At 36.8% G+C, this 144179-nt stretch overlaps 1 protein-coding gene across 3 annotated transcripts; it reads left to right on the top strand.

Annotated features, from left to right (window-relative positions):
• Positions 1-35647: 35647 nt before the first annotated feature.
• On the top strand, positions 35648-116689 carry DDHD1 (DDHD domain containing 1). 3 transcript variants are annotated; one of them, XM_063090693.1, is made up of 14 exons: positions 35648-36485; positions 63040-63210; positions 70355-70456; positions 72332-72460; positions 73553-73700; positions 82141-82247; positions 86868-86974; positions 96644-96906; positions 98558-98633; positions 102717-102866; positions 107249-107501; positions 108562-108753; positions 111407-111490; positions 116407-116689. In XM_063090693.1, exons 1-14 carry the CDS (start codon positions 35648-35650, stop codon positions 116586-116588), a joined length of 2802 nt encoding a protein of 933 aa, XP_062946763.1. In that variant the 3' UTR covers positions 116589-116689. The 3 variants fall into 3 exon arrangements, with proteins under 3 accessions (XP_062946763.1, XP_062946764.1, XP_062946765.1); XM_063090694.1 differs by lacking the exon at positions 70355-70456; XM_063090695.1 differs by lacking the exons at positions 70355-70456; positions 111407-111490.
• Positions 116690-144179: the final 27490 nt, after the last annotated feature.

Raw genomic sequence — 144179 nt, 5'->3', positions numbered from 1 at the left:
CGGTGGGAGGAAATCATCACTTCAGATCACAAGGCTGGTGGCTGGCATAGCACTGTACATGAAGGCCACAGGCCCTGCTGTCTCAGAGGTAAGAGAAGAGAGTAAGAGGTGGGCATCTGATTTGCCCCGTGGTTTGTGAAAGTTTGCAGGGAATTCATCCAAGGCCTGCCCAACAGGAAACGTGGAGTGCTGGGGGTGCTGATTCACCAGGGGCTGGAGCCTAATTAGCACAGGTGCCACACAGTGGAGACTCGCAGGTGCCATAGTGCTACAGGGTACCCAATCTTTGGGAAAGACTCAGTACAAGGCAGACTTTCCACATACCCCAGTTGCTCCTTTGGAGTCTTCTCATGACCTGGAAGTGACTAAAAGGCCAATACTTAAATTCTGGTCTGTGTAAAAATCTTACCAGACTAAGAAACAATGACATGACAACAATTTAGTTCAGGCACAGCATTCAAGTTCCGATTCCTGCAATAAGACTTCCCCTACCCAGGAATTAACAGCAGGACAGCAAGTTAGTTCCAGTGCAGTGTTTAAAAGGTGGTACTTGCTATAAATTCTCCACAGAATGGAAAAAAACTGCAGGCCAGATATAAACTTCTGATATCGAGTAGTAAAGCTCTAACACCACCAAAGAAAACCAACAAAAGTTTGAAGAGGTAGCCATCTCCTCAAATGCTCAGGCATCAACAAAAAGACACAAAGACTGTGAAGAATAGAGAAATATGACACCACCAAAAGAAACCAACAAAGATCCACCTATGGGCCCAAAAGAACATTGAATTTATGAAATGTCTGACAGAAAATTCAGAATAATCTCCTAAAGATGTTCAGGGATTTGCAAGAAAATACAGACAGAAAATTAAGTGATATTTGGCAAACAATCCAGGAGCAGAACAAGAAACATGACAAAGAGGAATCAATTTTATTTTTAAAAAAGGAAATTCCAAAAATAAAGAATACATTATTTAAACTGAAAAACTCAATAGAAAGTTCCAACAGCAGACTTGATCAAGGGCCAGCCCGTGGCTCAATCGGTAGAGTGCGGTGCTGATAACACCAGGGCCCCGGGTTCGGATCCCATATACGGATGGCCGGTTCGCTCACTGGCTGAGTGTGGTGCTGACAACACCAAGTCAAGGGTTAAGATCCCCTTACCGGTCATCTTTAAAAAAAAAAAAAAAAAAAAAAGACTTGATCAAATAGAAGAAAGAATCAGTGAATTGAAGACAGATTATATAAAATTACCCAATAACAGGAGAAAAAAGAAAAAAAGAATAAGAAAAAAATGAAACAGCACCACAAGAACTATGGGAATTACTAACATCAAGCAAAATAACCTATGCATAATTGGAGTACTAGAAAAAGATGAAAGGAAAAAACCTAGAAAGCATATTTAAGAAAATAATGGCTGATTATTTCCCAGGTATGGAGAAAGATGACAGCATCCAGAGATAGGAAGCTCAGAAGTTACCAATCAAATCCAATCGAAAGAGAAATACCCCAAGGCACATCATAATCAAATGATCAAAAAACAAAGACAAAGAAAGAATAATGAAAATAGCAGGAGAAAAGAAACACATAATATTCAACAGAGAAGAAACCCTAGAGGCCAGGAGAGAGAAGGATGATATATTCAAAGTGCTGAAAGAAAAAGACTGTCAACCAAGCACTCATTGTGTATCCAGCAAAAGTAAACCTCAAATGTTAAAGAGAAATAAAGACTTTTCTAGACAAACAAAAGCTAAGGAAATTCATCAACATTAGACCTGCCTACAACAAATGCTAATGGAAGTTCTTCAATCTGAAAGATGACACTAAAGTGTAACAAGAAAACATTTTCAGGTATAAAATTCACTAGTAAAGTAAGTACAGAGACAAATTCAGAATACTCTAATGCTGTAAGAGTAGTGAATAAACCACTTATATCTTTAGTATGAAGACTAAAAGACAAGCCTATTGAGTTTAATAACAAACACAACAACTGTGTAAGAGAAAGGCAATATTAAAAGATGTAACTTGAAGCAACAAAATGTCAAAAGCGGGGAGGGGGAATGATGTCAAAGCATAGAGTCTTCTTTGTTTTTTTCTTTTTTCTTAGCAATCAAAGTTAAGTTGTTATTATTTTAAAATAATCTGTTATAACTGTAACATGTTTTCTGTAGGCCTCTTGGTAACCATAACACAAAAAACATAATAGATGTACAAAAAATAAATAGTGAGAAATCAAAACATACTACTAGAGAAAGCCACTTAATCACAAAGAAAGACAAAAGGACAGGAAAAAAGAAAAAAAAAGGAACTACAAAACAACAAGGAAAAGGCAACAAAATGGCAGTAACAAGTGCCTATCAATCAATAACTCTGAATGGAAATGGGTTAAATTACCCAATTAGAAGACATGGAGTGGCTGAATGGATTATAAAGCATGGCCCAATAATACGCTGCCTACAAGAAACTCACTTCACCTATAAAGACACACATAGAATGAAAGTGAAGGGATAGAAAAAAGATATTTTATGCAAATGGAAAACAAAAAAATAGACAGAAAATTAACCAACAAACATTAGAGTTAATCTCCAGTCTAGACCAATTAGATCTAAGAGGCATTTATAGAACATGTCATCTAACAGCTGCAGAGTATGCATTCTTCTCAGCATATGTTAGGTTACAAATCAAGCCTGAACAAATTCAAAAAAATTGAAATCATATAAACTATCTTTTCTCTTTTTTAGATTTTTTAAATTTATTTTTTGAATTGAAACATAATTGATTATACATATTTATGTGGTACAGAGTTGACTATCAGTATTTGTGTCAACTATCTTTTCTGACCACAAAAGAATAAAACTGAAAATCAATAACCAAAGGAACATTGGAAACTATATAATTACAAGGAAATTAAACAACATACTCCTAAACAAAGAATGGATCAAAGAAGAAATTTAAAAGGAAATTTAAAAATTCCTGGGGACAAATGAAACTTAAAACACAACATACCAGAAGCTATGTGATGCAGCCAAATTAGTTCTGAGAGGGAAATTCATAGCAACAAATGCTTATATCAAAAAAGTAGAAAGACTCCTAATAAACAACCTAATGTTACTTCTCAAGGAACTAGAAAAATGGAAAAAACCAAACCCCAAATCAGTAGGAGGAAAGAAATAACAAAGATTAGAGCAGAAATAAATGAGCTAGAAATTTTAAAAAACTATAAAAGATTGATGAAACAAAGAATTAGTTATTTGAAAAGATAAATAAAATTGATAAACCTTAAACTAAATTAACAAAGAGAAAAAAGAGAAGACAAATAAATAAAATCAGAAATGAAAAAGGAAACATTACAACAAATACCACAGAAATACAAAGAACTGTACAAGACTATACACAACTATATACTAACAAACTGGAAAATCTAAAAAAAAAATAGATAAATTTCTGGACACATACAACTTACCAAGGTTGAATCATGAAGAACTAGAAAACCTAAACAGACCAATAATGTGTAATGAGACTGAAGCAGAAATAAAAACTTCCAACAAAGAAAAGCCCAGGACCAGATGGTTCCACTGCTGAATTCCACCAAACATTTAAAGAACTAATACCAATTCTTCTCAAACTCTTCCAGAAAATAGAAGAGGGAATACTTCCAAATTCCTTCTACAAGGCCAGCATTATGCTCATACCAAAACCAAAAAAGGACACAATAAAAAAAAAAGAAAACTAAAGACCAGGGGCCGAGCCCGTGGCGCACTCGGGAGGGTGCGGCGCTGGGAGCGCGGGGACGCTCCCACCGCGGGTTCGGATCCTATATAGGAATGGCCGGTGCACTCACTGGCTGAGTGCCGGTCATGAAAAAGACAAAAAACAAAAAAAAAAAAAGAAAACTAAAGACCAATATCCATAATGAACATAGATGTGAAAATTCTCAACAAAATCCTAGTGAACCAAATGCAACAACACATTAAAAAGATCATTCACCAAGATCGTTCACCATGATTCATTCCAGGGATGCAATGGTTCAACATACTCAAATCAACAAATGTGATACATCATATCAACAGAATGAAGGGCAAAAACAATGTGGTCATCTGAGAAAGAAATCAAGAAAGTAATCCCATTTATATTAGTGACCAAAAAAAATGAATTACCTAGGAGTAAATTTAATCAAGGAAGTGAAAGATCCATACAATGAAAACTATAAAATATTGGTGGAAGAAATTGAAGAAGACACAAATAAAATAAAAAGATATCCAATGTTCATGGGTTGGAAGAATTAATATAACCAAAATTTCCATACTACCCAAAGAAATCGACATATTAAACACAATTCCCATCAAAATGTTAATGATATTCTTCACTGAAATACAAAAAACAATCTTAAAATGTATATGAAACCACAAAAGATTTCACATAGCCAAACAATCTTGAACAAAAAGAACAAAGCTGGAGGCTTCACACTACTCGACTTCAAAATATGCTATAAAATATATTATATATTATAACCCAAGTAGCATGGTACTGGTGGCATAAAAACAGACAAACAGGCCAATGGAATAGAATAGAGAGCCCAGAAATAAAACCATGAATTTACAGCCAACTGATTTTCAACAAAGGTGCAAAAAACATACATTGAGGAAAGGATAGCCTCTTCAATAAATGGTGCTGGGAAAACTGGCTATCAACATGCTGAAGTTTAAAACTAGACCCTTATCTCTCACCATACACAAAAATCAACTCGAAATGGATTACACACCTAAATTTGAAACCTGAAACTGTAAAATTACTAAAAGAAAACATAGGGGAAACACTACATGAAATTGAACTGGGCAAGGCTTTTTTGGACAAGACTACAAAGTCACAGGCAACAAAAGCAGAAATGGGATTACATCAAACTGAAAAGTTTCTGCACAGCAAAGGACACAATCAACAAAGTGAAGTGATATCCTACAGAATGGGAGAAAGTACTTGCAAATTATGCATCTGACAAGGGGCTAATATCCAGAATATATAAGGAACTCAAACAACTCAACAGCAAAAAAAATCCCAATTAAAAAATGGGCAAAGGACCTGAACAGACATTTTCTCAAAAGAAGACATACAAATGGCCAACAGACACATGAAAAAAATGCTCAACATCACTAGTCATCAGGGAAATGCGAATTAAAACCTCAATGAGATATCATCTCACTCCACTTACAATGGCTTTTATCAAAAGGACAGAAAATAACAAATACTGGAAAGGATGTGGAGAAAAGGGAACTCTCATACGTTGTGGGTGGGAATGTAAATTAATACAGCCATTATGAAAAACAGTATAGAGGTTCCTCAAAAAATGAAAAATAGAACTCCCTAGGACCCAGCAATTCCATTACAAAGGAAATGAAATCAACATATCAAAGAGACACTTGCACTCCCATGTTCATTGCAACACTATTCACAATAGCCAAGAGATGAAATCAACCCAAATGGCCATCAATGGATGAATGGATTTTTTTTTAAGGTGGTATGTATACATAATGGAATACTATTCAGCTATAAAAATAATGAAATCTTGTCATTTGCAGCAACATGGATGGAACTGGAGTGAAGTTCATGTTAGTGAAGTAAGCATGCACAGAAAGACAAATGCCACGTGACCTCATTCACATGCAGAATCTTAAAAAAAAAAAAAAAAGTTGTTCTCATAGAAGTACAGAACAGAAAAATGGTTACCAGAGACCAGGAAGGGAAAGGGGTAGTGGGGGAGAGTAAGAGGTGGATTCTGGTGTTCTAGGCTGACTAGAGCTAATAATATTATATTGTAATTTCTAAATAGCTAGAAAAGAGGATCTTGACTGTAATCACCACAAAGAAAAGATAAATGTTTAGGTGATGGATATGCAATCTACCCTCAGTGAATCATTGTACAATATATGCATGTATTGAAACAACACACTGTACCCCATAAATATGTACAATTAAAAATAAATTTTAAAAAAGATATATGGAAATCTATATACTACAATAGAAAGTACAATATTAAATTCTGTCACCAACCTGCTATGAGGCTTCAAATAGCTCACTTCAGACCTCTTGGTCTTAGTTTCTTCATCTATAAAAGGGAGTGATTGGATTTGATAAGTGGTTCTGATCTAGAACAGACATCAGAATCACCGGGAAAGCTTTGTAAAGCATTCATGCCCTGTCCCCCATGCCCAGCTTCTATATTCCAGACCACAGCATCAAAAGCCCAGCAAGTGCATTCCTAAAAAAAGCTCTCTAGTCCATTCTGGACGTCTTCTGTATTTCTCCTCCCTTCCCTTGAGCCTCTGCCCTGCCCCCCCCCAAAAAATTCTCTAAGCTATAAACTATATCTTTATTTTCTCTCACTTTATCTCAAAGTAGAGCCAAATAAGAGAATCATTTAAGTTACTTAAAGGGTAACTTCAATACTTATTAAACAAAGATAACTTCCTATCTTATTCTGGTTGAAATCTCAGAATTTCAAGCTCCCAAAGGCCATCACAAACTTAGGTATCCCCAAAGCTTTAACAACGATACATGATTCTACAGTCTTCTAAAACTTTCAAAACTTCACTGGCCTCAACACTTGGTCTGTTTTATACTGGAATTTCTTTCTTTTTTTTTTTTTTTTTTAACTCTGTTCAAAACAAGATGTGTTTTTTTCTAGCTTGGATAGTCATTAGTCATAATTAAAATAACACTTGTAAATGCCCTTTTGTGCCTGATGCAATGCTAGAAGATACTCAAAACAAGTAAAAAAGAAATCATTACTATTCTCTGAAAATATGTTTCAAAATGAATAGCATAAATACCCAACCTTGAAGGTTTATGGTTTCATGATTCAAGGTATAGAATTTTCTCTTGACCCATTATGGACTCTTTTTTTTTCCCAAAGCACTTGAATATTTATTATTTATTTTTATCTACCAATCAGCCTTTTGAAATATACTCGGAAGGCATTTTCATTCTGATTCGATAAACTAAAAGATTAGATCCCTTGTCTTCTGTGAGCAAGTTGAGTCCAGGAAATGTGGATAATCTTTGTAGCCCCAATGCCTAGCACACTGCCTGTCACAAAATAGGTACTCAATAAACAATTGAATAAGTGGATGTATTGCCTCCTTCCTCTGGCTAATTCTCCAAGGCAAGCAAGTAGCAGCCTGCCTCGACTGCTCTGAGTCCTCATACACAATACCAGGAGAATGGGGATCCACATGTCTTGAATTGGGGTTCCTGATTTCTGGGCTTTCCTTCCAAGAAGTACTGATGAATAGACCAGGTGAGACACTATGGATATGCAATCACATGACATTATTTCCATGGACTTTGACTTCGAGAATTCTTTAATTGCCTCCAGATTCCTCGGGCTGCCTCAGCCTCACCTGCCTTTGGTAGCAGCTTAGCAGCTACAACTTCTGAATAGTTAACAACTGCTAACAGCTGTTCACACTTACTCATCTCTGTATGTGCAGCAACTAACAGTGCCTGGATTTAGGATCAGCAGGGGTTCAATGAATGTTTGTCAAGTTAAATTGCAGAGGCTGCTATATTTAAAAAATACTAATGCTTGGCTCCCATGCCTAGAGATTCTGATTTAATTGGTCTTGAGTGTGGCCTTGCATCAGAGTGTTAAAAAGTTTTTCAGGTGATTATAAAGGGCAGCCAAGGCTGAGAACTATTGAATAGTCTTCACACACTCTGTCCCTTATTAAGAGGGAGATTAGCAGTTCATTAAAAAAAAAAAAAAAAAAAAAAACCACAAGTGTTAATGAGAGATTAGTATCTTAATAAGAAATTCTCTCTCATATAAGTCAGAATTCGAAGCTCAGAAAATATGGGGGTGGGGGCACAGTGAGAAATAGGGACAATTTCTGCTCCCTTTATTAATCTTTTCAATGGCATGGCATTGCTAATAAGATAAGGTCCAAAATCTTTACAAAGCCTCCGTCCTGACTCCAACCTCATCTGGTGCTACCTCCCTTCTCACCTTCTTTGCAGCCTGCCTGCTGGCCTTCTTTCAGTTCCATGGACTGCCACACCCCTCCCCACTCCAGACCCTCCCAGCTGTTGTACCCTCTTCCTAGAATACTGCCCACTCTTCAACCTTACTCTCATCCCACCCATCCCTTTGTCATGCTAACTCCCACACTCTATGGAAGTCCAAGATTGAATGTCACTTTGCAAAGGAGGAATGTTTTCCTTGACCCCACGAAAAGAGGTTATGTGTTGGCTCAGCACCTATCATAGCACTCATTATAGTTATCATCAATTATTTATTTGGCTTATTGTTTAAAGTCTGTCTTCTCCATACAGGGCTAAGATTGGATCTATCCTATTCACCCCTCAATGGGGCTCAGCTACGAAATCATTCCGTAACTTTGGGTATATTATTTAACCTCTCCAAGCTTCAAGTTTCTAATTAGTAAAATGATGATATCAATAGTGCCTATCTCATAAGATTGCTGTAAGAATTAAATGAGATCATTGATGCAGAAGGCTTGTGGTCCAGTGCCTATCATGTAGTAAGTCTAAGAAAAATGTTAAGGATAATTATTCTCAAGAGGTCTTTATCTTAGACACGCTTCCAGATGACCTCTTAAGATCCCTTCCAACCTCCATCTCACAATTGTATGATGCCATATAGTTTTGGAGTTTGGGACTAAATAAATAACAGCTCCTTTCTTTCCTTCCAAAATTTGCAAACAAACCAGAAATAAAACAGAGGAGACCAAAAAATAAATATCAAAATGTTAACTTTATAACAAATTGCTGAGAAAATATAGGAAAATGGTCAGAACCCCTCAGATGTCCAGAATCTTGCGAAGCATTTGATGTAAATATGCCCATGCACCCAGGTGTTCCTTGGTTACTGTCTAATGTAATTGCGTATTTGCACCCAGGTGTCCTGGTTTATGGACTTAAGTATAAAGTATGAGTTGCTCTGATCCATGGCGCTCCCTACCCGTGGGGATGCTCCCAGTGAGGGGGGGGGTGTGCCATGGGGAGGCCACTACTGCTGCTGGAGGCTGTTGCTGCAAGATGTTGCTGCTAGGGCCCCTGGGACCCTCCAAGAGGCCACCACCACTGCTAGACCTGTAAGCTGCTGGTCCTGTAAGCTGCTGCTGCCATTGCTGAGAACTGAGTTTGTGTTGTTTGCCAATGGCTCCCAGGATCTTTCCCAATTACCTAGTGTGGATCTGCGTGTGAGAGGTCTAGTGACCCAGCCTGGCATGTGAGGGATCTGGTGACCCAGTCTGTACAATGGGTTTGAAAGTTCTGAGCTCTACCCCTGACAATACAAATGGAAACTTAGTATAACTAAAATAATGAAACATTTTGGCTTTATTTAAGATTTGCCTTACTCAACAACTGGCATACTTGTGCAGCTTTACAAAAATAAAATGGATTGGGTAATATGACTTTACATATGAAGCCTAAGAGGCTTACTAACACCCTCCCCAAACTGAATTTCCCTCTCCTTACAAGCAATCTGCCTCAACAGGCAAACCACAGAGGAGAGCAGAAGATGTAGGCCTCCTGAGGATAGACTGGCTCTGAAAGATAAACCCAAAAGGCACTGAGCCAAGCCACTTCACCAGTCAATTATCCCATCTCCCTGGAGGAGGAGAGAGGGAGAGGGCAGAAGATAAAAAGGATTCCTGGCATGCCTTTCCCTTAAGGGAAGGAAGTGGATCCTCCATCTCCTCTATGGAAATATGAGGAGTATATAAGTACTTCACTCACAATATAGTCTCAATGCCAGTGGAATGGTGTTTTCCACAAGACAATTGCAAAATTTACCTTGAAAAAATTCAATTCATAGTGCACTATGGGTCTGATCATTATGCAAGAAGCTTGGTGAATGATTTGTTTGTCTTTTAAATCAGGTGGTATCTGTCAGTGTCTATAACAATATTTGAAAACAACATCAAGAATTTGATGGCCTTCCTTTGAGACCCCCTCATGAAGCTGAGCTCCCATGCTCACCACCTACCTCTTGCCCCTTCTTCAGGAGAGACCCGGACTGCTGCTGGTCTGGAACCCCTTTTTCCTGTCGATGTCAAAGCAAGAAAAATAAGTTATGTAACTGCTATGGTCTGAATGTTTGTATCTCCTCAAATTCATATACTGAAATCCTAACACCCAGGGTAGTGGTATTAGGATGTGGGGCCTTTGGGAGATGATTAGGTCACGGGGGCAGAGCCCTCATGAATGGGATTAGTGCCCTTATACAAGATGCCTGAGAGAAATCCCTCACTCCTTCCACCATGTGAAGACACGGCAAGAAGACAGATGTCTGTGAACCAAGGAAGCAGGCCCTCACCAGACACTGAATCTGCTGGCACTTTGATCTTGGACTTCCCAGCCTCCAGCCCTGTGAGAAATAAATATCTGTTGTTTCTAAGCTACCCAGTCTATGGTAGTTTGTCATAGCAGTTCTGAAAGACAATAGCTATTGTCTTAGTGAAGTTAAATGTACGTAAGGCTTTATTAAGGTTTATCACATAATACTTTAGACCTTAGACTCTGGAGAAATGAATCCAAACTCTGCCATTACTGTGTTACTTTGAACATGTTACCTCTTTGTACCTCGATGTCCTCATGTGTAAAATGGGAACAATTACAGTATCCATGTCACAAGGTGTGTGAGTAAAATAGTACATTCAAATAACTTAGGACAGCACCTTGCATGGGTGTTCCATAAATGTTAGCCACTATTATTAAATTTGAAAGATCATTCTTTATTCTGGAATTATATCCACTCTATCATGCTGGTATTCAAATGTTTTTCTTCATGAAATGATACTAATAATTTAAAGTAAATCTCTTATGACAAAATCAAAACTTGGCAAACGTCGTATTTTTGTTTTTAAATTTAACTGATTCATGAAAAACAAATATCTAGGAACCACTTGTAAAAGGAAAAAAACTGTTTTTCTCCTTCTACTCACACACTCACAGAACACTTCTGTGACCAGATGTGTGGTAGTTTTTCCCGACACACCAAGCAATTTAATGGATCCTCCAGCTGAGTGTCCTCTAATTCAACCAATCTGACGCTGAATACCTGGAGATAGAATGAGACCGCACAGCTGAGGGCTCAGTACCCCAAGACTCCCCTCCTTCAGATGTGAATCATAAGTACTAGGTTGTCACCTGACTGACTATAAGTCAGGACTCCCACTGTCCCCTCCTCAGGTTCAATTAATTTGCTAGAGTGGCTCACAGAATTCAGGGAAATACTTAACTTACATTTACTGGTTTACCAATAAAGGATATTACAAAGGATACAGATGAACAGCCAGATGGAAGAGATTCGTAGAGCAAGGCATGTGGGAAAGGGTATGGATCTTCCATGCCTTCTCTGAGGCACCACCCTCCAAGATTCTCCATGTGTTCAGCCATCTGGAAGCTCATCAACTCTTGTTCAAGAGTTTTTATAGAGCTTAATACCCAGCCCCTCCCTTTCCTGGAGGTTGGTGAATGGGGCTGAAAGTTCCAGACCTCTAAATCTCTAATCACTTGGTCTTTCTGTGACTGGCCCCATCCTGAAGCTATCTAGAGAACACACCCTAAGTAAGCTCACTAACATAAACTCAAGTGTTATCCAAGGGGCTCATTATGAACAAAAGACTTCTATCACTCAGGAAATTCCAAGGGTTTAGCTCTGTGACAAGGACCAGGGACAAAAACAAAATATTCTTTCATAGTATACCATACCACTGAGCTATAGTACAGTGCCTGCTACTTTCATAGTTTGAATATCTTAAAGGTAAGGAGAGAGCGATATATACATTATAATTAAATTACCAACTCTCCTTCCCCCTTATTCATATAATTTGCCCTTGTTAAGGGATTTGCACAGGGATCTGAAGGGTTAAATAGTCTTTGCTCATGGGCAATTATTCTGCCTATTTTCCTTAACTTGGCATCATGCAGTGGTGAATTTATGATAATACTACTCAATGATGATAATGTCTATGGTGACGGTGATTCTAACATTCCCTGTCCCTAGACTTAAGGTAGGTGAGAAGCACTGAATGAGCAAACTATTCATACATGACTGCTATGATTTGGGTATGGCTTGTCCGCACCAAAATTCTTGTTGAAATTTGGTCCCCAATGTGGCAATACTGGGAGGTGGGGCCTAGTGGAAGGTGTTTGGGTCATAGGGCAGATATTTCGTGAATAGATTAATGCCCTCCCTCAGCAGTGAGTAAGTTCTCACTCTCGCAGAGATGGACTAGTTTCCAAGAGAGCAGATTGCTAACAAGGGTCTGGCTTCCTCAGTTTTCTCTCTTGCTTCCTCTCTTGCCTACCATGTGATCTCTTTGCATGTACCTGCTCCCCTTCTTCATTCCCCAATGAGTGGAAACAGCATGAGGCCTTAGCCAGAGGGGCTGCCTGATCTTGGAGTTTCCAGCCACCAGAATCAAGAACCAAATAAACCACTTTTCTTTATAAATTACCCAGTATCGGGTGTTCTGCTATAGCAACACTAAACATACTAAGAAGTGACTGGCTGAAAGATAGTGAGAGATACTGAGTGAAGACAAAACTGATTCATTTCCAATCAGACCTTATGAAATTTCTGTCACTCTAATGATCACTAGTGAAAGGCAAACTCATATTTTGAAATAAATTAGGGATTAAATAAGGAAACGAGAACCCACGTAGGAAGGAAGTGAGAGTCTATGTCAGCAATAACACCCAGAGATTTTTCTACTAATTCCATTGAGGTGAATTTGAAAAGTCCAGGGCACTTTCCCATTTTCCCAGGACTCCCTTCTTGCTTACACTGCAGCATTGCACATTAAAACTGCAATTAATTCTGGCCATGACCACACTTAAGAGGTAATATTTAATAATATTAAATTTAATAATAAGTGGCTCTGGCCACTGTGTCAATCTGCCCCTTGCTGTGTACAAGGTAAGACAGCAAGTCTGCTCTCTGCAAGACTGGGCTGTGTTTGTGAAACTGTCTTTCCAATTAATCTTTGTCCTGAAGTGTTTCTCAGAAAGGATCATCCCATCAGGGATTCTGAAGTGTTTGGCTGATTTGTAAGTTCCTGTGATTTTTCCAAAATCCAAAGCTAGGCCTAATGTGTGCACTTATTTCAGTGCATCCATGTCCCCCTGGCCTGAAACTGGCTCATCTTAATCCTCCCTTCACCTCAGAAAAGCCTTCCAAACCAGCTTTGTTAACCATTAGCCAATAATCCCTTTGGCTAATAAGGCTTAGTAAGTGCCTGACTCTGAAGATGTGTTCTGCTGATTTGCCAACTAGAAAAATGTAAACATAGAAAATTGATATTTCTTATATTTCAATTAACTAGCCATCAATGATGGTAGGATTACACACAAGCTTATTGAAAAGAAGATTTTTAGAGTTCATTTAGTATTCAAAACATGGTATCTTTTTTAATAAATGAAGACAAGTGGGGGAAATTAGAACACAGCTTAAGTGTTTTTGTTTGGGTTCTACTCCCATTCTTGACTGCCATAACCTTAAATTAGCCCTAACCAGGGTCCTTATGTCTGGGCAATAACACATCGAGGGGGAGCCCGAAGGTTTGGTACATGCATCCAGTATCTGGCCAAGAGTGAAGACCTACTCAGGAAGCAGGAGAATGGTGCCAAAGTCCCAAGTCATAACCAGCCAATCAGCTGGATGGTTGACTAAGCGGATACAGATGCAATGAAACTAGCTAAGCCTAGTGAGGAGACATTGAGCCAGGTGTGGGCATGTTAGGCAGGACAGTGGGAACCTGAGGATATTTCAGGTAATTCCTTGTGTACTTATCCTGGCCCACTTTGTTGGGCCAAGGGTGGATTAAAAGGATCCAACCATGTTGGAAGATCATAGAGATAAGACTGTTTACAACTTTTGCACTGAGAATATAGGTGATAAGAAATTACACCTGAAAAGCATTATTTTAAGACATACTTTGCTTGGTATTTAAGGAATATACCAAATAGCTACTCTTGAAAACAAATTCTGACTGCATTTCAAAAAAGCAAGAAACAACACCGTTGCACATAGTAGAGATTTTCCAGGAACACTGTATTAGTCCATTTTCTGTTGCTTATAACAGAGTGCCTGAAACTGGGTAATTTATAAAGAAATGGAGTTTACTTATATGTTTGGAGGCTGGAAAGATCAAGGTTGAGGAGGTGCATCTGGTAAGGGCCTTCTTGGTGGGAACTCTCTGTGGAGTCCCATGATAACATAGGGTATCACAGGGCAAGGGCTGAGCCAGAGAGTACATTCATGTGCTCTCCTTATAAAGCCATCAGTCCACACCCATGATAATCTGTTAATCCATTAACTCATAAATGGATTAGTCTATTCATGAGGGCAGACCTTCGTGATCCAATCATCTCCTAAAAGCCCTACCTTTCAACACTGCCACATTGGGGATCAAGCTTCCACATGAACTTTGGAAGGGACAAACATTCAGACCACAGCAAACACTAAAGAGACTACTTCATCACATCATAATGAACCTCTAACCATAGTGGCTCAGTATCTTTAAGCCCACAGCACACACCAAGCACACACAAAGCAAAAGTCCTTTCCCACTTCTTGTTTTAGACCTTACCTGGGAAACAAACCCCTCATACTTCTCAACCTGTTGGAACGCTCCAGTGTGCCAGCAGTGTTTGATACCTGTCTCTGGCTCTTTCTGACTGCCCTTCTGTAATTCTGCCCCTGACGGCCTTGTAGACACCCTCTCACATTAGCTCACTTCTACCTCAGGGAGCTGCTCCCTTCTCTTAGTTTTCCCTCCCTTAACTGATTTGTCCCAGCCTTTCAGGGAAAGCTGAGAGAGTTCCCTTTCTCTTGACCTGAACCATGTAGTGGTTACTCCAATAGTGAGAAAAAGGTAAAATTACTCTTCTACCGTTATCTTAAATTCCAACTATAGTGACCCATTCCTTTCTATTAAATGTTGATTTATCCCTACTGACCTCTTTTAAAATTTAAATATTCCTATAAGACAGGGAATATTAGTATGAATAAATTTATCCCACTTTTTTACCCTGAAGCAGAAGAGACCAAGATAACAGAAGCACCTCTAAAGAGAAAGCAAGAAAAGCAAAGAGAGAAGAAAAGGAAAATAGAATGACCTGGCAATATCACCACTTTTCCAGTTTTTCTATTAAAGTGGAGAGCATTAGACTTTTGAAAACAATATCCTATCTTAGCTACATCTTTAGAACAAAAAAGTCAAAGTAGTTTGCGGGTTTATAATTGTTGTCTTATGCCCAAAACTGAAGACTGAACAAAGACCCTAATATTGGTGTAGTGGGATACTCTTTAGAGATGTCAACCTAGAGTTCCTTTCCTTCCTCCCATCCCTTCTTCCCCTTCCCCCACCCCACCCTATAGATCCTAGTAGGGTTTGGCCCATCCCTGAGCCCTGGCATCTAGGACATTCTATATTCACTGTCTCAAGATAGAACCTATGGAGCCTGCTAGGCCTTTCAGTTCTCACCACTCAGCCAGGTACGAGAGAGTGGAAATGGCTGCATGATGTTTCCCCTTGCTCAGAAGGCTTGAGACAGTCTCACAGAGTTTTCCATATGCCACTGTGGCAATCAAGCAATGCTCTAAATATAGCTGAGAAAGAGCCAGTATGCTTGTAGAAGCCTTGAAGTTAGGAAAAGGAAGACACAACAGTGTCCCATTGATTGACCATTGAAAGTCAGACAGAAATGATGATAGTCTCAGCAGATGCCAGGTTGGATAAGAAAGATTATGTAAAACAGATGCTCCCAACTCCCCACCACATTTCTGACTCCTTGGCATAGGTGAACACTCCAGGACTCAGACCCTGAGATTAATTTTCTACACCTGGAAGAATAGAGAAAAAGATACATTTCTTGCAAAATTGAATACTTATCCCGAAATGTGTACCCATTATGTTGGTTAATAGAACAAGCGGTAATTTGGCCAAATAGAGGGAAAAACATTTTTAGGAAACAGGAAAATAGGGCACAAGGTGGATACAGAAGCAAATTGGGAACCCCTGCCTCACACCGTGTGAGTTCCATGGCACTGTGCTTAGATGACATGTGTAAGGATCCTATCCTTGGACTCCAGTACCAGGAAGTCCCATAAGAGCAGTGCCACCCATCTCATGGTCCAGGGGCTTTGCCCAGTGTGAGCTGATGAATGAAGTTAGCTAGGATTAAATTTCAGTTAGCAAGAGTTACAATACATTTCTTTCAAACCCTAAATTCTGAAAATTCCTTTACAAGAACACTGAAGCCTGAAACTGTAAAGGAAAGAGGGGGATCAGTGTTGGAAGAGGAATATCAGATAACATAAAACAAAAAATAAGACAATAGTGAAAAAAAAGGGGGAAGTATAAAATAAAGCTAATACATAAGATTATGTAACCAGTCTCTAAGCCACATCCACTCTCTCCCCATCCCCCAAGACAGCCAACTACTTCAATAGCTTTAGTTTCTTATGGGTTAACATGACATATCAAAGTTCAATTACATACATCTTGGTTGGTGCTAATAGTGGCATGCCAAATGCCTGATGGCCCCATTTGGCAAAAGCCAAAAAGCTTATGTAGTTGTGTACACTGAATTTGAGAATGGGAAAACAGTCATAAAAGGTCATAGCAAGAAATGACCTTAGCTCAATTTTCTCCTATCACGGATGAGAAAAGTCAGCCCCTATGAGGGAAAAGGGGTTGCCAGAGGTCACATGTATAGTTAGTCGCAGAGCTGAGTCTAGAATTTAGGTTTACTAATTTCCTGTCCCATACTTATTCCACTCCTTCATTCCCACATGCTGCTATTAGCTACACGTCTTGAAACATAAACACTCTCCCTGATCTCTGTTAACACTACTAATTTTTTTCCTTCCATTTCTGTGAAGGATGCTGCTAAGTACAGCTGGGATCAGCATGGCCCAAACACCTACCTTCAATGAGAAAGAGGAAGTTACTATAACCCAAATATTCTGTTTCCCCATACTGAGAGTTCTGCTTGAAAAGATTGTGAAAAATACTTCCATGCAATATTAGTAAAATCAATTAATTAATTCTGTAGTCACTCTAGTATAGCTGTCAGTCTGGATGAGAGCAAGCCTTAGCTGGGGAAAGGGTAAACCATCATTGCATCACCATGTCCTTAGTGATCTCTGCAGAACACGGTTAAAACACAGCAAGTAAACAGAAGAAATCTGGGCAGGAAAAATGGTTTTTTGCTCAATGTTATTGCCAATTAAACAGAATCGCTGTTCAGTTTTTTGTGTTTTTTTTTTTTTTTTTTGAAAGAAGGAAACAATATTTATGTTCCCTTAGGGAAAGGCATCTTCTAAGAAGGTTGCAATATTTTAAAAAATTTGTTTCAGAGAACTCTTCTTTCCTTGGGGTAAAGCCAAATCTAAGGAAGCTTCATTCTGGTAGGCTATGTTTGCAATGAAGCAGAACCAATAAAAATGAATGGCATAGCCATTTTAATGAGGCTGATAAAATTGTTCATGTCGCACAGACAATGAGGGAAAAAAAGAGCACTTTTTATTCAGTTTTACTTATATTTATTTTTGTGGGATATAGTGTGTTGTTTCAGTACATGCATACACCGCACAATGGATCACTTAGGGTAGACAGCATAGTTTTGTACCTGTTAGTTCACCACTTCTCCTCCTCCCACACCCACTCCCTTCCCAGTCTCTGGTAACCATTGTTTCTCTCTCTACTTCTATGACAACCACCTTTTTTAAAAAAAATTCCACATATGAGTGAGACCATGCAGTATTAGTCTTTCTGTGCCTGACTGATTTCACTTAATAATGGTTTCCAGTACCATTCATGTTGCTGCATATAATAGGATATCGTTTCTTTTTATAGCTTAATAGTATTCCATTGTGCATATATACCAAGTTTTTTAATCCATTCATCCACTGATGAGCATTTAGGTTGATTCCATCTCTTAGCTATTGTGACTAGTGTTGCAATGAACATGGGAGTGTAGGTGTCTTTTTGATATATTGATTTCATTTTCTTTGGGTATATACCCAGTAGTGGGATAGCTGGATTGTGAGGAAGATCTATTTTTAGTTCTCTGAGGAATCTAAATACTGTTTTCCACAATGGCTGTACCAATTTACATTCCCACCAACAATGTAGGAGGATTCCCTTTTCTCCACATCCTCACCAGCATTTGTTATTTTGTCTTGTTGGTAATGGCCATTCTAACTGGGGTGATATGATATCGTACTGTGGTTTTAATTTGCATTTCCCTAATAATTAGTGATTTTGAGCATTTTTTCTTGTGCTTGTTGGCCATTTGTATGTCATCTTTTGAGAAATATCTATGCGGGTCTTTTGCCCATTTCCAAACTGGGTTATTTGGTTTTTGCTGTTGAGTTGTTTGAATTCCTTATATATTCTGGATATTAGCCCCTTGTCTGATGTGTAGTTTGCAAACACTTTCTCCCATTCTGTAGGTTGTGTCTTCATTTTGTTGATAGTGTCCCTTGCTGTGCAGAAGCTTTTCAGTTTGATGCAGTCCTACTTGTGTATTTTTGCTCTATTTGCCTGTGCCTTTGTGGTCTCATTCAAGAGAGCACTGCCCATTCTCATTTCATGTAGCATGTCCCCTATCGTTCCTCCTAGTAGTTTCATAGTTTGGGGTCTTAAATTTCAGTCTTTAATCCATTTTGAGTTAATTCTTGCATGTGGTGAGAGACAGGGGTCTAGTTTCAATCTTCTGCACATGGATAGCCAGTTTTCTCAGCACCATTTATTGAAGAGGCTGTCCTTTCCCCACTATATATTCTTGTCACCTTTGTTGAAAATCAGTTGGCTGTGTGTATATTTGTTTCTGGGCTCCCTATTCTGTTCCTTTGGTCTATTTGTCTATTTTTATGCCAGTACCATGCGGTTTTGGTTACTAAGGCTTTATAGTGTAGTTTGAAATCAGGAAGTGTGAGGTCTACACTTTGTTCTTTTTGTTTATGATTACTTTAATTATATTGGGTCTTTTGTGGTTCCATACAAATTTTAAGATAGTTTTTTTCTGTTTCTGGGAAGAATGTAACTGATGTTTTGATAGGGATTGTTTTGAATGTGCAGATTGCTTCAGGTAATGTGGACATTTTGATGTTAATTCTTCCAACCCATGAACATGTGATATCTTTCCACTTATTTGTGTCCTCTTCAATTTTTACTACCAATATTTTATAGTTTTCATCATACAGGTTTCTTACCTCCTTGGTTAATTTTACTTCTAGGTATTTTTTTGTTGTTGTTGTTGTTGCTATTATGAATGGGATTACTTTCTTGAATTCTTTTTTTATTATTATTTTTTTATTGAATCTTAATTGATTTTACATATTTTTTGGATTCAATGTTGACATATGTTGATCAAATAAATATTACTAGTATGTATATTGTTACAAATTGTACTTATTATTTATTCCCCTTGTCCAATCTCTCCCTATCCCCCTGTTACTCCCCCCTCCCACCACTGATAACCCTAGATTTCTTCTCTCCTTCTGAAAGAGTAATGGTTACTCTATTGATTTGTGGCCTAGATGATCTGTCCAGTGCTGAGAGGTATGTTCAGGTCCCCCAATATTGTCGTAGAGCAGATGCTTCTTCTGTCACTCTGGATTGGGCTTTTTGGAGAGAGACATCCTCTTCTTTTCTTTGGTCTCTGCTGTTGACTCTCCCTGTGTCAATGCACTCCAGTGGCTGGTGGGTCATCTGCATGGTGGTTTTGGCATCTAGCCACTTTTGCGGCAGCTGTGGTTACTGTGTTGGGCCACCCGCATGGAAGTGAGGTTTTGGGATACTCCTTGGCACTGGAGGTGTGCCTGTTTGTGGGCAGGGGGGTCCTGTCCCTGGCTTGATGCCCTGAGCCCCTGGGCAGAGCCCCAAGGTGCAGGCAGTTTTGCCTGGGCCAGAACTAATTTTTTGTCCTTTGCTTACTTCTAAAATGAGGGAACTTCCTGTGGGAACCAGTACTTGAGCTGTGTGGTTAAGCTAAATTGCTGCTTTGCTGCTCTTTCCCTAGGGAAGGCTTTTTGTTCAGCTCAGGGTTTAATGGTTGGCCTTTGAGGTACTTCTGGCTCTCTGGAGACCTGATGCACCTGGGTTGTGTAGAAACTCTGATCTGGGCCTGAGTTTTTTCATCAAACTGCACCTCATGCAATTCTGCATTCCTGACCAGTTTCCTCTGAGTGGTCCTGTGCTGACTGGGGGGCAGATCAGCTGTCCTTGCTGTGTCCCAGTGTTCTCCCAGTGGGCCCATCTCCCCCACTGCCTGTGCTCCAAACACTTCCCATGGGGTGGGGTCTGCACCGGTCCCTTGAAATGACTCACCAGACTCTGAATGTCTCCCCCTTTCAGCTGTTCTGGCTCCTCACTCCTGTGTGGGTCCGTGGGAACCCTATTAGTGGTCTTGTTGTCCTGGGGACCACCAAGGCCCTCTTCTCCCCTGCCACCTCTAAGTAACTCCAGCTAAAGGGCACAGCTGCAGCTTCTTCTGCCTCCTGCTCTGGATGCTCAGCAGCTCCAGCCTTAAAGCAGCCATGGCCCAAAATGCTCCAAGCAATTTTTTCTTTCTCTCATCATGGTTTCTCCTGCCTTCATGAATTCCATAGGTCTCTCCTCCTCTTCCCCTGAGCTCCAGCAGCCCCAGCTTGGCTGCTGTTACATTTTTATAGTTGTAAATTGGTTGATTTGTGGGAGAGAGTGATGCTGGGGACCGCCTATTCTGCCATCTTGACCAGAACTCTTCTTGATTTCTTTTCAAGGTATTTTGTTACTGGTATATAGGAAGGCTATTGATTTTTTCATGTGTTGGTTTTGTATCCTGCCACTATACTAAATTCATTTATTAGTTCTACTAATTTTTTGGTGGAGTCTTTTGGGTTTTCTATGTATAGGATCATGTCATCTGCAAACAGGGATAGTTTGACTGCCTCCTTTCCAACTTGGATGCCCTTTCTTTCTTTCTCTTGCCTTATTTCTCTGGCTAGAACTTCCAGTACTGTGATGAATAAGACTGGGAAAAGTGGGCCACGTTCCTTCTACACCTAGTTTGTTGAGTGTTTTTATCATGAGTGGGTGTTGGATTTTATCAAACGTTTTTCCTGTATCTATTGAAATGATCATGATTTTTTCCTCATTCTGTTGATGTGATGTATCACATTTATTGATTTCCATATGTCAAATCATCCTTGCATCCCTGGGATGAATCCCTCTTGATCACAGTGAATGATCTTTTTAATATGTTGTTGGATTCTGTTTGCTGATATTTTATTGAGGATCTTCACATCTGTGTTCATTAGGGATATTGGTCTGTGGTTTTCTTTTTTTGTTGTATCTTTTTCTGGTTTTGGTATAAGATTAATGCTGGTCTCATAGAATGGGTTTGGAAGTATTCTTGCCTCTACTATTTTTTGGAAGAGTTTGAGAAGAATTGATATTAGTTCTTTAAATGTTTGGTAGAATTTGGCAGTAAAACCACTAGTCCTGGGGTTTTCTTTGTTGGGAGACTTTTTATTACTGTTTCGATCTTATAATTCATTATTGGTCTGTTTAGGTTTTCTAGTTCTTCATGATTCAACCTTGGTAAGCTGTATATGTCCAGGAATTTATCCATTTCTCCTAGGTTTTCCAGTTTTTTCACACATAGTTGTTCACAGTAGGCACTTGAATCTTTGTATTTCTGTGGTATCAGCTATAATGTCCCCTTTTTCATTTCTGTTTTTATTTATTTGAGTCTTCTCTCCTTTTTTCTTTATTAGTCTAGCTAAAAGTTTAGCAATTTTGTTTATCTTTTTGAAAAACCAACTCTTTGTTTCATCAATCTTTTGTATTTTTTTAATTACTAATTCATTTATTTCTGCTCTAATCTTTGTTATTTCTCTCCTCCTACTGATTTGGGGTTTGTTTTGGTCTCGTTTTTCTAGTTCCTTCAGGAGTAACATTAGGTCGTTTATTAGAAGTCTTTCTTCTTTTTTGAAGTAGGCATTTATTGCTATAAACGTCCCTCTTAGAACTGCTTTTGCTGTATCCCATAGGTTCTGGTATGTTGTGTCTTCATTTTCATTTGTCTCCAGGAATGTTTTAATTTCCTTTTTGATTCCTTCTTTGACCCCTTCATTATTTAGGAGTGTGGTGTTTAATTTCCATGTATTTGTATTGTTTGCAGTGTCCCTTTTGTCGCTGATTTTTAGTTTTATTCCATTGTGATCTGACAAGGTAGTTGATATAATTTCAATTTTTAAAAATTTGTTGAGACAAATTTGTTTGTAAACTAACATATGGTCTATTCTAGAAAATGTTCCATGTGCTGCTGAGAAGAATGTGTTTTCTGCAGCTGTTGGATGAACTGTTCCATATAGGTCTGTTAGGTCCAATAAGCCTAGAGCAGAGTTAATTCCAATGCGTCCTGGTCAATTTTCTGTTGATGATCTGTACTTTGCTGAAAGTGGAGTGTTAACTCGCCAGCTATTATTGTGTTGGAGTCTACTTCTCCTGTTATGTCTAACAGTAATTGTTTATATAACTGGGTGCTCTAGAATTGAGTGTGTATACATTTAGAACTGTTATATCCTCTTGTTAAATGATCCCTTTATCATTATATAATGACCTTCCTTATCTTTTTTACTTTCCGTGGCTTGAAGTCTATTTTATATGATATTAAGTATAGCTACCCCTGGTCTTTTTTGGTTTCCAGTTGCATGAAATACCTTTTTGCTTCCCTCCACTTTCAGTTGATGTGTCTTTATAAGTGAAGTGAGTTTCTTATAGGTAGCACATTGTTGGTTCTTGTTTTATAATCCATTGAGCCACCCTGTGTCTTTTAATTGGGGTATTTAATCCATTTACATTTAGAGTTATTATTGACATATAGGGACTTGTTACTGACATTTTGCTAATTTTTTTCTGGTTGTTTTGTTGAACCCCTTTTTCTGATCTTATTGTCTTCCTTTGTGATTTAGTGGTTTTCTCTAGTAGTGTATTTTGATTTCTCACTATATGTATTAGGTATATCTTTTACAAAGATGCTTGCAAAAAGCATGTTATAGTTTTAACAGATTATTTTAGACTAATAGCAATTTGACTTTGATATCCAAGAAAAAAGAAAGAACCAAAGCCAACTCTATGCCTTGGCATCATTCCTGGCCACTTTTCGATGTTTTGTTATTTCGAGTTACATCTTTTAATATTGCCTATCTCTCATACAGTTGTTGTATTTGTTATCATCTTCTTCTGTTTGTCCTTTAGTCATCATACTAAGGATGCAAGCAGTTTATTCACCACCCTTACAACAGTGGAGTATTCTGAGGTTGTTACTTTACTAACTCCTTCATATGTTTTCTCACTGTTCTTTTGCATCGTCTTCTTTCAGATTGAAGAGCTCCCTTTAGCCTTTCTTGTAAGGCAGTGTTGGTCTAGTGTTGGTCAACTCCCTTAGCTTTTGCCTGTCTGAGAAAGATTTTATTTCTCCTTCGTATTTGAAAGTTAGTTTTGCTGGATGGAGAATTCTTGGTTGAGTCTTTTTCCTTCAGCACTCTGAATATATCATCCCACTTTCTGCTGGCTTGTAGGGTTTCTACTAAGAAACCCACTGAGAGATGTATTGGGGCTCTGTTGAATATTAAGTATTTCTTTTCTCTTGCTGCTTTCTGTATCCTTTCTTTGTCTTTGTCTTTTGGTAATTTTATTATGATGCATCTTAGGATATTCCTCTTGGATTGAATTTGATTGGAGCCCTCTCAACTTCCTGTGCTTGGATGCTGTCCTCTTTCTCCATACTTGGGAAGTTTTCAGTCATTGTCTTCTTGAATATGCTTTCCACGTCTCTTCCTTTTTCTTCTCTCTCAGGTATACCAATTATGCAGAAGTTATTTCACTAGAGAGAGTCTCATATTTGCTGTATTTGTTCCATTTTTTCTCATTCTTTTTTCTTTTTGCTCCTTTGATTTGACAATTTCATATGTTTTATCATCAAGCTCACTGATTCTTTCCTCAGTTTGATGAAGTCTGCTGTTGGAGCTTTCTAGCAAGTTTTTCAGCTCAGATCATGTATTCTTTATTTCTAGAATTTCTATTTGGGTTTTTTAGTTGTTTCAATTCTTTTGTCAAGTTTCCCATTCTGCTCCTGGATTGTTTTCCAGATATCATTTAATTTTCTATCTGTATTTTCTGTGGCTCCTTGAACACCCTTAACAGGGTTATTCTGAATTCTGTCAGACATTACTCTGTGTCTGTTGCTGGTGCTTAGTGTGCTTCCTTTGATGGTGCCATATTTCTCTGTTATTTCTTGATCTTTGTGTCTTTAGGTTGATGTGTACGTTGAGGAGACTGCTACCTCTTCTGTGTTCTATAGGTGTTCTTTGGTGGTGTTAGACCTTTACTGGCTAATATCAGAGTTTTGTCTCTGATCTGTGGGGTTTGTTGTTATGTTGTTTTCAGTTCTGTGTTGGATTATTATCTACCATCCCCACTTAAACTCTGCACTGCAACTCATTTGTTGTCTTTTGGTTAATTCCAAAACTTGCTGAACTTGCTGTGGGGACCAGCACTTGAGCTCTGTGGTTGAGCTACACTGCTTCTTTGTTGCTGATTCTCTGGGGAAGGCTTTTTGTGAAGCTCAGATTTTCATTGTTGGCCTTTTAATTACTTCTGCGTCTTGTGAGGTCACATACACCTGGGCTATGTGGGAGTTCTGGCCTGGGACTGAGTTTTTCCAGCAAACTGTGCCCCCTGCAGTTTTATCATCCTGACCAGTCTCCACTGAGTGGACCTGTGCTGATGGGAAGGCAGATCAGCTGCCCATGCTGTGCCCCAATATTCTCCCAGCAGACCAGCCTCGCCCTGCACTCCAAAAACTTCCTTTGGGGTGGGCTGTACGATGATGACTTACAAGCCTCTGGGTGGCTCCTTTCTTTGGTTGGCTGTGGCCCCAAGCTCCTATGTGGATCTATGGGAACCTTGTTAGTGGTCACGCTGGCTGGGTGGCTGTTATGGTGCACTCTGAGGCCCTCCTGTCCTAAAGACTCCAAGCAACTTCATGCAAAGGGCACAGCTATGGCTTTTGCTGACTCCTGATCCTTGTGCTACAACTTCTTCCTGCCCCTCACTGGGGTTAGCCCTGAAGTAGCAGGGGCTCAAAATGGTTGGAGTGGTCCCTTCTTTCTCTTGCCATAGCTTCTCCCACCTTCATGAGCTCTGCAGGTCTCTCCTCTTCTTCCCCCAGGCTCCAGCACTCCCAGGTAGACAGTATTTGCTTTTTAATAGTTGTAAATCAATCAGTTGTGAGAGGGTGATGCTGGGGACCATCTAGTCCACCATCTTGATGACATCTCCCTCAAAAGAACACTTTTTGAAAATGGAAGTCCCTTAATTCTTGATGCTCATGCCTCCTAACATTTATAGAAAGACATTTCTTTAAAAAGACACCTCTATTCAATTTGAAAATGGCTGTTCTTATGTGATAACATTTTTATATACTCTCCTTGTATATTAGCATTCCTTATCAGGCAGTGAGGTCCAGCAACAGACAGTATAACAGATGGAAGAAGTCAGTGCATAATTCAATCCTTTCTCATGGGTTTTTCCAAAGCTAGATCTCCAAAAGCATGCCTACAATCCCAGAAATGTTCTCTCACCTTCACAATCATCTTCCTTAATCTATCGTATACCCCATTGACTAATTAATCTTCCATTTTTTTTAAAAAAAAAAGGGTGGGGGGTTGAGATGATGTTACTTTCCTACTAAAATATCTTTTAATTTCTTCATATTATGTACAGAATAAGTTCTACCCTCATGAGCATGGCATTCAGGGACCTCTGTGATCAAGTACAAACAAACTTTGCTTGGGACAAAATGGTGAGCAATTATTGTTTTACTTTCTTTTTCTTTTTTTTTTTTTTTTTTTTGCTAATTTGCCAGATGAACTTTTTATTCTATTCTTTTAACAGTATTTCAAGCTTTCATTTCTTCTTTTGCTAATTTGTGTTCATAAATTCTGCACAGCTTTCTGATATGAACTGTTTACTTTTTTCAGTCTATGAATAGAAAGTCTTTATTAAGGTTTATAATCTTGTTCAGTCACATGTATGATAATGTTTTCAGAGTTTGTTGATGATGTTAACTTATGGATGATTTTTAGAAAGTCGAAAAGTTTACAGCTTAATTGATAGTTTGTCTTCCACACAATTCATGTCTAGAATTTCTTTTTAGAAACTCTCCCTCTCACCCTCTGTCATTCCCATTTTCTACCAAATTCATATGCAAATTCCCAGAGTTTTTCAGTTCCAGGTATTTCATACATTGACATTGACTGGTCTTAAGAGTTTAGACCCTTCATGCCTTTACCAATCTGATAAATTACTGGGAGTATACTGGGTTAATGGAAAAAGAGCTACGATTTTCCTTCTGGGTGACAGAACTTCATTTGTGCCCAAGGTACCTTAGCCAGACCTGGGCCTTAAGATTTGTGAAACCTGGGTGAGTAGAAGAGAGGAAGTTGTCATTTATAAGTTGCAGATTACAGTTGTTAGATATCCCAATCTGATCATGTACTGTTCTGTGCTGGATGACCCCAAGGTTTATCTCTGAGGCATTCTGTGGTTTTATTTTGGAAAGGTGAAAAGATAGGGAGATGAGGAAGGGGAGCTGAGAGTTACCCTTGGATTAAAAATTGAAGTGAGAGGTTGAAGAGGAAGTTTTGTGACAATAAGCAGAGCAGTGGTGCTCTAGGTTCCAGGTGAAAGGTTCCAGGCAACAGTGAGGTTTCTTCAAGCTACTTGGAGGCCAGGACGCAGTGTTGCTAGACCAGAAGAAAAGGAACATGGTGGGCTCAGATGATTATTTCAGCAGGCAGACCAGATTATGAGCAGATGTAAGCAAACCTTTTGAGGACAACAGGGAGTATTTGGAAAACATTTGACTAGCAATCAAGTCAGTGGGGACTCAAGTTATGGGAGCATTAAAACTTATTTATACCTAGTTTATGACTCATTTATACTTAGTGATAAGGCTGGCCATATCAGTCGCACACATTTTAAGAACACACATACGAGGACAATGTTCTTCCCTTTGTTATGGGTATATGTCAAATCACCCATGTCAAAGCAGGTAGGAAAGAAGTATCCTATTGAAGAAATATTTTAAAGTAGGCTGAACTTTGTGATGCCCTTCCCATCAAAATCAGAACAATGACTTACAGAGGATAAGCCCCTGATGAGACCACATGAGAATGACGATAATATCAGTACAGGTCATGGAGTAAAACAAACACCTAGAAGTGCCCTGGTTCAGCAATACAGACCGAGTGGCAATTATGTGCACCTGTGCTAGATGCCATAGGCACTATCAAAATGCTTATAGTCGAATTGATTTGAGGAAGGTCTTATCTCTGATCCCTGCTGGGGACTTAAGCCCACAATTTAAGTACATTGTGATGTGACCCTCTCGGGCTGAGCCTGTGGCGCACTCGGTAGCGTGCTGCGCTAGCAGCGCGGCGACGCTCCCCGCCGCGGGTTCAGATCCTATATAAGGATGAGCGGTGCACTCCCTGGCTGAGCGCCGGTCACGAAAAAAAAAAAAAAAAAAAAAAAAATGATGTGACCCTCTCAAAGCAGCTCATGTGAAATAACTCTCCATTTTTTTCAAAGTACATTTGGAATCTTCAGTATCTAGAATATTGTTTTATATTGTCCAGCTTTTCTAGTAATTTACCTTTGCTCATCCCTCCTGCCTCATGCTTCAAACCCTTTTTTGACTTTGGGTCAGTAGGTGCATGATTCTTTCTGCCTGGAATATTCTTCTGCACCCCACCTCCACCCCCCTTTTCAGTTACCTTCTATTCATGTTTCAGGTCCTGGCTTAGGAGTCTCCTTTTCTGAGAAGGTTTCTGTGACTGAATGTCCCCATCCTTGCCCCACAGATAGGTTGGCCATCCCCCTAAATGCTGTAATAGCACTCTTCAAGGTCCTTCTCATGGCTCCTTTCACATTTTATAATTGCACATTTAATTGTCCATCTTTCCCACTAGACTGTCAGTTCTATAAGAATCCGTCTATCATTGTCCCTAACAGAGTAATTGGCTCATACATAGTAGGTGTTCAATACATATTTGTTCATTTCAGTTGATCTTTTGTCAGTTAGCCCTCATAACTCTTGAGATAGAAGTCATTTTAACTGTCCCTCTTTTTTTTTTAATTGTCCCTCATTTTACAAATAGGAAAATATTGCCTGACCTAATAGATGTCACTGAGAATAAAATTCTATTGTTGTCTTTTCCTTTTCTAAAAATTACAATAATGAATTTCATGTTTTCACCTCTGACTTAGACTACTAAGTCATCAAATCAGAAAACTCCAAAAAAGTTTCACTTACCTTAAAACTTATTTAGCTCTAACAGGGTTCTCATAGTTTTCATGATCTTTGAAGGAGATCAGAAATTCATAGGCACCAAAGAATCTCATGGGTTCCTGGACTCCTTGAAAAAGATTTCAAAGTATATTGAAGAGTGCATTAAATTCTAGTTCTTTAAACCCCAGGATGGCACCACTTGTATTAAGAAGGCCAATAGCTCAGTTGGTTAGACTATGGTGCTGATAACACCAAGGTCAAGGGTTCAGATCCCTATACTGGCCAGCTGCCCCCTCCCCCCAAAGAAAAGATGACAACGACCAGCAGCAGTATTAAGTAGGGGAGAGCACAGAGTTGCAACAAGGGCTCCATGTGACCTAGAATTCAGGTATTTGGCCTCTCCAAGAAGTTGTATTAAGATAGAGAAGGCAAAAGGGGTTTATGAACAGTTCCAGAGAAGAGAATATAGGTAATCACAAGCCTGAGAGGTTGAGTCCCTTTCCCTGAACTCTGTGTGGATTGGCCAAGAGTTCTGAGAACAAGGTTAAGTAACTACAGAATCATAGGGTACAGAGAAATGCAAATAAATGAGATACTTTACATGCTGAATACCACTGATTCTACTTTGTAAGACTTACAGATAAAAAGAAAACAAGGGCAAGAAAAAAAAGAAAGAAAAGAAAATCTTTAAACCTTTCGAAATATCAGAAGATCTTCTGTTGCCTAACATGTTTGCTACCAGCTATGGCAGGTGACAATCATGGGAGGCCCCATAAGGGCTTTCACACACATTTCTCCTCTTGTGTTAAATAATCTTCACCACAGCAACGTGAGGCAAGTATTGTTATTCCCATGTAAGTGATGATGAATCTGATAACTAGTCTTTAACAGGACTGAGAGCTAAACTTGGCTCTGTCTGCAATCTGTGTGATTTCTATGACATTTTGTAGATGGTGATTTTATTCAAATATGCTAATTAGCTAGATTGACACAGTCACACAAAAAGAAGGCTACTTGTAGAAGAGAAACAGCTAAAGCAGGTAGGCATGGTCAATAATAATAACATTATTTTCCATCTCATTTTCCTTATTGTAAAATTATACTAGTAACATACAAATGAATGCTCATCATATGAAGTTCAAGTCTACCTTTATTCCTCCCAACTATCCAGAAGTAACTATGTGGGTAGTTTGCAATTTCAGACTTTTACCAACAATTTACATATACATATGTAGGTAAACATATATAAATTTATGCAAATATGTGTATGTATACACATGTATAGTGTGGATTTATTTGTGTGTTTAATGTAAAACAGATCAAACAATAGGTAGGTTATTGTTTTGTAATTTGCCATTTTCACTTACTAGTATGTCTTGGAGATCTTTCTGTGCCACTACATTCTTCATAATTGCTGTTTGCATATTGTTCCAAAGTCATTGATATGCAAAATGTTATTTAATCATTCTGCTATTTTCACTCTTATGCAAAGATATTTCCTACTGTAGAGTGGTTTTTTTTGTTTTTGCTTTTGCTTTTGTTTTGTTGTTGTTTGGTTTTCATCTAGTAACTGTTCATATGTTCAACAAAGTAGCTTGAATACTTGTGCTCACATATTTGCATTCATTGTTTGTAGTGGGGTGAATAGTGTCCCCCCCAAAATTATTTGGAAATAAAGTCTTTGCAGATATAATTACCTAAGATGAGGACATACTGTATTAGAGTGGGTCTTAAATCCAATGACTGGTGTCCTTCCAAGAAGATAGGACACACAGAGACACAGGGAAGAAGGTCGTGGGACAACGGAGGCAGAGATTGGAGTAATGCAGCTACAAGCTAAGGAACACCTACGATGTCAGCAACCACTAGGAGCTAGGAGAGAGGCTTGGAACAGTTTCTCCCTCAGAACCTCCAGGAGCAACCAACCCTGCCAACACCTTGATTTCTGATGTCTTGCCTCCAGAACCATGAGAAAATAAATTACTGTTGTTTTAAGCCACGCAGTTTGTGGAAACTTGTTACGGCAACCCCAGGAAACAAATACACCGTCTCTCTCCACCTTCCTTAAATTATCTTAAGACCACTTGAGGTTTATCATTTCTAACCCTAGAAGTATGGTAATGTGAGTGATCAAGTTTATAAATTCTAACTTGAGAAGTAGAGTAATATGAATAATCAAATGAAGGACTCTGTGAGTTCTCACTGATGATTAAAAATTAGTTTGGGGCCAGCCCGTGGCTCACTCGGGAGAGTGTGGTGCTGATAACACCAAGGCCACAGGTTCGGATCCCATATAGGGATGGCCGGTTAGCTCACTGGCTGAGCGTGGTACTGACAACACCAAGTCAAGGGTTAAGATCCCCTTACCGGTCATCTTTTAAAAAAAAAAAAAAAAAAAATTAGTTTGAATCTGGAGTTCTAAACAAGTAAAGAAAGAATGAGTTCCAAATGCAGGGCTATTGTTACTCGTTTCTTATATTTAAAATACAGATTATTTAATCTTGACAATTAAATTTCTGAAGAACTTTGCTTTCCTACTATCCCATTTTATTAGTGACATTATCCCAATGACTAGTGTGGTTCAAAAACCCAATGGGAGAACTATGGAAGAGATTTGTGGGCTTGTGAGTCTTGAATCATATTTTGTTTAAGCTGAAAACTTAAATTTGAAATGCTGACTTATGATGTAAGGATAAACATACTTTCTTAAGCAGCAGTTGCAAAAACAGTAAATTGATTCTGTTGTTCAGTCCTTTAAAAACTTAGCAAATTACTCAGAGTTGCACTAATGAAAATCCTTATTGGAACACAGCCTCTCTTTTCTTTCCTTTTTAGCTTGTTTTCTGAAAAATCAGAATAAAATACACTTATACAAGCTGCTACCTGTAAATCTCAGCACGGTGTTATGATTATCAATTACTTTTTATCAAAGGCACATATGAGTTATATACTATATACTTTATGAACAAATATGTACTTTCAATTTACCTCTCGAGTGAGGTGGAAAAAATCCGAGCGCATAGAGTCATCAAATATATCTACAACGAATGCATAATGTGGACCTATGGCTATGGCCCAACTCATTTGTCTATAATGAAAGGGCAGGAATATAGCTAAATCTTCTCTTTCTGATATGAACAAACTGATGAAGATTTTGTGGCTGCCTCAACAGAGTATACATCAATATCGTATTGATTTACATTTTCTTTAATTTGAATATATACCTTCAATACCATTGACCTTTATTTACCAAAGAAATAAAAAATATTTTTTATGAGTTTTCAGTAAGTACAGTTTTGTAAATAGGTCTCTTACAAATCTTTAAGTAAATACATTTGATAATTCTAAATTTTAAGTGTGATTCCAGGTAAAAATAAAAATAAAACAAAACCATCTTTAAAGTAACACTAGACAATAAATATTTGCTGAATGAATAAATGGAAGGATGAATGACTTTATTCATTATGTTTTGTATTCCTATGTTATTTCTGCTCTACTAGCTCTTTTTGAATTATAATTTGGTTTCCTCTATTGATCTGTCTTTAGGGGAAAAATGACCCTAGTGGTAGTGATGCAGCTATATTGACATTACAATTATATTACTCATAGGAATTTAAAAGTTGGCATTATGGTTTTATTTAAAGATACTATTAGCCTATGAATGCCTCATGTAGGGCCTCGCATAGTGCCAAAACTTGGTAGACACCTAATATATATGTCCAGTGAATGATTCCTGCTTCAGTCTAGGTTGTTCTATTTCATGAGTGCACCAAAGAACACATTCTCATTTTAAGAAACAGGATAAATAGTTATCCTAAAAATAAAAAGTAAAATAAAATTTTAAATAAATCAAACAGGAGATACAGCAGATGGGGGTATGGTTATATGTCTTCCCTCTTTCTTCATTCTAAATGTATGTATTCCATCATACACTTTGGATGAAGTCATTTCAAGTGCAAGTGTGGGCTATTGACTCAGAATAAATTGGATATCCCTAATATTTTTATGAAGGCGAAAACAGATTAAAATGAACAACGGGGACAAGCTTTAAGAGAGAAGAAAAAAGGAAGCTGGAACAAAATTGAACCATGTAACTTTTCAGAGGCATGGAGAAGAGGGCTGTTATTACCAGACAGCCCCTGCTATATGCCTAATGGGAAAGAGAGGATGATAGAACATGCAGATAAGTTGTTTCAGACTTTTGTAGTACAAATCAGCTGGCTTTACCTCTTTTTCTTTCCCACACCAAGAACTCCCTCAGGTTTGGTTACACATTCACCTGGTTCTTGCAATAGCACGGGCCAACGAATGCCAGAAGTCTGAATCAATCATGCTTATCTGCCTTATGTGAAGGAGGGTTGGTCTTGGGTAATTACTAAAAAATAATAATAGAATGCTTTAGATAGAACTATGGAAGTTTAGATACTGCTGTGTCCATTGAACGCACTAATGACATAATTAGGCACCACCTCATTACTCCTGTTTTAGCAGATGTGAACTGGAATGGAAGCCCCAACCCTTCCCCCTCTTATCAGGATCATATGATCTGAAAAGATGTTCTGGAAAGCAAAAGAAGGAGAGTAGTAACAGGAAGCATTAGATAAAGGATGGCTTTTTAAAGCAGGAAAGAAAGTTGAGAAGAGCAGCTTCATGACATTTTCCTTAATATGGCTAAGGAATAAAAAGGAAATAAATATACATAGTCACATGAAATTAGGTAATATAACTTCAAATATCTTTTACTTACTGTCAGCCTGGGGCTTACTACATGGATCTGTCCTCCCAGCCCCAGCTAACTTCCAAGGGGCAGAAGTCAATTCCCACAAAAACCGACTGACATCTACACTCACCAAGGTCTACACTAAGATAGTGAGGTCAGAAGAGAATCTAGGACTCCCTCCTCCTGCCACCCGAACTATGTTGAGAATCAACATCTCCCTTAAGAAAGATCATATTACCTAAAAGTATGTGGCCTTACCCAATGAATCATAAGAGGATAATTTTCTCAAAATAAACAAATAAGCACAACACAAACAATAAAAGCACTCATTCAATACAAATCAGGGAACAATTGTGCTACAGAGGACACTATTCATTAACAGAAGTGGTATAGTCCTTAAGAATTAAAATTTTGCAAAAATAACCTGAACAAATAACGATATAGTTAGGCTATATCCCATCAAGAAACATAAAGGAATAGAGATATTTTAAATGCTGTGATATACCTTATTTTTAATCTCCTTTATAGTACTTTTCACACTGTACTATAATGTACCTGTTTACTTGTCTGTATCCCTCAGTAGGCTGTAAATTCCTTGAAAAGGGAACTTAGTCTTTTCCATTCTCTTCCGTTTCATAGATGGCACATAGATGGCCATCAAAACAGTGTAGAATGGGGCCAGCCAGTGGCTCACTCGGGAGAGTGCGGTGCTGATAACACCAAGGCCCCGGGTTCGGATCCCATATACGGATGGCCGGTTCGCTCACTGGCTGAGCGTGGTGCTGACAACACCAAGTCAAGGGTTAAGATCCCCTTACCGGTCATCTTTAAAAAAAAAAAAAAAAAAAAAAAACAGTGTAGAATGAATGCTTTCATGGGTAGTAAACAAATCAAAGCTCGTACCCAATTTCATATTCTGAACATTGGAGGAAAAACTGGGCAATAGGTACTCAGAAAGCACTATGAATGAGAAAGAGGTTTCTGATCTTAGATGCTTTGAGTCAGCGCTGCAGTATACAACTGGGTGTGTTGTTCACCGCACAAGATTATCCAGCCAATGGCACAAGTGGGGCAAAAAATCCAACCCGTGCTTCCCACTTTCCAAGCCATGTATCCCAACACTGCTCTGTCTCTGCCCCCAAGAAGCAATGCCTTTTTCCAAATTCCTACAAAGGTACTGTACAAACTAGAGATGATCCTGATTTACATAACAATTTAGAGTAATCTCTGACCAGTTAGATCCCATAAGCAGGAAAAATTGCTTTAGCAATCTGATTCCACCACAAAGGGATTAAAAGAAACATTGAAGACTGTCCTTGAATAGAGAATACTTAGGTTGGAGATTGTTTTTCTCTGGATTCTCAACAAGTGTTATAAAATAATTTTTTTAATAGAAAAGAATCACATAAAGGAGACTCAGTATTTAACCTCACCCCAAAAAGTGAGTTACAGAATCAGAGATGCGTAAAAAGCTGGAAGAAGCCTTAAGGATCATAAAATTCCATTGTGGAAGGAACTTCAGAAATCAGCTGGTCCAATAATCTCTGAATTTCACAGATGAGGAAATCAAAAAGATCAGGAAGATTAAGTGATTTGCCTGCGGTTAGCTAGCAGAGCCAAGTCCAGAACCTAGTTGTTTTCTGGCTTTCAGTCTAATAATCTTTCCGCCACACCTGGCTGGACTTGCCATCATTATGATCGACAAACATCGATTGTGCACCCACTGCGGGGGAGAGGCTGATTTAAATATATAAACTTGGTTTCCTTCAAGGGCCTTACAGTGAGGTTGAGAAAACAGGAAATCCAAGTACTGGAAGACAAGCAATGATACGAGATGGCATATAAAGGGAGGTTTAGACTCGAGTTTCTGAGTGGGAGTGGTGACGTGGAGGTGAGTGGTAGGCGTGGGGTGGAGTACCCTCCTGTGGGCCGACAACTCTGGAGGGACCAGAACCAAGTGACAGAGAAAGCCCAGGCAGGCAAGTCCGCAGGCTGGCCTAAGGTCACAAGAGCCATGTCAGGAAAATCCTACTTCCGCGGGCCCCTCTCTATGCGTACTTTAAGCCTCTGGGCTCATGACCCAAATTGTAAGGATGAGTGGGGTAACGCCTCTCCACATCTGGGCTCTGAAGCCCAGAAGGGCGGGGCCGAGGCAGCTGTGCAGGGAGACCAGAGGCGCCCCAAGAGTGATGGGTCATCCGAGCCACGCCCGGCTCACTCCCCGCCAAGAGGGGCAGGGGACGCGGAGAGGGCGCGGCGCCTGTGGAAACGGAGCTTCCGGGCCGGCGCGCGCGGCCGGCGGGGCGGGGCCAGGGCCAAGCACCGCCTACGTCGGGCTGCGCGACAATGGGCGGGACGCAGAACGCCGCTGCGGCGGCCGCCGGCATCGGGGGGCGGGGGCGGAGTCGCCGTCGCTGCCGCCGCAGACCCGGTCGGGATTTGAAAGATTAAAAACTCGGGGTAGAGAGGGCGGCGGCATTGAATGAGTAGCGGAAGCGCTGGGGGTCACGGCTCTGCGCGTGGTCGCGCAGCCGGCGGCGTCTCCATACCATGAATTACCCGGGCCGCGGGTCCCCGCGCAGCCCCGAGCAAAACGGCCGGGGCGGCGGCGCCTGGGAGCTGGGCTCGGATGCGGGGACGGCGTTGAGCGGCAGCGTCTGCTTCTTCGAGCACCTGCCCGGCGGAGACCTGGGCGACGGCGACGTGCCCCTGGCCCTACTGCGCAGAGACTCCGGGCTGCACTTGGCGCCGGGCGCCGAGGACCACAGCCACCACTTGGCGCTGGACCCCTGCCTCAGTGACGAGAACTATGACTTCAGCTCCACGGAGTCGGGCTCCTCGTTGCGCTACTACAGCGAGGGCGAGAGCGGCGGCGGCGGCAGCTCCTCGTCGCTGCACCCACCGCAGCAGCCGCCGCTGGCTCCGACGAACTCCGGGGGTGGCGGGGCGGTGGGAGGGGGCCCCGGGGAAAGGAAGCGCACCCGGTCCGCCGGCCCGGCCGCCCGGCACCGCTACGAGGTGGTGACGGAGCTGGGCCCAGAGGAGGTGCGCTGGTTCTACAAGGAGGACAAGAAGACCTGGAAGCCCTTCATCGGCTACGACTCGCTTCGCATCGAGCTCGCCTTCCGGACCCTGCTGCAGGCCGCGGGTGCCCGGCCCCAGGCCGAGGACCGCGACGGCGAGCATGTGTGCGGCCCGTCCTCCCCCGCGGGCCCGGCCTTCAGCTCCGGGGAAGACGACGAGGACCGCGCCTGCGGCTTCTGCCCGCGCTCGGAGGGGCACGAGCCTGAGATGGTAGAGCTGGTGAACATCGAGCCAGTGTGCGTGCGGGGCGGCCTCTATGAGGTGGATGTGACCCAAGGAGAGTGCTACCCGGTGTACTGGAACCGTGAGTAGAAGGCCGGGGTTTGGGCGGGACTGGCTGTTCGTGCAGGCGACGACACGCGCCGGGCTGGGTTTGGGACTTGGCCGCCGCAAAGAGAGTGGCACGTGAGGCCTGGCGTTTGGTCGGGGCAGGATGGAGATTGTGCAGGGAGCGCCGGCAGGTGAAGGGTAAATGAGCAGATGGCAAAACCCAAGCTACTGCCTGGGGTCAGGAGGAGAGGATACCGCCGGCGATAGCGCCTCCTGGGTGAACTGGGTGCTGCTGCCGTCCGCTGGAGGGGGTGCAGGAATCGATCCCCAGCCCGAAAGGATTAATTTCGTGATACTACCAGAGCTTTGTCCACCTGGGGACCTGCTTCCATCTCTTACCCCGAATGGCCTGTGATTTAAATAGCAGCATGTCCTCTGGAGTGGGAAGGTTTGAGAGGTTCTGCACGAGAATCAGCAGCTCAGATATGAACTCAGGAAAAGGAAATTAATCCCTGGCAGGAAAGGAAAGGAGATAGGTTGTTCCCACTGGGTGTATTTGGAAGAGGTAGAAATCACTGCGTGGAGCAGTTCTGGCAGGTGGGTCCGCTCACTCTGGAGTACTTGTTTTTGTCTCTTAGGACCTCATTTGCGTATTTTATTTTTGTCTGTTAACCTTGAAAAATTACAAGTGCTATGTTTCGTTTTCCTCATCTGTAAAATGGGAATAACTACTTATTTCATAGGGCTATTGTAGAAAGTAAATGAGAAAGTATACCTAAAGGAATTGAGTGTTAAGAATATTAGACAATAACACAATTAGGTTTATAGTTAGAGTAAGGAGGAAGGCGATCAGAGATATCTGCCGTTGCATGCAACAAATATTACATATGGAGTATATAGTAGATGTTCAACAGTAACCGAAGTTATTGGCCACCAATAATTTGTAAAGTACAATTTTAATCTTTATGAGCGCAGTGCCCAAACTCAAAATATCTTCGTTGATTGTCACTACCCTTAGGTTCTCCATACGTCTTACAACATTCTATCTTGTGTTATATATGTATTGATGATTTGTTTAGCAGCTTTTTATACTCTTAGGAGCTAGTGCAATGGATATATTCCATAACTAGGTGTTGAATTACATCAGTGATTCTGATAATGTTAAAACATTCATATGTTAATCATGAGTTACTAAGACAGCAATTACAACATCTGTCAAATTACCGAATAAAATAAGCATATCAGGAAATTTAATTTCTTACTTCACTTTAAGATGACATTAAAGGTATTTGTTACCATTTTTATAAGGTCAAATTCATGTAGGATCTGTTATATCACTCCTTTTGATTATAAGCTCACTAAGGACAGGGTATGCCTGTATTCATTCATTCATTCAGTTCTTTTATATTTACTGAGTATGTATGTGCACAACACAGTACTCTTGTGAAGGCATTAGGAAACGTGGGAAAAAGGAAAACTCTTACCTTTCAGGAGCTTCCCACTTAGTGTTTTCTTCAAATGACCTAAAAATCACTATAGACTTTTTTCCTGAAGATAGAAGCACAAGGACTTAATGGAGCCAGAAAACTGGGTAAAAATGCAGGGCATCCTTGGAGATGGGACTGGAAACCAAGAGATGAATCTTACCCTTAGAGTAAATTGAAGGATATTCTAGAATACTGTGTGCTTCTTTGGTTTATGATAAAATTGTTAATGTTTGCATGATGCTTCACTATTTACAAAGTGATTTTTGACACTTATTTCACAGTGATAGCAAATTAATGCTAACATTCTGTATATGAAGAAATGGGCTCAGTGAAATGAACTTATCAAGGTCACTCAGCTAGAAAGTGTTAAAGCAGTTCATTAATTTAGTGGGAGAATACAGTGCAGTGTCCAAAGAGCTTCTGACCCATCCAAGGGTGGTGAGGGTGTCAGGGAAGCTTCCCAGAAGATGTAAGACTGAGTCCTAATGGATGAATTTAATCAGGCAGAGGAAGCAGAGGGGTAGAAGGAAAGACATTCCAGCCAGATGGGGTAACATATGCAAGCACACAGAGGCATGAAACTGCTTGTCATTTTGAGGAAATGAGGGCTGCTCCTGCAAGGGCTGAGACACACACATGGCGCTGGTTTGGGATCTGACCACCACAGAGAGGGAGGTGCATGAGGGCTAGTGTTTGGTTGGGGACTGCATGAAGTTTGTGAAGGGAGCCACCTACACATGAATGGCACATTTGGGAGAATAGCTGGAAAGGGAACAGGGTATAGATGTGCAGTGCTAAGGCATTTGGTCTTTATCCTGTGACTAACGGAACCAAACAATTGAAGGTTCTTTATTACTTAGGTGTTATTAGTGACAATGCAAAAGTTGGATGGGAGAGTTTTGAAAGTTCTTTATTACTTAGGTGTGATTAGTGACAATGCAAAAGTTGGATGGGAGAGTTTGAAACAGAATATCATTAGAATGCCAGTGTCCTAAATCAGGTGAGAAATGGTGAAGGCCTACAAAAGTTAACCTGAAGGTAATGTGGACTTAGTCTTCTCAGTGGTAATGTGGACTTATCTTCTTTGCAGATAGCCATTTGGCCAATTACAGCTTATAAATTAATTTTTGTTAATTAGCATAAGAACAACAACTATTTTTGTTTCCTAAAATTTTAGCATTTCCTAAATAGTTCTCTACAAGATACAATCCTGTGGGTATCCAAGGCTCTCATATGAACTACAATGAGAACACAGTAGTGCTTTTTGTGGTGTCCTATAGTCTACCATTTCTCACAAAATCACATGTAACTTAGTTCTACTTGGTTCTTTAAATCTCTGTGTGTTATAAAGTTTTCACACCTTCTTGGGAGTGTTCAGTCCCACTGTGGTCTCTTAAGCCTTTCTTCAAATGGAAGAGTTTTGCAGCTTTTGGCTTTCCTTCTCTTTTACCTTTTTTTTTTTTTTTTTTTTAACCTTTTTGGAAAACTTTCTGAATAGTGATAGTAAAAGATTAAAAAAATTTAGCAAGTTCCTACATAGAATGGTGGTAGGATTCCATTGTTCATTTAGATTTTTGTGGCCTAATTTAGCCCACTGCATCTGGGTGTCAAGGACAAGTTAGCTATGCCTAGTCTAAAAGAATTTACTCTTCCTTTTGAACTTTACTAGCAGATAAAATTTGAACCAGTTTGGGGTAAATGAAATCAGAAGGGGAACAGAAGTTATCTTCTATAGCTAGCCAATATTATTATATATGGAAAAAATATTAGTTGTAGGAAATTTATTTTTCTTCAGTTGTATATTTAGATATTTTTTCTGGCTGCATGTGACTTTTAGGTAAAAACTGATCATTGCTGAGTAATGGCTAAGTGAACTAACTCCCCTGTTACCAGTGTTCTTGCTCAACTCCTTGTACTAACTTCGTAGACTTGTTTTGAGGATTATTATATGTAACATGCTTAGAATAGTGGTTGGCACATAGTACTAGGTATACTATATGTATGTGGATCTCAAAAAACTATACAACTTATTTGTAGGAGTTGTATAGTTTTGTGAGTGGTTGGCACATAATACTAAGTTAGCACTGTATCTCAAAAACTGTACAACTTATTTGTAGGAGTTCACATAAAGTTTAATAAGGTTAACCAGCGCAAAATAGTTAGGTGCCCACAGTTAGTTGTTATTGGCCTGTGCCTCATCAGAGGTGAAAGAATGTTCGTAAAGAATATTGGCAAGAAAGTGGCCAAAGCATTTAGGAATAGCTGATGTGAAGACATCTGGACATTCTAGAGATATTTCATGAGCTTAGAATAGTCTCATAACAATTCTGGTGACAACAATGTGTGCAGTATGCACTAGGGAGTATGTAATTACCATTCATTGACTAACTTAATAAAGTTCTTTAATTGTCCAAATTTTTTTAAGAAAGTATAGTTTCCAGAAGTAGTCATTAACTATAAACCACAGATTTCTTCTCCCACCATTTTCTGGTTACTTATAAGGCCTACTTGCATTATTATAATTATGTCATTTTTAAGTTTCAGGTACTTTAGAAATTTACCAGTTCTTTTCTTCCTGATATATTGAGATGAAGAGAAAATTATATTCCCAGTAAAAATGAGAAAGGGGAATTAGAGCTTTTCCCTCAATTATATCTTGTTTATTAACTTGGCATAGATGTAACCATGTCATTCATTCACAAGTAAATAACAATTCTTTATGTGGCACAGAGCATCCTGTAAAAATAATGGAGTCCAAGGGGGGTTGAAGGCACTATTTCTTGATCAGTTTCTGCCTCCAATAAAGCAGGACTATAAGCAGTAGAGACCAGGCATTAATTAGTATGCCTGACCCTGAAAATGTGTTGGAGGCTTTTATCTCTTACTCTTTTTAACTATATTATCCCCCACTTGCCAAGGAAGGCAGCCTTGGGTGTCATTGAAACCCTGATTGCTCAGGTTTACAAAGTGCTGGCAGAAGTCTTCTGAGAACCTACCCCATCCCAGATCAAGTCTGCCTTAGAGTACATTTTTCAGGGAACTGCTGAAACAGTGCAAGGATATGAATGGCTAGTGACATGTATTGAGGGGAGATGTGGCCCTACCTGACCAAGACATTTGGTCTTCTCTTTCCCTTTGTAATGTGCCACTAGTTTAAAACTGATCTAATATTAGTTACTGATCCACCTTGTTTGAGTATGGCTCAAATGTAATAATGCATGTTGTGCAAATGCTTTATATAAATGTATAGAGTAATTAGTGTGGTTTTCTTTCCTCTGTCGACCCCCTTTTTTTTTTCTCCTTTACTATTTTGTTATAAAAGAGACCTTTTGTACTCTTCCCTCTTTCAGATTTTATTACCTGGGTCTTTTATCTCCACATCACTACGTATAGTTAGTGTTTTGCTGAGATATTTGATGTCTGGAATCCTATATGATTCTTTTTTGTAGAGAGCAAGAAAAAGTTTGATGTGCTGGTCGAGGAATCCTCTGAGAATTATGAATACTGGAGGACTAGAGTGGAGAGGCAGGGGGGAGAGAGGGAAATGGGGAATGTATTTCGCAGGAAGCCTAAGATGAAGATTATTGGCAGAAGAGATTGGGAGGTAGGTAGTTCTGGAATCCCTCCCTAATAACTGGAGAATCAGACCTAAGACTTTTATCTTTTCAAGAGTGTGATAGAATTTAAACTGTGTATGTTATCAGGAAAAGCTGTCAGCATTGATATGGATACAGACAGTACCTTCTTTTTTGCCACAATACATTCCTAAACACTCAGTTAAGAAGTAGAACAAGGGCTGGCCCGTTATCTCATTTGGTTAGAGCAGGGATGCTGATAAAACCAAGGTCAGGGGTTTGTATCCTCGTACTAGCTAGCTGCCAACAAAACAAAACAAAAAAGTAGAACAAGGATAAACATTTTTTATAGTTACCAAATATAACCTACAATTCTACTCTTTTGAGTCTGCATTAGTAAAGGGAAATCGTGCCCACAAGAAATGTGGAATCACTGACAAATGAGTAGGTTAATGGGATAAAAAGTATAATACCAATGCTTTTTGATGCCCCTGGTTTAGGGGACATGTTAAATTCAAGGTGGTAGGATGTAGCAATTGCCCATGCCAGAGAACTAAAGAAAAACATTAGAAAAACGGATACAATCATATTAAAGTAATTCTATGTACTGTTTTCCAGTTTTAACAGGTTGCCAGCCAGCAAGAATAAATTATACACTCATTAATGTTTATTCTAATGTCTTATTATGTTAAGCTATATCTAGAAAATATTTATAATCATTGCTCTTTTATGCTTAGATAAATGAATGACTGCTGGGGCCCGGCCAGCCTTCGGAAATTACATTGTTATTGATACTTCTGTATCCCAACACCTCAGATATCTGGAAATCTTAGAGAAATATAAATTCCATCTGAATGGGTAGTTTTTCCAAATAGTTGAGAATTAATAATTTTAACTATATAACTGGAAATCCCCCTGATATTACTAATTCTCCTTTTGGCCTCTTCTCAGTGGATCATCATTTTGAACATTGTTGCAGGAAAGCCCTTGAGAATATGGGGCAAAAAACTGGATGAATTATGCTAAAACTTAAGACTGCCTAATCATATGTCATGACTGTAAATTAGTACAGCCATTATGGAAAACAGTATGGAGGTTACTCAGACAACTACATATAAAACTACATACAAACCAGCAATCCCACTTCTGGATATATATCCAAAGAAATATAAATCATCATGTCAATCGAAGGGATACCTGCACCCCCATGTTTATCACAGCTCTATTTACAATAGCCAAGATATATATACACAATGGAATACAACTCAGCCATAAAAAAGAATGAAATTCTGCCATTTGCAGCAACATGGATGAGCTTGGAGAAAATTATGTTAAGTGAAATAAGCCAGGCACAGAAAGAGAAATACCACATGTCCTCAGTCATAAGTGGGAGCTAAGAAAGAAAGAAAGAAGGAAGGCTACAATAAAATGTTGAACTTTCAGAAGGAGAGAACAGCCCTACAGTTACTAGAAGTGGGAAAAGGGAAGGGGGGAAAGGAAGTAATGGGTTAAGGGACACAAAGAATAATTACAATTTGTAATAATGAACACGCTAGCAATATTGATTTGATCATCATATACTGTGCACAAATACTGATAGTCAACTCTGTACCCCATAAATATGTAAAATCAAAAATAAGTGAATTAATTAAAATAACAAATCATATGCCATGGAATGTGCAGCTTAATAACTTTAGATGATGCACAGGGAACAGAGCTGGAATTACTTCTGAGCCTTAGACATAGCTAAGTGCAATTCCGACATTGTATTTTATTACTTATTACAAATGATTAACTTTTAGTTAATATTTTTTGATTGCATCTATTATTTTCTTCTCATTCTATAGAACTGCTCTAGCTAGACCCAGGATATCACATGTTCACCTGATTCACACACTTTAGACCTTCAGTAAAACTTGCATTTTAACATCTGATATAAATGTATTCTAACATTAAGTACCCCCAAGTTTGTTTATGATTTGGAAAACAAAGTCTGTGCTGTGGATCAAAAGACAGTCATCAGAAAGAGAGAGTCTACTTCAAAGTAAACCAAAAAGATTGTTGAGCACAATTCAAACTGAAGAAAGCACAGTGTGAGCTGCTCAAGTACTTTCAATGGTACTTTTCCAATGTGGCTATCCATTGCTGAAATGAACCCTTTCTCTATGGCTACCATTAAATAAGATGAGTGTACATCTCTGCAAGGTTTATGAACAGATAGATACTTGCCTTTGCTCAAGTACAACATTCTCACTATACAGACAACCAGTATTATGCTTTTTATTGAAGATTAGAACAGGTTACCCATGGTTCTGTTCTTTACCTTTTAACTAGGAAAAAAATGGGACCTTAAATTTAAGAATATCTTTTTTGATATAGTTGTGGCTTATTCTTCAACGTATTTACTATTTAATGTGTTTACACTGTTTTGTGTAAACTACATTATCTAGTACACTTTGTCAGGGGGAGGGTGTAACTATAACTCATATATAGTGAATGCCCATAATCCTGGAATACTGGATTGAATTGTTTGGAATTCTGGTTGCCTGGCAAGATTCTGTCTTTTATGGAAAGGCCTACAACCCATCAAAGAATATGATGATAAGTCACACATAATGGGGTGAACCTTGTTTACAACATTTCAAATCACCTCTCACTCTACCATAGTACATCAATTTTATCTCTGCTACCTCCATTTCAGTTCTGGACTTTCTCGAAGGACAGTATCATAATCATATGTTTAAGAAAATGAAGGACCACTAGAGCCAGACTGTCTGGGCACAAATCCTAGCTCTGCCATATACTGTCTGTGTGACCTTAGGCAACTTAAATTCTCTGTGCCTCAGTTTCTTCTTCGAGAAAATGTGAATAATGGTATCTATTAGGATTATTTTAATAAATGAGTTAAAAATTTTAAAGATCTTGAAATATCTCATGATGAGTAGTAAATACTGTATAACTGTTAGTTATTATTTCTCCATTTTCCTGCCTCTTCTGTCATTCTGAATTTACAACACACTTGACATTCTTGGCTCTCCTGTTTCGATTTGTAGTGTTTTTCCTCACATGACATTTTCTTGGCCTGCTACATTGGTAATCAACTCTCAGATAGGCACAGTGCTAGAGCCCCTATAACTGTCTCCTGCCCTTGTGAGAAGCTGTGATTTTTGCCTAATCTCTCAGGCCCCAACAAGGTAGTGCTATCTTGAATCTTCCTGACTTGGATCTTGGAGAAGTGCACCAGTCATTCTCTTACAAATCTATTGCCTGTGGAAAAGGAAGAATTCTTTCCCATAAAAGCATTCTAAGTTCTTGAGCATCTTTTTTTTTCTTTCTTTTTTTTTTTTTTGGTATGCAGATCCTGTCATCAAATGTGGGAGGTACTGACTCAACCCCCAAAGTTTATTTCGAGCATCTCTACCAGATACCAGAGTTTTTGATGCAATACAGTTTTCTAAAAGACTGCTCAGTTTTCATTTGAATCAGAGCCAGTAGTGTTCTTGGTTTTCTGCCACATTGGCAAGAAAAATGCCCCACAATTCCTCTTACAGTGAAGGAGACCTAAGCATGAAAACTTTGAGGGATTCTTCTTAATTCCTCTTTAATAGGTATCCCAAGAAATTCTGATTGCAGGGGGTTTGTAGACCTTACTTTGGTAACTCTGTTAGTTCATGAATCTCCTAGTCTGAATGGCTAGAAGCTGCCTCATCTTCAATGTTCACTTACTATCAGAGTAATTAGCAATTCAGCCAGTCCAAGGCTGCATTTCAAGGGATTCTAGGGGAGTTAGCCTTCAACCCATGAATTGGTGTCTTTTTCCCAATCATAATCCCACATGTTGAAATCCCTAAAGTCTAAAATCCTAAAAATCCCAATCCTGGAAGGTTAAAATCCCAAATGTTGAAATCCTGATGTACAAACATTGAAACTTCCTCAGTAAATGAAGAGATGTCCTTTTTGTACATCTACATTTGTGAAAGAAAATTTCTCAAGGTCTTGGCTCCTTGGGTGACCAGATACGTGGTGGTAACCCCGTACGTGGTGGTGACCCATCACAATTTTTGATCAATCTCGTCAAGAGACTTAGGTTGCCCATCTCACAGTATTTCAGATGACCACAGTTATAAAGCTGGGTGCACACAATTACTAAGCATAGTGATATGTGTTTGTACATTTCACTTTTTCACCTGTTTCTTTATGAATATGGTTTGTCTGCTTGTAACTGTTACACTCGTGTGACTGTCATTAGTATACCTGAGAGTTTAGGCTTGCAAAAATATACATTATTATTATCTATTTTATTGTATAAAGTGGCCTATGAAATGTTCTGTTGTGTTTTTATGTTTCTCAGGTAAAAAATTACATTTTTAAAAGGAGATTTATAGAATTTTTTAAAATTATTTTTTCCAGAATTATGTTTTTGATCTTTCAGAATTGTGATTTTTGGGATTTTAGACTTTAGAAATTTTGATCTTTCAGAATTTCAGCATTTGGGATTATGGCATTTAGTACTGTGTCTTTAAGAATTATGGCCCAAACCCCAGTACAGTATAGAGTATTTATGCCCAGAAATAGGCACACCTTACCTTTTGCTAGACCTTTAGTATGGGTGTATCATGGGAGCCCCAAATCTGACCGTGCACTCATGTAGTGTTTGCTATTCCAAAAAACTCACCCGGTATTTCAGTAGGTAGAGGTATCGGTTTACTAGACTTACAGGAGTCGCTGCCAGCAACTGGCCAGCTAAATATCCTTGCCACCGTGGGATACATACAACAATTATACAGTGAACAGATCAAAGTGGGGTGTAAATCATTTGCAAGCTTATGCACAGCCCCTCACCCAGCTCACATAACTCAGAACACACGGGAGATCTTACTGAGTAGATAAATTAATGTACTTACTACTCTCCTGGCACCAGAGTGTTTTAGCACCAGCATGCTAATTCATTTACTTAGGGTCCCTGCTTCCTCCAGTCTTCCCATAACTACTTTGACCAGGGGTAGTTTCCCAGGGTGGAGGGGGAACTCTGGTATACAAGGGGAGGGAGAATAGGGCTATGTCCAGCATTTACAGTGGGGTAATGATTAGTTGAGGGTTGAGCTGAGTTTGAGCTTTGTTATTACAGTAGTTCCCATCAGTGTACCTACCACAGGCTTCAAATTCCTGTGGCATTACTTTGTGTTTAGAGTGAAGGCTGGCTTGCCAACGGTTTTTCTCCAAGTCTGCTTTATCTGTTGCTTTTGGTCTTCCCTTGCACTTTCACCTCAGAGAAGGTCTTTCTCCATGCTTATCCCCTAACAATAGATTAAATGCTTGCTAGCATGGTGGAAATGGTCGGGGTGGATGTGGGGAAGGGACATTCTCTGTTGTTCTGGTTCAGCCTCCTTGTTAGGCACAGTGTCTCTGAATCTCAAGAGTGGGGCCTTCTCAGTGGTTCTGTTCCTACCCGCAGCTATGAGAGACCTCATGATCTAGGCCCAAGACAGTTTCCTGCCTCTACATGAAGGGTAGATTTTTTTTTTTTAATTGCCTTTTCTTAATTGCAGTGGGTCTTCATCTATGCCCTAAGCGTGACAGGGTTTGCTGTCCTTCTAGCAGCAGCTTTAAGGCTTTCCTTCCTCAGGTAAGGTAGGGAGAAAGGAGCCAGGCAAGACTTCAGACCTTTCCCACACCTGCCACTTCAGACCTTTTCCCCTAGCCCAAGTTTGCCCTATGAATGAGATACTTTTTCAGATGTCTTGCTTCCCCCAGTCTTTCTTGTGAGATCTGTGGAGAAGAACCTGCAAGGGGGTATAATTTCCGTTTGTGTCTGAAGCTACAGGAATTCTATATGCTAGCTATAGCCCACACATGACCTTTAGCAATTTGTTAAAATTTTTAGCTAAAATCATTTTACTGGCTTCTATGACATCCAGTATCTTCCCCTAGTAAGCAAGTGCTCACATCTTGTTTTCTCCCTGTCTGCCTTAGATATTGTGTTAGTTACTTGCCATGTGACCTCAGTTCTCTGAAGGGTTCAAGAAAAGTCATAATTTTGCAAATGAAATGTTTTTTTGTTTTAAGGGTAGAAACAATTCTCTTTTGCCTTTCTGCATCCTAAGCAAAAGCTGGAATTCAGTTATACCTTTTTATTTTTGTAGTGGTTGCTCTAAGATTTTCAGTATACATCTTTAGCTTATCATGGTAAACTTTAGAAATTGTCACTGCATGTAGAGTGGAGGAACCTTATTAGTGTATTTCCATTTATCCCCTCACAGCTTTTTTGCTATCGTTTTCATTCATTTTACTTCTATTTATGTTATAAACCCCAAAATACATTCTTATTTTTGCTTTCAGCGCTCAGTTTTTTGAAAGAGATTTCTCTATAAATAAATAAATACACACACAAACAGAGGGGGAAGGGGGAAGAAGACACAACAGTCACCAGTTCCTTGAACTTGTTAAGACGAGTGAACAAATATGGTGGGGGGGGAGAAAAGGAATGGGTAAAGGTCACAAAAATCAGCTACAATGTATATTGAGAAATTAAAGTAAAAATAAATAAATAAATAAATAAAGAGATTTCTTTAAACTCTATTTCTCCCTAATTTTTTTAATTGAATCATAATTGATTCTACATATTTTGGGTATTCAATGTTGATATGTTGACCAAATAAATATTACTAGTATGTATATTTATAAATTGTACTTATTCTTTATGCCCCTTGTCCAATCTCTCCTCATCTTCCTCTCCCTCCCCCCTCCCACCACTGATAACCCTAGACTTCTTCTCTCCCTCTGAAAGAGCAATGGTTGCTCTGTTGATATGTTGCCTAGGTGATCTGTCCAATGCTGAGAGGTGTGCTCAGGTCACGTGATATTATCATAGAGCAGATGCTTCTTCTGTCACTCTGGAATGGGCTTAGTGGAAAGAGACATCCTCTTCTTTTCTTTGGTCTCTGCTGGTGACTCTCCCTATGTCGATGCACTCCAGTGGCTGGTGGACCCTCTGCGTGGTGGTTCTGACGTCTAGCCACTTTTGTGGCAGCTGTGGTAACTGTGGTCGCTGTGGTGGGCCACCCACATGGATGTGATGTTTTTGGCATGCTCCTTGGTGCTGGTAGTGTGTCTTGGTTGTGGGCGGGACCCCAAGGTGCTGGTGGTGTGCCTGGGTATGGGAGTGGGGTCCGGTCCCCAGCTTCAAGCCTCGGGTTCCCTGCCACGCCCTGAGGCACTGGTGGTGTGCATAGTTGGGGGCAAGGGGGTCCAGTCTTCGGCTCCATGCCTCAGGTCCCCTGCCAGGCCCCAAGGCACTAGTGGTGTGCCTGGGCCAGAATTAATTTTTTGTCCTTTGCTTGCTTCTAAAATGAGGGAACTTCCTGTGGGAACCAGTACTTGAGCTGTGGTGTAGTTGAGCTAAATTGCTGCTTTGCTGCTGTTTCCCTAGGGAAGGCTTTTTGTGCAGTTCAGGGTTTAATGGTTGACCTTATAGGTACTTCCAGCTCTACATAGACCTGATGCACCTGGGTTGTGTAGAAACTCTGATCTGGGCCTGAGTTTTTTCATCAGCTGCACCCCATGCAATACTGCATTCCCAACCAGTCTCCTCTCAGTGGCCCTGCGCTAAGTGGGGGGGTGGATCAGCTGTCCTTGCTGTGTCCCATTGTTCTCCCAGTGGGCCTGTCTCCCCCACTGCCCATGCTCCAAACACTTCCCGTGGGATGGGCCCTGCACTGGTCCCTTGCAGTGACTCACTGGCCCCTGAATGGCTCCCCTTTTTCAGCTATTCTGGCTCCTCGCTCTTGCGTGGGTCCACAGGAACCCTATTAGTGGTCTTGCTGTCCTGGGGGCCAGTGAGGCCCTCTTCTCCCCTGCTGCGTCCAAGCAACTCTGTCCAAAGGGCACAGCTGTGGCTTCTGCCAGCTCCTGCTCCATGCGCTCAGTAGCTCCAGGCTTAAAGTGGCCGTGGCCTGAAATGCTCCAAGCAGTTTTTTCTTTCTCTCATCGTGGTTTCTCCCATCTTCATAAACTCCAGAGGTCTCTCCTCCTCTTCCCCTGAGATCCAGCGGCCCCAGCTTGGCTGTTGTTACATTTTTGTAATCGTAAATTGGTTGATTTGTGGGCGAGAGCAATGCTGGGAACCATCTATTCCACCATCTTGACTGGAACTCTGTTTCTCCCTAATTTTTGAAAGAGATTTTTGCTGGTTTAGAATCTTAGGTTGACATTTTTGTTTGCTTTAGAATTTTAAACATGTTATTACATTGTTTTTCACTTGTATAGTTTCTGATAAGAAGTTTGCTGTTATTTTTGCCTTTGTTCTTCTAGATATCATCTTTCTTCTTCCTGGCAGCTTTCTTCCCCCTCAATATTGACAAGTTACACCAATTTCATAATGATGTGTTTTGGTGTGGTTTTCTTCATATTTCATCTGCTTGGGATTTGTTGAGATTTGGGGAACAGTGGGTTTCTAGTTTTCATCAAATTTATAAAATGTTTGTCTGTTATTTCTCTGAATTTATTTTTCTGTTCACTCCTGCCCTTTTTCTCAGGTTTCTATTACATATAAGGTAGTCTGCTTTATATCACCCCCACAGCTCTGTGATTTTCTTTTTAGTTTTCTGAGTTTCATTTTAGATAGTCTCTATTGTTATGTTTCCATTGATATGTTCTTGAATGAATATGTCCTATTGACATATTGTGGACTTGAAGAATTTCCATGATCTTTTCTTCTGCAATATCTGATCTACTATTGATCTCATTTAGTATATTTTTTATATCTGATATTGTATTTTCCATCTCTAGGACATCAGTTTAGATATTTTTTATGTATTTCGTTTTCTTCCTCATCATTTAATATTTTCCTGTACCTTCTTAAATCTAGGGAGAGTAATTGTTGTTTTAACATCTTTTTTCTGCTCATTTTACACTCTGCTGTTTCTGGGTCTGTTTCTATTGATTGACTTTTGCTCCTGGGTATGAGTTGTATTTTCATGCTTCTTTGAATACTTGTTAGGTATTTCTTGGATTTTATAGAATTTTGTAGGATTTCTTTTAGATTGTTGAGCTTTGTTCTAATGCACAGTTAAATTACTTCAAATTAGTTTGATCCTGTCAAGGCTTTCTTTTAAGCTTTGTTAGGGTAGTCAGAGCAGCTTTAGTGTGGGGATAATATATCCCTACTACGGAGGCAATACCTTTCTCAGGACATTACTCAATGTCCCATGGATTAGGTCTTTACATTCTGGCTGATTGGAATATTAATTGTTCCTCACCCTATATAAGCTCTGGCGATTGCTCCACCTCCTCACATCCAGTGGTTCTTTTCCCTAGCTTCAGGTAGTTTTCTCTTATGTGTGTGTAAATCAGTACTCAGCCAAAGCCTCAAGGGAATTCTTCTAGAGATCTCTGGCATTGTCTTTCTTTATAGCCCTCTACTTTCCAGTGTTTTGCCCCATAAATTTTAGCTGCCTTGGCCTGTCTGAACTCAGAGCTGTTTCACAACTCAGCAAGATTGCTAGGCTTTGTGTCATTTACCTCTCCCTGAGCTGTAGCCTGGAAATTCTGTCCAGCACTAGGTTTGAACAGTGATAGGAATTCTCTTAGTGATCACTGTCCTCTTCTGCCTGTTTTACAATATCTGAAAGCTATCATTCCATATATTTTGTCTGATTTTCTAGTTATTTAAGGTGGGACAGTAAATCCAGTTTGTGTAGTTTCATCATTGCTGGAAGTAGAAGTCTTTGTTACCAATTTAGCACGCTGATTTACTCTCTTCATTCTTGATCTTCTTTTAAACCTTTTTTTAAAATATCATATTTTTTATTTCCAAGTGTTCTTGTTCTGCTAATGTTCTTGGTCTCTCTCTTTTTTTTTTTTTTTTTTTTTTTTGGTGGCTGGTTGGAATGGGAATCTGAACCCTTGACCTTGGTATAAGCAACACCACGTTCTAGCCAACTGAGTTAACTGGCTAGCCCCTTTGAGCTTCTTTATTTGGCACAACCCAGTACTGTCCTACATGCCTTCCTGCCCAGGAATGTTGGGATGGATGACAATAACACATAGATCACATGGCTGTTTGATACACAGAGTAGAATTGATTTGTCCTCTGCAGCTGTTTTAATGGGCTGCAGGGTAGAAGTGATTAACATTTGTATATCAAAACTATTGCTGGCTCTATTTTGCTGGCATAATACCTGTGGCCTAACTGAACTGATTGCTGCGTTTAATTTCTTATGCTTCTACAATGGGCTAAAAGTTGAAATCCTAACCCCCAAAGGTGATGGTATTGGGAAGTGGGGCTTTTGGGGGGTGATTGGGTCATGGAAGCATAGTCCTCGTGAATGGAATTAGTGTCTTTATAAAAGAGGCCTGAGGAAGCTTGTTTGTCCTTTCTGGTATATAAGGAGTATGTAAGAATGCCAGGAGAAGGTGCTGCCCATGAACCAGAAAGCAGGCCCTCACCAGACACCAAATCTGCTGACCCCTGGATCTTGGACTTTTCAGGCTCCAGAACTGTGAGAAATAAATTTCTGTTGTTTATAATCTGCCCAGTTTATGGTATTTTCTTATAGCAGCCTGGGTGGACTAAAACAGCTCCTAATCTCTACCTTTCTTTTACTGTCTTGTTTCTAACAACTGAATGTAAAAATAGATTGCTAAGGATCTGTTTTCACATCAAATGACCCAGCATTTACTGATATCACCAGGAAGTAAATCAGAGCAGTGGATTAATTTGCCAGTTATAGTGTGTCCACAGTGATCTTACCTTTAGGTCTTAGCATATACTTATTTTTGGTTCTCTGGGCCTGTTTCTCTGGTTGTCGTGGCATGAAGTTTTCATTTTGGAAGAGATGATGGGAAAAGTGGGGAAAATGGGGTTTAACTATTACATGTGGTTGTAGAAACTTCAAAAGATATTCCACAAATTAGAATAATGCCATAATTTGGAATGGGATTTTTTAGTTTACAGAGTGCTTACACATGTATTTTATTAATCCCTATTGTAACCCTGCAGTAAGCCAGTATCATGTTGCAGATAATAAACTGAGGCTCAGAGGGATAACAAGGTAGAACTAAAATTACAGTCAAAGGCTTCTGAGTCCTGAAACAGTTCTTTTTCTGCTTTGTACCGTCTATGACATCACAGCTTACACCATCTGAGCAGATGTGAAGATTAGGTTGCCAACAGTATTTAATAGCCTGAATTATTTTGTAACCCATGTAAGCCATTTATTCTTCCTTTTTGATGATTTTCTAAATATATTCCTCACATAAGTTTCTTGTAACTTTAGTCTTAGGAGTTTCTTAAATGTTTTCCTGCACTGCTTTTTGCATATGCTCAAGCTTTTGCATCTGTACTTGTGAGCATTCTAAATATTGACTATCCAGATCTTTTATTTCTTTTTCTCCTCTGTTCTGCTTTTTTTTTTTCTTTTAAGATTTGTTTTTCTTTTGGTTTCAATTCAATTTAGAGCTTAAATTCTGAGATGATTATGTTTTATTTACAGCTGGTTAATCCTCCTGAGGAGTACTGTTTTGGCAGTGTGATGTTTGTTTGCCATCTTCCTAATGTTCTTCTCTTTAGTAATGTGAATTTTTTCTTCAATATTTTTTTAACTTTATTTCATCATATATTCTTCTAGTGTCTACCAGGTAAAAGAAGTGATCACCTCTACCTTGAATAAAAAGCTTTCTAGAGAAATTTATGTTTGACCTAAGTCTTAGAGGAAGGGCGTTATGGCATGTTTAAAGGCATAGTCATGTAGGAGGGTAGTGCATTCAGATTACTCAAGATGTTCTGATTGGAGGGAGCATTGGGAATAAGGTAGAAAAGGGAAGAAGAAGAAAACTGGATAGATAGGCAGGGGCTAGAGTGAGGTGGGCCTTTTCATACTGAAGATTTGTATTTTATCTTGAGAGAATGAAACATTGGAAGGTATAAAATGGGGAAATAACTTGAGCAGATTTGCATTTTTTAGATTATCACTTTGTCAGCAGTGTGGAAGATAAATGGAAAACTGAAAAATTGAGATTGTAATCACAGAGAGTCATTAGGGAGTTATTGTAGTCTTCCAAGTGAGAGGACAGTGAGGGCTTAGGGTAACACTTCTTGAATGGTTATTGGAGGGGTGGAGGAAGATGTTAAGGAAGTAGAATGTATAATATTAATGCATTATGAGTAAGGATAAGTGCAGTACAAGTTAAATCTAATGTTTTTGCTTTGGTTGGATTGTGGGAGAACAGATTTCCTACCCAAACCCACCTTGGGTGGCAGAGGGAAGCTAAACAATGGTTCATTTTGACACACTGCATTTAAGGTGCCTGTTGCACATTGAGATAAAAGTGTCCAGTGAGCAGATGTATATATACGTCTGGAGTTCAGAGAAAGATAGTGCTGGAATTAAAGATGCAGAAATTCTCAGTAATGTAAACCAGTGGTCTCTAAAATGGGTATGCTAACACCATATTTGGAGTGTTGTAATGAAAATGTTTTAGTTTATATTTACTTCTATATCATTTTTTTATTTTTATTTTTTTTAATTTTATCAATATACAGTGTAGTTGATTTTCGTGTCCCTTTACTGATTTCTCCCTCCCCCACCCTTTCCCCCTTCCCACCAATCAACATCATATCTGTTCACTTGTCTTAAGTTCAAAGAATTGTGGTGGTTGTGTCTTCTTCCCCACCCCTCTCCCGTTTGTTTGTGTATTTATTTATTTATTTTTGGCTCCCACAAATAAATGAGAACATGTGGTATTTCTCTTTCTGTGCCTGACTTATTTCACTTGATATAATTTTTTCTAAGTCCATCCATGTTGCTGCGAATGATAGTATTTCATTCTTTTTTTATAGCAGAGTAGAATTCTATTGTGTAGATATACCACATTTTCCGTATCTACTCATCTGATGATGGGTATTTGGGCTGATTACAACTTTTGGCTATTGTAAATAGTGCTGCAACAAACACTAGAGTACAGGTATCCCTTCAACATGATGATTTCCATTCCTCTGGGTATATTCCCAGTAGTGGAATAGCTGGGTCATATGGTAAATCTATCTGTAATTGTTTGAGGAACCTCCACATTTTCCATAAAGGCTAAACCATTTTGCAGTCCCACCAACAGTGTGGGAGGGTTCCTTTTTCTCTGCAACCTCGTCAGCATTTATCATTCTCAGTCTTTTGGATATTAGCCATCCTAACTGGAGTGACATGGTATCTCAAAGTGGTTTTGATACGCATTTCTCGAATGCTGCGTGATGGTTGAGCATTTTTTCATGTGTCTGTTGGCCATTTGTATATTTTCCTTTGAGAAATGCCTATTCAGCTCTATTGCCCATTTTTTAATTGGGTTACTTGCTTTTTAGCTGTAGTTGTTTGAGTTCCTTGTATATTCTGGATATTAATCCTTTGTCAGATGTATATTTTGCAAATATTTTCTCCCACTCTGTTGATTGTCTTTAACTCTGTTAATTGTTTCTTTTGCTGTGCAGAAGCTTTTTAGTTTGATATAATCCCGTTTATTTTTCCTTTGGTGTCCTGTGCTTTTGGGGTCGTATTCATGAAGTGTGTACCCAATCCTACTTCCTGGAGTGTTTCCCCTATGTTTTCTATAAGGAGTTTTAATGTTTCAGGGTATATATTTAATTCTTTAATCCATTTTGAGTTGATTTTGGTATATGATGAGAGGTATGGGTCTAGTTTCATTCTCCTGCATATGGATATCCAGTTTTCCCAATACCATTCAACCCGGTGCTCCCACCACAGCATCTGTAACTTCCACCACAAAGCTCACTTTCATAAATTAAAGTGTTAGCTAGAAAATGTAAAATTATATTTAGCATATTCTGCTTACCAAAGGAAAATTTTAGAAAGTTTTCTATGTTTTAAGTTTGGAGAGTTAGCTTTTGGGACATCTTAATTATCCAGAATACTACGTTTTGATAACCAAGATATTATTATATTAGACTAATTTTAATGGGCGTGTCAAGTAAATAAATTACATCTGAATAACTGAAACTGTATTTCTATAAAATGAATTTTAACTTTCTGTATATTATATATCAAGCTTTGAAGTAAAAAAGCCTTAGTTTGGCTAAAGTACTTTTTTGGTAACCAAGTTTAAAGATAATTACCAAAATACCAAGACACCTGGTCTTGTCTTGGTAATGCATAACAGCTTTTGCCTGACCTATACGGGAAAATCAAAGTCTACAGTACAGTTTCCAAAGGAATCAGCTGTCTTTTGGCTTTCTAATTCAGAAGGAGCCCTAATGCCTCTGCTGTAGAATACAACTACAAGGAAGAAGAGAGAGTCTTTATCACAATTACCTACCCAGTCCCAACTACTGTTTAAAAACTACAAGTATTTATGGGCTATAGTTTCTGCCCTAATGGAGTCATATATGCCTGGTGGCCTAAATTATAACTTAGATTGCATTTTCTGTAAGAAAACATTATAAAGGATGATTTGGTGGAAATAGCACATTAATACATTATATATATGAATATAATTGTTTAAGTGGGGCTGATCTGAGATCTTAACCACCAATTCATAGCATTAATTCTATGAGAAGTATACTCAAAGGTCCCAGATAGTAAGTTTACAACAAACCTTAAGAGTGAATGACAGCATTTTCCTTCACTTTTCACCTCTTTCTTTACTATCTTCCTTGTCTCTCATATCTCCTTCCCCCTTTCTAGTGTCTTCTTTTCTTATTTCTAATCCTTGTTGATTTCTTCTTCCCTTGAATACCACTGCTCCACCACTCCTATTTTCCCTTGCTTTGGGACTTCCTTTCTCTTAAAGTCAAGTGTGGTCAGATTTGCCCTGTGAGTTTCTACAGTACTGAGTTATAGGCATGCCTTGGACCCTAAGTGGGTCAAGGTGTAGAGGCATGGCTAAGGTGGAAGAAAAGGTCCATAAGACTTCCTCTCTCTACATATCATATACTGCCAGAGTAAAATGAGGATATAAACAGTTCTCAAAAACAAACCTTTAGAAATCTTATAGTTGTTCCTTCTGCCTCCTGTTAGTAAGTGTAGCTTTTTATACATAACTATCTATATTGCAAATTTTTCCGTATGCATACATAAGAGATCCACTCAAGCGTTTGTATAAATGAAATGTTCATAGTGGAAAATGGACCTTGGAATTATTTTCCAGTCAAAAACAGCCCATGTCCTTCTTTTGATTCCAATAAAGGCCTTTCTTTAATCATGATTTGCCTCAGAGTTATAATTAGGATAATGACTTAGTTATTTTCTGATAAGAAGGATATAAGTGCTGGTCTTCATATTAATTTTAAATTGACTTTCAATAAGTGTTGTAAATGCTCAGGACATATAGATGGCAGAAAAGGAAAAGGGAAAGGTCAAAATGATGTACCACCTAGTAATTTCTGCTATATCCTACTCATTTTACCCAAACTCAATCACATGGCCAAGCCTAGCTGCACAAAAAATTAAGAGGAGATTACAAATAGTTTTTTAACTATTTAAGTTGGTATTCTGTTAGCAGGAATAGGGGGGAAATGATGTAGGATGGTCATATAGCAGTTCATCCAAAATATGTGATATTTCTGTTTACTGAATACAGAACCAATATGGGTATATTGTGAAAATGTCAAACAGAAATTTGTAATGTAGAAACTGAAAATTACTTATATTCCCACCTCCCATAGATATCTGTTAATAACAGTGTTGTGTTCGTTCTTCCACTTCTTTTCAGTACATATACCCATGTATATACTGTACAAAAACAGGATTTTACCATTTATAATAATAAGTGTTATTTCACTTAACATAATTTTCTCAAAATTCATTCATGTTGCTGTGAATGGCATTCTTTTTTATGGCAGAGTAGTATTCCATTATATAAATAATACCACCTTTTCCTTATCTAGTCATCCAATGATGGACGTTTAGATTTCCTTCAGCTCTTGCCTATTGTAAATAAGAGCTGCAATAAACATGAGAGTACAGGTATCCCTTCGACATGATGATTTCCATTCCTTTGGGTATATACCCAGCCGTGGGATTGAATGGCAGTTCTATCTGTAGTTGTTTGAGGAACCTCCATACCATTTTCCATAACAACTGCACCACTTTACAGTTCTACCAACAGTGTTGAAGAGTTCCCCTTTCTGTGCATCCTCACCAGCATTTGTTATTCTCTGTCTTTCTGATAATAGCCAGTCTAACTGGAGTGAGATGGTATCTCAGTGTGGTTTCGATTTGCATTTTCATGATGCTAAGTGATGTTGAGCATTTCTTTATGTGTCTATTGGCCATTTGTATGTCTTCCTTTGAGAAATGCCTATTTAGCTCCTTTGCCTATTTTTTAATCAGGTTGTTTGTTTTTTTACTGTTAAGTTGCTTGAGTTCCTTGTATATTCTGGAATACAATCTTGGTCAGATGCATAGTTTGCAAATATTTTCTATATTTTCTCCCACCCGGTAGGTTGTCTTTTCAGTCTGTGAATTGTTTCTTTTGCTGTGCAGAAACTTTTTCATTTGATATAATCCCATTTGTTTATTTTTCCTTTTGTTGCCTGTGCTTTTGGGGTCATGTTCATAAAATCTTTGCCCAGTCCTACTTCCTGAAGTATTTCCCCTGTTTTCTTTTAGGAGTTTTATAGTTTCAGGACATGTATTCAAATCTTTAATCCATTTCGAGTCAATTTTGTATATGGCAATAGGTACAGGTCTTAGTTTCATTCTTCAATTTGTTATTTTAGAAAGGTTCTCCAGCAACTCTATAAAAAATGGATTAGGTTTTTAAAGAGGAGAGAGTTAAGGGAATCTGTGTGTGTGTGTGTGTGTGTGTGTGTTGTGTGTGTGTGTTCATGTACTTACACAAACACATGCTTGTGAGTAGGCATTGGGTAGTGGTGGTAAGAGTGTTGTAGTGTTGAAACTAGAAATACTGTTTAGATAGGAGGCTTTTGAAATAAACCAAGCAAGAAATGATAAGAGTGTGAACTTAATGACCACAGGCCTGATGAGTAAGGAATGAATTTGAGAGTGATTTAAGTGATAGAATAAACAGTACTTAGTGTCCAGTTATAGTTGTAAGAAGCATTTGGGGAGGAGGCATCTTGGGTGACTCCCATTCTACCTTGGGTGACCGGCTAAATACTGTGCCATTCACTATGATAGGAAATACAGGCTCAGCACAACTAAAGAACCTATATTTCTTGGAGAGAGGGTTAAAAGGGTGTTTTTCCTATTTGAGAATAAAGATTGCATAGTCTAGTAAATAGAACTTGAATAAACCTTGGAATCAAAATTTGGTTGGAATCTTAGTTTTTACATTACTTGAATCATATGTACTCTTTTATTTGGTTTCTTTGTCTCAAACTGTGTGCCTTTGGGCAAGTTATTTAGTTTTACTAAGACTCAGCTTACTCATTTGTAAAACTGGGAAAATAATAGCTATCTTTTAAGCTTATTGTTAAGATTAAATGAGATAAACTTATGGGTCTATAAGATAATAACAGCTGTCCAAATCTAAATCTCTCCACATGTCTCCCCAAAAAGCCATAGACGGATACTCACACATACCTACATACACATGCACACACATACAAACCATACATAATTCACACTGTCAGTATTACTACAAGATAGATGATACCACGAATTTTTAATTAACTTTGTGTAAAGAAACAGCAAATTACAGCAGCTCCTTTTGTTGCCGCAAACCTGTGAGTGTTGAGAGTGAGGCAAGGAGAGACTTAAAAAAACGAAAATTAGGGAAGTGGGGAGCAGAGGCTAAAATAAAGCACAGACAAAATCACCAAAGAAAAATAAAGTCCCCAGCAGCACTAAATGCCAGAATACAAACAGGCTTGGGACTTAGTAATTTATAGAACTAGCAACAGGAAATGGGTGTGAAAGTGAGAGGGTTCAGAAGTAGCAGCCTCAGGGTAGCATTGCTACTGGAAGAGGAGATAAAGAAAAGGTGGTACCCCTCAGAGGCATGACATTGAGAGTAAAGAAGGAAGAAAGGAGGAAATTAAGGGTCCTGGAGAAATGGAGAAAGGGTTCTGGAGAAACAAGGCACAGCACCCCATCACCCCATTCACACATCCACCAACTCCACCGTAACATCATCCATTAAAGGAGCTCATCTTTACTATAATCTACAGTAGTGAACACTCTTAAACTAAGAACCCTATCCACAAAATGCCCAGGAATAGAAATTAATGCAATGCTACACAAAGCTACTTTAAGAGGAGTACAGAAAATGTAAATAAAAACATTTCAGCTGATAAAAATTCTTCCCCAAAAAGCAAATACAAAACAAAGGGACTATATTAACCCTCTAATCAAATAAAATATCCTCCAGCAAACTTATGGACATATAAAAAACAAACTTAGAAGCATAAATCCAAAATCTAAGACAAAAAACAAAACAAAAACAAGAAGAAATGCAACAAGATTTGATTGAACTCAGGAGAGAAATTGAAGAAAAAGACAAAGCCATCTCAGAAATGAAGAGTACGTTAATTACAAGGTACCCAAGGAAGAACAGATTCAAATAAAAATTTAGTAAGGGACACTGGTGAAAGGAAGGAGTACAACCAAGAAAATGAAAGTGAGGTGCAGAAAGAAGAAAAAGCTTCAGAGAGAAAGTAATTGAAATGCAATACAGGCAAAAGAAAACCCAACATACCTTTTTTTTGTTTTGTTTTTGCCAGCTGGCTGGTATGGACCAACATACTTATAATCAGAGTCCTGAAGAAGAAAAACAAATTGATAGAACAGAACTAATTAAACCATAATCCAAGGAAGCTTTTCAATAGTAATAGAAAAGAAACTGAAATTTATGTATAAAAAGGTCCCACCTTGGAAAGATTGATCCAAGCAATGCTGGTCTGGTCGTAATGTACTAAAACTATTAGATTTTAAAGTCCTGCTGAGGGAAAAAAGAGATCACACTACTACTAAAAGAAAATTAGGCTTATATAAGATTCCTTAAGAAAACATTCAAGACTGGCTGGTTAGCTCAGTTGGTTAGAGTGCAGCCTTATAACACCAAGGTCACAGGTTTGGATCCCCATACCAGCCAGCTGCCAAGAAAATAATAATGTTCAAAAAAAGGCTACAGTAGAGCACCATTTTAAAAAATTCAAATAAAGCGCTAGGTAGCCAACCTTTTCTTCAACTGTCTGATAAACTTTGAACATGCAACAATTTAGGAAATACTTAGAATACTGAGAATTAATATATTTAAATGTAGATCCAAGACTACAGTTGTGTGAACATGGGTATAATTGTTATGTGTTCTGACAAAGTAAAAGGAATAAAACTAAAAGAAAGTGGATGGAGGGAAAAATAGAATAAAATCATTCTCTATGGTATAGATAATAAGTGGAATTCAATAGGATACCATTTAGAAAGGACAGGCCAGATAGTAAAAGTAAGCAAATAAGGGTACTATAAAATACACACACATACACACACCCATTGCAAATCTTCCTAAGTACCAAAAGAAAGGATGAAAGAAAAAAAAAAAGCAAAAATACTGAAACTACCACATACAGAAAAAAGAATGTTTGAAATGAATAATAAACATGGTATTTATAAAAGAATACAGAGTTCAAACATATCAGTCATATCAGTAAACATAAATGGGCTTAAATAATAATAATAATAAACATAAATAGGTGAGTTAATAACCTATTATATGAAAATGATTTTCAGATGGCTTCATAAAGCAAAACCCAATTCTATGCTGTATATAAGAAATAATCTAAAACAATGATTCTCAAAGGGTTAGAAATAACACATGTGCAAAGATATCACAGTCAAATGGAAATTATAAGAAATCAGGGGTTGCAATCTTGATAGAGAAAGAAGAATCCAGGCAAAATTTATTTAAAATGACAGTACACTTATAATGTTAAAAGTCATAATTCACAATGTAACTTCAGTTATAATATTTTTTAGTATATGTGCCAAATAACACAATGTACATGTAAATATAGCAGAATTGCTATAGCAGAATACAGGGGAATGCAAGAAGCAATAAAAACACATAATAGGAATTTTTAAATACATCACAGTACAAGTCTGATATGACACAATGTTTCAAGGTCATCTAATACATTTCCTGATCCACGCCTGGAATTAGCCATTTCTTCAAAGATTCTTGGTTTCTTTTAATGGGAAGTGATATTTAGAGATGATAATCTTTATATTAGGAGTCCTCACTGATACTGGGTTAACTTTATTTCTAAGCCTTTTCTAATTCAGACATCTTTTGAGGAGAAAAGACATCATTAATTTAAGCTGACATTTCTAAATAAAATTTACAGTAACACGGGTTTTATTTCTTTATTATGTTTGTATCTCTTGTGCTAAAAATCTAGGTTTCTGGGAGGAGGGATAGGGAGTAATTGGGTAAGGAACACAAAAAGTAATTACAATTTGTAATGATGAACATGCTAATAATATTGATTTGATCATGACATACTGTACACAAATTCTGATAGTTAACTCTGTACTCTATAAATATGTATAAATAAAAATAATAAAATAATAAAAATCTAAGTTTCTAATGACCAACAAAATTAATACGTCTTAATCTACAGTTTCAAAGTAACAGTACCAATATTATAACTAACTATGATTATTGCAGAAGTTTTAAGATATGTTTGCAGATCTTTTTTGTTATTTTCTAATAACATAGATAGGTTATTTTCTATTACGTATGTACAAATTACTGTGTTTTAAATTTACCTGAAATAATTTCTCTTTATGTAGTTAAACCACCTGCTCCCTTCATAGTTAGATTCATTTGTTGCATTTTGATTTTTACTTTTAGGTTTTGTTATCTTAGTTTTATTTTACTTTTTTATTTAAAAAAATTTTTGAAGGATTCAACAGAGGTTAGCTGACAGTTGTGGTTTATTTTAAATAAATGAATAACTACTAAAAGTCCTAGGTTTTCTGGGAACAGTGTTTAATCAAAGAAATCTTAAGTTATTCAAGAAAATTTTTCTCAATTTTTTTTCTAAAATAGGTGACAGATTACTGTAATTAATAGTTTTATTTATTCCTGTATACTAACTGGGAGCCCATAACCTCCAAGGCAGCCCTAAAATGTGGAATGCACTACCGTCACATAACACTATTTCTAAATACTCCTTCTGGGATTTTATATCAATATTTCTAAGATATTGGAACTATCAACAGATCCTTGCATGGGATTTAATGCCTTAGCCTACTAATTTTGGTTACTCAGGACCTCAATTACCTTTCTAATGCTAAAGTGATTATGTGTAATATTTAATATAAGTAAAATTATATGCTGTAAAAAAATGATAAACTCTGGCTTGAAATTTAGATTTTAAATTTTAGATGATTGTACTAGATCATGAAAGTCTGAGTGCAACAGCAGTAGCAACATACAAGATTGTGGCTATATCTCTTTGTACCATATCTCTTTTTGGGAAGTTGTACCAAGATTGTACCATATCTCTTTTTGGGAAGTTGAATCCTAAAATGTGTAATTGTGTGATTTCTCTTTTCAGAGGCTGATAAAATACCAGTAATGCGTGGACAGTGGTTTATTGATGGTACTTGGCAGCCTCTAGAAGAAGAGGAAAGTAATTTAATTGAGCAAGAACATCTCAATCGTTTTAGGGGTCAGCAGATGCAGGAAACTTTTGATATTGTGTCAAAATCCATAGATGGAAAAGATGGTAAGACCAATTAATACATTTAATATATTCTGTAAACCAAGTAAATTGTTGGTGAAGTTTAGAGTAGTTCATAAGTTTGATATAGTAATTCAGGAAGGTTAGAATTTATAAAATTTGATTTTTTTAAACTTTTGATTATTATTCTAGAATTTAAAACTTAATGAATTTCTGAACTGTTTCAATTTTTATTTTACTCAGTATGTATATGTTCAATGGCATGACACTAACACAATTTATAATTAACGTACAAATTGTTATAAGGTACTTCCTGAATTCATTCTTCTTGGTAATGTTTTAGTTACCAAAAAATTTCTTGTCGTTATATCAAAGAGCAGTTTTGTTAATATTTTAATGCTGGGTTTTTTTTACATGAAACTTTAAAAAAGCACCTTAATTATCTTTGTTTATCTCTTAGCTGCCTCCCTGTTGATCACCATATCAATTTTTAATTTGAAACAGTCTCTTCCTTACATTTTTTTTCTTCTTTTTTTTTTTTTTTACTACAGAAGTTTTATTTACATAACTTCTTATGAAGTAGAGTTTGTACACAAGGTAGGGTGAAAATTAAAATTGCCTTTTCTCACATTTTCTTATTCAGCATTTGGATATGTTTGCAATAGTTAAAAATATTATGTAATAGCCAAGAGTGCCATGTTTTCATTATGTGTCTGAATCTTGAGTTAACTTCAAAATATGTGGTAAAGTTAAAAATACTTCTATTGTTCCATTTACTGCAGGCAGTGGGATCAACTATTCTGGTGAGTATAACTGTACAGGTAGATTAGAATTTGTCACTTTCTCTAAATTTTTTTTTCCCTGAAAGCATTTCTTCATCCATGCTTGCCTTTATTTGGGAGGTTTCTTGGCAAGCCCTACTGAATTTAGTGAATTAAAATACAAATTAAGTGATTTTTTTTTTTATTCCTTTCATAAAACATCTCTAAAGCAGATAAATTCAATATTGATAACATAATGCACAGAATGCAGCTTTGAAAAATGAATTATGTGGTTGGAAGTAATTATTTATAATAGTTAATGGCAAGACAATAAGCTTTAAATTCACTGATGATTTTTTTCTTATTATTGTTAGTAACATCCCACGTTTTTCTCTCTTCCATCCTTTGCTCTCTTACCTATCTGAACATATATATACACATACACATTTGTATATAGGGAAACTTTATAGCAGGGAAACTATATAGTTTCGTTTTATTCCAAATTAAAATATCTTTCATATCTAGTTGATTAAAAGTCTACATAACTGAGAGAAGTTGTGATTTCTGAATAAATTGGCAATTAAATCTAACAAATTTTTATAATAATAGTTGTCTATTATGTCCCAGATAATAGGAATTTAAATATGTTTAGGAATTTTAAATATATTATCTCATTTTCCTATTCTGTAGAGTCAAATATGTCTTTATTTCACTGTAAATTTCAAAATAAAGGTTCTTTACATATCAATATATAAAGAAAAGTTCAGTGTCAGAGCTGTAGCTATAGTAGCAGCTTGCTATAGAAACAATACTTTGTCCTAGTTATAGCAAAAATAGCACATTTTATGTATCTGTGATCTTATGTTAGCTACTGAAATATTTTATAACCTCTCATCTCTACTACCAGAATAATCTCAAAAGCTTTCTTCATAGTATTTGAAGGACAGACTTTTTATCATAAAATAGTTTCATTGCTATTGGAGAAGGCTGAGTTCTAGGGGTTTTTCCCTTCTATTAATTCTCCTTAGGTCTTATGCCTCAAAAATGGTAGTTTACCTTAACAAACACAGTTTAGCCATGCAAAATTCTTATTATTAATGCACGAAAAAAATCCAAGAGCTTGGGGGAGAAAAAAGATTATTATGAAAAATATAAGTTGATTGTTTCCTTTTCTCATACTGTGTTCAAAACATCTTTTCCATTTGCTGATTCATACTTTGGAGGTTAGTCATCAGGTCTAAACATTTCATCTCTAGATCCCACCTATTTGGAATCTTGTTTCTATTACAATAAAAATTAGAATTTCACATGTACTTTTTACTTCTACTCCCTTCCTTAATGTTAGCAGGACACTGCAGCTTTCTTCAGAGTGCCCAAATTTAAGTGTCTGATATGAGAACATGGTTTATTTGTGTGAATAGATTTTTTTTTAGTATGTCTTTGAGTATGTATGTGTGTCAATTCTAGAGTTTCGATTAAGGTTATTATAGTAATTTTGTTATCTTATACAATGAGTGGTAAAATGTTCATTAGTAATAGAAGAATGTTAAACTGTTAAAACACTTTTACATTGTAATCTTTCAAAAATTATTCCTTGAGGTTCATTAGAAGAAAAAATTGATTTTTTAAAATGTACTGCAGCACATAGATAAAGATTCAGCATGTTTTATTATTAGCAAAGATTATAAATTCAATTCAGTATATATACTGTTGTATAATTTTTAGTCATTTTATTTGTTATTAAGTATTAAACATACATTTATATGTTAAGATGTAACATTTGACTTTGAATAGTGTGGGAAATTTTGTTGTATCTTGGAAAATTGTAACTGGTCTTAAGGAAAGAACATTTGCTGTCCGGAAAGTCACTGTTTGGGGGAAAATACCTCAAACTTACCATATCTACAAAGATAAAATTATTATAACCTTTTGATTATTTTGCTTTTATTTCTAAACTTCTGAAATTGTATATTTCATAAATTTGAGGGAGCAATATGTCTTTTCCACCTAAATTTTCACACATATAGATGATAAAGCCTTAACTCTTCATATCATCAGGAGATTTTGAATGCTTCCATGTGTGGATAGTATTGTGCTAGGCACTTCTGTGAAAGAAATAGATACAGTTTCTACCCTCAAGAAGTTCTAAACCCACTAGAGAAGACAAAACCAACAAATGAGACCAGTTACAGAAGAATAAATACAATATAACATAGTAGACAGTGAATATTATATATTCTGAAAAGATACTTGAAGTAAAGAGAGGAGGTGATCACAGTGCAGCAGTTATTCAAATAAGGCTTTCTGAAAAAAATCCACTTAATTAAAAACATTTTAAAATACTATATTTAGGGACTTTTATTAAGTGCTCTAGGGAATTTCAAAGAAACTAAACTGAATTCTTGCCTTCAGGGATGTTAAAATAAAATATTTTTTTTTTCCTGACCTTGTCTGGTTAGTGTAGCTGTTGCCACAGATAGCTTGCATATATTTAATATTTTCCTCTTTGTTAATTTTCCTAATTTCAAAATGAGCATTGAATTAAAGAGGGTGATGAAAGTTTAGTATAACTCTTTTTAGCATGCAAATAAAGATAACCCTCAAAAATATCATCACTTTTTGTGATTTAGATACTTTAAACCAAATTTCGTTCTCTCTGAGAGTTAGAATGAAGATTGATTCTCTTCACACCCACCCCCTCGGCTAGGAAATGTTTATCTAGCAGCCTAACAAAGGAAAGTCTATTGTTTCACTTGAGATGAATCATACAAATAAAATCAAGCCTTCAAATAAGTAATTTGGTAGATACTTAAATCTAGTACTAGATTAGTGTTTCACTAATTTTACAATTTATTTTTCCCAGCACATGCAGTAACCAGTAGAAATGATTGAGCTAAATGGGTTAGTGCTGCACATCACTCTGGCGAAAAAAATGTATAACCTCAATTCAACAGTAAGGAAACATCAGACAAACTCAGATTAAGAGCCATTCTACAAAATAGCTGTCCAGTACTCTTCAAAAGTGTCAAGATCATGAAAGACAAGGAAAGATTGAGGAATTTGTCACAAATTAGAGGAGACTAAAGAGACATGATAACAAAATACAATGTGTGGTACCCTAGATTGGATTCTAAAACAGGAAAAGATATTAGTGGAAAAACTAAGAGATCTGAATAAAGTCTATATATTAGTTGATGGTATTGTACCAATATTAATTTCTTAGTTTTGATAATTATACTATAGTTACGCAAGGTGCTAACATTAGGGGAAGCTGGGTGAAGGATATATGGCAATTCCCTGTGCTATTTTTGCTAGTTTCTTTTAAGTCTAAGATTATTACAAAATAAAAAGTTTTTTTTTAAAATGCCAGTAGAGGAATTAGAATGAAATACTAAAAAATATTTAATTAACCCAAAAGAAACCAGGAAAAGAGGAAGAGAGAAACAAAAACAGGTGAGACAAAGAGAAAAATAAATGGAAAAATGGTAATCCTAAATTTACCCAAATCAATAACTACAGTAAATATAAGTGAACACTTCAATTAAAAGGCAGGGATTGACAGATTTGATAAAAACATTAAGACCTGACTACATGCTATGTACAAGAGTCACACTATCAATAAAGTCACAGGTTGAAAGTAAAAAACAGGGTTTTTACTGTTCAAGCTAATTTGGGGTGTTGTGGCAGCACAGATGTTGGTGGCTCTGTAAGGATTTACCCCCTTTAACAGCTCGGTGGATAAAGTGTTCCTGTTACTGGTGCTGGATAAGAATATCCTATACTATGAATATAGCATTTCAAAAGTCAGTAAAAAGCATGGGGCAGGGTGGAGGTGTATGCTGCTAACCTTTCTAACCAGATTTCCTTTTCTTCTCTCTTTGGTGACTAAGAAGATTCCCACCTTCTAGCTTTTAGTTATTATTTAATTTTTATAAATTTATTTCACTTAATTTCTTTGAGGTATAAGAAAGATTGCCAGGAGTTTTCTTGGTGGGATTTGAGATGTGCAAGACTGCTTTCTCGGGGTTGGAGTTTTCCTCGTTGCCAGGTTTTATAAAGGGAAAAGTTATTGAGTTTTTCTATTCTAGAGATTAGTATGTTGTCAGCAACATCCTTCGGTGATACTCAATTGCTTTCAGAATTATATAATGAAGACAATTTCTTTTTTCTTTTTCTTTTTTTTTTTTTTTTGGTTCTTTTTTTGCTTTGGGGGTTTTTTTTTTTTTTTCTTTTTTTCTTTTATTCATTTTATTTTGAAGAGAATTTCTTTAAGAGATTAATTAGTAAGGAAATTTATTGAAAGTAATTTTAGTATTGCAAATCTTTTTTGTTGCTGTGTAAGAGTTTATTAAGTAAAAGAACATTTTTATTAAATGTTATTGTATAATATAGTTGCATTTTCAGTTGTGTTTTTGAGCTTATGCATACTTTTCTAATAGTACATAAGAATTCCTAACTAAAACTTTATTTTTTAAAAAAATAAAAATTAAATAGAGCTTTCTAGCACTTGAATTTCACTTAATGGTGATCCCTGTTTGGATTGATAGTAAACAGTAAATCCTTTTTTTCCTCTACTGTACTTGTGGTTATATTCCTAATTCTATGCTTTGTGTTGAAAAAAAGTTAAGCTGTCTATGCTACAGGATGTGTAATAAATAAAGCAAATGACTTTCAAGTAAAAATAATTAAATTTGAAAGGAAGATAAAGAATCCTGTCTGTTTAATTTTGTGAAAATGTTTTAGATAAATATGTTTCTGTTTTGGGGGTGAAGAAACTTTTTTTCTCTATTCTGTATATTGGGGTGTTTGTCTTTTTTTTAATCCTTAAATTATACCATTCTTTTAGAAAGGAAAGCCTTCATTTTTGTATCCTGACTAGCTTTCTGAAAGTGTTTGCATCATTTTAAAATGTAGTCAGATGGTCCATATGTTTCCCATTAGTTCTCTTTTGGAATATGAAATTGGTTCATGTGAGTTTTACTGCTAGATTTACAAAATCTAGTTTTTGTTACTTTGAGTAGTAAAGTCTCAAGTCTATGTCAATTTGAACCACTTTGATATGTTAGCATCTTTTTCCTAATGAATTTTTTGTTTAAACTGTTCCTGATCTAAGAGGTGCATCTTCTCCTCAATAACTGACCAGAAGGCGCATGAAAGAAGAAACGTTTCAGTGAAGAAAATTGCTTCAATTTTCATTTTCCACCTCTCTGTGACATTGAAATGTTTTTATAATCCTGATGTAACAACCCAGCTTTCAGTCCTAGTCTATAGTTTTTATAGACATCTAATTACATGTAGGTATAGTTATGAAGAGCCTTGAAAACACAAATCTTTACATATATTTCTGCTGTATATGCTACAGATTTGTTGTATTTCTAGTATTATTCAACAGGAATTAAGTATTTTTGTATTTCAGCAGTATTTAACCTTTAAATGTCACATTAGTGTAGAGGGGAGTGAGAATGAAAATCAAGTATATTAGTGCATAAATTTGAACTAAACCATAAGGTTTTGTGATTTATTAATTGAACTGGTAGAAACTGATTCGTAAGGTTTAATTTCAAGTGGTCTTTTAAATAGTTGCTTACTTAAAATATAAAGAAATGTATTGAAATATAACTAGCAAAATTTGACAGGGAAAATGTTGACTTTAAGGTTATCTACTGATTTGCCAAATATTAAGTCTATGCCTGGCTTTACTTTGTGTTGTCTTTTTCATGCTTACAAGATGTCACAGCATACATTTTTACTAATGACGTTTTTTTCATTATTTTATCACTAATAAATCTTTTCAAAAAGGACAGTTAAAAGTAAAGCTTCCAATTTGATTTTTGTTTTTTAGTAAAAGTTGCATTTTTAAAAGCCTTTTAACAACTTCAACAGAGTTGTGAAAAAATATTTTGTTTCTGAGGGAAGATTCTATCATACTTCAGTAATGGAAAGCATCGAGTGGAATGTATACTGTGGTATCTTAGGAAAGCTGCATTAGATATTTGAAATGTTACTTATTGCATTCTCAATTTGTATATCAGCTATCGGCTCTGTCAGAGTCACAAATTTGGTGAGAGTAAATAACCTTAGCATTGCAAAGATGGAGTTTATAAATCTCTTAAGCATTCAAAAGGGCCATGTTCTGTTTTTTTATTCTGTCTATGCAAAGACATTAAATGTGGTAATCACATAGTTTACTTTAACTAATAAACTTAAATATCATTTGCCTTTTTTCTTTCAGTAAAAGTAGAGTATGTATTTGATAAACATTAATGTTTTACTTTGCTGATTTTTAATTAGAAGTTATACAAATAAAGCATTTAGAATAATGTTTGTCAAATGCAACTCATTTTTTAAAGTAAATACAACAACAAAAAGGCAAACTGGCAAACCTCATTTAAAATTTACTTTGAAGCTGAGTGTTTTTGCTTTCTTAGTTGTCCACCACCTCCCTCCCTTCTCCCTCCCTTCTCTGTTCAAATGGAGAGGATATAAGGAGAGTACAGATGCCGCAGGTCTTAAGCGCAAGCGTTCCCAAGGTACAGTAACTGTAGTCTGTTTCTCCGTGTAGTTACGTTCCCGGCTTATACAATTCAGTTGTGCTTAAAGCTTATTAGTGTTTAAAGTCCGTTGTGCTATTTTGCTTAGTTTTACCTTGATATATGTGTGTATAAACATTTGTAAACTGTATAGTTCAGTAACGGCATGTTTGCCAATATTAAGATAATGTGTGGACGACTTAAAGAGGAACAAATTTTACCATCTTAGCATAATTCTTTAAATATCTCGATCTCGTAGTTTCAGTGTTTTAAGCATATGTTGCTCAAAACTATTTTAACAAAAATGTGGCTTAAAAACATTAGATCAAAAGGCTTAAAATAGTGACTTGGACCAGATATAGAATTAGAAAAGTAAATTGTGAAACCCTTGTAAATGATTTTTTTTTAAATTTATGACAAGTTCTTTTATTTAAAAAGCGGACCTTGTACATTGTTTTCTTTGGAACTGAAGATATTATTAAAGTTTATTATATTAATTGAATCTTCGTCTTAAGTAATGCCCGTCTCCGTGTTAGTAATGTATCCTGGCAGGTAAGTAAAATGTAAACTGATTTTTCATAAATTTTTGAAATTGGATTTGTGACATAACTAAGAAGTACATTTTCTTGTAGTGTACTGTGCATTTTAGTAGGGAATAGATTTTCATAAAAATTTCTTGTGATCTTGGATCTTGACCAGAGCTATATCTTTGTATTTGGCTTGAGGCTATGTTCAACCCATTTTTAAATCAGAAGAGTTAGACTCTGCCAGTAACTAGCTTTGTGGCAAGTCACTTAATCTCTTTATGCCTCTGTATCTTTATACATAAAATAGGGAATAATATTTTGCCTTAAAAGGATATTAAGAAAATAGGCATAGTGATGTGAAGGTGACTGGTTTTCTGAAGACGGGCATGTGAATTTTTCTTACCTGTATACCAGAGATATAGAGGAAAGGTTTAAGGCCTTAAGAATTATCAAATAATGAATTGGGGGATATATTATGTCATTTTTCTCAATTCATTGCTTCCGCAAACATTACTGAATTTGTGATGTGTGCCAGGAACTTTGCTAGAGCACTGAATTTGGTGCTAGGGAAACAAAAATGATCAAGACACAGTTCCTGCTTCACAGAGTTTATGAATTCCTGGAGTTCATAGGTTTGGATTTTTTTCTTTAATAGATCTCATTTTCATTGAGCATACCCCCAGTTACAGAAATGCAGTATGTATACTGATGTGAACATTATGGCAGAAAACATTTCTTTAATTTTTTGTTATTAAAACATCTTTCAACTTTAGATTTCTGCTATGATGCAATATCCAGTGCTATCCTCTCCAAAACTATCTTATATTCTAATAGATTATTCTCTTCCCAGTTTAAAGATAGATTTTTTTTTTTCCCTCCGAGCCTTGTTTTGTCCTTTGCTGAGTGAAATTTTTACAGATCTTTTGATATTTTTAGTAATCAACAGAAGAAATGGAACTAAAATTTCTGTGTCAAAGCTGTTTAGGACTTTCAAATAGGTATACATCCCTTAGACCTAAGGAACAGTCACATCACCTGGGAAAGTAGTTCTTTAATAATCAAAACGCATCTTAACTATGCATTAGAGGTTATAATTATGTTAGTTAAGCCAGTTACTCCATGCTGTTTTAGCCAGTTGCCATTCCCTGTAGCATGGTTAATTATTTATTAAAAGAAGGCCCATCTATTACTTGCTTCACATATATTTTTTAATGAGATAGTTTTTGATTGTAATGAGTTACATAACTGAATTGTTAGATATTGATTCAGTTATCTGCCTATTACAGTTTTTCACACAAATGAAGTTTGTTTTAGAGACCTTCATATTAGTTTTTCCTTTTTGCAACAGCTATTCATAGCTTCAAGTTGAGTCGAAACCATGTGGACTGGCACAGTGTGGATGAAGTATATCTTTACAGTGACGCAACAACATCTAAAATTGCAAGAACAGTTACTCAAAAACTGGGATTTTCTAAAGGTGATTGTTGAATATTACTATAGTTTGTCAAAATTTGGGGAATCTGGCTTTTTCTCTTTTTTTTTTTTTTACAAAATAGACTGTTCAGATTCTGGTTTTAGTATATTTTAAATATGTATTAAATTCAGTGACCCTGTTAAATGAAACTTTTATCAAGTTGATTGAGTTGACATGTATTCATCAATGAATAATTATATATTTAGAAGGATTTGATGAAAAGGTTAAAAATTACCTTTTATACTTCTAAAACCACAAAAGCAGTCAAACCTGAGGCAGTGAAAGTAAAATGTGGCAATTGAAATATAGTATTAAAGAAGGTGATGACTGAAGATTTTTCATTGGATTTAGTGATATGAAGGTCATTGGTGACTTAGATGGATTGATGGGGCAGAAGGCAGACTGGCATGGGTTGAAGCTTAAGTAGAGACAGTGAGAAAAGACAACTCTTTAAAGGAGTTTGATTAATAGAAAGAAAAAAGTGGTTCTTGGGGAAGATGTGAGAGCGTTATCTAAAAATAAATGTTTAAAAAAATTTTGTCTGATAAAATTTAACTGTCTCAGTTTTTAATTTTAATTTTTTTTATAACAGTTGTGCTTGAATATCTTTTTATATGTCTATTAATCGGTTGTATTTATTTTGTGAATTACTGTGTCTTATCTGTAGCCCATTTTGCTATTGGAATGATTGTCTTTTTACTTTTTAATTAGTAAATTCTCTCTTTGTTATACTTAGTTAATTAGCTTATTGTGTGTCATATTTTGCCTAACTTTCCCAGTATTCCATTCATCTTTTATATTTGCTTCCTGTTATTTTTTTATATACGAGTTTTAAATTATTATGTATTCAGTTTTTCCTTCCTTCCTTTTTCTTTTTCCTTATGTTTTTTAGCTTTGGTGTTACACCCAGTTCACGCTCCATCAGAGCCGATCAGTAAACATCATCTTATAAATTTTATTTCCTCTATCCCCACTGAAATGTTTTCTTAATATTCCTTTTACTTCCTTAAACATTTTAAACATTTTTCCTTAAATATTATGAAAATGCTATTTCTCAGCACAAGTAGTAAACTTAGAATTATAATTTTTCTGCAGCATCAAGTAGTGGGACCAGACTTCATAGAGGTTATGTAGAAGAAGCCACATTAGAAGATAAGCCATCACAAACTACCCATATTGTATTTGTTGTGCATGGCATTGGGCAGAAAATGGACCAAGGAAGAATTATCAAAAATACTGCCATGTAAGTTCTTTGATAAATACATCCTACATCTAGTCTAGAATCTAAACTTTGTCCAGAGCATAAGAGATATTAACAGAGTTTCATCATTCCACTGCATGTTTGTCCAATGCCAAATATTCTGATATCTTTTAAGTTATAGATCAAGTTTTGGGACCAAATTTTGAGTAATTATCTAGATGATGATGATGTTTGATTTTTTCTCCCCACAGTATGGAGAAGAGAAGGATTAAGAAAGCCTATTTTTATCCTAATATATTAAGCTAATTTACAATTATCTAAGATTGAAAACAAGAAAAAGATCTAGTTTTAAGTTTTCATCTCATTCTTCGAACTTCAGAAACTGAAACTACTGCAAAATTGAACAACTCTGAAAAGGCTAAGAATTGTTTAAACTGCCAGGTAGCAGCTTAACCTGTCCAATTAATTGCTACCAGAAGAAAGTAAACTCTAAATTTTACACAGAAAACAGTGGATACTTTACCAACACACCAGGCAGGTTACTTATCTAATTAATTTACATATACTCAGCTTTATTCTAAAAACTCTTTAAGATGTTATTGGAGTCTGTGTGTGTATTTGTGTGTTTCAAAAATGTTAAGGACTATGTTAAAAGGGAATATTAGGGTTTAGGATTCCAACACAAATTTGGTTCTTAGCTAGCAGGCAGTATAAAGGAAAGTCTGATCAGTTACAGATTTAGGATGTAATGAGAATAAATTAGTTTGCTGTTGAGAAGCTCAGTTTATCTGATTGGTACCACGATTGATGTCTTCATCAACATCTCCATAATAATAGAATGTTGAGTTTTGTTTCACTTTTTACTGTAACATCTCTTAATGCCAGCTGATGGATTAAAGTAGAAGTACAGTTCAACTTAAAAAAAAAAATCTTTGATACTGCCAGGCCACCCTAATCCTATTCAATATCCATAGCTCAAATTACAGGAATCTCTTCCCTTTGATTCCAGTTTTATTTTATGATGAGTTGTACATTTCTTCCCGTGAATCTTCTGCTTGGATGTATGGGAACCTGAGAACTAGGTTTACTGGCATATTCTTTCTGGAGCCATTAATAAATGAGATGGTATCACTTTGATTTCTTTGGGTATAGGTGAAGGAGAAAGACATAAGCCAAAAGGAAGATTTAGTAACTCATAAAACTGAGGAGTCTAGGAGTTTAGTCTATTGCCAAACATGTCATCAGAATACAGAATCCAGTTTCTATCTGCTCTACCATCCTTCATTTTGGAACTATTCTTGGACATCTCCTTTAGTTCTAGATGTGCTCTATATCATCTTGTGTTCTAATTCCAGAAGAAAAAATAAGTCATTTTTTCCAGAAGTCCCAGCTAGTGTATGCATTTCAGTGACTGATGGTGCTGCATCCAACTTCCTGAATCCATACATGTGACTGTGCAGGGTCTGGGTGACCCAGCTTGTCAGTTCCCACCCTAAAATCATGGAGAAGTTGAGTTCATCATAACCATAGGGAGAGGTAGAGCCACAAATAAGAATCAAGAGCTATTACTGCAAGTAGGATGAGTGAATCCAAGGTGGCTCAAACAGTCAAGTATATATATAGTGCATATGTGATAGATATCACACATATATCTTCTTAAAACCAATTAGTTCGTCAGTTGATTTTCTAATTGAGAAGTATTATGAAGACCTATTTTTTCAAACTATTTAATCATCCTTAATTGGACATTAATTCTCAAATGCTATTAATCTCTTCCTTACCTTTTAAAAATATGAACTAAATATTCATTGCCTAGCAGGAGAAAATGGAAGTTGAATAAGCTTATAACAGGATTGAAGTCATGATTTTTATGCATGGCATTATAGCAGCACAGTGATAGGTCATAGTCTGAGCTATAGTATAATATTTTTAAATTATTCCTTTTTCTCATTTCCTTCATCCCCTTTGGTTTCAGTGTTTCTCATGTAGTCAAGACCTATATATTTAAGAAATAGGTTTTACCATTTTTACTAAGGCAAATTTGGGGATGTAGCCACAATATACCCATTTTTTTTCCTCTCTTTCCGCCACTACTCCTCCCCGCTATCTTCGTTTGTTTTTTCTTTCCTTTCTTCTTTTTCTTTCCTTTTTAAAAAGTGTCATTCCAGTAACTACTCCAAGTGATTCAATAAGCTTACCTGTTTGCCTAATGAGTATGTGAACATTTGAGAATTATGATGGTGATCCTGTGGAGTAGAGGATTGTGAAAGTTTACTTTAGAAGAAAACTGCATTTTAAGCAAATATAGGGCTTCTGAGTTTATATCTCAAAATCAGGGTTTCTCAGCCTCATCGATATTGACATTTTGACCAGACAATTTTTTGTTGTTTGGGCTGACCTGTACATTGTAAGATGTTTGATGATGTCTCTGGCCTCTTCTCACTAGATGCTCTTAGTTGTGACAACCAAAAATGTCTCTAGACATTGCCTAGTGTCCCCTGGAGTACAAAATTGCCCATGCTTGGGAACCACTAGTCTAAATGAACCTTTTTTTTTTTTTTTTTTGGTAAATTCAGAGAGGAACACATATACCACTTCCTAATTATTAATCATATAATAAGACATAAAAACTACACAACCATAAAAACGAATAAGTGGGCAGAAAATATTAGATATCTTAAAATACGTTCTTTCTGGCATATACTCATATTTATTAGAACCGAACATTTGAAAAGATAGCAAGGAAGCTTAAAAAATGTTTCTGTGACCGTTATTTGAATGTCTGCTGTGAAAAAGGAACTTCTAGACTGTGGGAAATAAAGAGATTCCACCTTTAAGTCTGAAGTTTTGATTATCATCTATATTGTCAGTGATGAGAAGGGAAGCAGAGTTTTATTTTGGCAGCCTAGAATCTATTTAGATTTTTTTTAATGGCAAATTTGGGGATATGCAATCAGTAAAATATAACTATGTTATTAATAATGCTGTTTTACATGTACTGAAAATAGAGAAAGATCGACTTTTTAACAAGTAGCATTGGAATAACTAGATAGGCATATAAAAAAAAATTGGGACTATTCCTCACACTAGAATAAATTTAAGTTGGATCACATTTAAATGTTAGAAACCATATAATTACTAGGGATTTTTAAAAGGGGGTGGTGAGAGTTTGAATTCTTCTGCAACTTGGGAATAGAGAAAAGTATCTTGACTACTACTTGATCTAGAAGCAATAAGGAAAAAACCGATATTATATCAACCCAAAAATAAATCATGGCAAAAAAACAAGACAAACTGAGAGAAAACGTTTGCAACTTATATCACAGATGAAGTATCTCTAATATATAAATGTATTCTAAAATTTTTTTTAAAAAAAGAGTTCAGCCATCTTACAGAAAAATGGGCTAAAAATATTAATACCCAATTCCCGGAAAAGGAAATGCAAATGGCTCTTAACTGTATGAAAACATGCTCAAGCTTCCTCATAAAATGTGAAATTACATTAAGATGTCACTTCTTGATGGTCAAAAATCTGGAATTTGACAACATACTTTATTGGCCAGGCTGTAGGTAATCGATGTTCTCATACTGCTGGTGGAATGCAGTGAAGAAGAGAGAATGTGGCAGTATCTGTCAAAATTACATATGTCTTTATCCTTTAAATCCAGCAAGCCTGCTTCTAGGACTGTATTCCAAAAATATAAGCAAACAATGCAAATGGAAGCATGCCCAAGGCTATTCATGGCAGCATTACTTGAAACAGGAAACTACCCAAATGTTCACTAATAAGAGACTGGTTGATAAACTACAGGTATTACCTGTATGATGGAGTACTATGTAGTTGTAAAACAGAATGAGGAAGATCTCTATGTATCTATTATTATGGTTATTTGAAAAGATTCACAAAATTCAGAAACCTTTAGTTAGACTGACCAAAAAAAAAAAAAAAAGACTCCAATTATACTAAAGTCAAGAATAAAAGAGGAGACATTACTGGCAACCTTACAGAAATAAAAAGGATTATAAGGAATAATTCTAAGGATTCCTTATAATTCTAAAGGATTATAAGGAATAATATGGCACATAATTCTGTGCCAGCAAATTAGATAACCTACATGAAATGGACAAATTCCTAGGAAGACACAAACTTCCAAAACTGTTTTGGCTCCCCACAGCTACCACCTACAGCTGTGATGACCTTGGGTCAGAAAATCCAACTCCAAAGACTTAGAACTCTGCCTGCCCTAGGGACAGTCACTGCACTGTGGGGCATCTATAAAATAAAATGCCCGAGTCCTTCCCCCAAACCTCCACCCCCCCAAAAAAAAAAACTGATTAGGTAATCAGTTTCCCAGAAAGACACAGACTACCAAACTGATTCAGTATTGAGTAACAAGAAATAGAAAATTTGAATAGACCTGTAACAAGTAAAGCATTTGAATTAGTAATCAAAAAACTTCCACCAAAACAAAAAAGCCCAGGACCAGACAGCTTCACTGGTGAATTCTACCAAACATTAAAAGAAGAAAATTAGCACCAGTTCTTCACAATCTCTGAAAAATAGAAGAGGGAAGATTTCCCAGTGCATTCTATGAGGCCGGTTTTATGCTAATGCCAGAAACAGATGAAGGTGTTAAAACTAGACCAATGTCCCTTACAAATAAAAATGACAAAAATCCTCAACAAAATATAAGCTAACTGAATGCAGCAACATATAAAAAGGGTTATACAACCATGATTAAGTGGGATATACCCCAGGAATACAAGGATGGTTCAACATTTTAAGTAATCAATCAGGACAATACACCACATTATTAGAATGAAGCAGAAAAAAACACATCATGTGGTTTTGATAGAAAAGAGGCATTTGACAAAATCTAACACCCTTTCATAATAAAAACACTCAGGAAACTAGAAACAGAAGATAACTTTCTCAACCTGATAAAGGGCATCTATAAAAAGCCCAAAGCTAAAATTATACTTTAATGGTAAAAGACTGAAATCTTTCCCCAAAGATCAGGAACAAAACAAGGATGTCCCCTCTCACCACTTCTATTCAGCTTTGTACTATATGTTTTAGCCAGGGCAATTAAACAAGGAAAAGAAATAAAAGCCACCCAGATTAGAAAGGAAGAAATAAAACCATCTCTATTTGCAGATGACATGATCTTATGTAAAGAAAATTCTAAGGAATATACACAGAGAACATGAGGGCTAATAAATGAACTCAGTAAAGCTGCAGGATACAAGGTTAATATACAAAAATCAATTGTATTTATGTACTAGCAATGAACAATTTGAAAATGAAATTAAGCAATTCCATTTACTGTAACATCAAAAAGAATAAAATACTTATGAATAAACTTAACAAAAGAAGTGTGAGGTTTGTACATTGGAAACTACAGTTGCTCCACTGAAAGAAATTAAAGACCTAAATAAGTGGAAAAGACATCCCATGTTTGTGGATTGGAAAACTTAATGTTGTTAAGGTGGCAATGCTTCTCAAATTGATTTACATACTTAGCACAATCCTATTAAAAGCCCACCTGTCCTTTTTGCAGAAATTGACAGGCTTATCCTAAAACTTACTTGGAAATGCAAGGGACCCGTAATAGCCAAATAATCTTGAAAAAGAACAAGGTGGAGAACTCACATTTCTGATTTTGTAACTTGCTACAAAACTACAGTAATCAAGACATTGTGGTACTAGACATAGATCAATGGAATAGAATTGACAGTTCAATTGGTTTTTGACAATTTTCAAGACAATTCAATGAAGAAGAATCTTTTCAACAAATGGTGCTGGGTGGGACAACTGGATATCCAGATGCAAAAGAATGAAGTTGAACCCTACCTCACACCATATACAAAAATTAATTCAAAATGAATCAAAGACCTAAATGTAAGAGCTAAAACTATAAAACTCTTTAGAGAAAACATAGGAGTAAGTTTTCACAGCCTTGTATTAGGCAATGGTTTCTGATAAGACATCAGAAGTGGAAGCCACAAAAATAAAAAACAAGTAAGTTGGATTTTGTCAAAATTAGAAAACATTTGTTCCTCACTGGACACTATCAGGAAAGTGAAGACAACCCTCACATGGGAGAAAATATTTGCAAACCGTATATCTGATAGGTGTCTTGTATCTAAGATATACAAAGCACTCTTACAACACAACAAGCACATAAAAAGTTGCTCAGCATTATTATTTGTTAGGGAGATGCAATTGAGAACAACAAAGAGATACTAGTTTACACCCACAAGGATGACTTTTATCAAAAAGATGGAAAATAATAAGTATTAGCAAGAATGTGGAAAAATTGGAACCCTCATATGTTGCTGATGGGGTCGTAAAACAGTACAGCTGCTTTGGAAAACAGTTTTTGCAGTTCCTCAGAAAAATAGAGTTAGCATATAAGCCAGCAATACCGCTCTTCAGTATATACCCAAGAGAATTGAAAGCATATGTTCACACAAAAACTTGCTGAAGAATGTTCACACAAAAACTTGCTGAAGAATGTTCACAGCAGTATTATTCATAATAATGAAAAAATGGAAGCAACACAGATGTTCATCAACTGATGAATGAATAGCTAAAAGTGGTATATTTATACACTGGAATATTATTCAACAATAAAAAGCAATGAAGTACTGATTCATGATACACCATGGATGAACCTTGAAAATTTCTGCTAAATGAAATGCCAGCACAAAAGGCCACATATTGTATGATTCCATTTATATGAAATGTCCAGAATAGGCAAATCCACAGAGACAGAAAGTAGATTAATGGTTGCCAGGGACTAGGGGGAGGAGGTATGGAGAATGACTGCTAATGGGTATGGTGTTTTTCTTGGGGGTGATAAAAGTGTTCTGAAATTAGATAGTGGTGATGATTAAACAATTCTATAAATATACAAAAAAACAGGATTGTTTAAAAAAATAAAATAACTGGAGAGGTTGTATCAGAAGCACTCAGAAGCCAGTTTGAAGAGACTAACAGATCAAAAAAGGGAAACAATTTGACCATCGAAAGGATAACTACAATGGATTGAAATACTTCAGATATGTTTAAATCTATGAGTTAGTAATGACGCCAAAATAACAACTCATTATTCTGAAAACTTAATAAAAAGGAAGAAAATCATTTATTCTGCCTTTTCTGGACGAACTTAAGTTCATACAGAAACTATTTGGCTGCACCTCAAGGAAGCCAGATATTTGATGTGAGGAAATTTCTCTCTCTAAAAGTATAATTAAACAAATAAGGAGTGATGGGATTTAAAAAGTACTTTTTGCAACCATGATACGTTAATTAATCTAAGCAATGATCATCAATAACTGCTAGCATCACCAAAATGAGAGAAAATCAGATATGTATGTACCTGTTCAGCAGTCTTTCCAAAACAGAACTTGAATCTGATCAAGCCCCTATATCTCACTACCAAATTAGAGGAACTAGGGGACAAGAACATGTTAAATAATACCGTAGGGATGCAGTCAGTAAAAATCAGACTCTGGGAAACTCTACAGGACAAAAACAAACAAAAATTACAAGAGAGAAAGGAACCTATAGATTAGAAGACACTTAAAGATATGCAATGCATGAACTGTATTTGGAACTCAATTAAATATGAAAACATTTTTTACTGTTATTATAAAATAACATTTACAATCCAACTTGAAAAATGGGACCACTGAACTACATATTTGCTGAAATCAAAGAATCATTAACTTTTTTGGTATGATAATACTGAATAGGTTGTGTTTTTCTTATATTGTAGAAATATGTGCTAAACTATTTACAGGTGAAATAAAGGGATTTGCTTTAAAATATGGAGGAATGGTGTGGCCATTAAAGAGATAGTATGAGGGAGTTTTTCGAGGTGAACTATTCTGTATCTTAATTGTGTGGTGCTAACCATAGGTTTATATGAGGAAAGATTCACTTATCTTTTAGTTCTATTTTTCCATGAACTTTTTGAAGTACCCTCTTACATGTGTTAAAGTTCATATAACTGACATCAAAAGGGGAAAAAAGGTCAATTTTATGGTATCTTAATTTTTAAAATAAAAAATTTAAATCCCTGTTGTGGGGGAATGAGCAGAGGAATAGATGAAATAAAATAGGCCATGACTTGCTAATATATGAGGTGGGTGATGAAACAGGGGTGTTCATTACACTATTCTGTCTACTAAAAATTCATATGTATAATTATTTAGAATATAACATAAAAGCTCGGGATACTTGAAATCGTAGATGGAAAGTTTAGGAAAATAACTTTGAAATGATGGCCTAGGATTGCATGCTTGCTTAGTGTGGCAGTAATTGAAATATAACTGGGTGAAGTCATAAGCAAATGGAAGTGTTATGATTGAAGACGTTCTATACCTTATAAATACATATGTAAAGTTACTCTCAAAGTTTTGTTTTGCTTTTATTTTATTTTATTTTATTTTATTTTATTTTATTTATTTTTAGGATGAGAGAGGCTGCAAGAAAAATAGAAGAAAGACATTTTTCCAACCATGCAACACATGTTGAATTTCTGCCTGTTGAATGGCGGTCAAAACTTACTCTTGATGGAGGTATATTTTGCTTAAAAATTTATTGATTTAACCAGTGGCAAACTTTTGCCAAAGTAAATGTAGAAAATTTTAGAAAACACTTTTTGCTCATTCAGAACAAAGAGTCTTCAATTTAGTTGTATTGAGGTATACTTATTCTTTGTCCTAGACTATTTAAGAAAACAAAACCTATTGATTTTTAAAACAATTATACTTACTTGTATCATTTGGACCACCATATAGATTTCACAGATAACACTGTTTTTATGCATGTCCTCTGGATAGGGGGTTGGGGGGAGGTATGTGGAGGGAACAGAAAGTTTTCTAAAGTTTTTGACATTAAAATGATTTGTCAATACTTTTAAAACAGTTGTGGTCCTCAATTCCATATGAGCTTACATTGTCTTACTAATAATTTTCTTTCTCTATATTTGGAAGATAAAATCTCAGCTTTTTTGTTTTCTTTTGTTGTTGTTCCTGCATCTCATGAACTGGTGAATTATAATCTATCATAGAGAATTTTACAATGTATTTGTTCAAGTAAAATCATTTTAGTTCCCTTCCTTAAAGAGCTCTGAATATTAAAACCATTAAAATAGAATGTTTGGGTTGATTATCTACATAATCTCGAAATGAGAGAATTGTATTGGGTATAATAGCAGCTGCCATTTGTGGATCCTTTACTATGTGCCTTGCACTCTGCTGTGCATTTTACATGGAGTATCTCATTTAATTTTCTAAAAAAATCTATGAAATGCCTGCTTTGTTTTCACCATTTTACTGATAGGAAACAGAAACTGAAACTCAATAAAAGGTGAACTTTTCTGAGAATAGCAGGCAGAATCAAGGTCTATATGATGCCAAAGCCCCTGTTCACCACAGTGCTTAACTACCTCCCTGAATGTTTTCCAAGGACTCTTCCAGGTCTATGATTATGTCTCACAGTCAGTTACAGCTAAGCAAATAAAAATGGCATCAAAAGTAGTGGTTTAAAAAAAGTTAAAAAGCTAGTGACCAAGGAAGAGGTCTCAGCAGCAGTGGTTCATATGTAAAGTTCTAGTGCAATAACAGCGCTGTTCTTTGAGCATTTCTCATTAACCTAGATATATTTCTTAGGCTGTTCAGGAATGTAAACCACATGTATGAATTAACAGATACAGAAACCCCTGAGTTTGTCGTCTCTGTTAGGTTTAAACTACTGTGGTAGTTTCAAAGGCATTATGATGAGTGAAAGAAGCCAATCTTGAAAGGTTACATACTTTATGCTTTTATTTACATGACATTCTGGAAAAGGCAAAACTATAGGGACCAGAGAACAGATCAGCAGTTGCCAGGGTTTAGGGGAGGAGAAGGGTTTGAATTCAAAGGGACAGCATGTGGAAGTTTTTTAGGGTGATGGAACAGTTCTTTATCTTGATCATGGTGGTGATTACATAAAACTATATCTGCATTAAAATTCATAGATCCAATTTTACTCTGTGTAAATGTAAAAATAATATGAAAGGGTATTCACCTGTAGCAGACATCATTGTGCTTACTAATAATGAAAGACTAGAAACATTTTCTTTAAATCAGGAATAAAGTAAGGCTGTTCATACTTGTAACTTAAATGTTCTTTGCAATAAGATAAGAAAAAGAATAGTTATAAGGAATCGAGTATGTTTTGATTTGTAGGTCATCTGGATGTCTACTCAGAATATACAGAAAGATTATTAGAATTAATAAGATACTTTATCAAAGCTGTGAAATAGAAGATCCATGTATAAAAATAATTGCTTTTCTGTATACCAGCAACAAACAGAAATAGCACCAAACATAGAAGTGCCAAGAAATAAATCTAACAAAAATGTATATTTATATTAAAAATTTTTAAACTTAAAAGATACTGAATACAGCTCAAATACAAAAATAGATAATTTTCTTAGATTGGATAATTCAATAACCTGGAGATGTTAATTCTCCCAAGTTGATTTGTAGTTTCTATGCAGTTCCAATCAGAATCCCAACAGAGTTTTTTATGAAACTTGGCAAGCTGATTCTGAAATGATTACAGAACAAAAGGCCAAGAGACAGAGCCAGGGAGTGGAGGGGGAACCATGTCCTACTAGATAGCCAAGCCTGTTATTTAACTTGTGTAATAAGGACAGTTTAGTACTGGCACAAGAATAGCCAAATAGACCAGTGCACCAGATTAGAGACTCCCTAAATAGACCTGTGCTTAATTTGAAAAGCTGATATATGTCAGAGCTGGCATCACAGCTCACTGATGAAAGGATGGCTTATTCTGTAATACACTTGGTAACATTGTCCTTTAATAGAAAAAAGTGAAAAATTATTTCTATTTCACATTCCAGACGGATCAAAGACATAATATATGAGAGCCAAGACTTAATTTTAAAAAGCTGTATGAGTATTTTTATGACCTCATGGTAGGGAAAGAATGCTTAAAACACTAAAATGCAAATATAAAGTAATATGGATAATTTTGATTAAATTAAAATTAACAACTTTTCTTCATCAATAGACCATAGATTATAAAAAAATGAAAGACAAGCCACAAACTGGGAAAAGATGGTGCAACAGAGCAACAGATATAACCACCAAAGGTTTAATATCCAGAATAAAGAACAGGAAACTTAAATGGTAAAGAAAATATATATCTATATGAAATGTACATCACACTAGCAATCAAGGAGATGCAAATTAAAACCACAGTGCAATATTTCACACCCATCAGTTAGGCAAAAATTTAAGGAAGTGACAATAGCAAGTATCATCAGGGATGGAAAGCAATGAAGATTCTCATTCTCTATGGGAATGTAAATTGGTACAATCACTTTGGAAGATGATTTGACATTATCTTATAAAGTTGAATGTGCATGTGCCGTATGACACTGCCATTTAACTCTTGGATATATGTCCTAAAGAAACTCTTATACGTGTGCACCAGGAGACATGTAATATAATGTTATCAGGATCATAGTTTATAATGGCAAGATACTAAACAATCCAAATGTCTCCCAAAGGAAAATGAGTAAATTGTGACATATGTCTAGAGTAGAAAACTACATCAGTGAACATGAATGGATTATGGCTATATGTATCAACATGGATGAATCTCAGAAACATAATATGGGGGGAAGGGAGAGACAAACCATACACAATACCTCAATTTACACAGTGTTCAGAATCAGGCAAAATGAAATAAAATATTTAGGCTCTAGCACACAGTAAATGCTGTAGAAGTAATTAGCTACAATTATTAATATTATTGGACATGTAGTAAATCTATAAAGAAAAGGAAAAGCACAATTAATACAGACCTCTTATTGGTGATTGCTTCTAGAAGAGAGGGAGAGGCCTGTGATCATTGAGGGATATATTGTGAGCTTCAGAGATACTGGCAATATTCTCAAGCAAGATGGTAGAACATGTTTTCCTTTTTATAATTTTTTTTTCCTTTTTATAAGTTATTCTTTCAACTGCCCATACTTATTAAATACCTTCTTTTGTATGTGTGTGTATTTCACAGTGAAAACCTTTTTTTTTGTTTTTGGAAATTCATTAAAATGAGACGTAAACTGTTTACATATCAGCATGGTAGTCACACCCTTCACTTTTACAATTTAAAAATAGTTACAGGCTATAAATATATTGTACAACCCATGAACAGCCACAACATTTTCCTTTTTGTCTTTGAAAAGACTTCTGGCCTTTGCTTTTCATTACCTTCCAGTCATTATTACATTTATTAAAGTAGAGAACAAATAAAAATAAAATAACCTAAGCCAGTGCAGTGAAAAACTGGAGAATAAAAGAAGTTGCACTTGACTAAAATCATAAGCTTTCTCATGCCTACCTGTGCTTTCAAATCATAATCATCCAAGTATGGGTCTTCTTTGTATTTTCATAGAAAATGCAAAATTTTCTGCATCTCTATTAATTTTATTAGGTGTTTAATAGAATAATCTTCCCAAGGTAGAATTTCCATAAGTTAAGTGTAATTCATGGAAGGCTATACTGGTTTGAAATGCAGTTTATGTAAATGTAACAGGTTTTTCAATGCAGTAAATTAACTACTTTTATCTTGTTTACAGAAGAGGCCCATAGCTGATTTATTTGCTTTTGTGCATATTTGTGATTTGACAGTTCTTGCCCATAGAATCTTTCGTTCACTAAAGGATAGATACATGTAAATTGTGAGGATTTTTTTTTTTTTGCTGGTTTGCCACCATGGCTCCAGGCATTCCACATGGGTATTGAATAGAGATACAGAAAGAGTTGGGATTGTGTCTTTTGCCAGTTATTCCAGAATAGATGGTTTGGATTTGTTCTGGGTAACCCTGAATGTCAGGCAAAAGCCAGTACACACAAGAAATGGTGAGGTTTTATACATTTGATAGTCAACTTTATCCTTTTGTGTTTTATTTTTTTTCTTTTCACGTCCCTTTTGAATTTTACTGTTTTTTCTTGCAGTATTTTGCAAAAAAAGAAGGTCAAGTAGAGCCACAGCTGGTGTTGAATATTTAAATATTAACTTGAACAGCTATTATTTCAGGAAATGTAACTTTTTACTGTTTTTTCCCTAAAACAGAGATCTTCTATACATTTAATTTTGTTGTTATTTTTTTGTTTTTGTAGACACCGTTGATTCCATTACTCCTGACAAAATACGGGGTTTACGGGATATGTTGAACAGCAGTGCAATGGATATAATGTATTATACTAGCCCACTTTATAGAGATGAAGTAAGTATCATGATTATTTTGTTGCTGTTGAGTATTTTTTGAGTCATAGCATCTAAATGTCTTGCATTTTAACATTTTATTCTCTTTTCTAGAAAAAGCAATTGAGAAATTATAGGAAGCTGTTAATCTATAAATAACCTGTATTTAATAGTGAATTTTATAGTCTTCAAACTAGACATTGGGACCCTTAATAAAATAGATAATATCAGGAGTGGGGGACTGGTTAGAAAATAGCTCTTTGAAAAATACCAGGTATCATAAATCTTATTAATTATATCTTTGATTGTCCTCATAACAGAATTTTAATTTTAGACACTTAGAAGAAATCTCTTTCAAATTTTTTGTATTTGATAGACTTACTTTTATTGCCTCCCTTCTGTAAAGGATCCATATGGTTCTCAAATCATAGTGCTGCTGCTGCATCACAAAGATAACACTGGGGGTAAGAGGTAAAGGTTTATTCAGTGGAGTAGGAGAATTTCCACCAAATGCATTTTGTCGCTTGGTTGGTGAGAAGAAAAGGATTATATTTCGGGCCGAGCCTGTGGCGCACGCGGGACGCGGCGACACTGCCGCCGCGGGTTCAGATCCTATATGGGAATGGCCGGTCCACTCACTGGCTGAGTGCAGGTCACGAAAAAGACAAAAAAAAAAAAAAAGAAAAGGATTATATTTCATAGGAACAACTAACATTTGTAAATTACCTTAACATGTATTAACTTGTTTAATCCTTATAAAAACCTTATGAAGTAGGTATGATTAGTATCCTTATTTGAAAGATAAGTGTCTCACCTAGTAAGTGGCAGAGCCAGGATTTGAACCCGAGCAATACAGCTCTACAGCTTGCACTGTTTGCCACTCCTCTCCTCTGTGTTCACAATATAGTCAGTAGTGAGTCTGTTATTTATCAGCTGATTATTTTGACTTTCAGTAAATATTAAGTGAGTACCTACTCTATACCTAACATTGGGCCACTTTACTGTAACCAGTGTTACCCCTCATAAATGGGGGAATAGGGAAAATCAGTGCAGGTGTTTGAAAGTAAAATCTGTTGCTTTGGTAAAATTCCCTTATTAGGAATACCAGGAAAGATTTGTTAATGTACGTTTGCTGAATCAGCTCGATAAAGGTGTTTGAACCAAGGAAATTATCTACATGTTTACTGAAAATTTGTTTATTTAGAACTTATTGTGTATAAGGGACATGAGTCCCTGCCCTTGAAAAAGTCTAAAACAGTGCATTACAATACAAAGGGACACATTTATGAAATGTGTTATCTAAGGAAAAGAAGTCCATGGAAATTTTTGAAATTGTCCTTTTTTGTTCCCCCTAAAAAAGTGTTTCAGCTTATTGTTATAATGTTTAAGATAAATTATTTTCATATTTCTCCTTAATCATATATGGCCCAATATTTTTTCTAAAAACCATGCCGAAGTTAATTTATGCAAATTGTGTATGGTCTGTAGAGAAAGACTGCTGATTTCAGTCCTACTGTAACACTTAAATTTTGTGTGATTTCTCCATCTGCAAAATGGATATTCTAACAATAGCTACTTCATAGGGTTCTTGTAAGGATTAATTGAGATAATGCTTATATTAGCATGTGGCACATAGCAATCAATAATTATTAGCTATTATTATAGGTACTGTAGTAATGATCATTTTAATTTCTGAATCCTGAGCAAAATTCTCCCAATAATGAAGTAGGCACATTGTGACCTGCAGACACCTCTGCTTTCATAAGAAAAGCAAGTGTTTGATGTCTTCTATGGGAACTTTCTTTTATCAATTCTTTTTTTAATCTAAAAATATTACTAAGCTGACTAAGCTTTGGAAAACTGAGTATGGAATGGAACCTGGCAATAGGACTTAATGTATATGTTTTCAAGATTATATAAAGATCATAGATTTCTTAAGATTCAGTAACCAATAGCTATCTTTATAATAAACATGTAAAATATTTCAAAGTTAGCATATTTGTTTTCATATGCATTGAGTTAACTTATAAATTTAATTTGTCAAATATTTTCTGAACACATTTGGACACATTTTCATTTTTATAAGCCAATAAAGTGACTTGGATTGACAAAGGCAGTAATAGATAGTGTTGTATCTCATTCCTCCCAAACATTTTTAATTTTCTTGAAAGGAGATAAAAAGGAAAAAACAGTTTTATCCCACACCCAGTTCTGCGCTTACAAATTCAAGCAAGAGATAACAATGGTCTAACCCAAAATAGTGTCTATGGGAATAAAAAAGAAGGAATGGGTTCAAAATATAATTGTGGGATAGAATTAAGAGGACTTGGAATGATTTGTTAGGAGGGATGACAGGAAGGGAAGAGACAAAGATAACTCAATTTCTAGCTTAGGAAGCTTGTCGATGGTTCTGGTATGAGCTAGAAATGGAAGAGGGGGAATCAGATTTTTTGTGAGGGAGGAGGATAGAACAGAAAGAAAATAATAAATAATTTAAATTTTAGGTATGTGTAAGATTTCCTTCTGGAGTTGTTTGGCATAAACTTAGACAAATGAGGCTAAAAATAGAGTTTTGGAATCATTTAAGTTTTTTAAAAATGTAGTAGCAATGAAATGAGATCATCCAGAGAGAGAATGTAAGATGGGAAGAGAAAAGGGTCCCAGTCAGATCTCTGAGGAACATTGACAATTAATGTGCCAGCAGATGACAAAGAACAGAGCAAAGGAGATTCAGGAAAAGAAACCAGAAAGGTAAGAAGGTAACCAGCTGAGAGTGATTTCTTCAAAGAAAGAGAAGAAATTGCATCAGCTTTCAGAGACCTCTCTGTACAGAGGTTAGGAGTAATTCTCTTGTGAATCTTTCTCTCAACACAGACCCTTCTCTTCAGCACTCCAGACTGTATATTCAGCTGCCAACTGAGCATCTATAAGTGTATGTCCCATAATCACTTCAAACCAAACCATTATCTCTCCTACCCTGTGTAAAAATTATAAACTCATTAGAAGGAGAGGTGAAATAGCACTGGATGCAGAGGAAAGGTGCACCTGCATGAGATTCTGTTAACCCATCTAGGTAGAAGACAGCTTGATATCAGGAAGATGAAGGTAAATGCAAAGGCAGAATAGGTGTAGCAGTGCACTTGCCAACCATATGGTGGAAGTAGATACCATATTCTCCACACAGCTCGTCATCCTAGTCTAGGTTTAAAAAAAAGAAGACTTTAGCCTCCTAGATATCTGCTAGAAATGAGCAATGACTGAATATATTCTTTACTTGCCTTGCTGATTTTTTTCCCAGAAAGTAAGCAAAGCTTCAAAGAGAACTACTATTCTGAACCTATTTCTAACCAACAAGGAAGGCCTAGATGGTGAAGTAGATCACTAATTAACTTACATGTTTATAGTCCATTATAATATACAGTGGGCATTGTTAGATGTGCCCTAATATTTAGGAGATTGAACTGTAATATAGCAAATGAAACCAGGGAGGGGAGGGGAAGGAAAAGAGGATGGCTGAGAGCATATTACCACACATACACGTGCGTGCACACACACACACACACACACACACACACACACACATATACGTATATTTGTAGTACACACATATATACTACATGTATACATTGTATTAATAGCAGGAAGGATCAGAAAGAGAAAAGTATCAGAGTCAAAGTTCTGGCCACTAGCTAATGATAACTGAGAAAGTGATCACTTTCTATTTTGCTCTTATATCTGCAAAGATAATTATCCTCAGAATGGAATTGCATAAAACAGGTATTCACTAGGAAGAGGGAGCCAATGGCTAGGATAAATAAGATGGATAGAGAACATCCAGTGCTTTAAATTACTTTGTCTTTTGATCTAGGTGAATTTCATGGAAAAGCACTGAGAACTTGTGACCGAGATTTATCATCAGTCTTTAGCAGTGTTTCCCAAATGTCACTTGGGGTACTTGTTAAAAACACAGGCAAAAAAGAATGGCGGGGGCCGGCCCCGTGGCTCACTTGGGAGAGTGCAGCACTGGGAGCGCCAAGGCCGCGGGTTCGGATCCTGTATAGGGATGGCCGGTGCACTCGCTGGTTGAGCGTGGTGCAGACAACACCGTGCTGTGCTGAGGGTTGCGATCACCTTACCAGTCCAAAAAAAAAAAAAAAAGAATGGTGGGTGGGGGGAGGCTGGAATTGAGGGTATCAGTGTGAACTCAAAATTTCTAAACTGTGTGTGTGAATAGGTATCATGTATATATGAAGGTGAATGTGTATATACATTCGTACACTTCCTAATTTTGTCCACTGAAATGGCCAAAAAATGAAGATACCCCATTGCAGTGAGCACACTTATTGCCAGATCTTTGCCTCTAGTACTATTATTTCCCTCTAAGAAAAACCGTAGTTCCTTGGGAAAATTCTGGGGCTTGGAAAACTTGTTATGACAGAAGGTAGGAAAATGCTCAAAAGAATGATGGGGCAGGTCATGAGGACACAGGAACCAAATTAAAGAAGCAGTTCCCACTGGCCAGATCTGGGACAATTTGAGCACCAAAATAACTTAGTAATTATTATTACTTATTGTAAGAAATTATTTGTTGTACTTTTAATGTGGAATTATAATAAGGATAACGTAATAAAGAATTAGAAATTATTGAAAAAATCATAAGTCCTTACCAATTATAAATAGAAAAATAAATGGGGAAGAAAGAAGGTCCCTAACTTATAGTAGAATGCTGAAGGCTGGCTGGTGGAGGGAATGCTGGAGTTGGAAAATCATCATTTTGCAGCTATCATGGTAGGTAGGATTGGGTAAGAGAAGATTGGATATGAATCATCAATGGATACTAAATTGAGGGCAGTATTTTGATGAGGAGCAGGTTATTCACATGGTCTTCAAGTGTATCCTCACAGACAGCTTATTAGTTTAAAAAGGAGAAATAGTAATTATACACTAGAGAAATCAGGCAACACCTATAGTGAGTGTTCCTGAGGGACAGATGGACATTATGTGCCCCCAGATATGATACCCAGTGGAGGACACAGCATCACTTATGTAATATTCTAATTATGAAGAGACATCAAATACAAAATGAGGACATTGTAATTAAAAGGTAGGAATGGAACTATATTCTTTAAAAGTATCAATATTATATAATATTGATAGAATGGCTGTGGAAAATATTCCAGATTAAAGGAGGCTAAAGAAACATGATAGCTAAACACAATATCTCATTCTAAAATGTATCCTGTACTGGAGGGGAAAAGCCACAATAAATGACATTATTAGATCAGCTGACAAAATTTGACAGTAGATTAGATGAAACATTGTAGCAGAGTAAATTTATGAAGTTGGTAACTATACTATAATTATGGAAGAGAATATTTCAAGTTCTAGAAAATATACAATGAGGTATTTAGGGGTAAAAGACCATGACAAATGTAATATGTCCTCAGTTGGTTCCCAAAAAGTTAGAAGAGTGTGTGTGTGTGTGTGTGTGTGTGTGTGTGTGTGTGTGTGTGTGTGTGTGTGTGTGTGTGTGTGTGTGTGTTATAGAAGCAGAGAGAACAAATGATAAAGCAGATGGGATAAAATGCTAACAATAGGTGAATCTGGATAAAGGATATACAGGTGATCTTTGTACTGTTTTTATTTTGCAACATTTTATAAGTTTGAAATTATTTTCAAATAAAAATTTTTAAAAAGGAAAGAGAAAAAAAAATAGTTTCGCACTTCCCTCCTATGGAGATTCTGGTTTAGTGAGTCTGAGATAGAGCTTGTAAATTTGTATTTTTAGCATTCCCCAGGTGATATCTTGGAATTGAGGGAAACACTGCTTAAAGCATTGTGAAGAAGAAAAAGGGAAGGTTGATAAGTGAGAGGCGGACAAAAATTGTTCTTATTTCTAAAAAGAAAAAGTTGTTTCTGCAAGTTAAAATCTATTTAACATGAGGTTGGTGTTAGACAATATTCTGGAATAAATTATTTTAAAATACATGTTTCCTTAGGGAAGTAGTGATTAGGAGTAATCATGCCTGGTGAATGAATCTTGTTTGGTTTATTTGATAGGCATTTAAAAGAGCATTTTGTTCCCTTCCTCTCTGAGCCTTTGGAGTTAAATAGATACAGATTCAAAACCTGCCACTTAACCAGTTGTGTGACCTTAGATCAAATTTGTTACTTTCTCAGCTTCTGCACTTACAAAACAGGGATCAAATACCTACTGATAAATGTTGCCATGAGGATTAAAGATAAAATGTATGTAAAGTTCTCAGTACGAATTATGGTCCCTAGTTAGACATTCAAGTTGTGATTATGTGCAAGGCTACTACAAAAAGTTCATGAAACGTGTTATCTCTTCATTCTGTTTTTTTTGTCTTTATGTGTTTCAAGGGCTACCATGGGGTTTTTTAAAATATACTTATTCTGTTAACTCTAGAAAGTAAAATAGAAAATATGGGAAAGAACGTGTTTACTATAACGAAGAACTTTATAACAAAGCTGCCTTAAATAAATAGAAGTGTACACTTTAAAATGGAGATATTCGCTGAGGTAGACACCGAACCACCACTTAATTATCAGGGATGCTGCTGAAGGGATTCCTACTTCCATAGCAGTTTATATTAGGTCACCTCTCAAGGTCCCTTTTAACTCAGATTCTGAGATGCTCGTGGGAGAACCCTAATTAATGATTTGCTAATAATCACTGAAAAGAAATGGTTAGGACAAAAGTTTTGTTCATCAATCACTACTTCTCAGGTCACACTCTCTGAGGATTGGTTAAAATTAATAATAATAATTCCAGACTATCACGACATCAGAGAGCCTTTGACCCTTATTTCAACCCTAAATAAAGTAACACAAGAAATCAAGAGACAATTGTGCATCTTGTGTACATCTGAACTCTCTTTTCAATGGCTTTTAAAAATGAAGAATTATAAAGAGAATTGTCATGGCCATATCTTGTCATTGTCATTTGGAAATTATTTTATTGATGTATGTGACTAAAGTTCTCTACATTTCTCGTTATAACTTCTTGAAGGAGGGAGAAGGACAGAGAACTAATTATATTCCTCAGCCATATTTTATGTGTTCAGATCCACTCTTGAAACTGCCGGGATTTTTTCTCTTGGGTTGATTTTCTTTATAAACTCTGTCTCTTGAGCAGAGGTTATGAGAATAAGAAACTGTTTTAAGCTTTTGAGAAGCCATCCAGTGCCTTCTGTGTAAAAGGTTCACTGACTGGATTAGATAATTTTGTAGAGTTAATAAAGCTAAGATCACAGAGTATATCATTAATCTTGGCTCAGATGTCCCAAGTGAATATACTTGGTCACAAAGGGATCCTAGCAAGGAGAATATAATTGGATCAGAAAGGAAAAGGAAAAAAATTCCTAATTGGCCAACTTTTTAGATACAACATAGAGGTGAATTTCTTCTTTTGCTGCTGAGTGAATTAGTTATAGAAGCATTTAAAGGTAGTGCAAAGCCTTTAAAAGTAGGCTTTCAAAATAATGTTTGACCACAGATGTTACTGTATGTATAAGCTTTAGGCAAAGATAGGAAATGCTGCCATGTCTAGTTATGTTCTAATAAGGTAATACAAAAACCATTTCTATTCAACTGTGTAATTATTAAAACACGTGAAATCATCAGCTCTTTAGAAACTGTCCACACTATGTTCCATTCCATGTGAAATATTCTAGGATCAAATAGACTTTCTGTGTCTTGTTTTGTTATTCATATATGATAGCCAGACTAATGAAGTATTTGGGATAGTGAGAAGTTCTTTAAAATTTTTAAATGTGAAATAGGTTAATCACTGGTAGAGTAATTTTCTTTTCTTTTCTTTTCTTTTTTTTTTAATTTGGGGGGGTTGGTATTTTCTTAAAACAAAAAGGTTGGGTACTTTTTGCCAGAGTACTGACATTATATATACTGAAGTATATATAATCCTAGATTTGGGGGGTATGAATCTTTAAATCAAGGCCTTCAAAAGTAAAAATTATTAAGAAGCATTACCTTTAAAGGAACTTATTTTATCTAAGCATTAGCTTTTTCTGCACATCCTCCATATAGATTGTAAATCAGGAAAATTACAAAATTTTAATGATTAGTTTATATTCTTATCAAAGCCAAATCCAAAGCATACATTATAGCTTTCTTTGAACAGAGCCTTGTAATTTTACATCACACTACATACTTCTTAAACTATAACTAGAGTTTTACCTACAACCCATGTCTTAGAAGGTTTTTATGTGCATTTGCCACTAAATCTGTAGTTCCTAAAGTGTGGTGCCTAGGCCAGCAGCAGCAGCATCTTCTGGGAAGTTATAAATGCAGATTCCCAGGCCCCATCTCAGAACTTCTGAATCAGAAACTTGGGGATGGTACCTAGCAATCTGTATTTAACAAGCCCTTCAGGTGATTCTGATGCATGTTGAAAGTTGGAGAACCATTGCATTAAAGCATGGAATTTTTTTTCTTGGGAAAAAAATTAAAATGTCCAGTTAAAGTTTTGCATTCCTCCCTAGAGGAAAGGCAGCTTATCATCTTTCCACATACTACCAGTTCATCTTATCTTTTTCTTTCTTCATTGGCTGAATATATTTCATCAGCCCTTACATAGTTTCAGTAGCTTTAACTAGACTTCAGTATTGAATTAAAGAGTTTTGAGATGTCGACGGAACATCATGCCCATTGCTAACCCTGCCAGTCATAAAGTGCTCAAATGATTTTCAGTTTATGTCAGCAAGTAAAGAATGTTCAGTAAAAGTTGATGGAGTCTAGTTTTCTCTTAAGACATAGTAAGATTGAAAATGGAAGCAACAAATAACTAATATTTGTCTATCGGAGTAGCAGCTGACATAAGTAAACAGAAGCAAGCAATGGTAGGAAGAGAGGACTGCCCTAAAACGCAGGTCAGGGCCTAGTATGAATTTGAGTAACAAAAGAACCTTATTCTTCTGACTTTATGGAATATTTCAGTAATATTAAAGCTTAGTTTCAAAGAAAGCAGTTTTATAAAGAAAAATTACTAAGATACTTCCACATTATCAACCTCTAACCTTAAAAAAGCCCTGCTTTCCAGCCATAGAGAGCAACTTTCTACTCATCTATATTGCCAACTTAATAAGAATTTTGAAATATCAAATAGATTAACATTAGCTTTTCCTTCAATCAGATAATGGCCTTCCATTATATTACTCTATCTAAATGCATAATATATAATATGTTAGTATACCTGTTATCATAAATTCTGATGTTCTTTTTCTAAAATTTACCATGACTAAAAACTACAAAGTATGAAAATTTAGAATTGCTATGGATAAGTTGCAATGAAGAAGAAATTTTGAGGGGTCTTTGTAAATCTTATTGGAGTCAGCAATGGAATTTTTTTTTTTTTAATCTATGGAACTGCTGGCTCATAGTTGGTTTAAGGAATATGAAAGGATCTATGTGGGTAATATCTGTCTGTATTCCATGTCATCACTAAAGAATATAGGCAGAAATTACCCACATAGGTATGTACCCTACTTCATTCCTGCAAGGTTTTGAAGCACTTGAGTTAATTTTAATAATTTCGGTATATTTGGTCAGTAATGTATATTTTTCTTTCTTAATATATTTGAGTATAGAAATAAAATTTAGAGCAGTCAGTGATAACTCTAATATGATAATGTTTTCTTATTTCAAACAGCTAGTTAAAGGCCTTCAGCAAGAGCTGAATCGATTATATTCCCTTTTCTGTTCTCGGAATCCAGACTTTGAAGAAAAAGGGGGTAAAGTCTCAATAGTGTCACATTCCTTGGGATGTGTAATCACTTATGACATAATGACTGGCTGGAATCCAGTTCGACTTTATGAACAGTTGCTGCAGAAGGAAGAAGAATTGCCTGATGAACGATGGATGAGCTACAAAGAACGACATCTTCTCGATGAACTCTATATAACAAAACAACGGTAAAATATCCTGAGTGTTTTGAAAGAATTTAAAATGTCTTTGTGTACTAGACCTCTAAGGAGAAAACTTTAAGATTTTCATAATAAAGAAAAAATACACTGTTCAGGATACAAAGATTACTAGATAACATGCCTAATCAAACTAAATACTATTTGTTAATTTTCAGGCTAATTGCATGTGTGTTCCTTAGCATAAAATAAATTGTTTTGTTATCCTCCTTTTTTTCCTCCTAGCTTTTCCTCACGATTTGTTAGGAGTGAAATCTAAAACTTACTCCAAGCTGAATCACTGCGTAGAATCCTTATCAAAAATGTTTATCAGTTTGTAAACCTTTGTAGTTTTACTGAACTTTAGAGGTGGGTTTCTACCTTTCTTATTATTATTATTCTGAAAAAAAATTTTAAACCCTTTTTGTTTTTCTTGGCAAATATATTTTTAAATATATACATGTAAATGTATGTTATATAATTATAAACAGATTTTATAATTATTTGATCATTTGTAGTCTTCCTGATACTTTTAATTCTTTGTTAACATTCCTATCTTTATCTCTAGTTACATGCCCTGACTTCTTTGTCCTCTTATTGACACAAGTTCATCTGATCAATTTTGACAGAACAGTGAAAAATCACTCATTTTAATAGTTTAGCCTCTTACAAAATCAGCCAAGTTAATTGACTAAAATTTTCACTCTGGAAGCCTTGGTTTAGTTTCAGTCTTATAGAAGTTGTCTGAGGATTCATTTAGAATCTTAAGTGCTGTATGTTAGATTCATAAATAGTATAGTGTCAAAATGATGGTCAGTTTTGAAAGAAAATGTCATGTTTGGCAAGCCTCAGAGCAGCATTTTAAACATATAAATCCAGTAAAACTTTTTTTTAAAAACAGGCTTAGAAAATGAACTGTGGCTTTTTTTTTTTTAACTTAGTTCCTTTGTTTATTAAATATAAGTAGATATGAAACACTGTAATGGAAAAAAGATGAAATAACCCAAACATTCATCAGCAGAAAAGGATTAAACTGTGGTTCATTCATATCTCTAAGATTCATTATTAAGCATAAAGAAGAGAAAGACAGAACAGTGTATATGGTATCAACCGTGTGGTGGAATTTTTTTTAAAGTGTATATATCCTTGTACATGCCTTACATTTTACTAATGGATTTTTACTAAAAAAAAAACAAAAAGACATAGTTATTAACAGCAGGTATCCTGAAAACTAGGGATACTTTTACTAATCATTTCATAAGTTTTATAGACTTTCTGTACAACCACAGGTGTGTTTATGAATACTGTCAACAGGGATTAATGTGAGGGATTGATAATGGGTCATCATTTGCTTCTTTATACAAATTGAGCATCCCTAATCCAAAAATTCAAAATCTGAAATGCTCCAAAACCTGAAACTTTTTGAGTACTGAAATGATACTCAAAGGAAATGCTCATTGGAGCATTTTGTATTTCAGATTTTCAGATTGGGGATGCTCAATCAGTATGTAGTCTACAAATACTCCAAAATCTGAAACACTTCCGGTCCCAAGCATTTCAGATAAGATACGGGAAACTCAACCTGTACTTTAGTAAACTAATATGCATCTAATATTTATGAAATTATAAATATGTGTGTATATAGTCTCATACTGCTTTCTAGGCTGAGGGAAATAGAAGAACGGCTACATGGATTGAAGGCATCATCTATGACACAAACACCTGCCTTAAAATTTAAGGTAAGGAAAGAGCAATGAGTTTATTATTTATCTCAGTATTTTTTTAAACATCATTTGAAACACGCCTTTTGGATTCAATTGAAAGCTTAATTATTGTTCTTTCTACTGAATATTTGTTGAACACATAGTATGTGTTAGACACTGCTGGTTTCTGGGTTCTTCAAAAAGAAGAATAGACAATTCCCCAGCCCTCAGGATATATAACACAGTATTATTGGTGCTATTAGCAGTATACAGAATGATATATGCACAAGAGAGGGAGGTTTTAATTGTGCCTGCAAAGGTTTATAAAGGAATGACATTTGTACTTTATCTTAGTAAATTAGATATTGCTAAGTGGAAGAAAGGAGAAGTGTTATTCTGTGTAAAAGGAAGAGCATAAACAAAAAGCATGGAGGGATGTAACTTCACAGTACCTCAAGAAACACCAAATAATCTGGAGTAGTGGGAAAGAAAAACAGAAAGATCTGGGAAATATGTACTATTTCGAATGAACAAATCTTAGTGACCAACTGGTTGGTCCATGGTGAGAAAAAATAAGTGGAAGTATATCAGTGATGGTTTTAGGGATGGAATGCTAGTATTTCAGCCAATGAAAAGTGTATAACAAAAGCACAAGACATGAGTGCCCGGGGTTAATGTGGAGCAGGGTGAGTTAACCAGCTTGGTTAAAATTACAGGATGGGGACAAGGGGTCTGTGGTAGAACAGGAATAGCTGGAAGAAAGGGACTTAAATTGACATGGGCAGTGGGAAGGATTTTTGAGTATCAGAATGACCTGCTGGTCGCAATGCTTTAGAATAATACAAGGTGGCAGATAGATATCGATATTAACTAGACGGTTGGAAAGGACACACCCTACAGCTGAATAACAAGTAACTTGTTTTGCAGTGTTAGATGGGGGATGTCATAAGTTCCTAATACTCAATTCCTGTTGAATATATGCTCGTACCTGTGTACTATATTAACTCTTCTTGAAATGTGTTTCTTTTATCATAAGAACAAACCACAAGTTAAGATGTGGAATGATGAAGAAATTTTTTTAAAACAGTAAGAATTTTATATTGAATCTATGTCTTACAAAGTTTTTTTTTTAACATATCATAAATTAAAAATTATATGATAAAGTTATAACATAAATTTTAAAACTGTGAGAGTATTGTCTTGGAATCATCGTGACCTAGAATTTGAGTTCAATATCTACCATCATTATTATATATAACTACTGATAAGTTTATAGAATTGATCTGGTGGAAAACATAAACTCTTCTATTTCATGTTCTGGATTTTTTACTGGAGAGTTGGGTAGGATCCACTAAGTATATTAGGATCTCAAAATTCAAAATCACATTACTAGAACTTATACACTATAATTGTGTTTCCTTCTGATACATAGTTATATATGAGGGTACTTCAAAAAGTTCATGGAAAGATATGTATTATCTTTCTATTTTTCCACAATTTTTTGAAGTACCTTTGTATAATCTAATACAGGTTTTTAATTGTTATTTAATTACTCAAAGAAAAAATACAGAAATCTGAAATTTAAAAAGGAATAACTGACAAATTAGTATTTAGGACTGCAGGGTTTGAAAGAGAATAGAAGTCTTTTATGGATTTACGTTCAGAAAACAAGTGTTAGATATGTCACAGTTGCCAATTGAACTTTTAAAAAAATATTGACAAACATTGGTGTGGAGAATGGGAAACTTTTGTTCTAATCATGAGGCTTTGCCACTAACTAATTATATAGCATTAGCCATATCACTTAACATCTCTGAATTCATCTGTTTACTCATCTCTGAACAAGGGGCTTAGACTAAATGTCTAAAGCTCTTTTTCACCTTTAAAATTCTTTGATTGATATAGATATCTCTAAAGAAGTCATTACCCTTATCTGAGAGAGAATAATTCCTTTGTGTGTTTCTCTATCAAACTGCAATCTCATCATAAGCAAAGGAAGAAAGGTGGTTTACTGCATGGATATAACAATTTACCAAATGTTTATGGAGTGCCTGGCCAATTAGCTAGGTAGGGTGTGGGGGGGGTGGCGTGCACACACATTTGTGTAACAAGCAGAAAGAATATACATAGCTTTCTCCTCTGTCTCAACTATTTCTTGCATCTTTCTCTGTCCTTTTTTCTTTCCTCGCTTTATAGAAGAAATGACCTTACTCCTTTCGGAAATCGATATTTTCATGTGTTCCTATTATTTAAAATGTTCTTTCTTATTTTTTAATTTTTATTGGCACAAGTTAATTTTCATCCTTCAAGTATATAAGTCACCCAGTCCTTTAAAAAGCTTTTTCTCAAACCTTCCTTAACATAAATGTACCTTTTGAAAATATATATTTGTTCATATATATTTTTTCATTTTGGAAAAAAAAGAAAAATCACTCTGGGGCACTGTGGAGAAGGGATTAAAGGTGTATATAATTGGAGGCAGGGACACAGTTACAGTATAGTCCAGGTGACAGGTAATTAGGTGAAATGTTAGAGTTAGAATCTGTTAAAGTGACTTATTGGATATTGGGGATGTGAGGAGAGGATGAATTTGGGGTCACTCTTCAAGATGGGACACACGAGAGGTAGCATTGATTTAGGAGGGAAGGGTGTTAGAATCCAGTGCTGTTGACCACCCTATTTTTCTTGAAGCCCTCTCCTCCCCTGGCTTCCATAATACTACTTTATTCTGGTTCTCTTTCTCCTTTCCCTCTCCCTTCTGTAGATCCACCTCCTTCAACTGCTAATTAAATGTAGACACTCCTTATGGTGCTATATGAAGCCCTCCTCTTATTGTATGTACTTACTAGGCAAGCTTACTCATTCCCTTGATTTTGCATGTCACTTCTATGATGGTGACACATAGATTTGGATCGTGGCATATCCAGTTCTGTATCTCTTGCCCTAAATTTTCAGGTACATATTACATGTTACAGATACCTCCAACTTATTATGAATGAAAAACAGGATTTACCTAGAGTTTCCTAATAAAATTAGTGGAACCACTATCATCCCACTCAGACAGACCCCAATCTGGTGAATTGTCTGACTTATTCCCCATCCCCATCTTCATTTGATCATGTTGAGTTCATACTCTGTTCTCCCACATTTTCATTTCTGGATGGAACAGCTTGTGCTGCCCCAGTTCAGATTATCTCTTGCCTAGACTCTTTCTATAGAATCCTAACTTGTCTCCAGGTCACCACACTCTCAGTGTTCTAATTCCTCCACACATTGCTACCAAGTTTAACTTCCTAAAATGTGGGTCAAATCCTGTTCTCCTTTACCACCTGTAAAATAAATGAGGTCCAACTTTCTTAGTCAAACTTATTCCAAGCTACTTTTTCCTCACACCCAATTTTTCAGCCATATCAGACTATTCTTTCAAAATTAAGCCAGGTTCTTTCCTTCCTTTGCTTTAGTTCATGTGGTTCTATCAATCTGTATGTCATTCTTTCCTGCCCTAGTGTTCCAAACTGGACTGTGGAAATCCTTTTCATCTTTTACTGGCCAATGCAAATGCTACCTTCTCTGTAAAGCCCTCAGAATTGGAATTAAGTATTCTTTTCTTCACTCTCCTATAGCTCTCTTCTTGCTTATGCACTTATTTTATTCTGCCTCCGCCATAGGATTGTAAACTCTGAGTGCAGAAGCTCTGCCTTATTGGTCCTCGTTGGTCTTTATGTTCATCGCAGCACCTAGCATATTACTTCATACAAAGAAGTAGCTCAATTAATCTCTGATTGGTGTACAGAAACACTCACACAATGAAATTATCCTTCTCATTCTTCACCTTCTATTAGATTTAAATGTAATGAAGTTGCTTCTGGAAATAAATAATTCTAGAATGATTAATGGTTAGCATATAGTTAACAATGCAGAAACCATCTGGACAAAGCTCATTAAAAAAAGACAAATATACTTAAAGGTAATTTTATTATTTTTATTTGACCATATATTATGTTATGGCCAAATTTCATTGAAAAAACATTTAATAAATTAATTATTATTAATTACTAATAATAATTATTAACATTATGAGTAAACTTAATAAAATTTAGGATGGCTTTATCATTTTAGGTTGAGAACTTTTTCTGTATGGGATCCCCACTAGCAGTGTTTTTGGCGTTGCGTGGCATCCGCCCAGGAAACACCGGAAGTCAAGACCATATTTTGCCTAGAGAGATTTGTAACCGGTTACTGAATATTTTTCATCCTACAGATCCAGTGGTGAGTTGCAATATAGACCTTTTTTTCTCAATATTAAAATGTTTCTAAAAGAATCTATAAGAAATCTTGCAAGGTACCATTGAATTAACAAAAGAGGTCATTTATCTGATTATATTTGCAGAAGTTCATATTCTTAAAACATTTGTGTTTTGGTTAATTTAGGGCTCATGAAATAAAATACCTTAGACGTGATCTGTTTATGTTGTACTTGTAATATAAGAACATGATGTAAAAATATTATTCCTGGACAATTAATACAAGAGACAGGAGTCTACGGGACTTTGAAACCTTAACCAGTTGTAATACCAGTAACCTAACAACCATAGATCTTAAAAATCCTGCTTTAAATACTTTTTTTTCTCTAAAGCCTGCTACAATATGAATTATGTTTGGTAGATCCTCTTAAAAATAAAAATATTCAAATATTATATATTAAACATGAAAAAGTAGAACCATTTATTTTAGCCTAGTAGAATTGTAAAATGTTGGATTTTTTCATTCTTTGTTATATTTGTGCTATAAATAATTTTTTTTTAATGTAAGCACTTCAAGGATCTTGCATCCAGGTTAACTGTAATGCCAAGTAAGATTTTTTTTTTCTCTCATTTTATTTTATTTTTTTAAGGACATGCACATTTATTTGTTCAAATAAATACATAAACTGAATAATAGATGAATAACAAAATACTCTGTACAAAATAGGGCTTCAATTTTTCACAAAAAACTGGAGATGTAAAACTTAATATTTACATATTTCATTTTATAATCTCTACAATTATTTGAAATCGCTCTCTAAAGTCTTCCAAAAGCATGAAAATATGGAATTAATTTCAACAGAAGAAGATGAATAAACTTCTCAAAGGCAAGTTAATATCTGAGCATATCAACAAGTGTACTTAACAAAAAGAAATCAGGGACAGAAATTAAATACCTAAGTTTAGCAAGATAAATTGCTTTAAAAAAAATCAATAAAACAGAATATAAACAAAAGGCCACTTCAAAAAGTTTGTGGAAAAATTGAACTGAAAGATCACCGAAGTCTTTCCATGATCTTTTGTTTTGTTATGTTTAAATTTTTCCTTTTTTTTTTTTTCTCTAGGAGAAAGACTAAGATATAGAAAATACATTCGCTGACCACAATAACAGAAGGAAATTTAGAAAATTCACAAATGTGTAAAAATTACACAACACTCTTCTAAATAAACAATGGGTAAAAAGAAAAAATCACAGGGAAATTACAGAGTACATTGAGATAAAAATGGAAGCTCCACATACCAAAATTTAAAGGATGCTGGGCTTATGCAGTACTTAGAGAAAAATTTATACTTGTGAACACCTAAATTAAAAATAAGAAAAGTCTCAAACCAGTATTGTAAATTTTTACCTTAAAAAAATAGAAAATATATAGCAAACTAAATCAAAAGCAGATATAAATAAGAGATAACAAAGATTACAACAGAAATATATGAAATAGGGAGTCAAAAAACAGTAGAGGAAATCAACCAAACGAAAAGTTGCTTCTTTAAAAAGATCAACAAAATTTGCAAACCTTTATCTAGACTGACCAAGAAAAGGAGAAGACCATAATTACTAAAATCAGAAACAAATCAGGGGCCTTATTGCATTGTCATTATAGTTTTTTGTAGTGGTAAGACTTTGTTTCTTTTTCTTTCTCATTTACATTTTTGTTCTACCAGTGGGTTTTGTTCTTTTTGTGTATTCATGGTAGCAATTATTGTTTTTCAGATTCCAGATGCAGGATTTCCTTGAGGATTTCTTGTCGGTCTGGTCATGTGGTAGCAAACTCCTGCAGTTTTTGTTTGTCTGGAAAGTACACTATTTTTCACTCCTTTCTGAAGGATGGCCTTGCTGGGTACAGAATTAATGGCTGGCAGTTTTTTTCCTTTTAGTATTTTGAATACATCATCCCATTTTCTTCTGTTCTGTAGAGTTTCCATTTGGAAGCCTACTGTTAGTCTGATAAGGGCTCCCTAGGAGGTGACTTGATGCTATTCTCTTGCTTCTTTTAAGATTCTCTTTGTCTTTGAGCTTTTAATGACTATAATGTGTCCTGGAGGTCTTTTTTGGGTGAAATCTGTTTGGGGATCTTTGAGACTCCTGGATCTGAAGGTCCATGTCTCTCCTTATACCTGGGAAGTTTTTCATTATTATTTTGTTGAATAGCTTTGCCATGCTTTTTCCTTTCTCCTCCCCTTCTGGAACAGTCATGATTCAAATGTTTGTGCACTTCAGGTTGTCTGCTAGCTCTCTTAGATTTTCTTCATTTTTGAAAATTCTTTTTCCTTTTTTTGTCCACTTGGGTTATTTCGAAGAGACTATCTTCAAGATCAGAAATTCTTTCATCTGCTTGTTCCAACCTGCTGCTTAAGCTATCAGTTGTGTTTTTTATTTCATTGAGTGAATCTTTCAGTTCCATGAGCTCTGCTGCATTCTTTTTTAAGGTAGTAATTGTTTTGTAAATTTTCTCCTTCATATCCTGGATTTTTATTGTTTCATTATGTTGTTTGAGTCTTCTTGTATCTCAGTGAGTTTCCATAAGATTGTTGCTTGGAATTCCTTTTCAGTCATTTCAAGGGTTTTCTACTCTGTAGGGTCTGGTATTTGAGAATTACTGTATTCTTTTGGTCGTCTCATATTTTCTTGGGTTTTCATATTTGTGGTATCTCTATGTTGATGTCTGATCATCTGGTAAAAGTTTCTTCTTCTGTTTCTCTGGAGTGGACTTTGAGAAGAAAGATGTCATCTTCTTTTTCTGATCTCTGCTGGTGACTCTCCTTGTATCAGTGCAGTCGAGTGTCCAGTGGGCCACCTGAACGGTGGCAGTGGCTGCTGCTGTGGCATCAAGCCACTTTTTCAGCAGCGATGGCTGTGGCAGTGGCTGTGATGGGCTACCCATGTGGAAGTGGTGTTTTCTGCATGCTTTCTTGCCTGCTTTTGGGCAGTGGGTACTGCCCTTGGTTCCTTGCCTAGGACTCCAGGCATGCTCTCTTGTCTGTTTCCAGGCAAAGGAAGCTGCAGCCCTTGGCTCCTTGCCTAGGACCCTGGGCATGCTCTCTTGCTTGCTGCCAAGTAAAATTTTTAGATAAGAAAAATGCTTCTTTAAATCCTTTTGGGGACAAGGCTAGGTATAACTAAATATTAAAACAAATTGTTTTAAATAACATTCATTCTCTGAAAAACAGCTTTATGTAATTATGTAAAGTCCTTTAAAGGATATTTAGCTAGTATCACATAAATATAGCATTGACTAACCACTAGAAGTTTAGAAAATCTCCCATATTAAAGACTCACAACTGCTATATTTAAAAAAATAAGCTTGTCTGAACTGGAAGTCGAATAGATTCTAATACAGACAGCACAATCCTGGCCAGGTTACTTCTGAGACTGTATCTTATCATTATAATGTAGGTAAATATAATTTACCTCATGGGGTTGTTAAGATTAAGTAAAATATATGTGAAAACACAGCCAGTCAGTATGCATTTCATTAATATACATTCATTTTTCTCATTCTGTCCTTTGTACATCTTAACCTTTGTTGTGTTATAAAGGAGGGTTCCAAACTCATTATTACAAATTTTTATTTTTCACTATATAATCTTTCTGTAGTTTTTTATTAATACCTTTTTTTTAGTAGTTTGTGTCAAAACTATGCAAGACACTTTTTACAAACATATCTGTTCTTTCTCACATTTCTGTAAGGGAGAGAGTGTTGTCTCCTTTCTACAACTCAGGAAACTGAGGCTCTGAGACCTGTGACCTGATAAGTGTCATCCAGTTAATAAGTGACAGAAGCCATAATATGAACTTGGGGAATCCTGATACCACATCCATTGCCCTTTCTGCTATATCATCCGTACTTCACATTACACAAATCGTCTTATATTGGCATCTTATTTGTGCTGTTGCTGTATTAATCTATTTGAAAATAGAGTTTAATAGAACCCCTAAAATATTAAAAATTGACTCTATTTGCTGTTTTCCAGATTACTACCTATTACTTCAGCTTTGTTTTTGAAACTAACATAAATCTAATCATTAGGTGACATCAGAACATAATAAAAATTAATTTATTTCTATGAAAAACTAATTAATGGACACTACCAGCCTAGACTAACTCCAGTTGTTTTTTTTTCATAATTTCCTCATTAAGAATATATAATTAGACCAACCACATATTATTAACTGACCAACCACATATTATTAACTGACAAATAGAAATATGTGTTTGAAATATCCATTTTTTCTTTTTAATTCCCTCTCTAAGGTCTACTTAGCATGTAATAGAATAAGAACATTTTACTAAATCCAAGCATTATCCTTAATATTGCGTTTCTTTGATTTTTTTTTTTTTTTTTTAGGCTTATAGGTTAGAACCATTAATACTGAAACACTACAGCAACATTTCACCTGTCCAGATCCACTGGTACAACACTTCAAATCCTCTACCTTATGAGCATATGAAGCCAAGCTTACTCAACCCAGCAAAAGAACCTACCTCAATTTTAGAGAATGAAGGCATTTCAACTATGCCAAGCCCTGTGACCTCACCAGTCTTGTCCCGCCGACACTATGGGGAATCTATAACGAATATAGGCAAAGCAAGCATATTAGGTAATTTCTCTTAAGCATTCCTTATCTATGAATATAAGCACTTTTTGTATGAGTATAAGCACTTTTTGTATATGAATATAAGCACTTTTTGTAAATTGGGGGACTTGGAAAGACTTTATTACAAAACTTCAATGTTTAATCCCTGTGTGTAGAATTAACTACCCTCTTCTCTGTTCATATTTGAAGACCAAAAAACTTTAACATGCTCTGATTAGATCAGATCCTCTAGTTTTAGAATATGAGATAGCTGGATGGAACACAAATAGCATTGTTCTGAAAATCAAGTCCCTCATTTTGATCCTACTGTGAGATCTATAGTAAATCGCATACTTTGTAATGCTCTACTTCCTCATCTGTGAAATGAGAGAGTGCTTGTGTTCTAAGGGTGCCCCCCCGAACCAGTTCTCTGATCTGTTTTAAATGTCTCTCAAACTTTGTGTTTCCGAGGGCAACAGGGATATTTAATTTCTGTTTAAGTTATCTCCAGTACTAGCACAGTGTTTGGTGTATCCCTGGAACTCAATTATGCACCACTTGAATTTGTCTGTTGCTTTTGGTTACAAGTTGCCTTAATATAAAATGCCACAAGATGGCACTATAAATAGGCTTTATCTGCTGGACTCATTTGATATTTCACTTCTTCATACTCACAGACTGCTTATTGATGGCTTTTTATATCATATCCACTTAACTTCAGTGCTAAGTATATCAATAGTAAATATATACCCATGTCAATGGCGTGGGTGGTTCTTTTATTAACGGTTTTAATCTTGCCAAATATTTTAATAAACAATGATCACATGAATAGAATAAACTCTTTATTCCTTTGTTTGTATATTTCTATAAGCTACTTCCTAGAGTTTATAAGTTCTCATTCTATTCAACGCCATTTTTATTTAGAAACCTACAGTATAAATTGTAATTTTCTTATGTTCCCACCCTGGAAAAACATGACTAGGGCTTGGTCCCTCTGCCAATTGGCTGTAATTATGGGTGGTGCTCTTTAGCCTGGTGTGTGGTATGATTCAACAGAATGACTGCCCTGTTTTGTGAAATACAGGGGCTGCTAGCATTGGAAAGGGACTTGGAGGAATGTTGTTCTCAAGATTTGGACGTTCATCTGCATCACAGCCATCTGAGACATCAAAAGACTCAATGGAAGATGAGAAGAAGCCAGTTGCCCCGCCTCCTACTACAACTGTGGCAACACAGACCCTTCCACACAGCAGTTCTGGCTTTCTTGATTCTGCATGTTAGTTCATACAGTTCTTTCCTTAAGTTTATACTGTATCTTTTTAAAACTTGGGGCAGGCAGGGAGGTTTCAGATAGTAAACTAGCAGTCAAATCTAAGATCTAAGCATACCTTAGCTTTTAAACTTTCCTTCTGCATACATTTTTAAGAATAATTGCCAATTAAATGTAGTTTTTACTCTCTGCATTGGGAATTAATAATTAGAACATTAATAATCAGGGCCTTGTGGCACAGGGGTCTTAAACATCAAGCATAAAACATATCTCTTTTGGGTAAGTACCCCCTGATTTTTACAAAATAGATTTTTGTTAATATGGTCTTCTGAGACTTAAAAATTCAGGTAATTGCTTCAAATCTGTGCTGTATCCAATCTTGAGACTTTTAAAACTGGTATGCCAAAGCCATCCTACTTCTAATCCCACCGTTTGCTTCCTCCAACCTAATTATAAACCTTCAAAGCCTTAGAAATTTTATTGGATCCAGTGTATGGCTCCCAATCCTATCCCAGCTACCTGGTGTAAAGTAGGTATTCAAAAAATGAGTGAATGAATGGATAGTTATGTTGGACTTAGCATTAAAATGGAGCTTTATTTAACTTTTTCTAGTGGACTTATAAAGTTTAAAATCTCAAATAGTTATGAAACACTAATATAGTTAGTATATATTCACTTCCAAGTGACTAAACTTGAAGATTATTTAAAACTATTAAATCCTAGTTTTCTACTGATGTATGTAAAGAAATAGAGATTCTGAAACTAGGTATTCCCTTTCTGTAACTATTGCAGGAGGAAAAGTTTGCTTTCTTTCTCTAAAACTTTTTATAGAGATTTCATTTCAGTTATTTGTAGCATTGTGTTCTTACTGTATCTGCTACTCTTAAGTTTTAATATGACTGGCAATCATTGCCATCCATAAAACTTCCTTTAAAAGGAAGTAAGTTCAGGTATGATGGCCCTAGAAACTGGATATTTCCTCCACAGTCAACCCCACTCCAGGATGAATTACCGATAGGGCTAGACATTCCTGTTTGGGCCAACAGCATTTTTTATTTAATGCTATCTGTACCAGATTCTGAGTACTGAATTTTTTATAATTGCAAATCTTTTGAACACTGTCTAGAAAATTCTTTTTAGACTTTGATATTGTACAAAACTTATATTTTGGTTTCCCTACAAGAGTTCCTATATTATTGCTGACTTAAGTTCTCTTCTCTACTTAATACCAAAAATGTGATTGTGAAAATACAAAATTCCATTGTGACATGCAGATGTCAAAAGAAAACTTTAACTTCTGAGGAAAATTAATTTTAAAGAATTGGTAGGGTGGCAGGTAAAAAGTCACAGTTCCTTGTAATACTGCTACTGCACAACAGCGATGCTAGTAAGCATTGAGTAAATGAGGGAGCAAGAAGAGCAGGGTAGGATTTGAGCTCCCAAAAAAGGGTAATGAAGACATACATAGAGAGAGGGAATCTAGAGCTGGCTGGTTAGATAGTTGATTAGAGAGCATGGTGCTGATAGCACCATGGTCCAGGGTTCAATCCCTATACTAGCCCCCAAAAAAAAAAAAAAAAAAAAAAAAAAAAACTTCCACAGTTTTTTTTACTATTTAACATTGTAATTTCAAAATGATGGTAGAGTAAACTTCAATTTCTTCTAGAACAGCAGTCAGTAGAGGTGCTTAGCTGTATTGCATCGTTATTATTTTGATGGCTTAACAAATACATATCATGTCATTCTTGCATATAAATTCTTTGCTGGTAAATATCTTGTCACGTATAGACTCAACTAAATATGAGTTAATCATGAGTCTTAGTTACATATATTTGTCTCTAGATATAGACATAACTATTAAAATTGGACTACTACTGCAATAAGATTCTGCCTTTTAAAACAAATCCCCAAGATTTGCCCTACTAATTCTTTGACTTGCTTCGATAATGTATTCTTCTGTGTAATCCAGATTTAGACAAATTTCTTACGTCATAATTGCTATCTCGGCAATCTTGCAAATCATAAAACTTTTTTCAGTCTTCTTTCTGGAAATTGGTCACTGTGATTAGGTAATTCTGGCTTCCTTCCTTTCTTCTTTCCATTCACATTGATTGGCCTCATTTCTTCTGGATAACCTTTATTCTGCAGCTACCAACTTTGATTCTTTCGCTATTGAGGGTAAGATGGACACAGACTTTGAATTCATGATCAGGGTTTCTTTTGAAATCTTTATTTTCATCAAGTTGAAGCATTTTACATAGCTATTCTTCATCTCTTTTGAAAAGTCTAGGCTTCTTTTCAGTGATGTTACAATTTCATTTCTTGTTCCTGCCACCCACCCCCATGTTTGTAACATATTACAAAAAGAAAAGATGTTTCTTTTAGAATTGTTTTATCTCTAGATTAAAACGTAAATTAGCTATAAATTTAGGGGATATCTGGGTGTTAACAAATTATGATGTCATATTTCAAAATTAATTATGCTTACATTTTCCATGAAAGAGCTACTCACAAAAACCAAGGTGTGTGCTTCTTTATGTATGTTAAATTGAATCAGCTTATTTGGGAATATTGTTCTAACTTTTGGCCCCTGTATCATTGAAGGCCATTTTTAACCATTAGCCAACACTTTACAGTGTCTTGTGTTTTTTTTTCACAGATTTCAGACTTCAGGAATCGTTCTTTAATCTCCCACAACTTCTTTTTCCGGAAAATGTAATACAGAATAAAGATAATACCCTCGGTATGGTATATGTCAGGGATAGCATTCAGAATACTATGAAAATGATCTTAGAGTTCTTCCACTCATCGAAAAATTGGATCACTTCTTCTATGAGATCTGCTTTAATGTTAGCATTACAGACTACTTTATATATACTTTCCTCTCATATTTTCTAATCTTAAATAATAGTAGTCCTGAAACCCAAATGTTGATTAGTCACTTAATGCACTAAAATATGTGATATTCCTCTCCACTCCTACAAATAAGGAACCTTTTAGAGAGTAGAGAAGCATTAGGCCATTTTCTTTCTTTATTCTAAAAGCTTCAATAAGGTTCACTGTTCTTTTCATGTAATACACTTAGTTGTAAAGGGTTTCATAATACAAAGAATTTATCATTCCTGGTTATTTCAGATATCAGTAACATTACCACTTCAGGTTGTAGGTATGCCATAGCTCATACCTAGTTTCAACACAAATATTTAATGTACTTTAGGGGGTGGATTCACTTTAGAAATAGTGTTATTGGATGCAAGTGATATTCTAATCTCTTAATTTTCAGCACATTCTAAATGTGTCACTAAAGACTATTAGCAGTTTAAAATTATTTTTATGACTAACTTCTCATTCCTTTTTCACAGCTCTCTTTTCCTTTTTTTTTTTTTTAAATATTGGATTTTGTTTTTGACAAAAACATGCTACAGGTTTTTCTTTGGGTTTTTTAACCACTTTTAATTTTAGTTTATTTGATCACCAATTTTCATAATTTTTTTCAGTTTTCAAAAAAATTCTCTCATATTACTTGATACAAGTTCCAAAACAATGTTTTAGTGTAACAAGCTGTGTTTTCGACTTCATAGCAACAGTTTTTGATGATATAACTGAGTTAATTCCCTTAAGAAATGATCTTATATAAGTGCTCTCTTTGGTTTTTGCCCATATAATAGCCAGTCACTTCCATAAAGAAATAATTTGATTTATTCTTTTTGCGTTTTTAGTTGGAAGAAGGAAAATTAATTCACTCATACATTTGTCCTGCAATTAAGTATCCCTTATATCCACTATCTCAAAACTATCCTAACTACCTAAACAGTTAGACCACTAACCATAACTACACCACATTGATTCAGGTGGTAATATCTGTATGGCTTCTGTTTTCTCTTCTCCCGTTTTCATTCATTATTTATTAAATGTTTACCATGAGCCAAGATACCATGCTAGTCAGTAGAAAGTATACCAAGATGAAACAGACTTCAAAACGGTTCATAAAGATAATAAACACTGGTATAAAAATTAAGTATTTTCCAGAGATTATATATGCTAGTAGGGAAGGTAGATAATCACATAAATAATTATATAACATATGGTGGAATGTGATGAGCTACATAACAGAGATACAGATAAATGACTCAGTTTTAAGGAATGAGAAATTGCTTTCATCTGAAGAAATCATAAACGGCTTTGTGAAAGAAGTGGGATTTGGATACACAGATGAAATGACATTGCAGGGAAAAGAAACAGCATTAGCAAAACCACAGGGGTGGGAAGCACAGGGTATGTAGAGAACTATAGGTTAGTTTCCTTGAGAAGAACCAAGGATGAGTAGAAGGGAGTAGCTCTGAATATGATTAGAAAAGTTTGTTAAACCAGATTGTGGGGGGCCCAACAAACCTGGCCATTTCCTGAAGTTTTTTATATTTGAGATTTACCTACATAGTCTATCTGTTGTTGAATGTTAGATATTTGAACGTCTTTCAGGATAAATTAGGGTTGGGAAAAATTTTTTGGTGGGACAACTGATAATAAAACTCATTTTAGAGATTTTATTAGTTGCTGTTTTAAAATAAAGGATGGCTGGGAATGTTCTTAAATATATTTGGATGTATGATAATTCACAAAATGTAAATATTCCTTGAATGTCAAACATTTAACCACATAAAATATATAGTTGCTCTGAGGCAGCACAGAAATAAGAAGACATAACTTGCCAACAAGAACTCTGAACATAGTCTTTCTTACTATGAATGAATCTTTCACCAGTCATTTGGAAGCACAGAGTATCCTTTGTTAGTACTTTAACTATTTTTCTTGGTTCTATCTGGAGCCAAAAATCATGCAATTATGATAATAGTTATTACAAATTAGATAGCGTTTAAGATTGATAAGGTTTTTGAAAATTTCTCTAGGGAAATTGATATGCTTGATTAAATGGTAGCAACCTATCCTATTAATACACATTATTATACAAAGATGCTTGCTTCTTTCATATATGTTGTTTTTCTAATACCATATCCATGTTGACAAGCCTTGTGCACAAAAGAATTCTCTGATGAAAGTACAGTACTGGTGAGACTTCACCTTCACACTATCAAGGTTACAGACATTCTACTTTGGGGAATAGGAATGGAAATATGCCTATATGTGTGACTCCCTGGAAAGAAAATAATTCACGTTTTAAAACAGTTTAAGCAAAGAACATAATTATTTAAGACCAGTTTGTTTGTTTTTTCTCATTTGGCTTCCCTTCAAGTGTTCAGGAAACTGATTCTTTTTTTGTGTTTGAATAGGGGAATTCTGGCACAAGGATTTAAGAGAGAGAAAAAAGAACATATGATAATTTTATGTTCTTTCTCTTTGACCTAACTCAGATAAAGGAACCAGGGGAAAAACTACCAGCCTATGTGGTGGCACCCTTTCTTGATATGGTAATAGTGAAAACATAGGTCCAAGGCAACTCCATATAGATTTAAGCCAACTTTGGCCTAAAGCAGATCTCATAGCACATATAGAATAAAGCTGCCATGTAGAACTTCACTCTCATTAATTCTGTGATCTACATGAACAGGAGAGAGAAGATGGGTCATAAGCCCCCCTATTCCATCCATCTACCTACATAACCAACATAGATGTGAGGTCACCTGCACTGATAGCCAGTGCTGCCTGCGGTAAACCTTTTAAGGAAGGTGAGAAACTAAAACAGATTCATCAGGTACAAGCTGGCTTCCTAATTCTCATTTTGAAGAGGACAACCTGAAGATAAAAGAAAAGGATAGGGGGAGCCAGTCTAGTTAGTGACACTGAGTAAAGTCCCTGTAGGTGATGAGAATGACAAAGGTACGTAATATAATAGGATATTAACAATTTAAAATTTGAGTGTCTACCATGTGAAAAGCAGTGTTGTGGGACAGTAAAAGCATATTAAGAATACATTTCAGGGACATAAAATCAAAGAGGAGCCAAATAACACTTATCAAAACAAGAAAAATCTTTGACTTTAGAGTTTGAACTGAAAACTGTTGGACTAGGAAGACATTATGCAGTGGCATTTGAAAGTGAATTCTTAGAAATTATAATTTGGTGGTCTTCACCAGTATTAACATGTATGTTTCCCATCTCTTCTGTTTTTCCTCTTATGTCTTTTTTCTTTGTAACTAACTTCACTTTGACTCCTCTTCACCATGCTTGAGAATTCCAGTTTCCTCCTTTTTTCATCTTCCTGTCTGTTGTGCCAGAATGTGCCTACAAATCTAACACAAATGCCTCATGGAATACAAAAGATATAAGGTTAGGACATTACTACTTCACAAGTCCACATATAGATTTCAGCAATTTCTGACTTGTTATGGATTAGCTTATTTAAATGAAAAAAATTGCAGTTTAAAAAAAAAAACTATAAAAAGCCTGTTAATGTATTTTACATATTTTATAGCCTAAATGGTAATTGTACCTCTTAGGTATAAACTCTTTAAAAATGTATAGATAGATCCATGAGCATTTCTTGACAGAAAAGCATAATTGGACAGGAAAACAACTCTGTGAGCATTTTAACGTAGCAAATGGTATTGTTACAAAATATCTGTTTAAAATAAGCATTAGCTAAACACTTATACGAAATCATCCCCTAGAGTGATATGATTTCCTATGTGTGATTACCAAATTCCCAGTGTAAAGCAAAACCCAACTTTTTCTTCAACTTTCCTTAATTTTTGCCAGTTTTTACTTTTAACGTAGTTTGGCAGTCTGAACAAAGAGCAGACTTTAAGTGTCTGATTGGTAGTAATCTAGGTGGTTTGGGGTTTTTTATAAGATAGGCCCTTCAAAATTCGGTATGGCTTACTGATAGTTTTAAAGGAGTTTCTGAAGATCAAAATGTCACTTTTTAAAGTGTTTTTCTCTAAGAATTTATTAAATTAATTCACTGAAATTCTCTTAGAGCCTTAGGTGATTTTTCTCTAACAGGTATTGGAAGGACTTTCTGTGGGTTTTAGAAAAACTTGTTTGAATTCATTGAATTGTTTGAGGACAGCACTGTTAAAAGCAGAGTCCTTACTCCCTCCCAAGAATCACTGCTATTCCTCCTGGTTTAACTTTCCTGCTGGGTTCTTTTGTTGAACAAACATTTAGTGAGCAGTGATATATCCCAGGCACATGTTACACCCTGCTGACTGGATGGAGTCTAAGGTAGTGGTAGCTGCCTTTGAGGAATTCAGCCTAGTGGGGAAGAAAGCATTCTAGGACTGTAAAAAGATGGTTATCTTCTAACATATCCCCACAGAACTGGTTGATAGATAGTGCCTCCCTAATTAAGGAGCCATCGAGTGATCTGTTGCATTCTAATAGGCATTATTGCATGCAAGCGTGGCCCATAATTCTTCTAGAAGGGTATTTCCCTTATTTTACAGATTAGGCACAAATATTAGATGGTAATGTCAGGATTTGAACCCAGTTTTTTTACTCCAAAAATGCTTTATAATACTAGGTGAATTGTTTGTTTGTTTTGTTTGTTTTCTTCCAAGTGTTTATAGTAGAGAGTCACTTTTTTAAAAAAATGGCAGAGAATCACTATTAGCTAAATGTTTACTCTCAACCCTAGTAAGTCTGTATAGAACATATCATATTGTAATCTTTACTCATTTATTTAACTTCTTTTCTTTTTAGTGGAACTGGATCACAGGATTGATTTTGAACTCAGAGAAGGCCTTGTGGAGAGCCGCTACTGGTCAGCCGTCACGTCACACACTGCCTACTGGTCGTCCTTGGATGTTGCCCTCTTTCTTTTAACCTTCATGTACAAACATGAGCACGATAATGATGCAAAACCCAGCTTAGATCCAGTCTGAACTCTTGAAGGACATTATGGCCCAAAACTGATTTTTTTTTCTGTTAAAATGTGTGTCAAGATATGGAGATATCAGGGTTAAGAATGTTTCAGTTTTGTTTAAGGCAAGAAATAATTTAAAAGCACTTTAGTGTTTTTTTTTTTTTTTTTTAATTTTTTCTGTCCTAAGGAAGTTATTTACAGTTTCTATCATTTTGACTGTGAGTGTGACAACCGTTTTGCAGAGAACGAAGCAAGACCTGGAAGTGAAGGTTTGGGTCAACTGCATGGAAAGGTTAAAATCACAATCTAATTTCTCCCAAATATGAAGGCGTATTAATGGGTTAAATCTAATGTATTAACCACAATATGTTGTAAATCTAAAATGGTCAAGGTCCAATGTGTTCTATGTAAAGATCACAAGGTGGTATTATTGTTTTATATTTCTGTGAAAGCTTCCATTTCCACAATTCCTTTGAAAGAAGAATGTGACATTTAAAATGTTTTTCAGTTTAACGTCTAGAAAAATTAATGCTAAAAAAGAAACAATATTTGAACTACTGTATTTATAATTTATTACCAATAATTGCTTTATTTCAATGTGTGAAACATATTTTTTAATGTTTCCTTTGAACATAACTCAAGAAGCACATTTATTTTCTGTAGTGTTGAGACCCTTTTTTTCTCAGAACTCCATCTTTGTGCTCTTCAGATGAATATACAGACACTGTGGCATACTTTCAGTATTTTTTTTTCATTAAAAAGTTGTGGTTTCATACAAATAGCACTATTTCAATCATTTTTTAATAATGAACAGTTTATTATGTCACATGTACCTCAGAGAAAGCTAAATTTTTCTAAACTTGACACAGAGTACTCCATAATGCTACATTCCATTAACTTTATTAGAATATTAGTAAATGTCTTTGGAATAGGAAATATGACAACTACTTTAAATGTACAAATATTTGTGTGCCAAACAACATATATGAAGGGATGGAGTGCCACTAACAAATTTTAAAGTGTTTAAGAAAACATTGAGACATAAGGTACCATAAATCAGGATTCTAGGGCACTGGAAGGGTCTTTCTCAGCTGTAATTGTTTCCACAGTGCTTTTCATCTGAGGAGCTCAAAGTGCTTTAAAAAGAGGGGTACATTAAATAATGTATGTAGTAGCTCCTTGAGGTAGGTAAATGAGTGTTATTCTATATTACATGTTAATACACCAAGGCACCAAAACATTTAAAGTGCCTTGCTTTAGATTGCATAGCAAATCAGAAAAAGCTTGGATTGAAGCCAGACCATATTCTTCTGTATGTTGCCCATGACTAATAATTCACATGACCTCTTAGTAGTTTGAAAACAATAGTAACAGAAGTTGCAATTCATAATTTGGAGAAATGACCATGAAGCCAATGTTACCCTCTTTGACCTATACATTCTTGGGTTCTCGCACACAAAGGAGGAGTTACTTAAAGGGGATCAGTAGCCATCTCTGCCACAACCAACCCTTACTTCTGAGTGGCTTCCACTAGGTTCCACTTAAGGTGCTGTCTTTGCTTATCTTGCAAGGAATTTTTAGCTTCCCAGTAATCTTTGTCAAACTGGAAGCAGAGAGGGTCAGTTGCACATCTCACCTGCTCCTTTCTTGATAAGATAGTACAGTCTGTGGCTTACTTGTAGGTTTTACCTGGCACCACCAGTACTGTTGGCTGTTTTGGCCTTTCATTGAATTTGCACAACAGAAAGCACTTCATTTTAGTGTCTTAAAAATCCCAAGGCTCCATGACCAAGTACATGACTCACTAAGAAACCCTTGCTATAAAAGGCTTTCGATGAGATCTTAGCAAAGCTGAAGCAATCTCTTTTGAATTTAGAGATTCCTATAAACTCAGGTCATTTTCATAGCCTGTTTATTTTGTAGATCTAGTTTAGTTCTCAGGAAAATTAAACTCATGTCATATGACTTATCATTAAAGGTACTTGTGCATATGTTGCTGTAGATGGTATGCATAAGAATTTTAAAGGATTCATTCTTAAACACTGGAATGTGAAAAGCCCTTTTTACCTAAGAAGTATGAAATTCCATCAGACCTTTCAATTTGATATCACTGAGTAAGAAGAAAGGTGTGTTCCCCTAGCCATAGGAATATGTCTGCTTTTTTTTTTTTTTTTTTTTTCATATTGAGGAATAGTCAAATTTAACCACCTGGAGTATATGTGAATTCTTGCAAAGAGCAACATTCACAACCTCTTTTCAAAATAAGATGTTCTGGGCTATTGGACATGTGTTTTGTTTTCAATTCATTATTTCATCAATAGAGATGGTGATTTTTGTTTTGTAGTACTTGTGTTTCTGTGTCTGCATGTTATCATGGGATGTACTTGTATATACTCAAGTAATATACAGAGTATGTGTAATTCTGGCTTGTTTTAGAAGCTAAGTCAGTTACTGAGTAACATTTTACAAGTTTATTCCAGCAGTACTAAATTGGCCAAAAAAAGTTCTGTTTTTGATACCATTAAAATTTTATTCTCTATTTTGTGTACATGCTATGAAGAGTTTCCCAAGTACTGATCAGATCATTCAACCTTAATCCAGTTAGGTTTCCAAGAGTTATTGAAAGTCAGAATAAGGAGAATGTCTTGGATTAAATCTTGCTTTATTTTTATTTTAAAATTAGCCTTGCTAAAACCTTTTGTTAGTTCATAATTTTATTTACAACAGTAATTTTGCTTATATTATAATCCATTGTTACTGTATTTTATAACATAATTACAAAATATTACTGGGTTTTCCAGTAACTGCTCTTTTATATGTGAAGCAGGCCTTAGGAATCTTAGGTTTTACTTTTTTCTATTAAACAGCATCTGTTAGCTTTTTGAAATACAAACACTGAACATGCTTCATACTGAATACACTGGAGGCCTCAGACGGAAATGTGTAAACATTCATCCTCGGTGTCTTTTTCTCTCTGTTGTTTCCTTGCTGAAGCATCCTAGCCTGTAAGGTATTTAACATACCATATCCCAGCTAGTGCCACTATTTATTCCAGTGATGGTACCTGAGCCCCTTAAAGTGAAGTCAGACCAAACCAAGCGATTTTCTTTGTAAGGTCTATAATAGAAAACAAGAATTGAATTTCTTTTTTTTTTTTTTTTTTTTTTTGTGACCGGCACTCAGCCAGTGAGTGCACAGGTCAGTCCTATATAGGATCCGAACCCGCGGCGGGAGCGTCGCCGCGCTCCCAGCGCAGCACTCTACCAAGTGCGCCACGGGCTCGGCCCTGAATTTCTTTTTGATCAATTAGATTGATTGCTATTTCTATCTTCTCAGCTAATAATGAATAAGGCATTTGGACAATTGAGAAAACTAATTTGAGTATATGTCTTAAAATTTTTTTGAATAATCTAATTATGTCAGTGGAGCTAAAGAAGAAACGTGATATTAAAGAAAGGTCAAGGAAGAGCAAAAAGAATGTAGCAATCATATACTAGAAAAAGAAACTAGAATTTTACTAAACAGTGTTGTACAGTTGACTTTTGTGGTTACTCTCAAGTTTTCTATCTCTTATCCATATTCGGCTGTCATCCTGGGCCTCAAGCCTCTGCCAGGAATCTGATGGTACTCTGGCTGAATTTGAAACATAAATTCAGCTCAGAGTTCTCATTGAGTAAACGTTAGTACTGAGATGATGACAACCTGGGTTATATACAACCTGTTTTAGTCTTCAATGGACGCTTGTGATCATTTTCAAAGATCCCTAAAATTTCAGTGTTTGTACATATTTTAGAAGTTTTCTAGTCCAACTCTGTTTTAGTTTCACATAAGCATTTAAATAGCAGTAAAGGTCATGAAAAGTAAAATGAGGGATGCAGACTCAATGAAAAACTAAAAAACACAGTGACGAAGGAAAGGAGTGGTAGACTCTCTAAAGAAAAATATCATTAGTGATAGAATTTTTTTTGTATTGATTATGCATATTCATGGGGTACAAAGCTGACCATTGCCACCTGTGCCCAAGACGTGATGGCCAGATCAATACTATCAGCATGCCCATTACCACAAATTGTGATTATTCCATATCCCCCACCCAGTTAATCCCCAACCACCCACCCCTCCACCCCCTACCCTGCAACCCTACGTATGCTCTCTCCCTCTGCAAGTCCAGTGCACCATTGTGGTCTTCCCTTCTTTCTCTCGGAGCTCCCACTTATGAGTGAGGATATGTGGTATTTTTCCTTCTGTGCCTGGTTTATTTCACTCGACATTATTTTCTCCAAGCTCATCCATGTTGTGGCAAATGGCAGATTTCATTCTTTTTTATGGCAGAGTAGTATTCCATGGTGTATATATACCACATTTTTCTTATCCAGTCATTCATCAATGGACATTTAGGTCCTTCAGTATCTTGGCTACAGTAAATAGAGCTGCGATGAACATGAGACTGCAGATATCCCTTCAACATGATGATTTCCATTCCTTTGGGTATATACCTAGAAGTGGGATTGCTGGATCATACGGTACATCTATCTGTAGTTGTTTGAGAAACTTCCATGTTGTTTTCCATAGTGGTTGTACTAATTTATAGTCCCACCAGCAGTATAGAAGCATTCCCTTCTCTCCACATCCTTGCCAGCATTTGTTATTTTCTGTCTTTTTTATTATAGTGTCTAAATGGGGTGAGATGATATCTCAATGTGGTTTTAATTTGTGTTTCCCTGATGATTAGTGATGTTGAGCATTTATGTAAATGCCTGTTGGCCATTTGTATGTCTTCCTTAGAAAAATATCTATTCAACTGCTTAGTGCATTTTTTAATTGGGTTATTTGTTCTTTTACTGTGTAGTTGCTTGAGTTTCTCATATATTCTGGATATTAATCCCTTGTCAGATGTATAATTTGCAAATGTTTTCTCCCATTCCTTAGGTTGTCATTTCACTCTGTTGTTTCCTTTGCTGTGCAGAAGCTTTTTAGTTTGATATAATCCCTTTTTTTTTTCTTTTGTTGTTTGTACTTTGGGGCTCTTGTTCATAAAGTCTGTGCCCAGTCCTAGTTCCTGAAGTGTTTCCTCTGTATTTTCCCTTAGTAGTTTAACAGTTTCAAGTCTGTAATCCATTTTGAGTTGATTTTGGTATATGGTGAGAGATGCAGTCTAGTTTCATTCTTCTGCATATGGATATCCAGTTTTCCCAGCACCGGTTACTGAAGAGGCAGTTTTTTCCCCAGTGTATATTTTTGTTGCTTTTGTCAAATATCAATTGACTGTTAGTCTGTGGGTTGACTTCTGGTTTATCTATTCTGTTTCACTGGTCCGAGGGTCTATTTTTATGCCAATACTATACTGTTTGTGTTACTGTAACTTTGTAGTATAATTTGAAGTCAGGTAGTGTTATGCCTCCAGGTGTATTTTTTTTTATCAGGATTGCTTTGGGTATTCGGGGTCTTTTGTTGTTCTGTATGAATGCTAGGATTGTTTTTTCTATTTTTGTGAAGAATTTCATTGGTATTTTGATGGGGATTGCATTGAATCTGTACATCACTTTGGGTTGTATGGACATTTTCACAATGTTGTTTCTTCCAACCCAAGACCATGGAATGTCTTTCCATCATTTTATGTCTTCTTGAATTTCTGTCAGTAGTGATTTGTAGTTCTCATTGTAGAGATCTTTCACCTCCTTGGCTAAATTGATTCCTAGAATTTTTTTAATTTTTTTTTTTTCTTTTGGTGACTATTGTAAATAGGCTTACTTTCTTGACTTCTCTTTCTGTTAATTCATTATTGGATAATATAAATGCAGCTGATTTGGGGGCATTCATTTTGGGCTGGTTAGTAATTTCAGTAATGTTGGTTTATGGTGAGAGGTGCAGTCTAGTTTCATTCTTCTACATATAGATACCCAGTTTTCCCAGCACCAGTTACTGAAGAGGCAGTTTTTTCCCCAGTGTATATTTTTCCCCAGTGTACAACATTACTGAAATTATTAACCAGCTCTAGGAGTTTTTTGATAGAGTCTTTAGGTTTTTCTGTATATAGGATTATGTCATCTGCAAATGGGGACACTTTGACTTCATCTTTTCTGCTCTAGATGCCCTTTATTTCTTTCTCTTGTCTGATTGCTTTGGCCAGTACCTCCAGTACTATGTTAAATAGGAGTGGTGATAGTGGGCATCTTTGTCTTGTTCCTATTCTTAAGGGAAAGCCTTCAGTTTTTACCCATTTGGGATGGTATTGGTAGTGGGCTTGTCATAGATGGCTTTAATTGTGTTGAGATACTTTCCTTCTATACCTAATTTATTGAGAGTCTTTATCATGAAGGGATATTGAATTTTGTCAGATGCTTTCTGCATTTGTTGAGATAATCATATGGCTTTTGTCCTTAATTTTGTTGATGTGATGTATCACATTTATTGACTTGCATATGTTGAACCATCCTTGCATCTCTTGGATAAATCCCACTTGATCATGGTGTATAATTTTTTTGATGTGTTGCTATAATCTGATTGCTAGTATTTTATTGAGGATATTTGTGTCTATGTTCATCAGAAATATTGGTCCATAGTTTTCTTTTTTTGTTGTATCTTTGTTTTGATATCAAGGTGATGCTGGCCTCATACAATGAGTTTGGAAGAGTGGCATCTTTTTCAATTTTTTTAGAATAATTTGGAGGGAAATGATATTCCTCTTTAAAGGTTTGGTAGAATTCAGCAGTAAAGCCATCTGGTCCTGGGCTTTTGTCGGGAGATTGCTGATGACTGCTTCAATTTCATTGCTTTTTATTGGACTGTCCAGGTTTTCTGTTTTTTCTTGGTTCAGTCTTGGTAGTTTGTATGTGTCCAGAAATTTATCCATTTCCTCCTGGTTTTCAAATTTGTCAGCATATAGTTGAAATAGCCTCTAATGATTTTTTGTATTTCTGTGGAATCAGTTGTAACATCTCCTTTTTCATTTCTGATTTTTGTAATTTGGGTCTTCTCTCTTCTTTTTTTCTTTTGTTAAATTAGCTTAATGGTTGCCTATTTTGTTTATCTTCTCAAAAAAACTTTTTGTTTTATTGATCATTTGTATGGGGGGCAGGTTCTATATCATTTAGTTCTGCTCTAATCTTAATTATTTCTTTCCACCTGCTAACTCTGGGATTGGATTGTTCTTGTGTTTCTAGTTCTTTAAGGTGTGGGGTTAGGTCATTTACTTGAAATCTATTTTTTTGATGTAAGCATTTATTGCTATAAACTTCACTCTTAATACAGCTTTTGCAGTATCTCAAATGTTTCGATATGATGTGTCTTTATTTTCATTGTTTTCTAGGAATTTTTTTTATTTCCTGTTTAATTTCTTCTTGGACCCATAGATCATTCAGGAACCTGTTGTTTAATTTCCACGTATTTGCGTAGAGTCCTGAGTATGTTATTAATTTCTAGTTTTAATCCATTTTGGTCTGAAAAGATAGCTGAAATGATTTTGATTTTTTTAAAGTTATTGAGACTTGATTGTGAACTAACATGTGATCTATCTTGGAGAACATTCCATGTGCTGATGAGAAGAATATATATTCTGTAGTTTTGGGATGAAATGTTCTGTAAATATCTGCCAAGTCCATTTGGTCTAAAGTGTAGTTTAAATCCTGTGTTTCTCTGTTAATTTGTTGCCTGGATGATCTGTCCAGTGATGAGAGGGGGGTGTTCAGGTCCCCTACTGTTATCATACTTGGGTCTGTCTCTTTCTTTAGGTCATATAGTGGTTTTTTTTTTTTATGTATCTGGGTGCTCCAGTGTTGGGTGCATATGTATTTATGATTGTTACGTCTTTTTGCTGGACTGATCCCTTTATCATTATATAGTGTCCTTCTTTGTCTCTTTTTATGGTTTTTGGTTTAAAGTCTATTTTATCCAATATAAGAATAGCTATTCCTTCTCATTTTTGGTTTCTATTTGCATGGTATATCTTTTTCCATCCCTTCACTATTAATCTGTGTGCATCTTTGCTAGTAAGATGAGTCTCTTGAAGGCAGCACATGGTTGGGTCTTGCTTTTTAATCCAATCCATCAGTCTCTGTCTTTCAAGTGGTGAGTCTAATCCATTTACAATTAGGGTTGTTATTAAGAGGTACTGTCATATCCCTGGCATTTTATGGCTTTTTGTTTAGACGTTTTGAGTATCATTTGTTCCTTTCTTCTCCTTTGATTATTGGTCATCTGTGTTTATGGAGTTTTTTTGAGGTGGTAAGATTTAGATTCTTTTGTCTTTCTCATTTGCATTTGTGTTTTACTCTAGGGGGTTTTGTTCTTACTTGTGTTTTTGTGGTAGTGGTGGTTGTTTTTCAGATTCCAGATGCAGCACTCCCTTGAGAATTTTTTGCAGAACTGGTTATGTGGTGATGAACTGCAGTTTCCGTTTGGAAAATACACTATTTCTCCCTCATTTCTGAAGGATAGCCTTGCCTTGTCAGGTAAAATATTCTTGCCTGGCAGTTTTTTTCTTTTAGCATTTTGAATATGTCATCCCATTTTCTTCTGGCCTGTAGAGTTTCAGATGAGAAGTCTGCTGTTAGTCTGATGGGAGCTCCCTTATAAATGACTTGACGCTTTTCTCTTGCTGCTTTTAGGATTCTCTTTGACTTTGGGCTTTGCCAGTTTGACTATAATGTGTCTTGTAGAGGATCTTTTTGGACTGAATCTGTTTGGAGATCTTTGAGTTTCCTGGATATGAAGGACTGTGTCTCTCCCTGTACCTGGGAAGTTTTCCATTATTATTTCAATGAATAGGTTTTCAATGCCTTTACCTTTCTCCTCCCCTTCAGAAACACCCATGATTTGGATATTTGTGCACTTAAGGTTGTCTGCAGGCTCTCTTAGACATTCTTCATTTTAAAAAATTATTTCTTCCTTTTTTTTTTGTCTGCCTGGATTATTTCATGAAGACCATCTTCAAGTTCAGAAATTTCCTCTTCTCTTTGTTCTAATCTGCTGCTTAAGGTCTTGGTTGTGTTTTTTTATTTCACTGAATGTGTCTTTCAGTTCCAGGAATTCTGCTACGTTCTCTTTTAAGATATTAATCTCGTTGTAAATTTTATCCTTCATATCCTGGATATTTTTTCTCATTTCATTGTATTGTCTTAGAGTCCTCTTTTATCTCATTGAGTTTCCTTAAGATAGTTACTCGGAATTCCTTTTCAGTCATCTCAGGGGTTTCCTGTTGGTACTTGAGAGTTACTGAATTCCTTTGGCAGTATCATGTTTTCTCACTTTTTCATATATCTAATATCTCTACATTGATTTCTGGTCATCTGTTAGATCAGTTGCTTCTTCTATTTCTCTGGAGTGGACTTTGAGGAGAAAGACTTTCCTCTTTTTCCATTCTCCTTTGGTGGCTCTCCTGGTGCCAATGAAATCAAATATGTGGTAGACCACCTGCATGGTGGTTGTGGATGTTACTAAGGCAGTGAGCCATCCTTGCAACAGTAGTAGCTGTGGTTGTGGCTGTTCTGCACCAGCTCCACAGAAGCTGTGCAAAGCCTCACAGCAGCATGGTGCAAGGTCCTATCTTCTGTGCAGGTGGAGCAGGGGTCTGGGTGGGTGGGTGGCCTCTTCTACCTTCCTGGGTGCCTCGCCCATTGGTGGTGGCATAGCACAGGGTCCTGCACTCTGCGTGGGTGGGGCGGGGATCTGGGCAAGTGGCTGGCCTGTTCTGCCTGCCTGGGTGCCTCCCCCATTGGTGGTGTGGCACTGGGTCCTGCCTTCTGAACAGATGGGGTAGGGATCTGAGTGGGTGGCTGGCCTGTTCTGCATGCCTGGGTACCTCCCAAGTCGGCAGCAGCATGGCACCTAATGATAGAATTTTAAAGCCAGAGGAGTATAGAGATCATCATTTTCCAAAGCATGTTCTGCATATGTTAACAGGTGTCAATATCAGAAAATAAGTTTGAGAAATGCCAAATTTAAGAGGTTCCTTTATAGCAGGACTTTGGGTGTCTTTGCTGCACTAAATGCATTGTGAATCTATCTGGCACTGCACAGCAGCAGTGGGGGGAGGGATCCAAATGTATTAAGCCACACATTTTTTTATTTGGAATATACTTAGAGAAATTCTGATCATATTTAATATATTTAATTTACAGTTTCACTCACTCTTTGATTCCCTCATTTTGCAAGTAACAATTCCCACCCTATACAATCACGTGCTAAACCAATGACAGAGTCAGAATTCGAACCTAGTCTCCTGATTCCCAGCTGTGTTTTATACCAAACTTTTTATTTCCCCCTCTAGATAGGGAACTCCTGAAGGACAGAAACTGCCTCTCCATTTTTGTCCCAAGCCCACACACACGGCTCTGTGTAACCTGATGCTTTACTTGCAGCAAGCCATTGACAAATGTCTATTGGCTTGAGTTCCCCAGTTGGTCCTCCCAGGCCCTCATGAAAGAGTGTCCTATCAGGTGTGGACAGACTTCCTTCCATGTCTCGGATTCAAAATACTCAGGAAAAAGAAAAAGAAATGCAAAACAATGAAAAATAAAAATAAATTTAGAAAAGGAAAAAACAAAGTATCAAGGAAAGATTATGTTAGTTTTCCATTCTGACAAATGCAAGCTTGGTAAGGAAATAAGTTGCATGGTGTTAAATAATGTTTAATATTTCTTTCATTCCTTTCCATAGTGCTTATATGTTGGCCTTTTATCAGTTAATGGCCAATAGGTCACTTCTAAAACTGTTCCAGCATAGGTTAACTCATAAGTACTATACTTTTTGGATACTGGGAGAAGAGTTTTTGGTATTGGGGGACGCGTGTGTGTGTGCCCCAAAGAGAGTCTGTTGGCAGATTGTTAGCATGAACTTTTCCTCTGCCTTTGTGTTTGAATAGGGGCGGGTACATGCTTAGTATTGTCTGTAACCTTATGGTTTTTCATTTATACTTAACTGGGCGCAACTTGCTTCCTCCCCACCCTACAGTCATCAGGATATGTTGGGAGAAATTCTCTAGGAAGATTACATCTGGCCTTCTGTCAGAGTAAGATGAAAACAAGTATGTTAATACTTCATCTTTAACGCTTTCTCCTGGAACACATCGAATATTTTGGAGCATCACTTACATCTTCCCTTAACTACACATACCCACACCCACTGCCGTCTCTGGTCGATCGCTAAAAGTATTTGATTCCCTGTGAGCTTCATAATAGAAAAGTACAACTGTTTCCTGGTTCTAATAAATCCAAACTCTGCCAGTAAAAGTCTGGGGAGTTATTTGGGTTTTGCTCATAGGTACATTTCTCAGAAGCAGCTAGCACTGTGACTCTCCTGAGACTTGTTTTCTTTCAGCTCCTGTGACCCCCGCTTATGTTCACTCTCCCCTAACAGTGCTAAATGTCATCAGTGATTGCAGTAACAACTCTAAGAAGCAACCTTTTATTTTTCCTCTCCATTGTTACCTCTCATGTTCACTAACCAAGGCAGGTTAATTTTCTCAAACCCTTCAGTTTTACCGAAGCATGCATTCTTCCTGTTTTAACTCTGCAATGATCTGCTTGGATGGCAAAAAAACTTAAAGCTTTTATTCTAGCATTGGATGCATGCACATTGTACAATTTCAAAGAAGTGAGAGGTAAATGTAGTGTTTTCTCCTGGGTTACACTGTGTTGTCTCTAGCTGACTTGATCCATTCATTTATCTTGCTCACCAGGAACAAGTAACTATGCCATACAGTGAACAGCCTCAAAGATTAGGCAGTTCTAAGCATTCTAGGGAACAAAATCCTCCTGATCCTATAGTTTATGGTAACCCTCCCAAAAGGTTTATGAAGATTGCAAGATAGTAAATTCTACCTATATTCACGAGCTATGGCCACCACACCCTGTTCTCCTAGGAAGGCTGGTGGCCACAGTGGCACACTATTCCCTCAAGAACATCAGAGGAAAAAGGACACATAAGAGAAGTTTGGCACATTCTGACCCTCTATAGTCCATTCACAACGTCTCAGTCCAGGTTTTAAAAGATTCCCATAGTTCTCAAGTTTTCAGGCTAATGCCAAGAAGCCATGCAGATCAGGACAAACTGCTGCTATGTTTCCACTCACCTTCCCATTCACACACCCTTTGGTTGGTGCCAGAGTGACTAAAAAGTAGAGTTTTAGGCATATGTTGTTTTAAGAATTCAGGGATTTCAGTGCTAGAAGAAAGTAATTTCCTGAGGTGGTATTGACCTTAGATTGGGAAATAAATGGCTAGGATGTAGGGACTATATATAGACTTGAGATGAGACAGTTTGTGGACTGTTAGTAGGGAAAAAAAGGTAAACATAGGAGAGGAAAAAGATTGGTGTGTGGTCATGACAGTCTAACTGCTTACACATTTCAGAAAAATTAGTCCAGAAGCAATGTTTCTGAGAAAGGAGGAATAGGGAGAAAGGAGGAATAGGCCAATGTTGTCTGGCCACAACATTGCTTCAACTGAAGCCCTTTCATGACTGTCATTTGAGGCTCCTCACGATCTAGACCAACGTGACTCTCCCGCCTGATCTTCCACTGCCTATCTTCAACAGCCTATATTTCTGTCAAAGCAACTACATGCTATTTGCCTTTAAAATGCTTGCATTTTCGTTATTGTAGTGGCTACCTGTTTTCATCCTCCGAACATCCTATTTCCCCTCCTTTTGGGTCCTCTTCTCCCCACCTTATGAAGTACCGCCCTAGCCCTGCCCACTGTGTGTGGTTCTAAAAGGACTGCCAATCCCGCCCCCCCCCCAAAAAAAGTCTTCTTGAAGCCTTGCCTAACCTTGCTTAAAATTATTTTCTGCTTTGCATGAGTCTGTTAACACTAACAGCACAATCCTAGTACTGTCTACCGTGGCCAGGAGATGAGTACATGACTCAGCTCAGACCTTATTTCCTACCCCATGAGCCACAGTGATTGGCTGAGAGATAGGCGTATGACCCAGACTAGATAGCAGAAGACTTCCATAGGATTTGATTTGCTGGCCCCAAAATGCAGATAGCCCTCTGCGGCTCTTAATCGCAGTCCTGTGGCACACAGAGTGATATGAACATGGAACCATTTGTAGCCCAACTCCACCCCTTCTTGCAACATGGATTATGTCCATTTGCCATGGAAAAGAAGGAAGTGTGCACACGGCAGGGCCAAGATTTCTCCGAGTATTGAAGCAAGTCCCACCCCCAGATTTCCCAGTTGTACTTTCCTGTTAATCTGTTTTGAGATGGGTCTCTGTCTCTTGGATCCAAAAGAGTTCAAATTAATAATCATTTAACCAAAGATAACCTCCACACCCCTTATGGAGATTGTCTTTGAAGACAATGTCTTGTGAAACCTTGTCTCAATCCCCTGGTTGAAATTAGTTTGTGAGGCCCCATTAACACTGTGTTCCTCAATAACTGCATTAGTTTCATTTTACCTTAATTTGGGGTTTGATTACAGCTCTTTCTCATTTGCATAAGCTCTTTAAAGGTAGGGAACATAATCCTAATCATCATTAGACCCTCCACAGTGTCTGGTAGGTGCTTAAATTTATTCAGTTGTACCTGGTATGATTGTATCCGGTACATAGTACCTACATAGACTGCTAGGTACTGTGTACCAGGCTCTCAGTGCTGGAAATAACCATAAACTTACAAATATATAAAATTCCTTGCCTTCATAGAGTTGACATTCTAGTAGGAAAATTATGTGACTAAAATTCATGAGAAATGCTGAATTGGGAGAAGTCTTAAGAAAAGACAAACCCTCTGCAACAACATCATAGAATGTAAAAAATATATATAAAATAAAATATTTTTTTTTTAAGAAAAGACAAAACCTGCCTGGAACCAAGAAACTCAGACAAAAGGGACCTTTTTTTCCCCACAACCAGTGAAAGCAAAATTAATAGCTCTTGAGGTAGAGCAGAAGAGTAGAAAGTACATGTCAGAATGAACTTGAAAATAGAACTGGAATGTACTATTTTAAAAGACTGTCATATTAAGCTGCGCTAACTAAAGTGCCTAAAAGTGCCTAACAAGATAACCATAGGTACTCCCCAATCTGTGCCCCATAGTAACTCAGTGGCAGTTTTCAGCAGAGACTGAGAAGTACTTCCTTCTTGCCACATGCCATTGCCTAAACATAACAGTGCATGTCCACCCCCTCTACCTCTTTTATTTGCTGTCCCTTCACCCTGAAATGTATGCTATTTTTTTTCCACTTATCGAACATTTATTTTGAAGTCAGTAATCACCACATTAACAATTGAAAAAAGACTCATTCCCAGTGCTTTCTCAATGCCTTCCAGCTGCTGATTATCTTCTCCCCCTGTACCAGACAGTAATTTATGATTCACCCACTCTGCAACTAAAACATAATGGAAGGGAAAACAAGCAAAGGAGAAAAAAGATGGGAAATGGTGGTTGGTCAACTAGTTTGCTTTTGTAAGGAACACTGCAACATGTTGTGTTCTGTTTATAAGGGAGGGAATGTATTCCAGATTTAAAATAAACTACTTTGGAGGCTAAGAGTCATCAGTTTCTACCTATATATAAATGCATTCCAAGGTCACTTCTTACACAAAACTTTTGCCTCTGATGGTTGACTGACCACATGTTGTACTAAAGATAATTTCTGTGGGGAACAGATAGCACAGCCCAGTGAAGGAGAAAAACTAGTCTGGGAGAAAAATTGCTCTCACAGGTTTAACAGTGGAAAGCTACTTAGGCCATGGGAACAACTTGGGGTACCTTGTTTTGGGTTGTCTGAGTCTGACTCCTCATAGTAATGCAAATTGGAAAACACTCATTTCTGATACATCAAAGCAGCTAAGAATAAAGTCCTCGGAATGGTCTATCCACACTTACTAGATTTAAGAGATCTGAAAGTATCCTGTATTGTAATCTGTCATAATCTTCCTGGAACTACATGATTAATAGTGTGAAGTATTTTCCAGAATTCAGACCCTGAAATCTTTCAGACAGTTCTCTAGACTCATACACACACACACACACACACACACACGGTTGTTGAAAAAGATTATGGAAAAAGAGAATTCAAAAATAAAATGAATGGGGAGCATTAATCAGCTACAATGTATATCGACAAAATAAAATTAAAAAAAAAAAATAAAAATAAATAAAAATAAAAAATCTTCCACTCTTAAAAAAAAATAAATAAAAATAAATAAATAAATAAAATGAATCTTTCCATGAACTTTCTGAAGACCCCCATCATGTGTATACATATGTGTGTATATGTGTGTGTGTATATTGTGTGTGTGTGTGTGTGTGTATTGTATATATATTACTAAGGCACTCAGATTCTCAGCTGTACAAAGGTCCCTAAGGGGTCCATAAATCTTAAAATTGTCATCTAAAGGGACTGGAATTCAGTCTGGCCAGTTAGTTCAATTGCTTAGAATGCAGCTTTTTAACACCAAGGTCATGGGTTCCAATCCTCATACTTGCCAGATTCCAAAAAAAACAAAAAAGGTGCTGGAATTCCCTTTAGTTTAAGTCAGTTTTACGTTTCTGTGAGAAGCTTGTCAGACTCAGATTTCTATTTATCTGAGATTTATTTATCTATTTATCTGAGTCTTATAACCACAGCATGTAATAATACTCAAGGCAAGTTTCAAGATTCAGGTGCACACTCATGTTTGTAAAATGTATTCCTCATATAACTGGTTCAGATAAATTCTATTAATATAAGGAGGATCATGAAACTTGTTATGTCATTTTCCTACATTCAAAAATGCTTTTCTAACTTTATGTGCCATACACTTAATTTACTATAACAGTCTCCTTCTGCTGCCCATTTTGCCTCACCTTTCATTAATTTCTCATGTACAAATAGTTAATATTTATATCCTAAGGTGTTGCCTTTATTGTGTGAATAAAAGACAAGTGATATACAACACCATCATACTATAGCTGTTCTCTGTTCAGAGAGGTCTAATTGCATGATTTTGGCAACCTCCTTATGCTCAACATACCACTGAGATCACTGAATTGAACAGCTATCTCATTCGTGGCTCATCTTTATACTTTTACTAGCCAGATTTTACAACCTTGTCTCCGCATTAATAAATAAGAATTTCATCATTCAAATGCCTTAAGCTTCATTGCTTAAAACTAGCCACAAGATTTTGCTTTTAGCCTTTGTCCTGCTTTTTTGGTTGTCACTAAAGAGGCTGAGTATTCAGTAAACTGTATGCTGTTCAGATTCTTGCATAACCTTCTAGCTTAGAATACAGTAGTCTTTTTGTTGCAGAGGGACAAGCTAAAGAATGTTCTCATTATGTGGTGGCAGAAAACTCAGATGGAACACTAGGTATGTATATCATACTGCTGTACATTTTTAAAAAATAATTTAAATGTCAGCTCTTAATTACACAGCACTGATGAGAAAAGTGTTGACTAAAACAAAATGATGAATACAATATTTCAAATGTAATCAAAAAATACACTCAGATGTATGTCAACACAAATGTGTGTCCTAAATAATTCAGTAGCTAATGCAAGTTCCTTCTCAGCTATCCCAAGTTAACTGAACTAGGGTGATGGTAGGAAGCTCACAGTTTATCAAGTTTTGGCTGACTTTTAGTGAGTGGCCATTTGGCAAGCGTGGCATTAAAAAGATAGCTTTTAAATCCATTAGATTTTTGTTTGAGGACTTGAAGAACCTCCAGCTGGAACTCCGGTGTGCCCAGGTATGCAACTCAATATTCACGAAAGAACATTTTCTGAAGATCTTTGCCTTCCATAATCAATTCACAAACTCCTCTTTCTCTTTGCACCCAAGAAAAAAGAGTGCCAATAATTTCTGAGCATCAATTCAACAGAGAGCTTAAAAGTGCAATATGCCTAAAAACTGTAGTCCAAAAAACTTTGGGCAGACAAATACCATTGATCCCAGTGTCACATTTTAGAAGTCACTGATACAAGTACCACGTTCAGCAAATTCCCAGGCATGACCAAACTTGCTAGAAAACCAAAAAGGGAATATCTGGGAAGTGGGCCAAGATCCTGGGTGTCATTGAACAACGTTCAAGCCAACTCTGGTTTCAAAATTCCTTTGAGATTGTTACCCCATGATTGGAATGCATTCCACAGTACTTGGCCACAGATCACCACGCAAGAGATACACTGAAGAATTGTGCTTGTGTTTTGCTCGCTTTTTGCAATAGGAAAATTAACACTTGGTAGAAAAGTATGTTTTGTTTTTTAATTTTCGTGAAATCTACTGGTGAGGCATTACCAAATAATAGACATAAAACTACATTAGGACTCTCTATTATATATAATCTTGGGCTAATCTCTTATCTTCTATCTGCCCTGCCTGTTTTCCAAGATTGCTGTGAAAAATTAATTAAGATAACATTTTATTTAAAGCCTCATTGATGTTATAAGCAGAAGGAAGATGTGGCACAAAGGATATGGACAAAAAGATAAGACTTCAATGATAAGCTTTAACAAGTAAATAGTAGTCACCCTCAATAATCTATTAATGCAGTACAATTTCGAAAAGGCAACAGGATTTTTTTTGAAACTGGACAGGCAGTTTCTCAAATTCATATAGAAAAAATAAATAAGAATATCCAGGAAATTTCTAGGAGGGAAAAAAGAGTAATGAGGGCTATTAGCCCTAATGTAAAGTAAAACACAATATCCTGCTATCGTGACAAAACACTATGGTAATAGTGTATCAAGAGATAAAAGACACCAATGGAATAGACTAGAAAGCCCAGAAATATATCTAATGTGTAGCCAATTTTAGTATATGCTAAAGATAACATTTCAAATCATTTGATAAGAAGAATCTAAATTAAAAGTACAATGTGATACCACTTTTCACCTACAAGGGTACTGCAAAGAGCTTATGGAAAAATGGTATTAAAAGATAAAACAGTCTTTCCGTGAACTTTTTTTTTTAATTTTTAATTTTTATTTTTTAATTTTTATTTTTTATTTTTGTGTGTGTGTGACTGGTAAGAGGATCGGAACCCTTGGCTTGGTGTCATCCGCACCGCGCTCAGCCAGTGAGCGCACCAGCCAGCCCTATATAGGATCCGAACCCGCAGCCTCGGCGCTCCCAGCGCCGCACTCTCCCGAGTGAGCCACAGGTTTGGCCCTCAGTGAACTTTTTTAAGTGCCCTTGTGTAAGACCGGAAAAGTTTAAAAAGTTTGATAACATGCTCTGTTGGTGACAGTACAAGGGGTTACTCGCAAATGTATGCTTGTGGAAACATGAATAGGTGCAACCCCTTTGGAAGGTAATTTGGCAATATCTATCAAAATTGGAAATGCTCCTACCCTTTAACCCAGCAAGTCTGCTTCTACATGTTTATCCTTCAAATATTCTCACCCATGCAGAATGACTGATATATAAAATAATTCACTGCAGAATTGGTGACAACAGACTAAAAACATGATGATACCTCCATAAAGTGGAATGATGTGCACCTAAAAGATCAAAAAAAATTAAACATAAGGCAGTCCTGTATGTACAGGTATGGAACAATCCGCAAGCCATGGTTAAGTGAAAACCCAAGTGCACAACAGTGTGTATAAAATATAGTGTGTTTAAAATGTGTACCATTTTGGGGTGTGTAAAAGGGATCTGAAACATAAAAAAGAAACCAGTCCTAGTGCTTTCCTCTTCTAAAGAGTATTAGACAACAGGGACGGGGTGGGAGGAATACTTTTAGATATAGATAGTCTTTTGTGCCTTTTTAACTTTTAATTGTATGCATGAGTTATCTATCCAAAGGTGTGTTTTGTTTTGTTTTGTTTTGTTTAAGAAACAACACTGATAGCAGAAATAAAAAGAGGAATCTCTAAGTACACAGTCTAAATACTGGGGAAAGTAAATGTTCCTTATTCTTTTGAGGGTATTGAGCAATGTAAATATGATCATTATCACGGAGGCAGACATTGGGATGTCATAGAATGTTGAATTAGGAACAAAATGCCTTCCTCAGACATTAGAGGATCAGAATCTTTAAAAGCAGAATCTTTCAAATCTATCCTGGTGCTCTGGAAGAACTTCAGTAACTGGAGTGTTGGCCCAGACATGGCTTTAAGTAGACCTAATAATAACCTAAATAACTTTTTAAATCATAACATTTGCCCATGATACCTAGACTCTGAGTGGCCCAACCTTTTAGAAACAGTACTCATATTTAAATATGCTTCATAGGATTTAGGTGGAGTGCTTTCTCACAAGACTTAGGAATTCAATAATGAGTCTGAAGTATTTTTTATGTAGTGAATATTGTTAGGCAAGGAGGAAAATCTAACCCAGATAGCTATGAAATCTGGTGCTTTCTATAATGGAGAAGAAGCAAAATATGGTAAGACCAAAACTGACTGTAGCCACATCACCTTCTAAGAACAATGGAATAATTTCTATCAGTGAGGAAATATCTGCTCCCTTCTTCACACAGTGAGTCTATGAAGAAAAGCCTTTGTCTGTACTTGCCCTTGCAACTCAAGGTTCACATTCCTCAAATGAGCCATTGTTTTTCAAAACATTCATGAGTTCCAGGAGAGAGAAAGGCAGAGCCTGAACCCTGGAGGAGAAGATCAAAATAGTTTTGCATATAAAGAGAGAACTGAGCTGAAGGGTAGAGAACTCTAGAGCTTAGATAAATTTAAGATAGGAAGATGTGAAAGAAATAATATATGAAAAGGGAAAGGGAAACCAAGCAACCTTCAGTAAAATTTTCCCCATAAACAAGTGAAAGTTATCAGTATCTAAATGGAATCACTAATGTCAAACCCTAACAAAATGGAGCTGGGAAGCCACAAAGGAAGGGCCCTCATGCACATATGCCTAATATGGAAACAATGCAAGAAATTGCTCAAAACCACAGTATTCCAGATAAGCCCCTTGCACTAGGACAATTGCCTAACAATTGCTGTCTCCACCTATAAGCTATTGACAACTCCTGCAAGAAGCCCCTATAAAAACCAATGGTCTTTGTTTCATAACAGCTCACATGGACTTCTTTTTGTCTTTAAAAGCTTCTCCTTTGCTCTAACCACCTTGGATGCACCTATTATGGCTCACCATAGCACATGTATCCCAAATTGCAATCTGCTATTCCTGAATAAACTCTTTGCTTTGGAGAGTTGGGCTCTGTCGCTCATTTTAGGTTGACACAAAAATGCCTCATGTAAGTGATGTTTTGGGGTGTCGGGGAGGAATAGGGGAAAGGGCTGATAGTCATGTTATGGCCAATGTCCGACGGGTAAAAGAAATTTGCCCACGAGAACCGGGTGATAGGAAAAGGAAAAGAGTTTATTTCTGGCAGCCAGGGCTACGCAGGCCAATCGAAGTGCGCAGCCCCGAGTTGAAACCTCTAGCAGCTTTTATTTTTAGCTAGGCGGGAATTTTTCACGCCTGACACAATCTAGCCAATGCAAGCAAGCCAGTGATACATAAGCTAATTTTGTGGTTAGCCCTGTAGCCCCTCCCCACCCTGGATTCCCCATAGGGACTTTCCAGGCTAAAATGGCAGAGCCGCCTAAAATAGCGTTGGCCATGCTACTCTGTTTATTCCCCCATTTATTTTAGCAAGCGATTTGTACAGAAGCAGAATGCATATGTTAAGGTCAGTAGGGGTTGGGGCGTCCCTTAACATTCCCCCCTGTTGTTGTAACTATAGCAAATCATTGCTATCTTAGGGGTTGACGTTTAAAAAGCATGTTAAATTCTCTCTAGTCTTATCTTAGTTGGGCGGTCGGTGGTCTGGACGCTCCAGCAGTTGATGTTGGGGTTTGAGTTCGGTGCCAGTTTGACGTGAGTCCAACGTATCCAAGCGTCCTTTCCGGCAACCTTTACAGCTGTGGGCCTGCTGAGGATCACCGGGTATGGTCCAGTCCAGCAGGGCTGGAGGGACGAGGCAGTTGACTTCTTTATGTACACCAAGTCCCTGGGTTGAGGGATGGGTCTGGGTGGCTCCTGCTTTGGAAGGGAAGCGTTAGCATTTAGTTTGTTTCTGATTTGTGAACAAATCTGTTGTAGGGTTTGAAGTCCCCCCAAAATAGGGGCAGGTAGATTTTGGGGGTCAGCCTCCATTGGCACTCTGGGTAATAGGGGCAGGAGGTGACCAAAAAGAATTTCATAAGGTGTATATCCCTGTATATATGGGGAATTTCATACCCTTAATAGTGCAAAGGGAAGGAGGTCTACCCAGTTTTCGCCAGTTTCTAAATGAAGCTTAGTCAAGGTTTCTTTTAAAGTTCTGTTCATGCGCTCATCCTGTCCTGAACTTCGAGGGCGGTAGACGCAATGTAACTTCCATTTTATTCCCAAACATTTGGCCAATTGTTGGGATATTTGTGCCGTAAAGGCAGGTCCATTATCTGACCCGAGGGTTGTGGGTAGCCCAAACCGGGGTAAGATTTCATTGATTAATTTTTTTACTACTATAGAGGCTGTTTCAGACTTGGTAGGAAATGCCTCGACCCATCCAGAATATGTATCTACTAATACAAGCAGGTATTTGTATCCATACCTTCCAGGCGTAACTTCAGTGAAATCAACTTCCCAATGTTCTCCTGGAGTATTACCTGTTTGTCGAACTCCAGACCATCGATGAGTGACCTGTTTAGAGTTTACTTGAGTACATGCAAGGCATCGGTTAGTTAATGATTCAACAATTTTTGATACGTTATTAAAATTAAATGATTGTCTAATTAATTCTAATAGCTTTGTTTTCCCTAAATGGGTGGCTTGGTGAATTTCATGAGCCAAGCGTTGACCCATTTTTTCTGGTAGCCATATGGCTTTGTCCTTTGATTCATACCACCCAGTGGTTATGTTTTTTTGGTACCCGATGTTTTAGCCTTTTTCTCATCTTCTGGAGAGTACTCAGGTTTTAGTGGCAAATGAGGTTATGGTAGCAAAGGTGCTATGATTGACGTCCTGGTTGGTTGGAATGCCACTGTTTTAGCAGTCTTATCAGCGAAGTTATTTATTTCCTTGAGTTTCTACAATTGTTCCCTTTTGGTGTGCCTTGCAATGAATAACTGCAACCTTGGTTGGAAGCCAAATAGCTTCTAATAGTGCAAGAATTTCAGGAACATTTTTAATTATCTTTCCTTCTGAAGTGAGTAACCCTCTTTCTTTGTAGAGGGCTCCATGTACATGTACAGTAGCAAAGGCATATCTACTGTCAGTGTAGATATTTACAGTCTTACCTTCACTAAGCTGAAGGGCCTTTGTGAGAGCAATAAGTTCTGCCCGCTTGGCTGAGGTCTGGGACCCAAGAGCTTCTGCCCATAGTACTCGTTCAGGAGTAGCCACCGCAGCACCTGCATACCTGACTCCGTCAACCACGTAGCTGCTGCCATCTGTGAAAAGAGTTAGCTCTGCCTCCTTGAGAGGAGTGTCTTGCAACCCTGGTCGGGTGCCCTGGAAGGCGGCTAAGATTTCAGGGCAATCGTGTGCGACTTCGCAGCGGTCAGGGTCACTGTCAGGGAGCAAGGTGGCTGGATTTAGGGCAACCGGGTTGAAGAATGTAATATGTTCAGGTCCAAGCAGTTGGGTCTGGTAATGAGTTAACCTTGCATCTGAAATCCATTTTCCTGGTGGGGTTTTTAGTATAGTCTCTACCCCATGAGCGGTAACAATATTTAGGGGCTGGCCCAAGGTTAACTTATTAGTTTCTTTTACTAGGAGTGCAGTTGCAGCTATAGTTCATAAGCATGTGGGCCAGCCGGGGGCCACTGGGTCCAGCTTGAGTGACAAGTAAGCCACTGGTCGTTTCCATGGCCCTAGATCTTGGGTTAGCACCCCCTTTGCGATGCCCTTGTTTTTAGCCACAAATAAAGTAAAAGGCTTTTCTAGATTGGGCAGTGCCAGGGCTGGGGCCTGCGTAAGAGCGGCCTCTATGTTGTTGAATGCCAATTGGAGTCTCTCAGTCCAAGTAATTTGATCCCCTGGTCCCTTAGTAGCCTCATAGAGGGCCTGGGCCATTTCAGCAAGGTTGAGAATCCATAAGCGACAGTATCCTGCGGCTCCTAGGAATTCTCGAATTTGCCTTTTAGTCTTTGGCTCTCGTATATTTAGGATGGCTGTTATGTGGTCAGGGGACAATTTCCTTTCCCTGCACTTAAGATATATCCCAAATATGTTGCCATCAGGGAGCAAAGTTGGGCCTTTTTAGCTGATACCCGGTATCCTAGGTATTGTAAGGTCTTTAATAAATCCCCTGTGGCTTGTTTACAAATCTCCAGGGTGGGTGCAGCCAATAGCAAGTCATCGACATATTGTTAACAGTGTTATATTTGATCCCCACTTTACCTTGAAATCTTGGAGGTCTCGGCTCAGCGCTTCATCAAACAGCATAGGTGAGTTTTTAAATCCTTGGTGCAGTCGAGTCCATGTTAGTTGACCACAGTAGCTTCCATCTGGGGCTTCCCATTCAAAGGTGAACAGAGGCTGGCTGGTTTTGGCTAAGGGCAGACTGAAGAAGGCATCCTTTAAATCCAACACTGTATAAACCTAATGGAGGGGATTAACCAGGCTCAACAACGTATAGGGATTTGGTACAGTTGCATGGATAGTTTTCACCCTCTTATTGACTTCCCAGAGGTCCTGGACAGGCCTGTAGTCATTTGTCCCTGGCTTTTGGACCAGTAACAGGGGAGTATTCCAGCTAGACTTGCAAGGCACTAGTGTCCCTTCTTGTTTTAATTTATTGATGTCAGGTTCTATCCCTTGTCATGCCTTTAATGGAAGAGAGTATTGTTTTACTCTGACGGGGGTGGCAGTTGCCATGAGCTGGACCACTATTGGAGGTTGGTGCCTTGCTAGCCCAGGGGGATTAGACTCAGCCCAGACCTGGGGCACAAGTTTCATGTAATAAGCTAGCAATTCTTGGTGGTTGGAGGTTTTATCCTCCTGCAGTTGTTCTGGCAAGAGCCTATATTCTTCGGACAAAGGCAGTGTTATCAAAAGGGTGGCAGGTTGCTCCAAGCTTAGTGGAGTAAATCTCTGCCCAATAAAGGCACTGGGCAGTCAGGCATTAAAATGAATGAATGAGTGACTGTGTTCTTGCCTAAGTCAGTGAGTCGCCCTTCTGTCCATGAACAAAATTTAGTTTTCCCTGTGGCCCCTTGAATGGCAATGGGGGGCTTATTACTAGGCAATTCTGGTTTTCCTTATAGTAGGCACATTGGTCTTTATCCAACGGTGGGCGTTTTTTTGCCCCCATGTTGACTGCTCCTTTAGGGGCCTGAGGTTTCTTGGGTTGGCCTTGTGTGGCCAGCAGAACCTTAATTAGTCTTTTAAGCTGCTTATCTTCAGGTGGGTCACAATTTGCGAAAACCTTTTGGGCTATTTCTATCAACTCTGAAAGAACCTTGCTCTCAAATCCCTCTAATCTCTGCAACTTCTGTTTTATATCAGGTGAAGACTGAGCTACAAAGGCCAAATTAATTGCCCTTCAATTTTCAGGTGCTTCTGGGTCTATGGGTGTATAGATCCCATATGCCTCTAGGAGGTGCTCTAAGAATGCACTTGGAGATTGGGCGGGCTGTTGGGTTACTTCACTAACCTTTGATAGGTTTGTGGGTTTTCGGGCTGCAGCTCGAACCCCTCCTAACAGGACCTGGCAAAACCGATCAAGAGCCTCCTTACCTCTATTACTATTTGGGTCTCAATTGGGGCAGCGGGTGGGAAAACAGCAGCCAATCGCACAGGGTCACCCGTGAGGAGAACATTGGGGTCCAGGACAGCCCATTGGGCCTCTCGGCGGACTTGTTCACGTTCCTCAGAAGTGAACAGAGTCTGTAACAATTGTTGGCAATCATCCCAGGTGGGCTGGTGAGTATAAAAGACAGACTCAAGCAGAGAAACGAGACCATTTGGATCGGTGGAAAAGGAAGGGTTCTGGTTTTTCCAGTTGTAAAGATCACTGGTGGAAAAGGGAACATACACCATAAAAGGCCAGTTACCCCTGCGGCCTCACGCAAGGGGAAAAGTCCAGGAGGGGAACCAGTTGAGGAAGGTGAAGAAGGAGAAGCAGAGGAAGGAGGGGACACTGGTGGGGTGGGACACTGGAGACAATAAGAGGCCCCAGAGCAGGTGTGGGGGAGAGATAAGTGGGTCAGACACTTGGATGGGGTCCTCTGTGTAAGCTGGAGGGCGGCAGGTCAGGTCCAGCTCCTCTGGAGTGGTTGATAAAACTTGCTTAGGGGCAGAATCAGGGCGCAGCTTCATCAGGAGAATAGCGGTGGTCTCTCGGTGCCGAGCATTTTTCTTTAACCCTGAAAAACATCTTTTTAAACAAGGAGGAGGGTAAGACAGAATTTCAGTCCAAATGAGAATATAAGGTATCTAATAAGTGTGTCCGGGTTTTCTGAAGGTGACCCGTCTGACAGCCTGAGCTAAGGGGGACTAAGAGAGCCCTCTGATGGCCAGCAACATTGAAGGCTGGCCAATCAATCTCACAAAGGACTTGCAAGACTTCGGGGTCCACGGAGACCCCAAAGTCTGCAGCCTTCTCTCAGAAGGTGTTAAAGTTCATAAGAAAACATTGGAGGACAGTTGGTCTGGAGGATCCTTGTCCCACAATGTCCTGTGGAGCTGAAATGGCCAAGCTACACTTATAGCAGACAACACAAAACAAAACTAGACGAACAAAAGGACTTAAACACAGACCGAAACTAAAAAACGATACGCATATAATAAAAGATTTTAAAATCAAAACGAAAGTCCCAACGACCTAAAAAAGGTCCCAATGGATCAGAACGACGTCTCGTTTGATCCAGGGAAAGAGGCGTCTACGGCTGTGTCCAGCCTAGCCTTTTTCCCAACCAAGGAGTCAACTCACCAAATTCGATGGCACCTGCCGTGGGTTTGTCTCTCTGGGGCTGAAGAACATCTTTTCAGGAATTCCCCCCTAGAGATCCAAAAAGTCCCAGGGCCAAAAGGACGGTTCTCGAGAGGCTTAAGGGATCCCGGACAAGCCCCCAAATGTTATGGCCAACGTCCGACGAGTAAAAGAAATTTGCCCATGAGAACTGGGTGATAGGAAAAGGAAAAGAGTTTATTTCTGGCAGCCAGGGCTACGCAGGCCAATCGAAGTGCGCAGACCCGAGTTGAAACCTCTCGCAGCTTTTATTTTTAGCTAGGTGGGAATTTTTCGTGCCTGACACAATCTAGCCAATGCAAGCAAGCCAGTGATACATAAGCTAATTTTGCGGTTAGCCCTGTAGCCCCTCCCCACCCTGGATTCCCCATAGGGACTTTCCAGGCTAAAATGGCAGAGCCGCCTAAAATGGCGTTGGCCATGCTACTCTGTTTATTCCCCCATTTATTTTAGCAAGCGATTTGTACAGAAGCAGAATGCATATGTTAAGGTCAGTAGGGGTTGGGGCGTCCCTTAACAGTCCACTGTTGGGAAAATATAGGAAAATGATCAGGGCCCCTCAGATGTTCAGAATCGTGCCGAGCATTTGCTGTAAATATCCTCAGGTGTTCCTTGTTACTACTTAATGTAACTGCATATGGGCACCCAGGTGTCCTGGGTTATGGACTTGAATATAAAGGACTAACAGCTCTGATCCACGGTGCTTCTCAGAACACTCCCGGGAAGTCGCTAGGATGGCTGCTCCTAGCTCTGGATAAAACCTATTAATTTTTTTACCCACGGCTCCCAGGGCTTTTCCCTATTACCTTGCTTGTAGACCTGTGTGTGGAGGGTTTGTGACCCAGTCTGTGCAACGGGCTTGAGGGGTCTGTGAGCTCTAGCCCTAGCTCTACAGTCCTCACTTGGGACAAAGCAATGCAGAAGAGCACATAGAGAGGCAAACAGCTTAAAAATGAAATTAATTCTCCAAATCCTAAAGTGACTGGAAAATGCATAAATTGCTCAGATTTCCCCAGATACAGAAGCTCAAGCTAATTTCCTTTGAATTTCAAAGGAGAAACTAATGCAGCTGACATCTGGGTTATACCTCTCTCCACTCAAGACCTGCATCATAAGACTGTGAAGTAGGCAGCGTGTGTAAATCAACAGCATTAAGCAGGCACAAGGGAGTTTTTGTAATTCCTCTCTCCTTCCTCCAACAGTAAACTTTCAGAGAGTTAAGCTAACCCAGTCTCCAACTCTTGATCAGGTGGATTAGAAACCCAATTAGGCTTCTTCAGACGTCTGATTTTTCTTAAGATTTTTTAAATACTTGCTTCCTCCAAAGAACTTCCAAAGTATTTACTCATAAAAATCTTAACATGTTCTTGTCTAGTAGTTTTATGAATTAATTTGTCTACATTTAAATCTTTGTTGATTATCTCAAATTTATTTTGGTATATAGAGTGAAGTAGGGGGATGCAACCTCGATTTTTTTTAGGTAGTCACTCAGTTAACAGTCCAACTATGTTTTATTGAATAATCAAAAAAAAATTTTTTTTGCCTAAAAGCAGGGCATAAATTTCCCTTGTGAAGGTGTCCCCCTCTCCTGTACCTAGAGGAGGAGAGAAACTCTTACCACCAGAGACAGAAAGTTGGCACCAAGATGAATCTGCACAAACAGGCCTTACTAAAATAACCCTTATCTTCCACTAGTTCTCTAGGGTATTTCCTAGTCACTGTCCCACAACGTACTACACCTAGAAGTCCAAATCCC

This window comes from Cynocephalus volans, chromosome 3 (genome assembly GCF_027409185.1).
Source record: "Cynocephalus volans isolate mCynVol1 chromosome 3, mCynVol1.pri, whole genome shotgun sequence".
In the NCBI taxonomy this organism is placed as follows: Eukaryota; Metazoa; Chordata; class Mammalia; order Dermoptera; family Cynocephalidae; genus Cynocephalus; species Cynocephalus volans.
The sequence above is the reverse complement of the archived record's forward strand: the minus strand, read 5'-3'. Positions and strand labels throughout refer to the sequence as shown.

Excerpts from the sequence above, each read along its gene's own strand:
- DDHD1 (XM_063090693.1), top strand. The coding sequence starts at position 35,648 with ATGAATTACCCGGGCCGCGGGTCCCCGCGCAGCCCCGAGCAAAACGGC. Across the intron at positions 98,634-102,716 it reads CACCTGCCTTAAAATTTAAG|GTTGAGAACTTTTTCTGTAT; the intron begins GTAAGGAAAGAG and ends TTATCATTTTAG. Across the intron at positions 102,867-107,248 it reads TTCATCCTACAGATCCAGTG|GCTTATAGGTTAGAACCATT; the intron begins GTGAGTTGCAAT and ends TTTTTTTTTTAG.